This window comes from Colletotrichum fioriniae (genome assembly GCF_027942845.1).
Source record: "Colletotrichum fioriniae strain IMI 355084 chromosome Unknown scaffold_1, whole genome shotgun sequence".
NCBI classification, from domain to species: domain Eukaryota; kingdom Fungi; phylum Ascomycota; class Sordariomycetes; order Glomerellales; family Glomerellaceae; genus Colletotrichum; species Colletotrichum fioriniae.
In genome coordinates this window covers 2952324-3071994 of record NW_027076837.1, presented here as the reverse complement: position 1 = coordinate 3071994, position 119671 = coordinate 2952324, and the positions used below count along the sequence as shown (strand labels likewise).

General features: G+C 51.1%; 25 protein-coding genes and 1 non-coding gene across 26 annotated transcripts; 15 read left to right on the top strand and 11 right to left on the bottom strand.

The window, feature by feature from the left end:
- Positions 1-8410: 8410 nt before the first annotated feature.
- Positions 8411-9520, top strand: N0V96_000779 (uncharacterized protein; the record flags this gene model as incomplete). The annotated part of the gene is made up of 3 exons (XM_065756039.1): positions 8411-8468; positions 8542-8922; positions 9237-9520. 3 exons carry the CDS (start codon positions 8411-8413, stop codon positions 9518-9520), a joined length of 723 nt encoding a protein of 240 aa, XP_065615279.1.
- A 1145-nt stretch (positions 9521-10665) lies between these two features.
- Positions 10666-11727, top strand: N0V96_000778 (uncharacterized protein; the record flags this gene model as incomplete). Its single annotated transcript, XM_053193238.2, has 1 exon — positions 10666-11727. The coding sequence occupies one exon, from the start codon at positions 10666-10668 to the stop codon at positions 11725-11727; it is 1062 nt and encodes a 353-aa protein (XP_053049356.2).
- Positions 11728-16386: 4659 nt separating this feature from the next.
- Positions 16387-18646, top strand: N0V96_000777 (uncharacterized protein; the record flags this gene model as incomplete). Its single annotated transcript, XM_065756038.1, has 3 exons — positions 16387-17334; positions 17407-18245; positions 18298-18646. The coding sequence occupies 3 exons, from the start codon at positions 16387-16389 to the stop codon at positions 18644-18646; spliced, it is 2136 nt and encodes a 711-aa protein (XP_065615278.1).
- A 309-nt stretch (positions 18647-18955) lies between these two features.
- Positions 18956-20613, bottom strand: N0V96_000776 (uncharacterized protein; the record flags this gene model as incomplete). Its single annotated transcript, XM_065756037.1, has 3 exons — positions 18956-19051; positions 19105-19545; positions 20302-20613. 3 exons carry the CDS (start codon positions 20611-20613, stop codon positions 18956-18958), a joined length of 849 nt encoding a protein of 282 aa, XP_065615277.1.
- Positions 20614-24178: 3565 nt separating this feature from the next.
- Positions 24179-24760, top strand: lag1_3 (Sphingosine N-acyltransferase lag1; the record flags this gene model as incomplete). Its single annotated transcript, XM_053193240.2, has 2 exons — positions 24179-24329; positions 24456-24760. 2 exons carry the CDS (start codon positions 24179-24181, stop codon positions 24758-24760), a joined length of 456 nt encoding a protein of 151 aa, XP_053049358.2.
- An 85-nt stretch (positions 24761-24845) lies between these two features.
- Positions 24846-25766, top strand: lag1_2 (Sphingosine N-acyltransferase lag1; the record flags this gene model as incomplete). The annotated part of the gene is made up of 2 exons (XM_065756036.1): positions 24846-25100; positions 25158-25766. 2 exons carry the CDS (start codon positions 24846-24848, stop codon positions 25764-25766), a joined length of 864 nt encoding a protein of 287 aa, XP_065615276.1.
- Positions 25767-26913: 1147 nt separating this feature from the next.
- On the top strand, positions 26914-28134 carry lag1_1 (sphingosine N-acyltransferase lag1; the record flags this gene model as incomplete). The annotated part of the gene is made up of 1 exon (XM_053193241.2): positions 26914-28134. The coding sequence occupies one exon, from the start codon at positions 26914-26916 to the stop codon at positions 28132-28134; it is 1221 nt and encodes a 406-aa protein (XP_053049359.2).
- Positions 28135-28510: 376 nt separating this feature from the next.
- N0V96_000772 (uncharacterized protein) lies at positions 28511-40614 on the bottom strand (the record flags this gene model as incomplete). The annotated part of the gene is made up of 5 exons (XM_065756035.1): positions 28511-31473; positions 31532-33265; positions 33326-34029; positions 34083-40082; positions 40226-40614. The coding sequence occupies 5 exons, from the start codon at positions 40612-40614 to the stop codon at positions 28511-28513; spliced, it is 11790 nt and encodes a 3929-aa protein (XP_065615275.1).
- Positions 40615-48570: 7956 nt separating this feature from the next.
- On the bottom strand, positions 48571-50820 carry N0V96_000771 (uncharacterized protein; the record flags this gene model as incomplete). Its single annotated transcript, XM_065756034.1, has 11 exons — positions 48571-48673; positions 48831-48951; positions 49014-49115; positions 49168-49259; positions 49312-49403; positions 49460-49501; positions 49554-49961; positions 50030-50076; positions 50134-50209; positions 50290-50462; positions 50517-50820. 11 exons carry the CDS (start codon positions 50818-50820, stop codon positions 48571-48573), a joined length of 1560 nt encoding a protein of 519 aa, XP_065615274.1.
- Positions 50821-51569: 749 nt separating this feature from the next.
- N0V96_000770 (uncharacterized protein) lies at positions 51570-52724 on the top strand (the record flags this gene model as incomplete). Its single annotated transcript, XM_065756033.1, has 2 exons — positions 51570-51816; positions 52384-52724. 2 exons carry the CDS (start codon positions 51570-51572, stop codon positions 52722-52724), a joined length of 588 nt encoding a protein of 195 aa, XP_065615273.1.
- A 778-nt stretch (positions 52725-53502) lies between these two features.
- Positions 53503-54996, top strand: N0V96_000769 (uncharacterized protein; the record flags this gene model as incomplete). Its single annotated transcript, XM_053193247.2, has 2 exons — positions 53503-54381; positions 54448-54996. The coding sequence occupies 2 exons, from the start codon at positions 53503-53505 to the stop codon at positions 54994-54996; spliced, it is 1428 nt and encodes a 475-aa protein (XP_053049365.2).
- A 624-nt stretch (positions 54997-55620) lies between these two features.
- On the bottom strand, positions 55621-57326 carry N0V96_000768 (uncharacterized protein; the record flags this gene model as incomplete). Its single annotated transcript, XM_053193248.2, has 4 exons — positions 55621-56658; positions 56721-56886; positions 56945-57151; positions 57220-57326. The coding sequence occupies 4 exons, from the start codon at positions 57324-57326 to the stop codon at positions 55621-55623; spliced, it is 1518 nt and encodes a 505-aa protein (XP_053049366.2).
- A 2786-nt stretch (positions 57327-60112) lies between these two features.
- On the bottom strand, positions 60113-61295 carry N0V96_000767 (uncharacterized protein; the record flags this gene model as incomplete). Its single annotated transcript, XM_065756032.1, has 2 exons — positions 60113-61213; positions 61290-61295. 2 exons carry the CDS (start codon positions 61293-61295, stop codon positions 60113-60115), a joined length of 1107 nt encoding a protein of 368 aa, XP_065615272.1.
- A 2036-nt stretch (positions 61296-63331) lies between these two features.
- Positions 63332-63412, bottom strand: N0V96_000766. Its single transcript has one exon. It is a non-coding gene; the product is annotated as a tRNA-Gly (tRNA).
- Positions 63413-64350: 938 nt separating this feature from the next.
- On the top strand, positions 64351-65640 carry N0V96_000765 (uncharacterized protein; the record flags this gene model as incomplete). Its single annotated transcript, XM_053193250.2, has 3 exons — positions 64351-64556; positions 64643-64979; positions 65038-65640. The coding sequence occupies 3 exons, from the start codon at positions 64351-64353 to the stop codon at positions 65638-65640; spliced, it is 1146 nt and encodes a 381-aa protein (XP_053049368.2).
- Positions 65641-67097: 1457 nt separating this feature from the next.
- N0V96_000764 (uncharacterized protein) lies at positions 67098-67962 on the top strand (the record flags this gene model as incomplete). Its single annotated transcript, XM_053193251.2, has 3 exons — positions 67098-67236; positions 67328-67617; positions 67714-67962. The coding sequence occupies 3 exons, from the start codon at positions 67098-67100 to the stop codon at positions 67960-67962; spliced, it is 678 nt and encodes a 225-aa protein (XP_053049369.2).
- A 490-nt stretch (positions 67963-68452) lies between these two features.
- N0V96_000763 (uncharacterized protein) lies at positions 68453-70354 on the bottom strand (the record flags this gene model as incomplete). The annotated part of the gene is made up of 1 exon (XM_053193252.2): positions 68453-70354. The coding sequence occupies one exon, from the start codon at positions 70352-70354 to the stop codon at positions 68453-68455; it is 1902 nt and encodes a 633-aa protein (XP_053049370.2).
- Positions 70355-73095: 2741 nt separating this feature from the next.
- On the top strand, positions 73096-74340 carry N0V96_000762 (uncharacterized protein; the record flags this gene model as incomplete). Its single annotated transcript, XM_053193253.2, has 1 exon — positions 73096-74340. One exon carries the CDS (start codon positions 73096-73098, stop codon positions 74338-74340), a length of 1245 nt encoding a protein of 414 aa, XP_053049371.2.
- Positions 74341-76765: 2425 nt separating this feature from the next.
- On the top strand, positions 76766-77923 carry N0V96_000761 (uncharacterized protein; the record flags this gene model as incomplete). Its single annotated transcript, XM_053193254.2, has 3 exons — positions 76766-77197; positions 77292-77379; positions 77457-77923. 3 exons carry the CDS (start codon positions 76766-76768, stop codon positions 77921-77923), a joined length of 987 nt encoding a protein of 328 aa, XP_053049372.2.
- A 9666-nt stretch (positions 77924-87589) lies between these two features.
- Positions 87590-88130, bottom strand: N0V96_000760 (uncharacterized protein; the record flags this gene model as incomplete). The annotated part of the gene is made up of 2 exons (XM_053193255.2): positions 87590-88012; positions 88071-88130. The coding sequence occupies 2 exons, from the start codon at positions 88128-88130 to the stop codon at positions 87590-87592; spliced, it is 483 nt and encodes a 160-aa protein (XP_053049373.2).
- Positions 88131-97739: 9609 nt separating this feature from the next.
- On the top strand, positions 97740-98999 carry PRB1_1 (proteinase B; the record flags this gene model as incomplete). The annotated part of the gene is made up of 2 exons (XM_053193256.2): positions 97740-98051; positions 98106-98999. 2 exons carry the CDS (start codon positions 97740-97742, stop codon positions 98997-98999), a joined length of 1206 nt encoding a protein of 401 aa, XP_053049374.2.
- A 3103-nt stretch (positions 99000-102102) lies between these two features.
- Positions 102103-103359, bottom strand: N0V96_000758 (uncharacterized protein; the record flags this gene model as incomplete). Its single annotated transcript, XM_053193258.2, has 1 exon — positions 102103-103359. One exon carries the CDS (start codon positions 103357-103359, stop codon positions 102103-102105), a length of 1257 nt encoding a protein of 418 aa, XP_053049376.2.
- A 3588-nt stretch (positions 103360-106947) lies between these two features.
- On the top strand, positions 106948-108059 carry N0V96_000757 (uncharacterized protein; the record flags this gene model as incomplete). The annotated part of the gene is made up of 5 exons (XM_053193259.2): positions 106948-106989; positions 107057-107215; positions 107284-107390; positions 107461-107777; positions 107845-108059. 5 exons carry the CDS (start codon positions 106948-106950, stop codon positions 108057-108059), a joined length of 840 nt encoding a protein of 279 aa, XP_053049377.2.
- A 2205-nt stretch (positions 108060-110264) lies between these two features.
- Positions 110265-111860, top strand: N0V96_000756 (uncharacterized protein; the record flags this gene model as incomplete). Its single annotated transcript, XM_053193260.2, has 4 exons — positions 110265-110452; positions 110506-110939; positions 110993-111139; positions 111208-111860. 4 exons carry the CDS (start codon positions 110265-110267, stop codon positions 111858-111860), a joined length of 1422 nt encoding a protein of 473 aa, XP_053049378.1.
- An 897-nt stretch (positions 111861-112757) lies between these two features.
- N0V96_000755 (uncharacterized protein) lies at positions 112758-113591 on the bottom strand (the record flags this gene model as incomplete). Its single annotated transcript, XM_053193261.2, has 2 exons — positions 112758-113140; positions 113195-113591. 2 exons carry the CDS (start codon positions 113589-113591, stop codon positions 112758-112760), a joined length of 780 nt encoding a protein of 259 aa, XP_053049379.2.
- A 4044-nt stretch (positions 113592-117635) lies between these two features.
- On the bottom strand, positions 117636-118620 carry GP1 (fungal class II heme-containing peroxidase; the record flags this gene model as incomplete). The annotated part of the gene is made up of 3 exons (XM_053193263.2): positions 117636-117828; positions 117894-118137; positions 118197-118620. The coding sequence occupies 3 exons, from the start codon at positions 118618-118620 to the stop codon at positions 117636-117638; spliced, it is 861 nt and encodes a 286-aa protein (XP_053049381.2).
- Between the last annotated feature and the right edge of the window lie 1051 nt (positions 118621-119671).

The window sequence follows — 119671 nt, the reverse complement described above, 5'->3', positions numbered from 1 at the left end:
CTCCAAATCTCTTCTCTTCAGCTTAGATTCTATGTACTGTAATGACCCTACATGGCCTCACGAGGGCTGGGCTCTCAACTGATAACAGATGAGACAAACCGGAAAACTTCCGGCACTCTTCTTTTGGGGCACATCATTCCTGGTATCAAAAGTCTGGATCGGGTCATCAATGCAATGAGTTACCTGGCTTTCCTCGAACTTGTCGAGTCCAACGGTTGACACAGAGAAACGTCTGCTGCTCTTGCCACACAGACATAGGGCAGTGCCGGCACAAGCGCAAGTGCTCCTGCACTTGCCTGAGTGGTGATAGGTGTCGAAGCTCAGGTGAACATAGGATCGACCGGGGGAGCCAGTGATTCATGGGAGTTCGATCAGTTGGAGACACAGTTTAGTGCCCACATCAAGCAGCGCAAGAGATTGGGAGGATGCAGGACTACCGAAATCAAAATTGGCAAAGGCGCACGGGGACCTGGCATGGGATTGTATGATGCATTAGTTGGCAAGTAGTCTGGGCCTCTTGACGTGAAACGTGATGGACTGCTCGGAAACTACTCGTAATTCGTGGAACACGGAACAATAGAAGTTGTTCTCTCCCTTGCGAGACAACGTTACTCGCTCAGTAACATCGCTCAAATTACACTTCAGGTGGCTCAAACCCTCCAAATCCTCAGAAGCGTCACCAGCAACGCCTATAGAACCGTACTTCTGAGCACATGAAACAAGAACGGCGTTCGCGATTCCTCGACGTGGCTGGGAAACTTGAGTATCGGTTGCGATGCGACTTTTGCCCGTATATGCTGTCTAATTTGGTGCAATTACACAATCGAAACCGCGGTGATTGCCCCCATTGTTTTATTCATATCGGAACTGAGATTAAGTTACAAGTGAATAGCGTCTGTGATATACATTGTAGCATTCTCACGGAGGAGCCCCGAGTCAGCCCATGCTTTCAATAGCCATATCTGCAATGAAAGAGGCCCGTGACCAGATGTCCATATTCATGAAATATTTTGAACACACATGAGATGCCGTGACCACGAATGAATTTTGCTCTCCCTGAAACCATCCACATGTCGCGTGATACTTCTTCATTCCATTCGTGAGCAGAGGCGTCTCGAATGTATCAGATTTCTCTTCCAGCCAGCTCAAAAGAGAGGATAGTTGAAAATGCTCTGAGATGTCTGCATCAGCAGTATCAACCTTTCGGTACGTAAGAAGCTCTGTTTGTATTGTGGCCCAGAGAACGCCAAGATCCCGCTTGACATGGGGTAAGCCAGTATAATCATGTTCAGCCAGCGGACACCCCTTCCATTCACAATCACCTGCGTCGTAATATCTCTCGTCCTCATCTATGCCATGCATTTCCTCGTCATCGTAGAGTTGGTAGCTTAGATCGGATGTCTTGCTGAACTTCATAAATTGCTTCTCTCGCTCTGGAGCTGCTGACCATGCTGTTGTGTGACACAATACCAACAACAAGCATCTCCAGCCGACCTTGACAGAAGACCTCCACTCATCGCGGACTTCTTCCGGAACCTGCTCCGCCAGTTCCACGGCAGTCATGGGTCTATGGCGACAAGTCCCTTCGTCAGGAGACGAAAATATGTCGAGGACTGACAAGTCCGCAACCTGCGCTGCGTCAGCCCCAAGTACGAGTAGACAGACGAGACATGCCAGTGGTCCGAACAATGTCTCGCCAGTCTTTCCATTCTCTGCCAAATGAAATGCTACAGCCACGATGGTATGTAGTGGGCCTAGCTTCATCTCGAGCCCACAGCTGGTGCAACGTCGTCGGAAGAGTCCGCTGACTGCATTAACATCCGGCCTCGACGAAGGCAGGAAGATCGCCATCGTGCTGTGGCATACAGCCTGCACAGAGCTGTGACAAAAGTTGTGCTTCCAATCGTCCGGAATCTTTACTTCTCCGGATTTGTAAAGTTGTCGCAGTCCTGGTGAATTGGCATCCCATCGCCCACAGATATCCTTCTCTTCTCCCGGAAAGCGATTGCATCGGACGAAGCTTGTGCTGACTTCTGCGGGGGAAAGGTTTGTGTGGGAACGCAAGACTGAAATCATAAGACAGTCTAACACAGTATGTTCGTTGGAGTCCACGTTGTTGAGAGCGATGAGATAATGGTAGCCTTGCAATTCCAGAGTGAGTTCATTGAGCATGAGGCAACAGGTTCTTCCTCCATCTAGAAAGGATGCTGCAAGATGGTATGGGTAGATACCCGTGAGGTCCAGTCTCGCAACCTTGGCTGAATGCTGCATTTCGTAAAGAATTTTTGAGACGAGTTCTATGTTGCCAGCCATAATGGCAAATGCCAACGAGTCTAATGCCAACGGCATGTTGGATATCGAAATGACCTCTGAAACGACCTCACAGGCGATCGGAACCTCCTTGGGAGCAGTTGTACTGAATCAGTTGTGGATAAAGGCTTCATGAATGGAGTTTTGGTAAGACTGGGATCTCTGAGACACGCAGTCCACGACGATTGATCACCAGAATCAAAACTCGCTTGTTCTACACGTTGGGGAGCGGGTAAAGACTCGTAATGCACTGTATCTCTATGGCGAATGGCCCAGTGACATAGCTGTGTTGGTCGTGGGGCTTCGGCGAGACTGGATCCCGATGAAGATTGTCCAGAAATCCGTGCGGGAGGCGAGCGGGAGTTCTGAGGCGTTCCATTGGTGGCTGCACCAAGTGTGAACCTCGAGGCCATTCCGGCTGTCCATTCTTGAGGGCCGGTTCTCCAGAACTTGGCCGTCACGAAGCAGTACATCCAGTAGTCATGCAGCCAGTCTTCGAGTGTTCTGTAAAGTAATCAGCATTATGAATCAGCAGAAACATCGGCAGGAAACCTATACCTTCTGTCATTGACATTACATCCACTTAATAACTCTTCTCTACGTCCTTGTAGAAGCAGGCTTGACCGATCCAGCATGGTCTTCCTCCGAATGAGAGCAATCCCAGGAGACATGTCCGAAGCTTGGCCAGCAGATGCCTCGGGGCTGTTGATTTGGAGATATTGCGGGGTCGATGGATTGCAGTTGAACGGAGACGGTTGATCGTCTTGCCTCCCGAGCGAGGCACGATACGCGATGAATGGCAGGTTCCACTGAGACACTCTGGGATTCCGTCTGGTTAGACTCTGATCTGTTGGAGTGGTGGTGGGGATGATAGCTTACATGCCAGGGGTCAATGACGGGACAGAGTGATGACGAATACTGTCATTGATGAACCGCTTCACCTGTTTGCTGTCCATGGGCATCATCGACTCCCCTTGTCGGATCTTTACATCCGAGGTGCTACCCCCGGGACGATTGCGCTTCCCGAGGGCGTTGATCGCAGCAGTCTTCTCTGCTCCTTTCGAATTTTTTCGGATATTCCACTGGCGGAGGCGATAGCGATACTGGGCGTCCCTGTTTGCGTCGTACATTAGATGACAGGATGGCAAGGTTACACTAGTGCTATTATCGGGACAGAGGTTGACCAACGATGCATCAAAGCCATGTTGCTTCTTCATGAACTAGGAAAGTTTTGGGAATGTGAGTGGGCTGCTTGTAGCGTTCCCCAAAAAGGCCTTGACGATTATGTCCTTGAAGTGGTCCCATCGTTTCTCATAAGGAATATCATGGAACGTAGCCTGACGGGGCGGGCCAAAGGTTTTCGGGGCGTCCATTACTACGCCACGGAAAATTGAGGCAACAGTGATGTTTGGTCCGTCAGGGAAGAAATGAAACCGACTCCAGGTGCAGGTTCAGGAACTCAAGATGGACTTGAGAACCTGTTTGGGGAAACCACCCAACGAATTGATATATGAAGGTTAAAATGATCGACAGGAGTGTTGAATATTGACCGAGATGGGTATGGGAGGAGGGGATCAAAACGCTTCAAGGAGACGGACCCATGTGGTTTTATTCCACCGACCTCGTGGCGGTTGCCTTGAGGTTTAAGGCAATGGATGCCTCGTTTTGAACAATGACGGTATGCAGCTGAAGCAGCCCTTCAACCCGCATCTCTTGTCTGTGCAACTCACAAAAGGCGACTCACCAATCGGGGCTTCATGAACGGCGCCTCACAGTCGTAGCTGTGGTGGCCAAGCCTCCAAGATCCCAACATACATCCAATGAATGGCAACACAAAAGGAGACGGGCCAGTCAATCTGAGCAACCACCGCCACATATACACTCGCCTGCAAGCTGGCAGATGCGCTTTCAAGGAGGCTCTATTGCACGTTGCATGCTTAGTTGTCATGCTGCCCCTTTCTCGGTCTCCCGCCCAATTTAGCTCTACCGACGCCCCGCCTTGTTAGCCCTTGCCAGCGAATAACTGGACAAAACAAAAGGCAATTGACCAATGAGAATGTCACCATTCATTGCGCCTAGACCTGTTGATCAACCCACCTTGTAAACTGACGCTAGTGTGGTTTCTGCAGGTAGCCGAAAGCCGTTCCCTCCAACGACTACCATGCACAAAAGGTGAGGATCCAATAGGATGCCAGGGTCTCTACATGTTAAGTGCATCACTCACTGTGCCTTCATGACGACTGTGACACCCAGGGTTCTGCTCGCCCGTCCGGTGTTGACTATTAGGCCTGGCTGCGATGTTATAGTGGGACTTGCAAAAGGTGACAGGCCAATGGCGTTCGATCTTGGTAGGAAAAATGGAGATTACATCGACCTTGAGCTGGTGAAAGTCAACTGACGGATGCGGATCTGGGCTGTATGTGCCTGGCTTTACTGTGCTGCTTTACCATTGATATGTCTGCCTGATGTGGGAGGTAAAGGGCGAAGCTAAGTAGGGCGGCAGTGTCCGAGCCTGTATGTAGGTCAAACTGATCACTGCTTGACTGGGAGGTTTCTAGAATCATAAATATCTCGTTCAAACCCTCAGATTCTCTTGTCTTCTTATGTTTGACATCAGTCCATCCTCTTCCCACATAGCTTCACTGATCGGCTCTTGGATAGACTGTTCAATTTGCGATTTTCAGAGGGTGTCAACAATTACGTACTCCTCATATATCAGCCATTCCATCTACCTAGTGATTCGATTTACAAACGCAATCTACACGTGATAATGGGATCTTCACGCAAAAGTAATCAGCCCGCGTAAGTTTTCGTCTCCGGGAGCTAAGGCTTGTTTTGCTATTCCATTCTCATCTCTAAATTTCCAATTTACAGACCCGCCCCTCCTCTCTCCGTGGACGAAGAGACATCGAGCACGACCGCCCGCTGCGGTTCGCCATCCAGACCGAAGTCGAAGACTAAGAAAACCAATAATGCTGGCCATAGGAAGGGCAAGAAGAATAGCAACAATGAGCACGTAGACGCTGATTTGGCCTTCATGGGAGCCCACTTCTCGTAATGTTTTCTAAGATATAGATATAGGGATATTGTACGGGGGATTTCGCGATTCCATTCCGAAGCATCAGTGTACTTGGGCAATTGGGATACATCCACACGGATCGGTCCCCACGTGCATTAGGCAGGCTGGGGTGCGACAATCATTGATCAAGTCTTCCCTAGTTCGTGGTGCAGTACCAAGCAGTTTTTGCCTCGTCATGACACCGTAAAGAAAGCTGGTCAAGGCGCATATGATGACTGGAGTTTGAAGTCTCTTTCGAATGTTGAAGCAAGCTGAAAGGCAAATGCCGAGTCTTTCCGCCGCATGCTATATGCACTTGGGTAAGCATGGTCCGCTGAGATGTTGTAAAGGCACAAAACGTAGAAGATCATTGCACCTCGATTCAACTGCCCTGCCCAAGCAACAATCATCAACACTAAGCCTCATTTTCAAACACCTGAGTAACTACCTGGTTATACCCATCGTAAAAGCGCTTTAGTATGGGTACTAAGACCAAAGTCTTCGAGTCCTAAACAGCAAGGCGAAGCCAGTTGATAAACGGATTAAGTCATTGATTGGAGGTACTACAAGAGACCTTCAAGACCAACGCAGAGATAAATGTAAGTCTTACGAGGACAGCGGATGTCTTTTTGAATAAGGCTTTAAAGTAATGGCATTGAGTGAACATTACCTAGTGCACAAACTAGGAAACGAAGAAGGATTGTGGGAATTACTTCTAGTACCACACCAGCCATGGAGTCATTCTGGAAATCTCCCAATCCAGCATTCCATGTAATCGTTTCAATGATGCCGCACCTGATTAAATTAAAATGCAACGCCCTCACACCAGGCTTTCGTCTCCCATCATTCTTCCATAAGTAGAGCCAGACTCGTTACCCGTGACTACTTACTAGTCCTCTGTTGTAAAGCAAATTTCAGACCGAGTGAGTGTATGATTAGAACCTTATAATCAACCAAGTGTTGAAATTGAGAGAAGATAGCTAATTGCGGGTAACTTCTTGCAAAGGAGCGAAAGGTAAATAAAGTAGAGAAGGGTTTCGTTCGGTTGCAGAATCGGTAGGAATCGCACATTCAAAACTCTTTTGTTGAGAATAATTATAAACCATTTTCTTTACAAGTAGCACGTGCATTGCTCAGGTAGCACGGAGTCAGAGATATTTGTGTAACTTGCATGATGGGCGGAGTAAAACCGGGTGAACCCAGAGTCCTGACTTCGTACGCCGTCGAGACACTCCATTGGTAGCTATCGTGATACGACCCGTTCATGGAACTTTGCCAGTCTGACATCGGGTTGATTACGTCGATGTTCTTGTATTAACCTGACGGACTATGCTCAAAACGAATTTCCACCGGCTTTTGTGGATATAGTAACAATTAGAATGCAGTTGTGACTGGACTTGAGTCAGGAGCGAGGTCCACTCTCACTTCGTGGAAGTGTAGAGCCAAGAAGCTCACGAGGACCGATAAGTAATGTTGAAAAGTTGATTATTATTCAGGGCCAGTTCATTTTACATGGTCATGGGTTCGTAGTGCAAATCGTTCACAAATACCTGCAATACGACCGGTGTTACATACCAGCTTCGTCCTGAGGCAGTTGCTATCAGTGACAATTAGGCTTCTATGGGGATCTAAAAGTAATAAGAGTTGATGAGAGTTCTCCTGGAAATTTGTATAAAACATCACCTTTCCTCCGATTAACAGGAGGTAGTAAAAAGAACCTCTTAACCATCATAATCAATCCGCATTGTCTAAGCCATTCAAAACATCAAATCAACCAGCAAACCAACAACAAGATCATCATTGTCAATTTCAACCATTCAAAATGAAGTTCACTATCTTCGTCACTGCCTTCGCCATCATCAGCGGCGTAGCTGCAAAGGTATGCCGAAGTCAATTTGCAATAAACGTTTCGCTGTGAACTATTTGGTGTTAACATAGTGCTAACCTATGATCCAGGACTGCTGCTGCAACGTTTTGCCCGCCAATCAGTGTGATTGCAAGGGCCCCTATGCCGATAACGTCAACTGTGACGAGATCTGCCGCATCAGGAATAACTTTAGCTGAGGTGCTGAGCCATACAAGACTGATATGAGCTGACACCAGCCTGAAACCTGAATTGGACTTTCAGGCGGACGCAGATCTGAGATAAACACTGCTTGAAGTGGGCGATGTGGGATGCTTTGTTCGACCGAGTTTCTGTTACATACCAGTGCCAGTACACTACGCATTTATGCAGCAATGTCGTCTCTGCTATACAAATGGAGTCTAGGGTTGATCTCTCAAACGAATCTTTCATAATGTCACAGTTGAGGATAGCGGCCCGATGCTATCTTGGGTACTGGTAGGCTTGTCTGTTAAACTCGTCTGCCTTTCTCAGACCGACCAATACAGAGCGCAAAATACTGTACGTGTGCTGCTTGTGGTCGCAGTGACCGTACATATAAAAGGCGGAGATTATAGACCCATCGGTCTCCTTGAGAATATGAGTACTATCCGCCTGTGTTACGGATGCTAGAATACCTGGCACCAGAGCAGCTCGAATATTGATTGAAGGAAGAAAGTGTAAACCCCAGACGAGAGAAAGAAACCTTTCACAGACTTGGGTCAAGTTTTAATTAGGTTCAATATGTTTACCCCGGAACCATTGGACAGGCGGTAGTTCACTGGATCTTGGCGGGTAGCAACTAAGGGCAGCGCCAGGATCGTGTTGTGACCTTCTCTCGGAGGCCTCGCTCCGGTTGCGACCCCGAAGACAGAAGATTCGTGGAACATAGCCCCGTAGATTTCGCCAGTGACCGGAAAGACTTTCATGATATTAAGAAGCTCTTGGAAGTTCCTTCTAAGCGTTCGTAATTGCTGAGAAAGCGACCACCCGCATACGCCACGTGAGCATCGAAAGTAGTGATATGGAAGTGATTGAGACGGCAGCTTTATTAAGGAGTTGGGAGGTCGGCTGGCCGAGGTTGATCGAGAAAATTGAATTCCAGAAGACTTAGGGTTTTGGGAAGTCATACGTTCAGGAGTCGACATCACAGCAGCAAAATGAAGTTCTCGCCAATCGCTCTTCTCGCTGTGGCAGCCGCCTATGCCGAGGCCCACTGTAAGTCTGGCTGTCAATTATACGCATCTCACAGAAACCACAAAGCCGGCGCTGCACATAAACTACAAGATAGCTCTGACTGGTTTGAACTTAGACACCTTCGGTCGCCTCGTCTACGGTGGCACAACCTATCCCGAATGGCAACACGTGCGCAAGACGCTAAACTTCTACACCAACGGCCCGGCCGACGGTGTGTCGTCGACGCAGATCCGTTGCTATGAAGCAGACGCTGCTGATCGTGGGACGGTGACAACGCTGCCGGTATCGGCAGGCTCAACAATCGGATTCGCGGCCAACGGGGTCGTGGGACACCCGGGACCGGCGAGCTTCTACATGGCCAAAGTGCCGACCGGCCAAACCGCGGCGACGTGGGACGGCAGCGGGGCGGTGTGGTTCAAGATCTACCACGAGAGGCCGACTATTACGAGCAGTGGGTTGGAGTGGGCTTCTACCAGTGAGTTGTTTCCAATTTCCTGCCTTCTTTTTGCTTGTCTCCAGAATAATATGACGGAGAAGAGGCTCGGAGGGTAGTGAAGAAAATGTTAGAAATGAAAGAAACAGGGCAGAAAAGAGGAGAAGATGCAGAGACTAAAAAGCCTTTTGCGGGTTTCAAAAGAAAAGGGGCCCTCTCACTTATGTGGAGAGTGTGTGAATCGTGTGCCCGCAACAGATTCCTTCCGCATAGGGCTGATTCAGTGTTTTGTGGGCTCGTGGGGGGGGCTTCTCATGAGTTGGACAAGCAAAAGCTAATGATGAATAACGTCACAGACACCCAAATACTCTCCACCAAGATTCCGGCGTGCATCCCATCAGGCGAGTACCTCGTCCGCGTCGAGCACCTGGCGCTCCATGGCGCCGCCACGGAGGGCGGAGCGCAGTTCTACCTCGCGTGCGCGCAGGTTTCCGTGTCCGGGGGCGGGAGCACCAGCCCGTCGGGTCTCGTGTCGTTCCCGGAGGCGTACAAGTCTACGGACCCCGGGATCCTGTTCCAGCCGTACTGGCCCACGCCGACGAGCTACACTAATCCGGGACCGGCCCCGTTCAGCTGCTGAAAAGCTTGTGAGGGAAATGCCGGGTTCCCGGGAGCTCGGGAGGCGAGGACCGGGGTGGCCTTTTGGGTGGTTTGAGTTAATGGGAGGGTTCCACTTCCCGCCGCAGGGACCGTTCATCCGTCTGATGGCTGATAGTTGATGGGACGTGATGGTGGTCCTGGTCTGGGCATGATTAGGCGGACTTCGATTCAACTGATTTTCAGGTTTTTGTTGGGGTTCACTTCAATAGGAGACTACGTACTTCTTACACCACCGTATCACGCTACCTATGTCATTCTGAGCCTGGGGCATGACCTGAGAGTCTCGACCATCATTTCCCCTCTTCCCCCGGTTGCCCCAGGAAAGCCACCCAAGCCACCTGGAGTAGCGTGGCTCGCCGGATTGGAATGTAGCGGAGGTTTCCCTCCTGGCGACTGGCCCAGGGGCTATTTACAGCATATAATCTGGCGGACTAGCGCGGTGCCGTGGCTGTTTGGGTTAGGTCCGCGCGTCCCGCTTATGGTTAGGGATGGTCCTGGGATGTTCTGGGATGGTGAGGGATGAGATGTTCGGCTGGCCGCCACAGGGATGCGGGTGATGTCAGGAATTGCGGGGATTTGTACGTCATTCACGCGAGAGGCGTGGCGCAAAGCTTGAGATCTTCATCGTGCCCTTTTTTTCTCTCACTCGTGTTTCCCTCACTTTCTGTGTCTCTCTCACCCTATGTCTCTGCTCAGTCACACCACCCCCGGCCCGGTCACGTCCACTGCTGTTTGGTTCTGAGCTCCCGTAATTCCCATCACTCGATCGTTTTCAGTGCTCATTCATAACAAAAGTACCTTACTTACCTAATCCCCCCTAATTACGTCTCCGTGGTCTGGCGTGGTCTGGCCTGTTTCCCATCCGTGATCTGCATAGATCGACAACCTAAGCTCACCTCCTACAAGTACAATTCACGCCGAGAAGCTCGATACCTCCCGTCCCCGAGTGCTACCCTGTTTCCACAATCCCATCATCTCACCAAACCCATCTACACCCATCGAAATCGCGACAGAACTCATCCTCTCGAGGCAACACATGCTCTCGTCACAGTCGATTAAACAGATCACTAAACCCTTACTACACCCCCATCGAAAGATATCATGATGAAGATGAATACGGTCACGATGGACGAGTACGGAGCTCCGTGCTTCCCTCACGAGACCCTTCTCACTCCTCCCGAGTCCCCCGAGCTCAAGCCTCCCGAAGTCCCAGAAGTCAAAGAAGCTGCTACCGGAAACACCACCAGCATTCCCATCCGCAAGAGCAGAAGTCCCTCTTCCAAGAGATGGAACGGCGACGGCAAAGGCATCCAAGTCGACATTGGTGCCCGCCTGCGCGAGTACCTCGACTGCCTCAACAACCGCAAATTCGATGTCATCGGCAACCACCTCGCCGACACTTTGATGCGCAACAACCGCAGCCAGACACGCGAAGAGCATGTCGAACGCCTGCGATCGCGCGTCGAGGGCCTCGCAAGCTTCAAGATCAAAATCGACACCCTCCTCGTCGACAAGAAGGCCCAGGCCGTCGCTGTGCGATACATCAACCGCGTCACGCTCGCCGAGGCAATGATGGATGTTGACCCCGTCGGCACGACGTACGAGTTCGACGAGCAGTGTTTCGTGTGGTTCGACGACAGGGGCAAGATCTCGCGCATGCTTACGCTCCAGGATAACGACGGTATTCGCCTGCAGACACCCGAGGCTGCGACCACCCCACGCTTCTTCATGCGCAGTCTCCCTGCGGAACCCATTGATTTGGCGGCAACGTACCGCAAGTACGTTGCAAGCATCAACCGGCGCAGCATGGTCAAGGAGTTCCCGCGCTACTGCAAGAAGGAGTTGCGACACAACAACCGCGTTCTCTCGGTGCAAGACTACGCACGCAGTATGCAGTACAGTCAGGAAGCGATTTCGGGACTGTGGTTCAATATTCAGGAGCTGCTTGTCGACGAGGAGACGCAGCAGGTTGCTGTGAGGCTGCAGATTTCGGGGACGCCGGTGCAGGAGTTTGCGGACGCGAAGCCGAACGGGAAGAGCGTCAAGTTCCACCAGCACTGCATGTATCGCTACGACAAGGGTAAGATTGCCCTTGTGTGGGCGACGATGGAGTTAGATTCGTACCGGAGACAGCTTCAGGAGAAGCCGGGTGACAGGAGAAAATCGTCCATGTTGGGCATCAACTGAGCTGTGAGACACGACAATCTCAATGATGCTGCAGTGTATTATTAGCTTATGATTTGACGGACTTTGGGATTATTTTGGGAAGCCGGTAGCCGGAAAGGTTCGGAGCGCGGCGCTCTGACGCCAGGAGTTTTGGATCTTTCTTGGTTCATGGTCAGCTTTGAGATAATTATAATATGCGGTTGCCACATGGCAACATATCTCCCCACGAAGACATTCAGGGCCCGGCTGTGACGACGGACTCACATCCCCACCACATCTTTGACTCCCGAAACAATAGCAGCAGGAACGTTATACTAGTGACAGAGTTCTCGACTCATGCATAGACATCACTCCGAATTACGATTTTACTTTAGTCAAGTTAAGAGGAAAGACCAAACGTCGAAGTACTTCAAAAGACGCCGATTGCCATACAACATCATACAAGATCGACAGATACCTTGCAGAAAGTCAATATGTTCTTATATCATTTCTGATTGCCTCAAGACCCCGTAATCTCGTGTTAGGCTGTGAGATGGCTGGCGGTGCCGTTGAGATCAAATCTGCTATCTCGTTAACTCCAGATACCGGACGAGTTCAACAGAGTTCATTGACTCGGTCCTATACCCAGTCTTCTCCGCGCGTGGTATGCTGATATTTGCACCATTTCGACATTGGAGCTCGACAACGTTCAGACGACGCATTGCCAGTGCAATGTTGAGTATCTTGGGCAGCCTTGTTCTTCTGAAGATGCATTAACAATTGGCTCCAGCTTCCATAAGCATTTTAGTGATGTGTTAACGGTCCTTAATTATATAACTGAGGTTACGTAACGTACGTTAAGGCCACGGATGGTTGAGGCCGTTACAATAACAGCCCTATTAGAGCCAGTCTTTCACTAACGTCGCTCGAATGGCTAAATGATGGAAAAGTATTCAAAATCCCCTTTCGTCCTCTTGTTATGCTCCTTTCTCGCTCGAAAGGCTTCTCCATCCATAATGCCATGAACGTAGCTAAGTTTAAATCAACTGGTTAGCGAAAATCGCTGCTCCAAGAGTTAAACCCGGGTGGACTTTACCATTCACCAATTAGGACATGTCCTTCAGGAAATTCTCGAAGTATGAGCGGGACCAAAGCCCCCGAAAGGACCGTCACCTTATCGCCAGGCTGAGCATTGGGGTGACCGACCCCTATGTAGCCCTTCGTGGTCTTGAAGAAGCGGAGATCTATGCAATGTAGATTTAAACTAGCGAATTGAAAAAGTTCAACGCCCTCATGACGAAGGTAGTATATCAACCATGTTTCGTCATCGTTGTTTTGGGGCGGAAAGTTGCATGGGACTCCCAACGGTGCAAAGACTTGAGCCATGAGCTCTGTCTCATGCGCCTCAGGCAATCGATGAAAGCTGAGGATGCCGCTTCTACTGCTACTGACGCTGTTATCGCGGTACCTGTCGAGGAAAAGCGTGCGCCAGAAAGCCTCTTTGTAAGGTTGACTCGAGAAAGGATACGACTCATTACCTTCTAGATCGGCTATTACTTTCCAGCTTTCGATGATGGATACTTGAGCATTGTGCATGCTTTCTATAGCTTGATCTTTGTCTTCGGTGCCAGGGTCATAGCCAGGAGTGAAGGCCAAATCCCAAGGCTGGCCCACGACGCTTATAACGTCGACCGTTATGCCTTGGACACGGAGTATTTCATCGCATGCCAAGAAGTCAGGGGAGGATAGCGGTCTTTCAAGAAGACTTGCGTTGAAAAGCTGGAGTCTCTTGTGTGTTTGTTCAGTCAATCCTGGAGTGCAATCTGGTATGGAAGGAGTAGGATCGGTCTCCCGTTGTACGGCTTTCTGACGGACTTGCATGTACAGGTCGAAGGTCACCAACGGTGAAAAGTCGCTGATCCATATCGAATTGAACTCCCAAGACTGCGGCATTTCCCAATTGGGGACCCATGACGGAACCGGACCGTGTCGGTCTGCTGCAATCGGTTGAGACTTAGGAGAGTAGAATTCTGCCATCCCAAGAAGACTCAATCCCCTATTCTCTTCTACGAGCGATCTGAACCTCATTCCATGGTAGTACGAAAGTGGAGGCCGCGCGGTTATGACGTCTAATCTTCCTGTTGTCTGGATGAAGTATTTTGCAATCTGAATAAAAAGCCTTTTAACGCTGATTGAATAGTCGGGCTTGAAGATAAATCGTTCATTGCTTTCCTTTGGGAGCAACCCAATCAGTGCGAAGATCCTGTCGCGAGGGTCCGTGGCCTCAAAACTGGAAGATAACGATATCAAATTTGCTAAAGAGAGTTTGTCGATGGTTTTAGCGAAGAAAGAGGCAGTTTGGAGGAAGAAGAACGGAAAGGTCATGCTCGCTTTGTGGACGAGCATAGCATGCGCTCTGGCTTGTCGGGGGTTACGGAAAACCCCACCGCGATGATGTATCATAGACCGCTTCCCTTGGCGAACGAGAGTGTACAGGATGCTTTGGAAGAAGGCCCAGTCGACTGATCTAGCGCCACAATGCAAAGTGATCTTGTTGGCCAGAATGACCTCCTGCAACACCCATACTCTGCTCCACCACGACCTATCGAGTAGTTTGAGAAGTGCTTCGACCATATATATATGCGCATCCATCCACTGATGTGGTAGTACTAGCGGACTGTGTCTCACTGCTTCTAGGTCCCGCACCTTTGCAGGCTCAGCCAAGTTCCTGGCTGCCAGGTGCCTGATCATCAAGCGGCTGTTGATTGGGGGCGCGCCGTCGCAGTCAGGACAATGTGGTTCAGGCTGAAACGGAAAACTGAGAAAATGAGGTGATTTCAAAAGCTCCTCGAGCCCCTTGTTAGACTGACGGGAGCGGTCCAAATTGTCGAACAAGCGTGAGCTTGTAATTGACTCTCGGCCGAGCCAGACTTCGACACTGGCGGCATTCTGATAGACAGAGTCCATTTGCGCAACTTGTTCATTACGCTCTTGAATATTGGACTGGTCGATGCAGATGGCATCAATCCACATGACCCGGGGGTTGCTTTCGCGCGGCCGCAACTGCCTTAGAACCGCTTCAAGGTTTTGCCGCACGGGGAATGTCTTTCCATTGAGTAAGATTGTTTTTGTTGCGTCTTCTATGCCCCAAACGTACGAAAGAGCCTGGTATGCCGAGGCTTCTGGAAGGCCAGCTTCCCGGAGAGTGCACTCGATTGGTGCGGAGGAGATTACGTTCGGTAGAATTTCCAGTAAGCGAATGTTCTTGGGACTTGTGAGGGGCATGTAATGCTGCACCTCAATAGACTGAAACCTCCGGGCCTTTTGTTCATTGTAAAGATGAACATCGCAATGGACTATGAAGTCTCGCCATTGTCGCGGTAGTTTGCTCGCGATTTCATTGAGAAAGCGTCGATACCCAACAATAGCTGGTTGAGTATGATCTCGGAGGGTTCTCTGCAAGGAAATCCGGTGTGCAATTTTTGCGAAAACCACGGCCACATAAGAAATGGTGATTTGGCGCGAACCATGGTCTTGCTGAACCGTGAATTGGCATTGGCATTCATGATGTGGTTGAGGGTCTACACGACAACGAGATCCGGATGATGTGATGAACGAGCCGCTGGTATCCGGAACTATCGTCCAGTTGGCGGCAAAGTCTTCGGTGCAGATTAAAGGGAAGAAGCGACCACGCCAAATGTTCTCCACGTCTTCATCGTTGTATGAGGCTCCGAGTCCGCTCAAAAAGGCCAAGGAAAAGTCGGACAAGGACATTGGTACAATATTGCGTCCGAAGATGCGCCGCAAAGATTGCTGTGATTCTCAACAGCGCCAAGGCGCAAGAATAGAAGCAGATAAGAGCTAATACTCAGGTGTATAAATATCAGTTATCCTGAAGAGCTCTTCGCGAGGCAGAATAGGACCATGAAAGTGAAGTAGGCTTAAGTTTGAGATAGCGTCTTCCTCCGCGAAGGAGGCTGATTGTCCGCCATGGTTTGTCTCATGTCACCTTCTTCAATCAGGTAAATCGCCAAGACCACTTCTGTGGGAGTCAGCTTACGGCGTATGCAGGGTGAAAGTTGATAAAGCTATCACACATGCTTCTGTGCCGCACAACTCTGGTCGTCACAGTGCTGAACACGTAGCCTAGGAAGCCAGACGCACGAACATGACGCGTCACTATTAGGGTACGATGACAAGCTCCGTTAGGCAACACGAAAATCTCTCCAATTAGTATACGAGGCTTAGACACGACTCCGTCTTGGTGTTACCATCCAATACTTAGCGTCGGCTGGCAACGAAGCTGGCGGCAGAAATGAAACATTCGCGTAAGCAGCTGGAGCAGGCTATGATGGCCTTCCCTGATGTGCATTTTGCAGCCCATCTTAGGTATTACGAGAACAAGATTTCAAAAGAGACATTTCATGGGCAAAGTCTTTCCCGCGAGAAGACACAAATCCCTCATTCTTTTGCTTATTTTCACACGCAAGGCCATTGCATTATCTGGCTTCTCACAAACACACTCTGACCATTTGTTGTGCTAGGGATACTACTGCCAAACCTCCTCTATTAGCCATTTGGCAGTTTTCAGAATGACCATAGGGAAAAGTCCCGATGGAACACTGGAGACACCATCTCCAGCGCCAGGCCCTTCGTTATCAAGTACAATGGACGCGCTGCTGCCCATAGAGGCGCCAGACAATGGACATTCGGATTTGCAAGACATTGTCATGCCATTTATCGCCGGCAATTGATGCAACGCAACTCCCAGGCCCATTGGAGGGTTCGAAGATTGAGCATGGCTTGACGGAGGGCTATAAATGCGAAGTTCAGACTCTGTATGAAGGTCCTCCAAAATGCCAATGCTGCAAGAACTGGGTCGAGGAGTACCCCGACGATCTTCGCACCTCGGTTGAGCAACAACCCGAGGTCAAGCTAAAAGCCCTCATCGTCCGTATGCGGAAGAACCATGAGGACGGCAAGCCTCTCGTTTTGGACTCCATTGTTGTTCAAAACCAATCACTGAAGGAGACCTTGGGTGAAGTCTTTGAAGGGTACGCCGGCATCACAGCATCGCTGAAGAAATTGGTCTTCAAATCGCCGTTCAGACCATTCTACTACCGCTGGCAACAATTCACGGAAATTATTCAGCGACAAATGCAAAATGATCAAGCAGCAGCTACGTTCTCTCAACTTCTGTATAAGGTGTTGTATGCTGAACTACGAGAAACCATGGCCGAAATCAAGGATCATCTCAGCCACGGAGTCATCACGTACCCGCTTCTCTGGGCATTGTTTGAGCCTGGAAAACTTGTTGTCGTAAACCGAGATGGGGACGCCCTCTTTTACCTGGCTCAGAGCTGCGGTTATACCGAGGAAAAGGGACTGGTAGTTTCAGTCAGGTTCATTGATTGGGACTTGGATCAATTTGGATATGCAGATGGGGCCCTCAACATTTGTGAATTCGCCGGGACGCGGAAAATTACCGAAATCCGTGTTTTCCCGGCTGAATTCCTCGAGTCGAGGTCGAAAGCAGAGGCAATAGCAATCGAACGAGGCGTGAAGTTCCAGAATCTCCGAGGCTTTCATTACATGGCTTACACCGGTTTCGTTGAGTACCAATCTGGTCGCCACCGGGGGAAACGAAGTGTTAGTATTGCTGTCGTCACGGTGTCTGAGGCTTCGTGTAACTATTGAAAATGATGCTGATACTTCTACTAGGTTGATGAGCGCATCGTCGTGGATTCTGCTTCCTATTTCCGCGCCAACCCATCCGAACGGGCCCCCTTGGCACCGCTCAAAAACGATTCTGTCGTGCCTAAGATCAACGTCGACGAAGAAACCCATCTACGCTCGGAAGGCTCAAGGGCTTGGTGTGGTACTGGCAGGATGCAAGAGGATAGGTACCAGCACCTCGTCCGAAAAAGAAAGCTCGAAAGCGGGGAGCTGCCTCTGCCAACTGAGGAAGCGACCGAACCAGGTAGGAGGTCGATGCCATGGAACTGGATCAAAGGATTATATGTACGAGATGATACTGACGATGTCATTCCAGTTCGGGATCTTACAGAACAAGAACTCCTGCTCTGCAACGCGCATGTCCGAGGGTACTGTCTCAAGTTGAAAATCTGGGCCGAGTTTAAGGTGGAGAATGTGCGGGAAATCATCTGGAACGATTCTGCGTTTCCGAACTTGATACTACCGAAGGGCTTCAAGAACCTCATCCTGTCCTTTGTGGAGGGTCAGTTCTCGAAAAAAGCCGCCTTCGACGACATCATCGAAGGAAAGGGGCTGGGGATTGTCATGTTGCTCGTCGGGAATCCGGGCACCGGCAAGACCTTGACTGCTGAGGCTGTTGCTGATAAAGTCAGGAAGCCTCTATACATCCTAAGCGCGGGTGAGCTGGGCCAGGATGCTTCTGGCGTCGAGAAAAGGCTCACCGAGGTTCTCGACTTAACTGAAAAGTGGGATGCGGTCCTCCTGTTCGACGAGTGTGACGTGTTCATACAAGAGCGCTCGACGAGAGATCTGGGACACAATGAGATCGTCGCAGTATTCCTCCGGTACGATGAAATACTTCGCTCCCCTTTTACTTTACTAATGGACTCTCTTTAGCCTTTTGGAATATTACCGTGGTATCTTATTCATGACCTCCAACCGCGCTGAGACGATCGATAGGGCGTTCCACAGCAGAATCCACCTGACTCTTCACTATCCCGACCTAGAGCCAGCGGCCAAGGATCAGATTTGGAGACAGTTCAGCCAGCGCTCCAAGCTCGAGAACAGACTGACAGACAAAAACATTAGGGATCTAGCGCAGCTTCCTATGAATGGGCGTCAGATTAAGAATGTGCTCAAAATAGCCACGCTCCTTGCCGGGCAGGAGGACACGGCTCTATCCATAGGTCATATCCGGACGGTGCTGCAGGCAACCAAGGAAATTGGTGATGGTCATGAGATATAGGTGTGCGGTCATAGCTTGTGCGAAGTTTCATTGGCAGTGTCGTTGTTAGCAACAATCCTGGGGGGTTTACGCTCGGGAAATAAGCGATTGCCAGTTGAGGTATCTATCTACTTTAGTCTATCAATATTCGCCTCGTTTCGCTTTGCCTCCCCAACCCACCGAGTCGTCGTGGAAACCAATAGTCCACGCCCCCCAAAACTTGCAATGAAGCCTTTTAGGCGGGCTGGTGAGGCTCATGAACAGGGAGCCCAGAGTACTTCTATCAATGATCGTCACTTAAATCGCCCTGACCACCTATGTTCAGATATTCTAGAGGTACTGTTGCAAAGTTGCCTCCAGATCCATATGTCTCAAGGTCTCAATAGCGTGAAGAATCATGGGATTCCGAGCCAAGTTGCGTCGAGCCTGTCTGTTATCAGGGGCGGCTTCGATGTCTTCCATGATCGCTTCCACCATACAGCGACCCGCACGTCCTGCCAGTATTCGGCTATCGATGGATAGCTGTCCATTGATCGAACCGACTGGAGAATAGGCAGGACGTTCTCACGGACTTTCATGGTGAAAAGACGAGCTTTTAGGCGGCATTGACTTCGTACAACCTTGGCATCGGTAGCCGGGACGGCATTGTCCGTGATGAGTAATAGGATGAGCCCTAAGACGAGTCTCGTAGGAGCCACATGGATGTCTTGGCGAACGAAGTCTCTCGCGAGAACGAAGAAGGGCTCACAAATCGGAGTGAAACACTTGCACTCCAGTCCCTTCGCGGCCTCCAATGAACCAATTGCCCGCTGCGTGTCGAGGTCCTCGCGGATACGGTCGAGAATCCCATGGATGGTATGTTTGTCCTCATCAGAAAGCTCTTCTCGAGCCTCTCCATGATACTCGAATTGATTACCAGTCTTGAACTTGCATGAGCACATGTCCCGATTGCAGACAAAACTCCTTCCTGGGCAATGATACTCCACCGTTGCATCTAGGCTTTCTCCGTGGGAGTTGATGCAATCGGCGAGGAGGAATAGACGCTGCGCGTCTGCGATGAAGACTGCTGAGTCGACGTCCTCCCAAAATGGGGGAAAGAACCGCTGGGATAAAGTCCGGTTTGGCGAAGACGTTGACGCACACCAGTATAAACCGCTTTGGTAGGGCCCTGACGAGATTGTACAAGGTGAAGTTGGTGAGCCAAGATGCCAGGAGCAACGGCATGTCGCCTTGGGCAGCTTCTGCCCGGTACTGCCTGAACTGGGTGTGAGTCTTGGCCAGATCCTAACAATCACATTAGCTGACTGGTTCCAACGCGACAGCCGAGGACCGGGTTATACTTTGAGGAAGCAAGCACCATCAAACACCGCGCGAATGAAGTCGTCCTCCAGCTGGAAGTCGCGCGGCATGCTGGACGTATCATCCAAAGTATTGGACGCTGAAGTGAAGGCCCTACGGTGGTGCTGGTGCTCATGTTCTTGGTGAGCGTGAGTCGGGGTATCGTCTTCTGACTCGGGTTCGACGGTCGACAGGTGGGAAAATTGATTCATCAGTCCCTGAGCTTCGGCGTGAGCATCGACCACTGTCGATTCTTCCGCCAGTGGCACGAGTATCGTCAGGACTTCTTCCAATTTATTCGTGTCAGCAACGTGCCTTCATCGAAAAATTCTTCTCACACACCTCGCGCTGAAGCCCTGGTGCCCTCCGTCGCGAGCGCTGAGCTCTTCGTAAATATTCGCGACCAACTGTCGCTTCTCGATCGCGGTTCTGAGGAGTCCGAGGATGGAACTCGGGACGGTGGACTTGGCCTTCTGCAAGACCTTGGCGGCTCTGATGATATCGGCCGTCGACTTGAGCTTGTTGTTGAGGGTCTCGGTGCCTGGTGCCTCCATCCGACCTTGGCACCAAAGCCAACCGAGGAAGCAGTTGGTCGACTTCTTGTAGACTTCGCAGAGCTCTGCAACAGAGCTTCCGGAGATGGAAGCCATCTCGAATGATGAGATCTTGAGATGCCAGGCTGAGGGAGGATGGGAGAGGATGTGAAAGCAAAGTAGGTAGAAAAGGTGATACTAACCGAGATGAAAGAAATTTGGATTCTTTCTGCGACGAATTCTTTAAGCACAATCGAGAAAGAAGTCACGATTAGAAACTCCAGGCCATTCTTGCGACGGAGCATTCCATTTGTTTCCATCTGTTGATCCATCTTGAGTTGCGATTCGCGTTGCGCATCCCATAATACTCTTCCTCTTTCATCCGCCGCCAGTCCGTTGTCTGAATCAAAAGACTGCCTAAAAGCTTGTACCTGCTGATGTTCAAAGAGCAAGTCCTTCAATCAAAGGAACCAGAATGTCTAAACACTTGCAGCATCAATATATTGATTACATATGGGCTAAAATCCTTGGGACCCAGCGTTTTGTACATCTTTGCTAGGTGATTGACTTAATGAGTAACTTGAATAATATAGTTCAATGTAGAATAGGCAAGACATCTAGGTAGGTTACGTAGGCTGTTAGTCGAATGGCAAGTTCTTTGTTCCTGAACCTACTGATGAACGGTGTAACACTGTGTTGGGATATCTGTTTGCATTGGAAAGTCAACATCCTGAACTAATCGCCAAGTAAATATAAGGACAAGCCTTTATAATGATATACCTTTTTGGTTTCGGATTAGGGAGGATATCAACTACTACTTTACACAGAAGATTGTAACCTAGTGAGACAATTTGACAGCAGCGTGGTATAGTCCACGGCCTGACCCCTAGAGTAACAATGAAGCTCCATGATACAATGCGCAGTCACTCTCGGGTTTCAACTAAATGAGATTTCGTAGACGGGCGTGCAACGGCAAATGACATGCTCGCATTCCGATCACTTGGAGATCTCTACGCCATTAGTAGCACCTACGGCATATAATTAGCTTAGAAATGGATAGAAAGTTGAACACCCATACCTAAAGCGATTTTGATGCTTCCATAGATCGCAAACTGGCCAGCGGTGAGCCCGCCAATCATGAACAGGCGTGCCGAGAGCCCGGCAAAGGATCCACGGAATCCAAGTTCGGTCGCAATTTTGTAAAGACGAAACGCGGTACTTTCACCAGGCAATCCCTTTGTCTTATTGATTTTGGACAGCATGGTGTCGGCTGGTTGCGAGATGACGGCAGCGGCACAGCCAGATAAAAGTCCGGATCCCATGTTGATCATAAGCTGGGTAGTCCCGGTCTTGGGGTTATCGAGGCGAGCAGAGAAGAACTCGGAGATCTTCTCAAATGAAACAAATTTCGTGACGGTATATGGAACTCTTTGCCAGTATTAGTCCGTGCAGCAATTTTGTACGAGTGTTGATGTTCAACCAGCCCCCGTAAGATAGTGGAACGCAACTTACTGTTTGAACAAGATGGGGCCAAATCCGGAGTATAATGCGCCAATACCTTCATGCTTCAGAATTTTGCTAAACCCACCTATTAAGCCATTGGCGAAGCCGGGCACGGACACAAGTCGGATACGAGTAGCTTCGGCGGGACAAAGTGTGACCGCAGAGCAACACTCAGCACAGGCTGCTGAGACAGAGTAGACTGCCGTACGATTCCTTCTTGCTTTTTCGAGTCCAATGATCTCAATCGATTGTTTCTTGAAAAGTTCATAGAGGCCAAACTTGACACCTCCTTGGATGAAGTAGCCAGTGAATGTGGGGCCCCATCCTGTCAGTAGAGCACCGACACCTTCGTTGCGTATCAGTTGACGGAAACCGGCAATCATACCGCGATTGTAGGTTGCTGGGTCAAGCTGGATCTTCGTCTTGACACTGTGGCATTGTGTGTGAGTATTATGGCGTGCGAGGAAAAGGGTAATGAGACGACGTACACATCGACGGGTGTGAAGACAGCGTGAGTTATGGAGCAACCCAAGGCACCGGCGAGCGCAAACCGAGCATAGAGATCCAGCCCTTCCGGCTTCTGCATGTTGGCTTGAGCCAGAGTGGCAGGATATGCGGCAGCCATTGCGAATTTTACGAGCGTGAAGGAGCAGATTCCGAGAAAAGCATGTGAGTGACGAAGTGGAACGACGAGAGAGAACATCATTAAGAAAACAGTCTCATTCCACGCAAGTAACTACTCGGCGGGTGATATCGGGTTGTCTCGGCGAGCATTGAACGCCGTATATTACTGTCGCCGATTCCCCGCTAGACCCCGACCGGGCACCTTTATCAGCGGCCCGCACATAATGTGGGCGATTCGTGTTTCCATAAAAGCCGGAAGAGCAAAATTACTGACCGCGAATTTCTTTTGTTTTCTTCCTCTGTTTCTGCTGCCGGCTTGTAGGACGATTGCGACAGCAGCGTGGCGTCGATTCCAGGCACACTGCCATGACCCGGCCGGCGAAGATTATCGGTCCCCGGAGGTGTGGATCCCCGAAGATCCGCCAGAAACAACAAATCAAAATCCTCTCACTCGGACAAAGTGGGTCGCGGCTCCGTGCGTCGACTGGTATTGCCCGGAGCTCTCGGTCAATAAGATTTCTACAACCGGGCGGGCTAGTTATCGGGGGCAAAGTGTACCTTCATTTGCCGGAGACACCTAGAACTTGCTGCATGCATTTTCCCCGTGGCTCAATGTTTCCATTGCTAGCAGACTTTGGCAAATGCTCTTCGCCTCCAAAGTGTCGGATATTACGGTTCTATGAGATGCCACACACTTTTGAAGAACACGAAGGATTATTCGGTTCCGAGCAAGGCAATACATTGGCGCATGACAGTTTCTCAAAGTAAGAGCGAGGGACCAATATTTTTATTATTTCGTCGAGGCTTTTGTTATCCTGTTGGTCTGGGTTCCAGCAGGCCTACAGATAGCTAAGCCTCAGGATCCACCGGCGAAAGTAATCTGCGGACCTGGGGCAATGGCACGATGACAAGCACCCATGTCAGCCAATCCTGATTGGTGCGGGGATGGCCTGATGCTGGTTTCCCCTGAGTCTTGCATGCCCTGCATCTTTGTTTTTTGCGGTCAATTGGCAACAGAGAATGTCATTGAGAAGCGAAAGTCTAATACATAGGGTCGCTATGATCACTTGCAGTGTGCTACTGATACTTGGCATGAAGCATGACGGGAGCTTTTCACCGTCAGCCCTGTTGTTCCACAAGCAAATAGCTGCAATATGAAGACGCAGGATTAGCCTAGGGCAAACAAACCTGAAAGTTGGAAAATGCCAGAGATCTTAACGGCCGCCAGTTCCAAGATCCCGCCCGCCCAAATATGAGCATCCCTGCATTCCCGCCGCCTTGTCTCACCGCCCCCTGCGAGGCGCGAAGAAAGGGTCCAACCTGCTCAGCTGGCAGCTTTGGTCTCGCCCTGTTGGGGGAGGGGAGGGGGCCGCTGGCAGGGAAATATTGTTACTGTTACTTCTTTAAGCGACTCGCGCTTACGGGCACTTTCTCAACAGTTTTGTCACACAAATTTCTGCTCGAGAAACATACTGTTTGATTCATTCTCGCCTCGGCATCTTCTCGTGGAAAGCTGAGCTGAGCTGAGCTTCGCCTCGACTGCGTGACAAGGACCATGATAGAACCCACCACCGAGATCGCGCATACGAAGCGCGCTTCGCCCGTCGCATCTGGGGCGCCTAGGCTTGCGCACTCACAAAAGCTAAAGACCATTGACACGAGCCGGAGGAAGAAGCTTGTACAGTGGCTATTTGACAACCAAACAAGTACGTCGCGAAGAGTGTGGAGGGAAGCTGACCACCTCTATGGATGCCGTGCATCACACACATTCATCTTACAAGTCAATGCTGACCTGAAGTCATCTAATTGAACAGACCTCGCATTCCATACAGTTGCCCCTCTACTCCTCACACACATCTGCATCCCCGCGGCGCGTCCGTACACATCCAAGTTCATCAAGCTCTCATATCACAACACGGCCACCGGCAAGTATGGCGCCGGTCACGACGACCTCTACTTTGTCGCGTTCTGCGTGGTTCTCCTCATTGGTATTCGGGCCGCGCTGATGCGCCACGTTCTTGAGCCTCTCGGCCGGCACTGGGGCATATCGAAGAAGAAGGATGTTGCCAGGTTTTCGGAACAGGGCTCGATGCTGGCCTACTATAGTGTTCTTTGGCCAGTGGGAATGGTACAGTAGATTCGCATTCTCACCTCGTGGGCACATTGCCAACTGACCGGCGACTCCCTAGTACCTCTATTGCAAGGCACCATACTACCTCAACATGAAGGAGCTCTGGAACAATTGGCCCCAGAGGGAACTCGACGGGTTAATGAAGGGATACATCATGGTGCAATGGGCATACTGGGTCCAGCAGGTCATCTCGGTGAATATTGAGGCTCGGCGCAAGGATTACTGGGAGATGATTGTGCACCACGCAATCACCATCTCTCTCATCGCGGCATGCTACGCGTATCACCAAACCCGCGTCGGTCATCTCATTTTGGTCTTAATGGACGTCATTGAGCTGATCTTCCCAGTCAGTCCTCCTTGAGTTGAGACCACGCGCCAAGCCACCTGCTAACAGTCACGATAGCTAGCCAAGTGCCTCAAATACATCGGCTTCACGACTCTCTGCGACGTTATCTTTGGCGTCTTCCTCCTCGTCTGGGTCTGGACGCGCCACGTATTCTACATTATGACCTGCTGGAGCGTCTACTACGACCTACCCCGATCTCTAAAAGAGCCATGCTTCCGAGGCGCCCCAGGCAATATCGAAGGGCCATTCTCGGCGCCTACAGAAGGCTGGTCCCACCTCCTCGAGCCGTTCAAGGATCCCGCGGGCACGGTATGCTTCACCAACGGCATTCGATACGGCTTTTTGACCTTTCTCCTTGCACTTGAGCTTGTCATCTGCGCGTGGTCATTCTTCATTATTCGTGTCTCGGTGAGAGTGCTCAAGGGGGCTCCCGCCGAGGATGTTAGAAGCGATGTCGATGACGAGGAAGAGGAAGAGGAGAAGATTGAGTATGAGGAGATCGAGGCCATTGAGGAGGATGTTGGCGTGGAGTCTATTGACTTGAAGGCTTGGGACAGGTCCCCTTCCCGGAAGGAGTCTTCGAGCTCTAGGGTAAGTGGCGTGAGGACGCACAGTGGCCGGAAGGAGTTGCTCAACAGAATTGGATGCGAGAAACAGATTGATTGATGGCTGTGGAGATGATACGCTTCATTGGCTGGCCAAGACTCGCAGACACAATAGACTCCAATTCTCCAGTTCATGAAATACAACTTGCTAGATCCTATTCTAACGCCCGTCTTATCCCTCCGTTCATATCTTGAGACTCTAGTATGCCCATATTAAAGAGTAGTGATTCTCTCTCTTAATTCCCATTTTTGACGGTTACCTTCCACCACAATGGATAGTTCATATATTACACCAACCAAAATTGAGTTATTCCAGGAAGGTCTCATCCCGCAGCAACATTTTCTGGAGGCGGTGTGCAGCTTCAGTCCCCTCATGAATCGGGACTGAGAGGGACCCGCTCCATTCGGAGCAATATGACGACATAAACCCTCCGAATCGGAGGGTAAAAAACTCGTACGCGTCTCAACTGTCCAGTTCGACCCTCTCCCCCTTTTCCATTCCTCAGCCTCACGCAACAATTCTATTATCCGCCAGGGTCTGGTGGGTATGGCGAATGCCAGCCACCGTTGAAAACGTGGGTCCTAATACTGTGATTAGAAGCTGCCGAGACATGGACATTCGCATGTTCACCGGACCCAGCTAAGAAGCCTCTCAACACAGAATTTCGGACTTCGCGACTTACACGCAGCTATACGAGTGTTCGCGGAGCTAAAATTAAAAGCTCGTAGAGGGCGCGCCGTAAGGATTGTATCCCATACATCTTTACTAAAGGACCCAAGTCCGTCCTCGAACGGGATAAAGAAAACAATCTTCCCCTTCTGGGCTTCTGCTGACGCCCCCATTTGATTAATTGTGTGTCACACACGCCGGCCAACAGTAGCCCCTGCATTAAGCTATCCCAAGACGGACAGCTTTCTAATTGCGCCTGGACTGCCTGTGTTGGAGACGCACACAAAATTATTTGATCCCCTCATGATCTCGAGTCTTGCGACTGTTTTTCTTTGCGCATCGTGGAGGTGTGAGACGCGGAGATTCGAAGACATACCTGCATCCAATCTTTACCGTGTTCCTGACCAAGTAAATCAATGATCGAAAGCTAAGGTGTCACTTGACAATTCGAACCTGGCATTACGACGACCAAACGATCGTGACGACGAAGCACTTCCCGAATTCCTGCCGAGACCCAAGCCCAACGATCTCTTATAATATGGGCGCAAACTACATGGAGCTCCAGCCAGGGGCTCAAGTCCCGCCCCAAATGTTGAATAACCGCCAGACAAAGAGCTACTCGAAGCGAAAGAAGACAAAAATTTTCGCTCTCATGCGCCGTCGGACCTGGGCGCTCCCCTTGTTCCTCACAATCGCGATCCTCTCCCTATACGCCGTTAACCCGACCGAATCGAACCCGACGCATCACTTCATATTCCCATCCTACAAGCTCGACAATGGACGCGCTGAGACAACACAATATGGCAAGGGACCGTGGGACATCGCCTTCGTCGCGTTTTACACAATATTTCTCACCTTCACACGCGAAGTCTGCATGCAAGAGCTCCTGACACCGCTCGCCCGCGCATGGGGTATCAAATCCCGCGCCAAGCGGGCACGCTTCGCGGAGAACATGTACACGGCGCTCTATGTGACTGTCATCGGGCCCTGGGGCCTGCACGTCATGAGCCGTACGCCAGTGTGGTACTTCGACACCCACGGGATGTACGAGGGCTTCCCGCACCGCACGCACGACGCCAGCTTCAAGTGCTACTATCTCCTACAGGCAGCGTTCTGGGCGCAGCAGGTGGTAGTGATGGTGCTTGGCTTGGAGCAACGACGCAAAGACTTCCATGAGCTTGTCGCGCATCATGTCGTCACCGTTGCGCTCGTCGCGCTGAGTTACCGCTTCCATTTTGCGTATATGGGTATTGCGGTGTACATCACGCACGATATCAGCGATTTCTTCCTGGCAGTGTCGAAATCGCTGAATTATCTCGACAACAAGCTCCAGGGAGTGTCATTTGGTGTGTGTATCGCCGTGTGGATTTACCTCCGGCACTACATCAACTTGCGGATTCTCTACTCTGCGCTGCCTGGATCCGAGTTTAGTACCGTTGGCCCATATGAGCTGAACTGGGAGACTGAGCAGTATAAGTGTCCTCTGTCGAACTTCATCACCTTTAGCCTCTTGGCGTTGTTGCAGGCACTGAACCTCTTCTGGCTGTATTGCTTACTGCGTAGCGCTTACAAGTTTGTCTTCTTGGGGGTTGCGAAGGATGATAGATCGGAGGATGAAGAAGTTACAACAGCTCAGCCGGTCGTTCAAGAGAAAGTAGTGAAAGCGTCAGATGTGTCGTCCCATAGTCTTGATGGATCTAGGCCTCTATCATCGCAAGGCCCTGTACAGGAGAGAAGAGCTAGAAAGGCTGCGATGTAGTTGGAGAATAATAAGCAGTCGGACAGAATAGACAATTGGCACTTAACTGTTAAAAGGTTCGCGCGACCTGCGTGGGAGTCCAAGTGAACAAATAAAGTACATGGAGTCAGTTGTTGACCCCATTAAGCTGATATGGCGCGAGGCGCAAATCGGTGGTGAGAACGTCATGCAACTAGGTACTGGCCTGAACGGGGGAGTTTTCATCTTGAGACTCACAAACACGGTATGCTTTCGCCAAGTTGAAGGGAAGGCATGGATATTTAGAACATTGAAGACCTCTATTTTATCGTCGGTAATGTGCAACAGTCCAATGATACTAACGACGGCCAAAAATACAGGGTACAACCAGAACTCCAAGTAAACTCCTCGTAAAAAATCATCGCCTTAGCAACTTAGGCAGATTCATTGGCTCCCCAGACCCCAGCGAACTCCGGAACACGGCAGCCATAGCAGGCGACAGCCCAATCTCCTCCGCACGATCAATCCACTCATCCAGAGCCAACGCATCAACAGATTCTCCCGTCTCAGTCTCCAGGTACTCTCTTATCTGGCTTACATCTAACTCTAAGTCACCAGACTCGTGGATGTACACAACTCCATCCTCCTTAGACCCAGACATGACGGCCCCCACCACTCCACTGGTGACCGTCTCGGGCCTGACCAGGTCGACAAAGCCACTCAGACCTGGCGCGGCTGGCACGGCGCGCACCCGCCGTGAGTAATCGAGCATGTTCTGCAGAACATCAGCAGCCGGGTTCTCGCCGGTCCTGTCCGCCTCGGGACGCATGATGCTCGACGGACGATGAATGTAGATCGGCAGGCCGCTTTCTGCGTGAACGTTCTCGAGGTATACCTCGCTGGCCCACTTGGAAGCGACGTAGCCGTGTTGGCCGTCCGACGGGGGCATGTGTTCGCGGACCGAGACCTCGGCCAGTTCTTTGAAGGGGGTGTACATGGCGACACCCGTGGTGGACACGTAGTGCAGCGGGATCTGCCGGGGACTGCACAGTCGGACGAGCTCCTGCGTTGCTCCGAGGTTGGCAGCGCGGAGAGAAGGGTATGTTTTGAGATGCGAGACGTCCGCGCCATTATGGATGACCGCATCGGCGGACTGGAAGATGCGAAGGGCTGCTTCTTCTGTGAGACCGAGGCGGGGCGAGCTCAGGTCGCCTTTGTAGAACTCTGCCTTGGGTCCAAGCTGGGATAATAGATCTTGACGGCTTTGGTCCTTGGGGTTTCGGACAGCTATGCAGAAGACCTTCTCAATGTTCTCGTCCTCGACGAGGGATTTGATGAGGTACTGGCCAAGGAAACCAGTAGCTCCAGTCAAGACAACAGTGCGAGGGAGATTCGCAACTGCCTGAGCAACCTCTCGCCCAGAACCAACATCTTCTGGTAGCAGGGCGGTCTCGCTTACCCAATCAATCTGGTGTTCGAGCTCCGGCTCAGTATCGTCCATCCCGGGAAGAAGCCGGGCCATCGACCTCAGGGTGGTAGCTTGGAAAAGCTTGGGTAGTGCGATGAAGATGCCGAGATCCGCACGAATCCGACCCTGGAGCTCGATCAGGAGAAGAGAATTCCCTCCGATGGTGAAGAAATCCGAATCCGCTTCGATGTCGTGCAGTCCGACCAGCTCTTCAGGGATCACAGTTTCCCAGTAGCTCTGGAGTGTCTTCTCAGCCGTGGACAGTCTCTTTGATCCTTCGGAACTATCCACATCATGCTCAGCGCGATGGAAAAGTCCCTGCGAGATTGGCAAGGAAGCGATGCCGCGTCTGTCGACCTTGCCAGCTACCGTTCTGGGAAGCGAATCAATCGGGATGAGGGCCGAGGGGCACATGTTTCGTGCCAACGGTAGTTCTGCGAGAAGCTTCTTGAGGAACTTGCTCGTAAAACCGGTCAGGCTCTCGCTCGAGAAGACGACATGGACGACCATGAACTTGACCGACCCGTCAGATGTGCTGCGAAGAGACGCCACGGCATCGGCGAGAAGACCGTTGGAAGCTTGCACGACGGTATTCTCTACATCCTTCAAATCAATACGCACACCATTAAGCTTGATCTCTGTGTCGTCTCCGATGCGTCCCGTCAGAACGAGGGAGCCATTTGGTTGCAAGTATCCGACGTCGCCTGTTCGGTACATGGTCGTCCATCCGCGCTTCAAATCGTCCTTGGTTGCAAAGGGATCCTGCAAGAAGGATGCCTGAGTCCGTTCGTCCATATTCAAGTAGCCCTTGGCAACACCAACACCACCGATGGCAATCTCACCCGTCTGTCCAACTGGCTGAAGGTCCAGACTGGCGTCCAAGATATAGAACCGCTCATTTGCGGATGCCACTCCAACGGGGATAGTCCCCTGATAAAATCCAGGCTCACGGTACGACAGCTCCATTTTGGTAGATCCACATGTTGTCTCTGTGGGACCGTACACATTGAAGAGACGGAGACCGTCGCGATCTACCTCACGGAAGAGCTGTAAAAGTGGCTGGGTGACGGCTTCTCCAGCAACCAAAGCCAGCCGCCAAAACGAGGACCGCAATGTGGCCTGGTTCTCGCGCCTCAGCCAACTCTTATACTCGGTTGGAGTCGCGTAGGTGGCCGTCACACCTCGGTTCTTGATAAGCTCGACCATCGCGTGCGAGTCGGCGCGCAGAGTGTGAGACACTGTGTGCAGCTGGGCTCCTACGCCGAGAGCCAGGAAGATTTGCGTAACAGATAGGTCGAAGCTCCAGGCGCTCTGCTGGAGAACGACATCATTCTGGTTCAGCTCGTAAGTGACCGCGCAGTGATCGAACTCGTGCTTCAAGCTGCTATGGCGTAAGATCACTCCTTTCGGGGTTCCTGTTGAGCCGCTGGTGTACAGGATGATGGCTGGTGCGTCGGGTTGAGCGAGGTTGGGAACTTCTTCCTCACTTAAGTCTTCCAGGACGGAAACGTTGACCAGAGAAGTGCCTATCTGGTATTCCAGCTTGGTTGCGTCGTCTTTCGTCAAGTCGTGAACTAGGATTGAGGAGGGTTGGCTGTCGCGCACGATCAGGGACAGTCTTGCGACTGGTGTATTGACATCGAGCGGTACATAGACGGCGCCAATCCTAAGGATCGCGAGGAGAGAAGGTATCCAATAGATTGATGGGTGCTGAAAGACAGCGACTTTGGAGCCGGGCTGCACGCCTTGACGAAGGAGTTCCGATGCAATCGCGTTCGTCTTAGCAGAGAGCTGTGCGTAGGTAATCGAGCCACCAGCGTCGTCGGTGACGGCAACTCTCTCCCCGACAGCCGGGAAGAAGCTGTCGAATCGATGAATGAGGGTTTCGGGCCAAGATGAGTTGAAAGTGGCGCCTGGATAAGTATTAGTAACCTGGTCTGGAGTAAAGATACGTCCCCTTGGTGAACTCACCGCGTCCCAATGTGAGAGCCTTCTGCAGAACAGCAGGTCTAAAGTGCCAAGCGCTACCAACCGCCAGATCCGGTGCGTTGGCGAACTCGCGGAGAATATCCTCGTATCCGTGCTGCAAGATCTGCGCGTCAGACTCCGTGTACAAGGACTCTTGCAGGTTCAAGAGAATGCGCGTGTCACCAGAGGTGTTGTTGATCACGGTGAAGGTAATGTCGTAAGGAAGCTCAGCCATCTCCTGCTTCATCATCGTCATCCGGCACCCTAGAAACGTCTGGCCATCCTCGAGATCGTTCTCGGCGTAGTTCATGAATGCTTGAGCCAAAGGCGTATGCGTAGCCTGACGTGAGACGCGGAGCTCGTTTAGGATAACCTCTAGTGGAATCGAGTTGGCTAGAACAGCGAAGCTCTTCTCCCGCGCCTCGTCTAGGGCACCAAGGAATGGCTGTTGTGCGTCGGCGGCCATACGAAGCGGCAGCATGTTGAGAAACGGACCGATACCGGTGCGCATGTTATCGTCTCTCCGGCAGCTGTCTGCGATGCCGATGCAGACGTCAGTGGTGCCGAGGAACCGGTGTAGGAGTATCTTGAAGGCAGCAAGGTGGAAGTGGAACGGTGTAGCACGATGTTTCCTCGCAACTTGGCGGATTTTTGCCGAGAGCTGCTTGTCGATGCGGAAGTCTGGGATGCGTGATGCGTAGCGGTCGAGAGGCTGTCGCTCGGACATCTGGCTGCGATGGAGGGATAGAGGATCGGGAATAGTGGTGAACTCGTGGCGCCAGAAGTTGATGGCCTCATCCCATTCTCCGGATGAATACTGTCTCTGCTGGTCATCAGAGTAATCGAGGTACTGGAGAGGGTTCGGGTCGAGGGGATATCCGTTGTACAGTCGCTCCAGGTCGCCCATAACAGCGTCATTGCTAGCTCGATCGAAAAAGATGTGGTGAGAACTCATCAAAAGGTAGTGATCCCGTGGAGAGTAAGACAGAAGGATCGTCCGGCTGGTCTGGCCTCGGCTCAGGTCGAAGACATGGCCACGGAGTGCTGCGTACTCATCGAAGAGTTCGTTCTTGGTGTAGATCCTCTTGTGCTCGAGGGCGAAAGACGGGGCCCTCATGACTCCTTGACTGGGCTGGCCGTCGCGCTCGCAGATGCAGCTACGCAACGACTCGTGGCGTTCTCCCAGGGCTTGTACGGCGCGGGAGAGATCGGGGATGCGCACTTCTCCGCTAAGATGAAGCATAACTGTGTTGTTCAGAGTGGTCTTGTCAGGCAAGAGCTCATGCACGAACAAGAATACTGACTGGGTATAAGACAAGCGCCCGAACCTTTCCAACTGGACTTCCTGAGGCCCTGTTTCTTTGTCCTCTTTGATTTCGAGATCGCCATTGACAATTGAAGAATTCTCCGTCTCGGGAGCCGTCGAAGGTGGGGTGCCGGACTTTTGGGATGACTCTTCAGAGGATGGCGAGGTGTCCTCAGACTGCGAGGAGGAGAAAAGCTTAGGTGCTAGCTCTTCCGGGATCTCTTCCACGGCGTGTTCGATGAGGCCCTGGAGTGCTTCACCCTTGAGAATCCGAAGCGCAGGGATGTTGACCTGGAAGTTGTTGAGGAACCAAGATCGGATCCTGACGGCGACGAGAGAGTCGAGGCCCAGCTCGTCGGTGCGAACGGCGGGTGTGATGGCATAGTCGTCGCTGAGATGGAGCATCTTGCGCATCTCGGCGATGAAAGATTCTAGTGTTGTGTTAGTCATGAATCTCACAGCAAGGGGGAAAAGGATAATTAGGATCTCACCGGTGATGATCTTCTCAACGTCATCTCTCGTAATTGCATTGGCCAATTGGTCCTTGATGGACGGTCCAGCCTGCGTGTTAGCCGCGCTCGTGTCCTCGACAGCGGCCCTCTCCGTGAGACACGCGAACTGAGGATAGCTGTACCACTGCGGCCGGTTAGGCGCATTGGCCGGCATCCGTCTCAGTCCGATGGAGATCTGCCACTCAGCACCCGACTCAGGATGGCCATACTGGATGGCCTCTGCCAGTGTCTGGTGAACATCGTACTCGGAGATCGTCAAGAGACCTCGCTCAAAGGAGGGTCGAGTGAGGACATTGCCCTTCTCACGGGTGATGTAGCCTGTACCCATGATCAAGCCCAGCTCCACAACCGATGCGGGCAAGCCACGCTTGCGTCTTTGCTGCGCCATGCCGCTCATGAAGAGGTTGGCGGTCGTGTAACCTGCTTGGCCGGGATTACCTGCGACAGTGGCGACTGAGGAAAAGAAGATGAAGAAGTCCAGTGGCTCATCACCCAAGACGCGATCGAGATTCAGACTACCCTCGACCTTGGGGCGTAGAACGCGGCTAAAGTCCTCGAGCCCCATGTCACGGAGTGCCATATCGAGCAGAATCATGGCGCCTTGGTAAACACCAGCGATCGGGGGCAACGTGCTAGAAATCTCGCGATGTGCCTGGGAGAGGGCGTCATAGTCGGTGAGGTCACTGCATTTCTCATGTTAGTCCGTGGCTTTAATCTGGTTTCATGGCCAACTTACCATGCCATGATGTGAACCACCGCGCCTTTCGCTTCCGTGATCTTAAGCCAAGTCTCATCAACCTTCGGGTTGCGGCTGGTGATGACCAGGTATTTGGCGCCATTTCGAATCATCCAGTCTGCGATAGAGATTCCAAGATCGCCAGACAGTCCAACCAACCAATAAGTGCGATCTGACTTGAAATGGGCAGTTGCGGGTTGGACAGTGATGGAGACAGAAGAGGCGTTCCAGTCGACAATGGTAAGGATATCGGGAGCTTCCTTGAACGTCTCGAGATCTTGGACACTGATCACGCTGATTGCCGCATCACCTTGCGTACGGTTCCCAATAGCTGAACGAGCATCGGTCGCTGCAGTTGCCAGTAGCTTGTTGACGTTGTTGCCAGGCGCTCGGCTCATCTTTGCAGTTGCGGCGAACAGGGAAGACACATTGATAACGGGAATACTGGCTGGCAGGCAGGAAGACACTGGTGATAGGCCATCTTGTGCCGTAAAGTCAATGTATCGAGAGATGTTGTTAGGGAGAAGGGCCCTGATCTCAGCTTCACGCATGTAACGTCCGACGTAGACTGCATCAGCGTGCTTCGCGACCTCTCGCGAAGAGGTAGTGCAGATCAAGTTGATGCCAGTCACCTTGGCACGGCTACTGAGTAGCTTCGCTACCGCCTCGGGAGCATCGTGAGCCAAGAGAGTGTCGCCGTCGCCGAGGGTGTCCGCAAGTACTGGCATCAAGAGTTGTGCAGCGACATCTGCCAAAAACACCGCTGCAGACTCGGGGGCAACAGAGCAAGCGACGAGGCTCTCCTTGGGTATACTGACGACCGAGGAAACAGACTCGGAAAGGCCAACATACTGAGTGCCGCTCGTTGAGCAGCTTCCCAGCACCAAGAATGCATCGCCAACATCAGTCTTGATGGCATTCAAGCTGGAATGCATCAACTTTAACGTGACTGCGCTGTCACCGCAGAGGCCAGTGACAAGAGACGACCGCTCGACAAGTATATACCGATCATCCGCACTCTCGATAGCGATTTGAGTGGTCAGAGTCTGGGCATCTTTGACAATGGTTCTGCGCGCCGAGTTGTAGCGATCATTGGCGGTGCTGATAGGTCTCATCCTGGGAACCAATTGTCGTCCGTCTGAGTCAATGACGATCTCAGACTCGACAGACCAAAGAGATTTGCGTTGACTCTGCTCTTGGACGGAACCAGACATCTGAAAGCGCAATACGGACTCCACCAACGCCCTCGCGTCGATACGGTGCGCATCTTGGAAGTCGATGAATTGGTACCGGATCTCTGGGATCTCCCACAGCGCCGAGCGGGCGAATCCGACACCCATATTGCCAAAGGGATTGTCGACCATGCGATCTTGGGTGATCCATGCGATGGACTTCTCGGATCCGAAGAGGTGCTTCAGGCCTGCCCAGCGTGTCGCGGTGATGTCTTTGAAGACGGGGTGATCGAGGTCCTCCAGAACCAGGACAGTAGCGTTCTCGTCAATCTCGGTATCATCGAGTCTCTCCAGAGATTCAACCACCGTGATCTCGTCACAGAATGCATGGATCAACTTTCGGATGTCCTGCACCAAGCGAGACACACGCAGAGTGGCCCCTCCGATGATGAAGAGATGCTTAATGACGGATTGTCCAACAAACAGTGATGGAGATGCCAAAAGAGGCTCCCGAATGAACTCGATCCAGTCATCAACAGCCTGTGAGACCATGACGGAGTTGGGGAGAGACATGGCATCCTTGACGGGCGTCATAGTGTCGACTCCTGAGAAGCCGGTCTTCCGCAGGATGGCATCCCACTTAGACTCGGACACGCACGCACCCAATGTTCTTCCTTCTTCAACGCCTTGCCACCATCCTGGTAGACATCCAAAGAGTGCGGTACCGCGGATGATGTCGGTGTTTGTGACCTCGTAAAGAACGAGGTAACCGCCTGGCTTCAGAAGCGATCGCACGCGTTGCACAGTCTGCTCAATGCTCTTGGTGGCATGTAGCACGAACGAGGCGACGACGATATCATAGGAATGCTCCTCGAAGCCCTGTGTCTTCATATCCTGCTCAAGGTCGAGAACGCTGTACACCATTCGATCCTCGTATGCCTCAAACTCGGCCTCGGCCTTGTCGAAGAATGCCGCCGAGACATCGGTGAACGTGTATGAAGAGAAGTTGTCATCCACTCGCTTGAAAATCTCTCGAGTAGCCTGCCCGGTGCCAGCGCCGACCTCCAGAATCTTGCTCTCGGGATACCGCTGCAAAATTTGCACGACAGTCTCAGCTAGGAGGTCGGTGCCTCGAGTGATGCTTCGCGCTTGGGCGTAGTAGTCGGCCAGCAGTCCGTTGTTCATAAGGTGCTCGAGCATGGTTGTCTCCCCCAGAATGGCTCGCGGCATCTGCTCTCCGACGATGTGCATTGCCTTGACCTCAGGTTGATCAGAGAACGGCTTGGAGAGGGTGAGAATATCCTCCAGCGTGTCGTTAAGCCATTCCTTCTTGGCGTAGCGATGCTTGCCTTGCTGGACGAGCTTGTGGGTATGAGCGGCGAAAGAGAGATAAGCGGCATTGTACGGGTCAGATCGTCCGGGGTGGCCCTCTGGAATCTGGTCTTCCAGCTGTCGGAGGTAGAAGTAGCTGCCACGCTCTAGAGTGACTGCCATCTCCTTGTCTTGAACCGAGGCATCGTAAGTGCCAGGGATGTCAGCGTTGGGCTCAGAGTGCACCCAGTGCGTAGCATAGAACTGCTGCTGATCATCGGCTGGGGAAGCCGGAGTGAAGGGAACAACGTGGAGTCCTTCCACCTGAACAGCAGTGAAGTCTCCATCTTGACCATGGATATCTACGTCGCCTTGGAATCCAGAGGTATCCGCGGACTCCGCTTCGTCGGCCATGGATGCAACGAATGGTACTTCAGCAGCGCCTGACCAGTGACGCCCACACAAGGAGGGGTTGATTCTGATCTTGTTAATGCGGGTCGGTAGATGTAGACTCCATAGTCTGCCGTCTTCAGGGTAGCTGAAGGTCAAGATGATGGAGTGGAAGGCTGCGTCCAAAACCGCGGGGTGGATGATAAGAACCTCGTCATTGGACTCAGGTGCTGTCAAGGCGAGGGAACCAGACGCCTTGCCAAGCTTCCTCTTTAAGCCAGACAGAGCTTTGAAGGGACCCGTGTACCCATAGCCGACATCGTTGAGTGAAGAGTACGCGAGCTCGGTGTCGACATCAACCATGTAGGGCTCTATCCGGGCAGTTGCGGGTAGTGTGTCGTGAGACGCCTCGCCCAATGATACTGAGATTTCGCAACTTGCGACAAGCTGGAAGTCCTTGTGTGATCCGATGCATGCCTCATACGTAAAATAGGCTTTGATAGAAGCAGGGTTGTCGCGGATGATGTTGCTGACCACGGACCGAACCTCGATGCCAGACTCTTGCTCATCGTTTCCGAAGACCAAGGCCTGATGAATGACTAAGTCTTTAATTTCCATGAGCTGAACCGGAGTGTCTTCCGCAAGGAAGGGAATAGTCTCAAACGCCGTGGCAGCGTATGCAGCTGCGGGAAAGACCGTCTGGCCTTGGATCCTGTGGTGGTGAACCCAGGGGAGATCGTGAGGGCGCAAGATTGCCTTCCATGTGACCTGGTGTGCTGAGCTTTGGGGTTGCAAATCTCCGAGAAGTTGGTGGACGGGTTGACTTCTTGTGCGCAGGTTTCTTGATAGGTTGGATTCATGCCAATATCCTTGAGAGTGGTTCCATTGATACGTTGGCAGGTCAGAGATGAAGCAGTGGTGCTTCGGCCCGTTAAGTGCAGATTCGTAGCGATCAAAGTCGATGATGAGATTGTCAACGTGCGTCCACACATAACCGATTGCGGATGAGACACTCTGTACTGCATTGGTATTGCGCTGGAGTAGGCCTGTGTACGGAATTTCCACCTTTTGTTCCTTGAGCGTGTCAAGAACAGGACCCTTGAGAGCAGGGTGAGGACCAACTTCGATCGCGGCGTCAAAGGGACCAAGTTGCATTGCCTTCTCGACTGCTTGCATGAAGAGCACTGGCGACAGGAGGTTGTCAACCCAGTATGAGGCATCAAGACTGCCTGACGCGTCCAGAGACCGGCTTGGGTCGACGCTGGAAACCCAAGCGCAGTTCGAGTCAGATTGCTTCATCTCGATGGCGAAAGGCTTCATAGACTCTAGATACGGCTGCGAGCAAGGGACCATGTGATGTGAGTGGTAAGCCTTGTCCACCCGCAGGCGTCGAACGAACTTGCTCTCGTCCTCGAAGATGTCAATCATCTCTTCAATCGCATCTTCATCGCCTGATATGGTGATGCTGGAGGAAGAATTGCATGCGGCAACCTTGACTCTTCCCAAGAAGTAGTCATCTTTGCAGATAGATTCTGCGTCCTCCAGAGTTGTTCCGACCGCTAACATAGCACCTTGCATCCCCTCCGGACCTTCAGCCATACGGGAATGAAGGCCACGGTAGTATGCGATGCGAATAGCGTCAATGGCAGATAAGGCTCCAGCAGCAAAGGCTGCCGCAATCTCTCCAGAGGAGTGACCAACAACCGCAACGAAGTTAATACCGCATTGACGAAGGAGTTCGACAAGGATGACTTGAACCGCGGTACACAGAGGCTGCGCGACTGAAGCACTGCCAATCTGGCTCGTCTTCGCTTCAGCAAGTAGTTGTTCTCTCAGAGTCCAAGCCGGGCGGTCCGCCTCGGGCAACTGCACCAAGGCATCGTCCATAGTGGCTAGTAAGTCGGCGGCGTATTGGGAGGTCTCAACAAGCTCAGCACCCATGCGAGCCCACTGCGCGCCTTGGCCTGTGAACACGCCCAACAGGCGAGCTTCCTTAGTGCTGGTGCCGGCAGCTTTGGAGTCCAACTGGAAGTTACTGTTGCCAATTATGCCCTTCAGGTTGGTCTGCAGTACCTCAATGCTTGAAGCTGGTAGCGCCAGTCGCAAGGGAAGACGAGAGCGGCGTGATCGCAATGTCCATGAAAGGTCTGAAGGGCTAGTGTCGGGATGTTGCTCCAAGTACTCGGCGTGGGCGGCGAGACTAGACAGGAGCGATTGCTTTGACTGAGCGGAGAAGAGGAAAGGAGCGACACTTTGGGTATCCTTGTCTCCATTGGAGCTTGAAGCCTCATAGCCCTCGAGAATGATGTGAGCGTTCGTCCCGCCGAATCCGAAGCTGTTCACGCTGGCTCGCCGGCTTTGACCCGGCGCAAGCTGTGGCCAAGGAGTAAGTTCCTGGGGAATCTTCAAGTTGCTGTAGAAAGGCAAAACGTTCGGGTTAAGATTCTCCAACAGCATATTTGGTGGAACGTAACCGTGCTTCATGGCTTGCACAACCTTGAGAATACCGGCTATGCCGGCGGTACTCTCCGTATGGCCGATGATAGTCTTGATGGAACCGACAAGAAGGCGATCCGCGGCAGGATCTCTGTTCCCAAAAAATGCGGTGTGCACGGCCTCGGCCTCGACCGGGTCACCTGCTGGTGTCCCCGTACCGTGAGCTTCGAAATATTGGCACCGATCGGTGTCGGACTCCGGGTTGAGTCCTGCCTTGGCGTAGGTAGCGCGGATTAGCGACGCCTGCGCCGCTGCACTGGGCATCGTGATGCCGCGACTACGACCATCTTGGTTGACACCGGTCTCACGAATGATTGCTTCGATATGATCTCCGTCAGCCAGTGCGGCACTAAGAGTCTTGAGAACAACAGCAGCCACGCCGTCACCGCGGGCATAGCCGTTGGCACCTTGGTCCCACATCCGAGAACGGCCATCTGGAGACAGCATTTTCAGCTTGCTCTCGTGGATGTACGGCTCTGGACCGAGGAGGAGATTACTTCCGGCGGCCACTGCGACTCGGACCTCACCGGATCGCAGAGCCTGAACGGCTTGGTGCACTGCGACCAGACTGGAGGAGCAGGCAGTGTCGACAGTGAGTGAGGGTCCATGCCAGTCAAAGAAGTATGATATCCTGTTGGAAACAATACTCCGAGCGGTGCCTAAAGCTGTTAGCAAGGGTTTCCATCGTGCCAAGGGTTGCGGCTCTCACCAATTGCAAGGTACGTTGGGACGTGCTGCAAGTCTCGAAATTGCAGAGATTCATAGTCAACGTACATAACACCGACATATACACCGGTGTTGGAGCCCTTGAGGCCTTCGATTGTCAAGCCAGCGCCCTCCAAACCCTCGTAAACTGTCTCCAGAAGGAGACGCTGCTGAGGGTCCATGGCTATTGCTTCTGGCGCTGTAATATTGAAAAATTGGGCGTCGAACTTGGCGACATCTTCTTGAAGTAGGTAGGAGTGCTTGACATTAGTGTGACCAGGGAACTGAGAATCCGTGTGATGAAATCCACAAACGTCGAATCGGCTAGGCGGAATCTCGCAGAGTACGTCGCGGGGTTCCCGGAGCAGATCCCATAACTTGGAAGGCGAGTTGGCACCTCCTGGAAACCTGCAACCGCTTCCGACAATCGCAATAGGCTCGTTCCCTTGAGAAGCCATGTTTGTTGAGGCCATACTAAGCAACTTGACGTGCCCAGAATAATGTGATCGCAATGGTCGGTGAAACCTTCTAGAGAGTCCCCTTGGTAATGACGGCAGATGGTTGTTAATGTTGTACAATGTGGTAAGCTCAAGAGGCGCTGTGTGATCCCCGTGGTACGCTCAAGGAACAGGAATAAGAGACGTGATCCAGGCTATCGCTTCCAAAGGTACTATATGATCAACGACTGGATTCATAGTACAATAACTATGGTTTACGGGCTTCAACTCACCAGCTCGGCCACATATCGCTTACCCGATGTGAATCCAGAACTTTGAGGCAAATATCGAACAGGCAATCGTTGGATTTCGATCCCTGTCATCTGTCATTGCAGAGCCTAGGCCTTGGATGCAAACTGGTCCCTGCATCTCTGCTTTAGTGGGCTCCGAATCTGCGGTCAGGGCCGGCTTACACCCCCACGTCGGGAGCAAGTGGGTTCGGCAGGATCAGCCCGGCAGGATCACGTCTTATGCCTCCGAAGGCGTGAGAAAGGCCTCCGAACGGCCTGATTAGGATCTTACGAGTACAATGTGGGGGCAAACCGATTGGCCAGAACCATTCTTCAGCAGGATTCCTTCGGCCAGGGACCTGTGGACTTCGCCTTCGGGTAGTGAGAAGGCCGGGGTTTCTGCGAAAGAAGCCGATCGCCGAGTCGGTGACTTTGCCTGTAGATGTGGCGGCTGCGGCAGATTCATGGCCATCTCATTCATTATGCTTGCACGCTCTAGCCCTCTGGGTCTGTTGAACGCGCGGATATCTGGCCTAGGCTTTTGTTTCTTCCTAACCCGTGATGGAGACATGAAGTCTTACATGTAGTCGCCGCATTCTGTCAAATCTGAAATCGGTTGGGGCTAGGCTGCAAAATCGATTTGGCGCATCAGTCCAGCTCGTTGTCGCCGCCATGCCAAATCTCGAGCTTCCCGGTACGGGTTGGGCAACTCGCGATAACGCCACGATTGCCTTCGGCTGTGTTAGTGACCCTCTAGACCTCAATGAAAATCGCACATACTACAGCGTTCTAACCACCTTCTAGATCATCGCCTACAGTGTGATTCGAACCATCTACTTGGTTTGGTTTCATCCTCTGGCGAAATATCCTGGACCCAAGATTGCTGCAGTTTCCAATGTCTGGTATGGGTATCAATGGTAGGTTGACAAACTTTGACAGAGGGAATGCATGCCCGGAAAGGTCTAAGACTGATGTGATCTTGCCGTCCTCAGGCTGTCTGGTCGCTATCCCTGGGCGATGCAACGAGCCTTCAAAGAATATGGTGAGCCAGAATCGCGTACTGTTGGCCACACGACTTTCTGACATGGGCAGGCGATGTTGTTAGAATTGCACCCAATGAGTTGGTCTTCATAACTCCCAAAGCTTACACGGGTATGTCCCCCGGAAATTCATCTTAACAGTAAGATTTCTAATGCGAAGTTGGCAAGATATCTACACTAGCAGCATTAATGGACGGCCTGGCTTCGTAAAATCGGATATGCTCGACACCGGGGACAAGTACGAGGGCTTGGCTTCTGAGAGAGACATCGACAAGCACCGAGCTGCCCGCAAGCAGTTGGCTCCTGCATTCAGTCCCCGGTCTTTGAAGCAGTATGAACCCATCATTCATGCCGACGTGGATGAGTTTGTCGAAGTGCTCAAGAACTCATCTGCGACTGAAGCGGGTGTTGATATTGCTCCATGGTTTGAGAGAGCCACATGTGATCTTGGTGGCTCGATCACGCTCGGCCACAATTTCAAAAACATTCAATCTGGTAAGTGATGCCCCAACTTCTGTGTTCACAAAGAGTTGCGAGTCAATTGTTCTGGAATCCCGGCTAACATGGTTATAGGCCAAAACCACCCTATCTTAGAGTCACTGCTGCGCATCGGTCACTGGGCCACATTCCGCAACGTGATGCGTCGGTTTCCTCTGCTTTACCCACTCTCATACGTCTTTCTGCCGCCAAAAGTTGCGTTTAGCTACTTCAGAGCTCACTCAACGAGTAAGAAGCTCATTCGAACCCGTGTTGAGGAGCGTCACGACCGCAAGGACCTGGACTACATGACACAGTTCCTGAAAAATGAAGAGGCGCTCCCACCAGACGGTTTCCTGGTGTCTCAAGCCGGCCATCTGATTCTTGATCATTACGAATCTTCGAGTGTTTTGACAGCTGGTATATGTTTCTTGACAACGAACGATGAGATCATGAAAAAGCTACAAAATGAATTGAGGACGACTTTCAAGTCCTATGAAGATATCACAGAGGATAGGCTTCAAGATCTGCCTTGGCTGAATGCGACTATTGAGGAAGTCATCCGACTTCACACCAATGTTCCTTACGGACTTCCAAGAATCAGTCCTGGCCATACCGTTGATGGGAACTACGTGGCGAAAGGCGTAAGTTATCCAGTCTACTCTCCAGCTAGTGACTTATCATTAGCATCTTTTCTTTTCTTTTTTTTCTTTTTTGGAAAGATCAAAACTAATTCAAGAGTCAGGTCGTCGTTTCCTCCTGCGCATATGCTACAACTCATTCCGGGAAATACTTCAGCAAGCCGTATGAGTTCAAGCCTCAGAGATGGCTTCCTAAAGACCACGCAGAGTATGACCATATCTTTGATGGTGATGACCGAGCTGCTTTCAGGCCCTTCAGTGCAGGATCTCGGAACTGTCTTGGCCAGGCTATGGCTTATTTGGTTCTTCGCATCATGTTTGCAAAGCTTTGCTGGAAATTCCAATGGAAACCCTTGAACAAGAATGAGATGGACTGGGATCGGGATTTGCGACTTTACATAGTATGGCAAAAGCCAAAGGTCCACGTTCGCATCACTCCATTCGAAAGAAAGGTGTAATTAGAGACACTGCCAACCTTTACTCAGACCCCATGCACGTATTAGTCTAAGTAATACTAGTTCAGCTTCAGCTCAAAGCCCACAGCTGCATGATATCTAGATACTTAGAGTGAAGGAATTTGTCTCAATTTCCTCTGTGGAACTACAAGATGAAAACCCAAGAGATCGAAGGCGGTTATATCTTGCGATCAAAGCTGCTGCTCCTAGTGGCATTCGGAAGTCTTCCTTCTCCAGTGAAACGTGTGTGTAGAGGGACCCATGCTCCCGCCCATATTATCAGTGTGCGATGCCTTCAATTAGAGGGTCCGTGATCATAAGTAATAACAAAAGCAACTATAATTTCGAAGCCACATATGCTGATTCCATGTCATTGCTCTTATCGTCTATGTGTTAGAGCCTCTAATCCGATTGCTTGCCTGTCTAATAGTCTGAAAAGTTTCCCTCGTTTGTCTCATCACGCCCCGAACAATTTCAGAAGTCTCTAAGCGACCAAGAATCCCAGCCTCACCCTCATTCGCGCCATCTCGTTGGTCCCAGATTCGGAATTCTGCTGGAAGGCCCATCAGTCGCTCCACCGTGTGCATCTGGTACTCAAAGACTTGAGTCATCATCATAAGCTGTATGCTCGTGGGCTGCGCTAATAGCTGAGCCGGACCCGAGGCCGATGTTCCCGACCCAGACCCTTCGCGCAGGCACCTGCTCATGCGGTTGAACACGATCTCAAACAGCTCACCGAGCTGGACATATGTCGACAGAAGCATCAATGTCAAAGAGAGTGCCGGTGGTGGTACAGGGGTCACTGACTCTAGAACAGTTGCGAACCGCATGGTTACATTTAGGACGCGATTCCAAATGTTGAGGTCTCGGCCCCCTGGTGAGTCCGCATCTTTCCCATGCTGAAAGGCATCTTTTGTGAGATGTGGGTTCCAAGATTCCCATGGCTGATCCTTGAGTTCCGCCAATTGATGGGAAATGCTGCCGAGGAGCCCTATCACATGGACGCCGGTGTCACCAGCGTTCGAGGTGCTAGGCGTGGGGATCCCGCTTTGACCAGAGAGCTTGTCTTCAACATCCGTCATTGGCTCGTGTAGATCCCTGTTCAAGTGTTCGGCCATATCGTTTAGATCTCCAAAGTCGAGATCGGGAACGCTCAAGTCGGAGAAGACGTGTGAATGTGCTCTTGGCGAGGGTATGGTGGGTTCGCCAGACGTTGACATCGCAGCCGGGAAGTTTGATGCATCTAACCACATGGTCGAGGTAGTATTAATGTGATCCAGCACCCTATTACTGGTGAAGAACTGTGATGGGCCAGGATCTGGCGGTTGGCTCTGTGTTGTCGTCGCAGGATCCGTACCCATTGTGACACGCACACCACGATGCGTCGAGGAACGACCATTCCGGGCACTGTACAGCGATCGACCATCCTCGACCTGGCCACGGTGGTTCGCATGTATTGGAGGCCGTCCTAATGGCCGACCGATGCTCGTGACACACATCGCACCTAGACGGAGACAGCGCTCGCAGGTGCCACCATCCGGTTGGCTTCGGGGACATTTGAGCTTCTGCTCCCGGCATCGGTCGCAAGCGTATCTCTTTGCCGTCGGGTTGTTCATAATACCGGGAGGCTGTTCCGATTGATCGTCCGTGCGATATGATCAGGGGGTTGTCGCTCCGCGTGTAAGTCTGTTTCGGTGTATTTGAAGTCATTCGGAGCGGGAGCCAAGACCTTCGGAGGCTCAAGGAATCTTTCAGTTATGTTTTTGAACAACTATCAGACGAACAAATGTGACATTCTAGTGCGCAGGCACTGAATCCTACGCTTTCCCAATCCGACTAAACGTACGTTCTTCGTTTTTCAGCCCACTTTCACGCTTTCTCGGTAGACTACCTGGGCGTCTAGGGCCCTCGCTCATGCAAGTCGAAACTCTGTAATTGTCTCAAATTTGACACTTCCGAAAACTAGCCAAGACATATCGCTAGAGAGAGGAGCAGTAGGGGCATCTTACAGGTTCCTTATCCACACGAAACCTGGTTGTAGGAATGTGTTATTCGTGGGGTTCCATCGACAACTGACTAGTGTTGCTAGGTTTCCCGCCACTCGCTCAGCATGTCCAATTACACCAAGACAATAACGGCTTATTATCCGTGAAAACCCCCTCTCCTTCCAATCTGACCGACCAGAGCTCTAGGCAACTGCTTTGAATATGCAGTGAGGGCAGTCCTTGGCAACGGGTTGCATCTGAGGTGGGTTTTTCTCGAGGCTCGGTTGCTTAGTCTTGGCGCTAATACCATCCAGCCGGCGAAGGAGTTTATTGCGGAAGTCTCCCCCCACCGGAGCAGTCCTTTGCCTGGTAAGGTCCAGCACCCGGTGCCCATGGCCAGATCTGTCCATTCCTTGTCTTTTTCGTATGGCAAAGTGAAAAAATGGTTAGCGTCTCGGACAGGCCCGTTGAGGATTGGTATGCGGGGAGTGGTACGGGCCGCGTATACCGGTTATGATGCCGTGCATCCACAGAGCCACAGTTGAGTCTACCAGACTAACTCACTCGTGCATCATAGATTCATAGTAAGCCCTCAGCCCCAAAATGGAACCCATTCGATGCATTCGATGCAGTCAGCAATACCCCGGACACAGTCAGCGAAATCTTGACCTGAAACGGACATACGGATAAGCGGTCGTTCGGCCACTTTGCAAAAAGGCACCGAGAGGGCTTGTTTGAATCAGACGATGTCCCACTAGTGGAGGATTCTGAACCCCGGATGAACGTGGGGCTTGGCATCCTTCGATCCACACTTGGGATAGGGCTCGTTGTTCGATTCAATCTGGAAACCAAGGAATCTTCAAAATGCTACGTATGCATCCACATATCCATGCACTCGTCACGGTTAGATCCGACTACTGTCGGGCCTAAAGACTTTCCAGCGGCACAAAGCTGCGAGCCTCCTGTGCCTAGGGAAGAGTCGTTGCCGTTGATACTAGCAAAATGCTTCGCGAAATTTTGTACGCCTTCACTGGCTTGGCCCTAATGGCTTATGCCGCGGATTTCTTTTACAGTACTGGAGATGATCCAAATGAGCCGGTCCGGATACGTTCGAGGTTCCCCCTTATCGGACATGTCTTGGGACTGATGAGTCAAGGACCAACCTATTACAGAAAGACAAGGTGCGTTGATTCACTTTGAGTTACGATAAAAGTATCAGGGGCATCTGATAACCAAATATCCGGCAGTAATTCTACCGAAGCTGAGATCTATACCCTGGGATGTTTCAACTTCAAGGTTTACATCAGCGCTTCCAGTCGGCTTCTACCATTCATCCAGAAGCAATCAAGAGCTCTGTCCTTCCGACCTTTCCTCCAGCTCGTTGCACGAAAGTATGGCGATGCTTCTCCTGCGACCTACGAGATCTTCGGAGGCAGTCTACCCGATGATTTGAGCCAGTCAGTGAAGATGAGCTTGGCTCCAGGCCGTCATCTTGACGAATTGAGCCTCCGAATGGGCAAGAGAGTCTTGATAGACATCGATGAGTTGCTCTTGGCTAAGTCAGAAGTCCCGCTGTTATCTTGGGCTAGACATGCTGTTGTGCAAGCAACAAGTTGTGCTGTCTATGGAAAGAAGCACCCTTTTCTCGATCGGGAAATCGAGAGTTCTTACTGGTACGCTCCACCTTCTCTGAACGACGATTTCTATGCTAATTAGAGGTTGAAGGAGATGGATGACATATCTCACTGCTCACTTGGTCGGCTGGCTCGATGTAACAAAGAAGGGTTACGCTGCAAGAGAGAAGGTGTTTCAGTCATACATCAGGTATTGCAAAAGTCTCCCCCAAGAGAGCTCCCATCTTATGAAAGAGCATCAGCGTGTTCTGGGAGAGGCCGGGGTATCTAGTACGGACAAGGCGAAGCAAGCCGCCATCTTCACTATTGCCTCCTTCAGTAACTCGGCACCGACTCTGTATTGGACTTTGTGGGAACTCTTCTCACGCCAAGAAATTCTCGACGAAGTCAGGGAAGAACTCACAAAGCACGCAGTTGTGAAGTTGGAAGACAGAGAGTTCGTACTTGACGTCGCCGCACTCAAGTCTCAGTGTCCGCTCCTCCTCTCCGTCTTCCAAGAAACTCAGAGAACTCGCCACGTCAATCCGAGTTTCCGCAAAGTCTTGACAGACACGCTTCTAGACGATAAGTACCTATTGAAAGAGGGCAATTACCTCCAGGTGCCCGGTAACGTCATTCACAGTGAAACCGGCATTTGGGGCCCGACAGCTTTACAATTCGACCCTTATCGGTTCATGCCAAAGAAGGGAGGCGAGCGAGATGTATCCACTGCCAGCGGCTTTGTTCCGTGGGGTGCTGCGCCTTATCTGTGCCCGGCAAGACAATTTGCTGCCACCGAGATCCTCATCATAGCCGCGCTCCTTGCCATGAGAGCCGACATATCACCTGCGAGTGGATTTTGGGACAAGAATCCAGCTCTGAATCATGCGGATCTTGCGACTCTATCGCCTCCTACGAAGGATGTTGCAATGCGTGTACAAGTTAGGGGAGATTGGGCTGGGAAATGGACTGTGAAGATGGGCGAGAGCCGGAGTCGCGTGCCTCTCGCTTCTGGGTAGCCGGACCACTCCTTATGCAGGCTCCAGATAGCCCCATGCGTTCAATGAAGACTACATTTCTAACGCCTAATAAGAAGTCGAAATTGCGACGATAAGAACTCAAAGCTACAGGACCTTTCGTTAGCCACATGTGGCTATTCCATCAATCTCAGGTGGATTTTTGGTACCATGAATGAGAACATGACTGTCGGCAAAAGAATCAAATTTAGTCATGAACAGCCTGCCATCTGCCCCTTTTAGTGTTGCCCCACAGGAAGTCGTGTGAACATTCAGGAAAGGCAAATTCGTGACACTCGTGGGGTATAATGGTGAGTGCACAGCTGAAATAGACTGCAAACTTCAATTCGGGTATCATCGTACACTTTCACGCACTCATGATAGGCAACTAGACTCGATTTGTTCTGGTCCTCGGGCGAAAAGGCACACGTAAGGCCCACATCTAGCTGCGTACGCTACCTTAGTTACCTTTGGCCTTCTTGATAAACTCACACATACAAGGGTGTGCCATCTTCAAGTTCAACTCAATGCGGATCTGCTGCTCGGGCTGCCCGGCGGGAATCCTAATCTCTTGGTACTCTTGGCAAATTCTCGCCAGGATGTACTCCATCTGCTGCTGGCCAAACTTTTGACCCAAGCAGTGACGAGGACCACTTTTCATCCTCCAGGTTAGCTTATCTGTTTTCTGAAGCCATATTTGGAAGGATTTTGAAGACTTACTGGTTGTACGGGATAAAGTGCCAGCGATTAATGTTAGCTCCCTCCCAACGCTCAGGTCGGAATTCGAGCGCATCTTCGCCATAAATGTCTTTACGGCGTTGAAGACCACCGAGGGAGTAGACTGTGATTGCACTTGTGTGAGCTAAGACATCTCCAGATAGTTACTTTGGCAGTGCCACTTACTGATAGTTGTATCCTTGGGAACTGCAACTGGGTCTCTACCACTCTTTCCTCCACCGATCGGCAATGTTGCGTCCTTCAGGGCCATACGAACGTTCATGCCAACTGGCAATAATTAGTTGCCGAAATCTCGATGGCCTAGTCAAAGATTACTTACGAGGGTGATACAATCTGAAAGTCTCATTGATGACATGTCGGATGTAGGTCATCTCTTTGAGATCAGATGCAGAAGGTGGCTTGTCGCCAGATCTGATAAGAGGAATTAGTTTATCTCGCAGCTGATCCGGGGCAGAGTACTCACACTCGCGCAACCTCGGCTTGCATCTTCTTCATGACGTTTGGGTACTTGCCCATCAGGAAGATAGCCCAGGCAATTAGAATGGCTGAGGGGTCCTGGAATAATCAGTCAGGATTGAGGGGCTTCAACATGTCCGAATGAATTGATATACCTTTCCGCCAAGCATGATGGTCATCATGGAGTCTTTGATATCCTGCAACCTCTGTAAGAATGACTTCTTTTGCCCCTCAACGATGCTTGCTTACCTTAATACTCTTCTTCTGGCTCACAAGATCGTCCAACATATTGTAATCTTCGGGCGACTTCTTCGACAAGTCTCTCGCATACGCGCGATCGACGATGCCCGAGGTGTAGCCGTTCAATTCCCTCAAAGCCTTGGGTGCCAGGTACTTGTCCTTGACGTAGTAGGCATTCTTTCCGAACAACATGCGCGCCGTGTTGATGGGATGCAGGGTTTCCATGGGATCTCTGAAAGGGTGGTGCCCAGTGAGAGAGTCAGCAGACTCGCCGAAGAATACCTCAGAGACTACATCCAGCTGGTAACGGTCGGCAACGTCGTAGACCTCGATGGGCTTGCCCACGTCGAAACGCTTGAAGAGTTGCTGAGCATGCTTCTCGGTGATCTCAAGATCGTCCGAGCGCATCTTCATAACCTGACGATTCCATATCGTTAGCAACAGAATCGCGATGAGGCAAAACGTGACTGAGGTGTTGCACTTACATGCCCCTTGATGCGCTCTTTGCTGTTGTGCCAGTCTTCTCCGTCCACTAGTCCAAATCAGTACGTCAACCTCAAAAGTTGTGATGAGCTTTTACAAAACTTACCAACGAAGATCTGCGTTTCTCCCAGCATGTCTCCCCAGATACGCTTAGTGACTTCGCCTCTTCCGAAACTGGACCACTATTCCACAGTGTTAGTTATTGCTCATGAATCAAAAAACCCACAATGAGCTCCCGGCTCGGACATCACGCTAAGCGCACCTCTGTGGACATGATCGCCTTGATATTGGCAGGCTCATCAGTGAAGATAAGGCCTGTTCCAAACATGCGCATCTCGACGGTACGACCAGGCACGGCCTCGAGCCAGCTGTTGACAAGCTCGAAGAAGGTGAACTTGAAGAATCTGTATAAAGAGTACACAGCCAAGTCGATTCCTGTGTATCAAGCTGTAAGCATTGAGCGACGTCTCTGCAGGTGTGAGTACACACCAAATGGGGCCTTGAAGGGAACCAGAGGAGGCGGGGAGCCGAAATCGCGAAGCCTCTTGTCGCGACGCGACTTCGCTCCCCAGTCGAAGACGTAGATGCTTGCAACGAGAAGAGAAGAGTACGCGGCCCAGTTCCAGCTCTTCGTCATTTCCTGTGTCAACTTGGACGATGAAATCGAGTTGAGGTTGGATTTGATGGCATCTGGAATGTACGGACTGATGACGCTGACGACATTGCCGGCGAAATCAGTCAAGTTGCTGGCCAAAGTCGCGGGCAACCCCGCCGAGGGAATCGAAGAGGCCATGATTGCTTGGAGTTCCTGACTCTCCTCTGTCGTAGCAATGACAAAGTATTGGGAAATGGCAATATAGACAGTGCTTCTTCAGATTCTGCCCCATGGATGAGATATATCATCTGGACCGGTCCTCAAGGCAGTCCAGTCAAGTTGTGGCTTTGTGGAATGTGGGATGTGGGGGGCAATGCGCAGCGAGTTAGCAACATCACAAATGAGATGACTTAGAAGCCTGGACGAGACCGATATCATGAGAGCCCAGAACGGGATGGTCTGAAAATCCTTCATGACACTTCATACAGGGCTCCTCACTCTCACGAGCTTCCCACCGTAGGGTTCCAGAAACTTCAGCCCGCTTACCGGATGGAAAGGGCCGAGTCTAGTGCCACAGTAGGAGTGGGGTTTGACATCCTCCTTGGATCGTTCTGCAGGCGGACTCGGACCAGGCTTCGGGAACTTGTAAGCGCTGGGGACCGTCCCTATCCGCCGGGCCCACTTCGGTTCGGAGCCCGGAGTCGGAGGATTATTCGGAGGCTTACCTACTTGTATCCGAACAGGGGACGATATGCAGACCCAATCCTTCGGAAAACCAATGCATCAGCTTTGAAGATATCTGGAAGCCTGTCAAGGACCCTGCATAGAAGGGCTGAGTTCGAGATACCATGGTACACGTGCAGAATTATCGCAATAAAAGAGGGCAGCTTGTATACAGTGGTTTTCGATGTCAGTAGGTGGTAAACTTCAACAGCAAAGTCACAAAAATGGCCAAAGGAACAACAATCACAGCTCTTGTTCAATCTCCCAATGGTGGAGGCCCGCCGCTGGTCTCGCGAGACCGGCCGATGCCGCAAATCAGAGAGCCCCACGATGTCATCGTCAAGGTTTCTGCCGTTGCGCTGAACCCGACTGACTACAAGATGCCAGACTATCATCCCGTGCCAAATGCCATCATGGGCTGCGACTTCATGGGCACCATCGTCGCAGCTGGCACTGAAGTCGACAGCACATGTGTCGGGATGCGAGTCTGTGGTCCCATGCACGGCTCAAACCCTGGGAACCCGGACTCTGGAGCCTTTGCTGAATATCTCATGCAAGATAGACGTCTTCTTGTAAGGGTGCCAGATTCGTGGAGTGATCTCGAAGGAGCAGCTCTTGGAGGAGTCGGATGGGCGACTGTGGCACTAGCTATGGAGGAATCTCTTCTGTTGACAGGCACTCCTTCAAAACCTGCTCCATTGCGGTCTGACGGGACTCGCGTGCCTGTGCTGGTGTATGGTGGTGCTACAGCTACCGGCACTATGGCTTGCCAACTGCTATCGAGGTGCGTGCGATTACCATCCTTGTGGGCAACAATTCGAGCAGGTATACTAACGTTTCACTGCAGTGCTGGCTATGACCCCATTGCAACCTGCTCCCCAGCTTCCGCGGCTCTTGTGAAGAAGTATGGGGCGGCTTCCACGACACCGTACTCTTCGCCGACATGCGGAGAGACAATTCGCGATGCGACAAAGGGCTCCATCCGAGCTGCGATCGACTGCATCACCTCACCAGAATCGGTGAAATGTTGCTTCACAGCTCTGGGTCGCGCTGGAGCGAGGTATGCATCCCTCGAGCATGCTCCCGATGAGTGGAGAACGAGAAAAGCAGTCAAGATGGACATGCCTATGACATATGTGGTTATGGGTCGTGAGGTAAAGCTTGATGGAGTGTACCACCGCGACGCGGACCAGTCCAAATTTGACCTAGGAGCCAGATGGGCGCTTGAGGTTCAAAATTTGGTGGACGAGGGACGTCTGAAATGCCATCCGGCACGTGAAGTGCACGGTGGATGGCAAGGAGTGATTCAAGGTCTTGAGATGTTGAAGTCAGGCCAGGTTAGGGGGCAGAAGCTTGTAGTAACGGTGGGAAGTGCTTAAGAGCAATATCTCTGATAGTTGTACGCAAGATACATGTAGTAAACACATAACAACCAAAGTAAATCAGCCCACTGTCTACATAGATTTGAATGATAATCTAGAGCTTCTTTTGCGATTCAAACTCTGACTACAGATCACTGTTTGTGAGCTCTTCGCTGTTTTTCCCACTAGTACTAAGCTACAGAAGACCTGACATCTGCCTTACTGGAGTGATTTAATTCCTAAAGGAAGGGAGCTTTTTCATAGGAGCAGATTTACCTTGAGGCTCTCCTCACCACATTAATTGAAACGATTCCCAGGAGCGCCTCTATTGAAGGTACGAGAAAAATTTCACAAATCCAATCTGTCGCTCTTCGCGACATACATCGAAACTCATCCTTCCTAGTCGTCAAAGTACCTTAGTTTTCGGTTATTTATAGGCCTTGTCCAGATGGGGTGCCAAGACCTGTCAGCTTCGGTTCAATTCCTTCAGCCCTATTCGGTGGCTTTCTTGTTCGGTCATGTACATTCGGTGCATTCCCCACCATTACTATGATAACGCCAAATGGGAACTGCTGACCGTTGGCTTATGGCACCTCTAGAGCTGTTTAAGTTAGGCTAGGTCGTGTCATATAATCGACTGCACTATGTTCACATGCCTGTCCCCTGGAGTCCCTATGTTGGACGGGAGGAGCATCGTCATCTAGTAGCCAGGGCCCCGGGGAAATCTCAAGTTTTCTTCTCTTCACTATCTTCACTTCATACTTCCAAACAACTCAAATTCATATCATCCGCGAGGATGGCAACAGGAACAGCCGAGGCCACCGGGCCGGCTTCCACAAACGGCGCATCGGAGAAGCTCGCTCATCCCGCGCCAGCTTCTGGTGTGAACTTTCCGTGGAGCAACAAGGATGGCACCTGGCGTCGTCAATTGGGCTCTATGGAGTCTTTCTACCAGAGCTTGGCGTCTCCCGAAGGCTACCCGGTCCACTGGATGATCGGCTGCAGCGTGACACTTGAGAACCAAGACGAGAGCATTGATAAGGAAAGCTCCATCCGCAGAGCTTGGAAGATCGTGGCGAAGGACTTTCCTTGCGTTGGCGCTGTTGTTGATCCAGCTTCGCGGGAGATTGTTGTCCGCGAAGATGCCATCACAGACGAATGGCTGCAGAAGAGCTTCCGAGTTCACGACGGAACGACCGCCGATGAACTCTTCTCTACGTTCAAGAGCCAGTTTCACATCACGCTCCATTACATTCGGGACACCAACCAGCTTCTACTCCAGTCACCTCACACTCTCATTGACGGGCGAGGAATGTTGTATCTGTATCGTGCCCTCTTCACAACACTGGCAGCTTCGCTAGACGACAGCTCTCAGACGCAAAACGAGACGTCCGGGGCGCCAAATCTTTCTAAGCCGTACGATGACTGGTTGGGAGTCTCGGCTTCGCCTTCAGAAAAGAACTTTGCCGACGCTCAGTCTATCTTCCAGCGGGTTTTGCAGCAAGAGAATCCTATTCGACTACCTGGGGTTGACTTTACAACTACCCCTCACATACCAGTCCACAGAGATCTCGAGGTAGACGAGCAGACGACCTCCACAATCATCAGTGCGTGCAAAGAAAAGGGGGTCAGTGTCACTTCAGCTTGGCACGCTGCGCTTGCTTTGACGACGCAGGTAAGTTCATGTTTGCTACTTGGTACTCCTCGATAATCGTTCTACGCTAAACATCCATGCTTGCAGAAACTTCAGTCGGAAGCTGGTGAAGACGGTTCATCCTACGTTCAGTTCACCACCATTGACCTGCGTCGCCATTTCCCCTCCTCTTTCGTCCCACACAAGCACTCGATTGGGTCGCTCCAAACCGCCTTGCCTCTCTCAGCGGACCTCAGCAAGGACAGCACTTTTGATGCTCTCAGCAAGTCTCTTCACCAGCAGTACAAGGCGCCTTTCGCTTTCGCCAACAATGATTTCGGGTACCTGACGCCTTACATGGCCACGTCTCGGCAGATTCTGGAGAGCGGCGGCGTGCCGCCCAGCAGCACGCCGTCGCTGTCCAGCATGGGTGTTGTTGACGATTATCTTCAACGCCAGTACGGAGCTTGGGAGATCTCCAACTTTTGGGTGAGCTCCACGATGATGACTGGCGATTTCCAGATGTATCTGTGGACTTTCCGGGAGAAGCTCACCTTTAGTGTGTGCTACAATGAGGCGTTTTACAGCGCGGAGAAGGTCGATCGTGTCCTGGAAATTACAAGGGATGAGCTACTTCGTGGGTTGACTCAGCTGTAGGTCGCTGGGGGGATGCGCCCACAGCGGGCGCTAAAAATAGAGCCTGGGGATGCTCATTCAGCCTGACCTAGGCCCTGTAACCCCTGGAAGAAACCATGCAGGGGATTTAGTCACGACGTCAATGTTTTGACATGGAGTCTGCGCGTTGACATGATGTCGTTGTCTGATACGTGGAAAACCTGACCAAGCCTCATGTTACTGCCCCACGATAGGTACGATGGCCCCTAACCGCAGCGCCATTGTACCTTACTTGGTAGTTAATGGCCTCTTGTGCACAACGGTATTGAAGGCTTGCGTGCCGGCGATATCTTAAATTTGACGATGTTCGGATGCCAACGTTTTCCTTATCTAGATGCATCAATCGTGTGTTAAACCCACATAGATGCGCCAAGTTTGGACATGGATTGTTGCAGAGAGGTTCTTGAGTCTTTTTTTATTTCGCTACTGGGTCATTCAAGAGACGGTATTTCCACAATCTGCAATTTGGGCATTCCATATATCCTTACTTGGTGTAACCATAACCAAGGCTATCCTGTCCTAAGAACTTCATCATTCGTCGCAAGTTAGTACTCCAGAAAAACATGAGACCGCAACGCAACAAACGCTAGCTCAAATCGAGATTCGTCACCAATCGAACGTAATCGACTCTACTTCCGAGGATTTCTCCGTCGAATCCAGAGTAGGCAATGGCTCAATGTCGATAAACACAGAGACCTCCTCTCCAGGGAGCGATTCTGCAATGCGATGTCGAATGAAGTCTGCAAGATGTCGTTTCAGAGCATCGAACTCTTCTTCTCTTCCACAGGGAATTATCTGATCCGCATGAGTATCTCGAGCCTCCAGCCGAACAAGGAGGTACTTGAGCTCGGATCGCTCAAACCGCAAGGGAAGCTCATCTTCTAGTTCGGCCAGCGTTTTGGTCCGGAAGCTTCCTCTGGGCTTCCAGATACAGCTCCGGCGAGTCGGGTAACGGGTGATTATGCGGTACACAAACTTGACTCGCGCTTGACGCGTCTGTGCGGTCTGAGGTGAGTCTTTGCTTTCGATTGGCTCTGCAGCCATAGTCTCTGAGCGTCTCATGTCCGCCAAGAAAGACACTGTCTTCTTGCGTTCCACAGCAGGGCTCTCTTGACGTGAAGTGTCAGCAGGCTCAGAGGTTTCGGTGCTGGTGACAACCTCATCTTGCTGAAGTGAATGTATCTCAGTTTCGGCAGTCAGTCGAGTGACCATTTCATCAGCGAAGGCATCAACAGAAGTTTCTCTGTCTATGACATTCTCCGCACTGTTCTCATGGATATGGAGACCCGATTCCTCTTCGACACCTGCGAAAGAGCCGCCGGGAACTTCTAGGTGGGCTGCAGATGACATGGCGTCGGCGACCATCTCTGGGGGAGAGTCCTTATCCATAGCCTGCCAGGCTTCAGTTAGTCGTTCGCCTGTTATGAGCCCATCGCGTTGAGGCGCATGGCGCTTGCGCGGCGAAGTCCGACTTGCTTGGGGGTCGACCGGATCGTCGTCTCGCTTCCCCTTCGAAGTCTGATGGAGAGACTGCATAGTGTTAACTCTGGGACGGTTGGGAGGAGGCTCGGAAGGATTCATTTCAGCATATGGCGCGAATTGGCGATCTTCTATGGGGCCAGTCGGCGACGTGAAGGGATCTTTCTATTAAGTACCTTATATTAGAATCACACAATGTGATAATCTTGCATGACGATTTGTCTTACGAAAGTATTTCCGACTTCTTGGTCATGACCTTCGGGTTCGCAACAGTGGTCTGCGCCAACCTCTCTTTGCGATTGCAATAGTCCTTGAACCTCTTCCGAGGTAGAATCAATTTCGTATGGGTCGAGAATCTTCGAAGGCGCAGCCGCCTGATCAGTCGTGGTCGAGCTACGGCGTCGAATGTAAGGAGAAGACTCTCAGTACGTGCAGGGTGCAGGTCACTCACTTTGAGGTGGTAAGCATTTCAACCGCACTAGAGCTCTCGAGTGACTCCTCAATCTCATCTACATCGATGGGGTCCTCGTGACTACCTCTCCCATCAAGTGTGCGTATGTTGACGTTGCCCGTCTTCACTTTGTTCTTTCTGTATTTGCCATTGCGGTGCTGCTGCAGATTCATTCTCCAAAACAGTTGCTTCAGGATTCGCTGAATTCTATAAGACCATGAACTTATCAGCCCAAAAGCCTTTCTTAAAGATACGAGATTGTCGTTGTTACTTACTTCGTGCCATGAAGGGAATACTTGAGCTTCTTGACACTGCCTTGGGCATGTTCATCCGGCCAAAGTCGAGCTCCGTTGCCGTCATGGTCGAGGAATGCTTGGACCATCTCTTCAAGAGCACTTTGATGCTCTGAAGACTTCCATTCGTACATCACACTGCCCTCATAGCCTTGTCTGGTTACAAAGGTCTTGCGGAAAGCCCGGACGCTATCATAGAATAATTTTGACTGATGATTCGCCGAGTTAGAGTCGCCATATCCGAGCTGCTGCCGCAGAGCAGAGATGGATGGAATGGATGTAGGATTGATGGATGACGACGACATGGTTACCAAGTGACTGCCTCACTTGGTAATGGCAAGCAAAAAGCTCAAGTAGAAAAGTCGTTTTAACATAAGATACCGAACATGAGCTGAGAGCATGGGTCGATTCAGTAAGACCACATGTTCCGGCAGCTGCAGCGCTGCTTTCTCTCTTGACGGAACGAAGGGGGGGGGGGCTGCCCCCTGTTATATACTTCTCAAGGCGACATGGGTGTGGGGCTTGTGACTCGAGGCTTGTTCGCTCCTTGATTCTGCCTGACCACTCTGCTTCAGCGACTAGGCAGAAGGATGACAGGGGTGGCAGAGCTGAAGCACTGGCAATGGTAGGGTTGAAGGAAATAAGTCAGTAGAAAAGATTGAGATTTTGAAGAAGACAGATGGGCTGAAGATTGTGAAAAGGTTGAGATGGTTGAGATTGGCGGAACGCATGACATGTTTTTCAATTGGGGAAAGTGTAGTGAAATAGGTTGAACTTGGTATACATGGGTGCAAAACTTAGAAAGACAAAGGAAAAATGCAATAGTGGAAGATGACATAAGAGGTAAGAAGGATGAAATGTGTGCTGCTCGAATTTGAGCTTTAGGGAAAGAGCATGTGGCGGTGGCTCTTCTAACATGTGCGAAATATGTGTAAATAAGTAGGAAAGTTGCAAAGACTGGGACAGTTGAAAGTGGTGATCAGACAAAGTAAAAGTAGATGTAGAGCCAAAAGTGATGGGAAGGCCAGACAGAACAGAAAGGTCGAAAATGGCGTAGTGTTCGAAAAGACTCGAGTGAAATGAATGAAATAAGATAAACGGCCACTATGGTTGAAAGAGTACAATTGCGGGAAAGGAGTAAAGAGGGTGGGATAGGCACAACGGCTGAAATGAGCACAAGAGTTGGAAAGAGTGAAACGTGCGAGGTAGGTAACACGTGTGAAAGTGTGAATGGAGTGAAATTGGCTAATAGTTGAACGGAGTAAAACAATCAGAATAGAGTGAAACGAGTGAAATATGCTAAATTGGTGAAATTCCTGAAATGTTGCCAACAGTCGAGCAAGTGAATTGGCGGAAATAAAGTGAGCAGAATGAAGTGTGCGCAAAGGTTGAAATCGGGTGACGGACATAGAGAAAAGGTGTGAAAAAGGTGTCGTTATTGAGGGAAGCAGAAAGAGAGGAACGGAACGAAAAGAACGAAATTGGCGTAGGGCGAGAAAGGTCAAAAGCGTTGGAGATACGCAAGCGATAAAATCACTAAATCATAGGCATGTCCAACTCAGAGGAATGAGAAGTTTACTCAGCGCGTTAAAAGAAATGAAATGGGCAGAATCAATGAGAGGAGTAAAGCGAGACGCATAGAACGAAGAGAGTAAATCTGGCACCATAGTTAGAGTAATCAAAAGTGATGGGAAAACGAGATCCACGAAAACCAAAATTCTCCTTAAAGTTGAGCCACATCAAAGTTCGCTCAGCGCAATCTTTGAACGGTCAAAAGTGTTGGAAAAACCAGAATCGATGGAATCGAAAAAGTCATGTTGAGTTGAGCCACACCAAACCTTCCCTCGGCGCGTAACTTGCAGAGGGCCAAACCAACCGTGGACTCAGCTGGCAAGGATCACTGCATCCATCACGTCAATCTACAGAGTCATTGATAGGATGGAACCCAGCTCCGGTTGGTCCGGCACTTGGTCGAAAAAACTCTTGTTGGTTGATACGTATCTCGTGTTGGGACGGTCAGGTCGCAAGAGACCAGCCTCCCTTGTGAGGCACAGCTAGTTCGTGTCTGAGGCCTCCTGCGGGTAGGTTGCAATTGTAGCCTGAAATGGATGAATGAGTCTATGAAAGGTGTTGGCGACCACATATGAGGCCTAGTATCCCTAAAATAAGAAAGGCGTCGAAGGGTTCGATTTGGAGCGAGGTAAAACAGGGTCGTGCAAGGCATACATGCTACGAGTGCTATGAGTACTAGTTAACACCATCTGCACTTTCGCGTTGGGGAATATTGTGATGATGTTACAAGGACGATGGGCCATCAGAAGCAGTGGACAGTTTCTCACTAATACTGCGAAAAGACAACATGTTGTGAGCACCCAGCATTAATTCAAAGTTTTCCAGCAACTCAACCCAAAAGCAAATGGCAGTGGCGCGGATTACCTTGGCGTTGGGTCAACCGCCGGACACGTCTCAGGATGACCGGTCGAGACGGTCGGGATTTGTGGAGCCATTACGGAAGGTTATTATGGGGATGTTCGGCACCGGTCTTTCAGCAACCAGTGCACGTGCGGCCGCTCTTGATGACTACTGCCAAGGAATCCATTATTCCCAGATGAGCCCCAGTCTTCTTGATCACGTTTGCGTTGGCACCAGTAAGTTATGTTTTAAGGGTTTGTTATTGTCTAAATGCAATGCTAGACTACCGAGATCCCAAACCGAACAGATAGGAAACAAAATGCAAAAGGTAGTAGATAAACGCCAAGAACTCACAACGCTCGTATCATATTTCTGGAGTTGAGAACATCAAACCCGGTTGAGAAGAGAAACTCAACCCACCACGTGAGGGACACCCCTCTTCCACTTGAGTTCCTTACCGTGCTTACTCTTGTGGTGCCTCGACACATTGTCCCGCCTCCCCCTGGTGTTCGCACCCCTGGTGTGGGCACTGGCGGATCTCGGAGCGGACGTTGTTCTTTTCCGCGACGTCCTTGTGGCGCGCCTGCATGTGCCGCTCTAGGTCCCGCACTTGAGCGAACTTGTGCTCGTGGCGGTGCTCGGCGCGGCAGATGGTGCAGACGAGGGCCTTGCGGTGGACGCGCTGGTGCTGCTTCAGCTGGGCCTCCTTGGCAAAGGTCTTTGTGCAGCCGTCGGTGGTGCAGCTGTATGGGTGGGAGGAGCTGGAAGGGGCGCTTGCGTTGTCTGATCCGGGGGAGGAGGTAGTTGTGTCAAGGGGCGAGCCGTCGGTGCTTGCCGGGAACATGGAGTATGGGTCGGTGTCGGGGAAGAAGTCGAGGATGGGCTCGAAGGGTGAGGTGTTCGTGCTACCCATATAAGAGGAGACCTGGTCGCCAGAGAGGTAGCCTGAGGTGGAGAGGTCGGGCAGAGGGCCGTTGAAGTCAAAGAAGTCGGGGCCTAGGCTCTGCGCGACATCGAACTGGACGGCGGGGTCGTTGAAGATGTCCTGGGGAGAGTCGGTGGTTTGGTAAGTTGGTTCAATGGCGGAAAGGTCGAAGGTGGTCATGTCGTAATCGCCAGTAGCGAGCATGTCCTGCTGCATGAGCATAGCCCAATCGTCGCCCTCGTCCGGAGTCTCATAGAGCTCGGAGAAAGGCGAGTTTTGATACATGCTGTCGTTCATGGCATCGGGTGCAGCACGTACCGGCTGGGCCCCGTAGGGCCAGCCTGTGGTAGTGACCGCCATAACTGCGACTGAGGGGGGGAACCCGGGGTGGTGTGTAGTGTTCTCGCTTGAAAGTCTGCCAACGGGGATCGTTGCAGCAGACAGGTCGTAAAACTCCGTTTCAGGAGTTGAAAATTGCTGGTAGTAAGGGTCGTGTTGGTAAAGGGTGGTTGACTCGGCGATTTGCTGAGCTAGCTGGTTTACGAATGGTTGCGTTTGTGTGAATTCTTGTGGAGGGGCGCTATCAAGTTCAGATGGCCGATCGAGAAGTTTTACGACGTACTCAGGTCCTTGGCCAACCTGGGGGGAAGCGTTAGAGGCAGGTAGCGAGAGGAAGCGTAGACGCGCCGTTGGCGAGCTTACCGGTGCGAATAACCAACATCATCCTCCCAACATTAGACAGCAACAGACAACAATCGCATCATTCTATCGTCTAGTCTCCGAACGAAGACGCGATCCAATGACTTGGTAGTGTCCAGAGATGCAATCAGTGCATCATCTTGACACTCATGAACTGGAGCAAGGAAATCTAGGACGCAAATGTCCTCCATAGTTGCAAGCTCCGAAAGCCGGACGCTCGCCAATTCCTCCCGGGAAGAGAGGGAACAAGAAGCAATCATGTCTCGGCGACATTCACCACAAGCAATAGATGCATGGCGGGACTAGGTTTGTGTGTTAGCCTCTCGTCATGAGAGAAGAGTCTTGTATTCAGTCGTTAACTAACCTTGCGAAGTAACAACTGCACAGGTGGGCGTCGGCGTCTTGTGAACGTCAACAGTGGTGGTGGTGGATATCCTCCATTGTCGGAGCTGCCTCCATCAAAAGGGGAGTCCGTTTTCTCGAATTCGACTGGGGTAGAGTTAGGCATTCCCATCTCCGAAGCAAAGGCGTCTCCCATGTCGACCAAAGTCGTGACCCGAGGATCAGGAGTCGCCCAAGCATCCAAGTCAAATTCGTCTGACATGTTGTAAAGGCATTGATAGCGATCAGGGTCACCATCGAAGTCGTGCGAGTCCCAGCGGTCTTGGACCGGAGGATCTGCATAAGAAGCCATATTGGCTGCTGCGGGGTGGATCGTTGATTCAACTAGAGCATCTCGCTTTTGTTAATCAGTGGCGCGGGGTAAGCTTGAAAGCTTGTATCAATCGACTGAGCTAGATGCAATCAATGGCACGGTGGTAAGGGTAAGGTAAGAAGAGGTAGGTAGAAATTGAAGGTATTCGGAGCGGGTGAGGAAGAAAGAGAGGTCCAGCAGTCGAAATGCGCGAGGGATGCCTGGGGATTTGAAGTCCTCAGTGACTCAGGCCCGCTTCTTCTGAGTGGTTGCCTGTGCCGGCGTCCCAAGGCGCAGTGATTTTGGCCTCAGTGGCCCGTGCGCTGATCGCAAGCAGGGATAGTCAATCTACGAGACATGCAACGCCGATTAAATGTTAGAACTGCAGCATGGAATATCACGCGATATGCTTCACATGCGAGCTGGAACTATGCTGAAAAATTGAGACCATTCTCAACTACTTTATATCGCATCTTCAACTATCAAAACTTCTATCAAGCAGATATACGATGTTGCTAAATGAAAAGAACTTTGGTTCATCATCGTAATGGTCAGCATCCATGTACCCATGCGGGTGCGACGGGGCTGAACGGTGGGCGGATTTCTCTGGGTGGACCCATTGGCTCGCTCGGTTGGAGCAGAGCCCCACATGGCGCGAGAAAAGATACCGAGTGACTTGAGGCCGCCGCAACTTTCCCCGTCCATTTCATGCCAATCGCGCCGTTGCCCATTTCTCAACACTGAAAATCAGGGCACATATGATGCAACATCTTCGGTGACCCTTCATCTGGTCTCAATTGTTGATCCATTATTGGTCGCCTTACGTTGAGTCAACCGGGCAAGATATCTTTGCTTTGACTGCCGTGGTTCGGAACCAGAGGTCGCATCGATTGCACCGTCGCAGCCACAAAAGAATAACGCCCATCTCACGATGCTATCCATCCACGTCGACGACATCATCATAGCTCGTACACGTTCGCGAATGTCACCGCGGCGCAGCGCAACGATCTGATACGATGTTGCGCTAGACCGTATTTCAACGCTTTCTGTAGACGCTCCCGAAGTCTCCCCAGGTCTTATAGTCTTACTCTTGACCGCCAAGGCTGGTCCTGTCCAAGAAGCCAATCATCCAAGTCCGGGGAAATACGACAATTATTTTAATTCCATTCGGTCCGATGCTACACTAAATCTGACGTTGATGTATCCCATGAACGGATTTCCATCACAATGGATTATAGAGAGGCGCCGGTTGAGCATTGAGAGAACAGACAAGATGTGGGAAGCGCCGCTGAGTCTACCAGAAGCAAAAGCTACGGCAGGTACCGCCTAATCGAAGACGGATTTGTGCCACGGGTCAAAAGGGTTGCGTCGAGGGGGAATCGAACCCCCGGCTCCCCGACGCTGCTGGATGGCAACGGAGAATTTTACCACTAAACCATCGACGCTGGTTGAGCTTACTCAGCTTGTGATTTTTCGGGCGATCTCGCGCACCTTGTTCTCTGCGCCGTGCTCGATTGATCGCGGAAGTCGCATCTTCTCACGCAAGCCGCGCGAGTTCCGTGAGCGCGGACTGAAGGGGTGGTGGGGTGTTTACGAGTGAAGTCGAGATAGACTCGGCAGCGGGGATGCGCCAAACCTTGTTTCGTCAAAGCTCAGCGTCCTTGCCTCCGACCTTGGCTGTTGGGGTGACAAAAGTCAATGATGACGTCTACACCGAGAAGTGGAGAAGTTCCGGAGCGGTGCCCGGGCGGCTGGGGAAACAAGTCTGGCCCCGGATCCGGAGGCTGCTGCTCGACCGAGGCCGACGGATGCATCGCCGACCTCTCACGTAATGAGGTTCCATCCGGAGATAGGAACTTGCGGCACTCGGGGTCCTTCGGGCTCCTTTGGTAACAAGGGCATGACGAACGGGAAATGACGAACTACAGACTCCCTAAAGCGAACACCACCGTCAAAAGCGAGACCGAGCTGCGAGTCGAATTACGGGATGAACCGAGACCGAAGTTGATGCCGTAATCCACAAATCTTTCGACACTGCAATATCTTGTGAAAATCGTGAGCACATGAGAGTTTTTCAATATGGCTTCCGCACCGGAGCGTTCGGCTGATTCTTTGTGCGATGTGATGTCAAGGGGGCTTGGTCAGCTTCAATTACCTCTACTGAAGGGTTGCGGCTAAGTTGGTTATGTGGGCAATCGCGAGAGGATCTTGAGCCGAGTTTCCCCTTTTCTCGGCGCAGCAAAGTTCTGAATGATGGCAGTCTATTTCGCTCTATATAAGGCAACATACAGCAAACCTCGAAACATTCAAGTCAATCTACGAAACACTCGATTGTCTCAAGAGCGCCTATCTTCACACGCCTCATTGTCAGTTACACCACAGCATGAAGCATACAAAAGCTTGTCTGCTGGCTGCAGCAGCCATTTCGGCATCTACCTGCTCTGCTGAGACGAACACTGGAGATCGGGTCATCCAGCTCGGCAAGGACTTCTATAATGGCACAACCAAGGTTCAGTTCACCACAGAAGCTCTCGGTGAAGCAGACTTCTTCAAGATCGACCCGGGCCCGAACGCAACTACCTTTGACTCGTACGTCATCAGACCCTACGTGCAGCTTGCCTTTCTAACCCCCTGCTGCCATACATCATGCATGTGACTGACACAAGTATCCACAGATGGTACTTTGACGCGATGAACCCTTCGACCAACGAGACCGTCGTCTTCAACTTTGAGATCCAGAGACCGACCGACAACGGCGCAGATGTAGGCACCACGCAATACCACGTATCCCTGTTCGGATCCTTTGCGAACGGTACGGCCTTCAGCTACGGAGTCAACTCCGAGTACGCCAACATCACCGAGAGGGCGGACAAGAGCATGCGCGTCGACTTTTTCGGCGGCAGCGAGGTCAGCTGGTCGGGCTCGAGCTTGCTGCAGCCGAGACCGGTGTATAACGTCACGATCAACTCGCCCGAGACTGGTATCTATGGAAGTCTCATCTTGCGAGGCAATGTGAGTACACGTCTACTCATCCAAGTACATGGCTGAGACTGACAACTGACAATTTCAGACCGTCGCCCCCCACTACACCTGCGGCACCGACGCAGCAGGCGTGAACGAGAAAAACGTCGAAGGCGTAGCCTGGGCCAACGCCCTCCCCGACGCCGAAGCAACAGTCGACCTCACGCTCGGCGACACGGCAATGTCCTTCTCTGGCTACGGCTACCACGACAAGACCTGGGTCGACCGCCCCTTCCAGGAAGCAATCCAGGCTGCCTTCTGGGGCCATGCCCGTCTTGGACCCTACGCCGTCGTCTGGTGGCACTCGCACGCGCAGGACGGCACCGAGATCAGCTCCGAGTACCTCGCGACCTACGATGATGGACATGTGATTGCGTCGCGATGCGTCGACCGCGTGAACAATACGCTGGGATGGGGTGAGGGGCATGTTTGGCCGCTTGTGCCTGGCACACCGGCGCCTGCTGGAATGATTATGCGGTGGGATTTGGGCGATGCTGGAGTCTTTGTGGCGAATATTACGAGTAAGGATATCTTTGTCACGATTCCTTTCTGGCAGGCTGGGAGAGGACCTGTTTCTGGAGGGTTTGTTGGTGGGGAGCAGTACACGGATGAGACTGGTCTGTGGTCTCTCAACCAGCTTCCCAAGTTGTAGTAACGTTGGTCTCATGTTTTCTATACTTCTAACCAGTGCACATACATCTTCTGGGAAATACCATATGAATTCATATTGTAAAGCAGAGGTAGCCCCATGTCTCAAGTCGGCGTTTCTGGGTGTTCGAAGGTGAGACGTGAGTGAACGTGTACTGGCTTGCATATGAGGCATGGGAGTTCAGACAAATTGTTGTCGTAAAACCCTAGATTTGATTATATGGTCTATGCTCATATAGGATCGCGATCGGTTTTGAGTGCAAGTATGATGTGATTCCGTGGTGAATTTTTCTCGTGCGTAAACTTGACTTTTAATTTCGACTTTCTCCAATACTCAACACCGATAGAATTCATCCGAAGTAACCTGCCAGAAGCTTTCGAAATGACCCCAATCACTCATTGAATGTTATCGATAATGGAACAGAGGCATCAGGACCTGCTAAGTCTGGAGAGACCTTGGCAACTTACATCCACGTGACAGTTAACTCAAGCCACGAAGTCTTCTCCAGAACAACTGACAAAATGCCCTTACACAGCGGATTGCCTCGACAACAAACAACCCATTTCATTCCAACCGCCACAACCACCGCCGGCCTTTACATACTTGGACCAATGAGTACATGCCATCTCCCTAGGAGCGAGGAACGCCCATTCGGGAGCTACAACCGGGGGAGAGTGCGTGAGTTTGAGCAAGATACTTGCATCCGCGCTAGCGCCCGCCGTTCCCCCGCCCCCGCCATCAACCAGCTCTGATTCGCTGGCCAAACAAGGGGACCATTCCCATCTTGAGCCTCTCCAAGTCAGCCAAACGACCGTTTTCCACGAAGGAAACATCTAGGCCGCCATTTTGGCTGTTTGGAAATCTCACTCAAAGACCAGCCAGATTCTCGCTAGACCCAGGTACCTTGCCTGAGTGAAAATAAACTTGCTCAATTGGTGCCCTCCATTGGTTTACTTTCCCGTTGCGAAACTGCTCGCCTCTCGGCCTTTCAGCCCGAAGCTTTTGGGTTTCCCATTCCCTGTCGCCATGAGGCCTGCTCAATGCCGCGAGATGCTGCTGTCATTTTACAGTATATACGCCAGCCGGCTAATTCCCATAAGGCCGCATCACAGGGCAGCGCCGTAACAAGTCTAGGCCGTTCTCATTGTGGCGTGTGAGGGAGTTTCCTTCGCGCGAAAGCTGGCCTACCTTAGTCTACCTGCCACGATGCTAACAGCTCAGATCCCAGTCTACGTGACATCCCAAAGGTAAGGATAAGCTACCCATTTAAGGTATGCTGCAGGTGTTTGCGTGCGGAGGTTGGTTTGTTTATATAAATGCTTGTCTCGCAGAATATTGCCAGTGATGTCGCCAACCATCCTCCTCTTCATCTTCTTGGCAGTACTTCCCCATTGTTGATCACTCTCTCTGACCCGCTGTACAAAGTTACGAGCTCCGCTGATCTCATAACACTTACAACCATGGCCCCCAAGACCCTCCTTCTCGCTCTCGGCGCCGCCAACTTTGCGTCCGCTCATTTTGGTCTCGCCTACCCCTCATGGCGCGCTGATACCCTCAGCGGAACGAATCTGACCGGCTACTCTCAGTGGACCTATCCCTGTACGGTGCTCTCCTCTCCTTACTTAAGCTCACCTTCATCTCCCCCCATAAGTCGAGTGCGACAGGTGACACAAGCTGACTTCCTCAACAGGCGCCGGCGTCCCCTACGGCAGAGGCAACGTCACAGACTGGCCCCTCGACGGCGGCTCCATCGAGCTCGACCTGCACCACGACTGGACCTACGTCTTCATCAACCTCGGCATCGAGTCCGGCGGCAACGTCACGACGCACAACATTACACTCACTCCGCAGTTCTGGAACGCCACCGGCTCCGGCACTCTCTGCGTCGAGAAGCTCGCGCTGCCGACGCCCGCGAAGGATGGTCAGAGGGGAAGTATCCAGGTCGTGACTGTCGGCGAGTCTGGGTCTGGACTTTACAACGTATGTTCAATACCTCTCTTTCATCAAGTACTTCGAAGACCGCTTTCGATGAACGTTTCATTAGAGGGCATAATGCTGACGTAGTGGGCGATGTAGTGCGCTGATATCCGCTTCACTTCCAATGCCACCACCCTCCCCTCGGATCGGTGCAAGACTGAGGGCGTGACGGTTCACACCATCCAGGAGCAGAGCGCCAACGGAACCAACAGCACCAGCGGGAACAGCACCAGCAACTCCACCACCGGTGGCGGTTCCAGCGGCGCGGCAGGCAGTGGAGCCCACATGCTCGCCCTCTCATCTGTCGTTGGTCTCAGCATGGCATTCGTCTTTGGCATGAGCCTGTAAGTCCATTGATGGGACGGTAGAGAACGACATGGGGAGCGAAAGGTGTGGTCTGATGAATACATACATCACGGTCAAGGGACAGCATGAGAAATGCGTTTGTGCTTCTAATGTACATGAATGCTTGATACCAGTTCATCCTCTGGATGACCGATATGATAATGAAAAGGAAATTTCTCAAAAATGCTATGCTCAGATATATGTATGTGTATATATGAGATGCGAACCATGTCCAAATGTGACCAAATGCAATGCGACCTGACCTGCGTCAATGTTACTGAACGAGGCCGGCGTGAATCCCCAAAACCAACTAAAAAGCACTTACTCAAAACCATGCATGCTACTTTCTCAACATCAGTGGTATCTCTCGCAAACATCATGCAGCTTCATGCGCGCACTGCCTGGGCAGTGACGTCTATCTCGACCAAATCGACAACGTATAATCCAGATTAAATCCATGCCAAAACATAAAGAAATCGATGAGTAGAACTGATCACCTCTTCGCGAGAGCCTGTTGCTCCATGACATAGAGCTCCCTCACGACGCGGGCCATGGTGATACGCTGTGTCGGCGCGGGTATCAGCATATCGGAAACAAGCCGCTCGAGCTTGTCGCGCGGATACAGCTTCTCTCTCGCCACCGCAACCTCGCTCAGCCATCTGTACATCTGGTCCACAGCAGGGCAAGGCTGGGCGGGGCCCCTCTGCTGCGGGTTCGGCGGGGGCGGGGGCCGATTCACGTCGGCAATCATCCAGTACAGCGCCGTCTGCTTGGCCTGCTTCCGCGAGCGGGCGTCCGGGAAGGGAATCTTGCCGAGAACGTAGAGCATCGTCACGCCGAGCGCCCAGACATCCGAAGGCGGGCCGCGGAGCTTCTTGCCGATGAACTCGGGCGGGATGTAGTACGGCGTGCCGCCCGTCGTCACGGGCCCGCTGGTGTGCGTCGACAGCCCGAAATCGCAGAGCACGGCACCGCGGGAGGGCGAGTAGAGGATGTTGGCGGGCTTGATGTCGTTGTGGACGAGGTTCTTGCTGTGCAGGTAGTGCAGTGCGCCGCTGATGTCGCGCGCAATGGCGAAGGCGTCGGCGCGATCGCCGAGGAAGCTGTGGTCCAGCTGGGAGCGCCAGACGCCCTTTGCGCTGAGGTCCTTGGCGTCGACGTGTTCCATGTATAGGGAGAGGTAGCGGGCGTCGCCGCCGTAGAGCTTGACGATGGACTCGTGGCGGAGGTCGTCTTGGGACTGGTACTCGCGGAGCCACATGTCGGCCTGCCGGATCACGTTGCGCTCGTTGTTGTCCTGGGGCTTTGAGGCGGTGTTGGCGTTCGCGTTGGCCGTGCGGGTCTTGAGGACTTTGACGGTGACGACACCGTCCGGGACATTGGAATGCTCTGCGGTGAAGACGGAGGAGAGGGCGGTGGAGGCGATTTGGTCGCGCTTGGAGACTGTATACTCGTCGATCTCGCAGCCGCCGGGGATGACGACCGTCTCGTCCTTTTGCATGTCTAGCAGGGCGTGGCCATTTGTCGCTACAAGCTCCCTGCCCTTGGCTTCTGTGGGCAGGGGGAATACGAGGGGTTGTGCTTGTGGTCTGAGGAACATGATGACGCCGTCTTCCTTTTCCTTCTTCACTGTGCCAGCCTCCTCTGTCGTACGCGCCTTCTTCTCGGTCCGTGGCTCGCCATCGTCGGCATTGAATGACCGCTTACCAGAGGCGTTGAGGGCATCTGAGTTTGAGCTTGAGGGTAGTTCGTCTTTGATGTCCGAATCGGAGTGTTTGAAGTAGGCGGGGCGCTTCTCCAAGATCCTGAAGTCGAGCACTTCAACATCGCGGACGTTTATCCTCCATGTGCCTGGTGACAGCGCCTTGGGGGCTCCCGGATTAACTCCCCAGCTGGCGCAGGAACTGGGACCATCAGAGATCCTCGTTAATGAGATGGGCACCTCGGATCTGTTCAGCAGGATCTGATTATCGCTCGTCGGATCATAGTAGAGCTCGCACCATAGCGGTGGGCGGGGCGTGTTGTCATCCAACCGCTCCGGCGGGATACGCACGGAGAACTTGATGTCCCGGGACGTCTGGGAGACGGCGAGCACCTTGTGCTGAGGTTCCTGCTCAGAAGCAACCTCGGCGCGGAGGGCGAGCCACTGGCAGTTGTAGTTGCCCGGGCTCACTGAGCGGCTCCGAGTGAGGGGTCGGACGAGAATGCGAATACCCTGCTTGTGGTGGTGCTCCTCGACGCGCAGCTTGTCGAGCGGCACGGGGTCGCCTGAGATGAGGTCAAAGGGTTCCTCTACGCGGATGTTTCTCATGCGGGCATCGATTTCAGATTGAGAGAACGGCTCTGTCTTTTCTTCCGACGGCTCCTCCGAGCCGCGGATCCGGCGGTCTCCCATCAAGCGAGGGAAGGGATGACGATGTTGCCTAGCCTCCCGTGGCCCATGCGCGGTTCGATTTGCGATGGCGGCTCGGCAGCTACGGATACCTTACGGGGAGATGGACTCAGAGACGACGCCAGGCACTCCGGACGGCGGGTCGTGTGGTGGGAGGTGTGAGTCGTCGTAGTCGTCGCAGTGGCAATGTGGTGAGTGAGTATGGCCGGGATGGGTTGGCCGGGACACGTAAAGTTTGGTGTGAGGTAAGATGTCGTCTATCCTGGTATGGCCAGGCAGACAGGCAAGTTGGGTGAGAGTGAGATGGTGCGCGGCAGGGTGAGCGTGGTTAGATCTTTTGCGATGAGCAGGGTTCAGAGCGCAGCGGTCTGTAGGTTGGCCGAGGCGTGATTTATGAATGGGGAAAAGGGAAAAGGAACAGGAGGAGAGAAACAGTTTCTCTGCCAGGTACAGATGCAGGAACAGCACGGCATTAATGAGCCTCCTGAGCACTGCCAACAAGCTGTTCTGTTGGAGTGTTGGAGAAGGGCAGACGGACAGAACTCGACGTCAGATGAACAAATGAACAGATGAGCCAAATGTCAACTGAAGAGTAGGCGACGGCGGGGAACGGGATAAATGGGGAGTGAACGGGGTTGAGCTGACTTGATCTGACGGGGGGAGGGACCTTGGGACCTTATGGGAGGGCCTGCTGATGGAGTCTCAGCCTCAAGTAGTTTATCGGCCGAACAGCAGGGCAAAGATACTATTGTAAGATTACGCTGCTCCAGCAGCAACTTGAGTGTTTGAGTGAGATTCGCTCAGTGTCAGCACACTCAGCGATATCTTTGTGTGTGGCCGCAACTGAGGGACGAAACACACGCACTGAGTATGGAAGATGAGTTTGGAACGCGCGCATATCCATCCCTAGGTTTAAAGAGTCATCGAGCCCTGTGGAACGAGACTGGTGCCTGGGGCCGGTTGGCCTTGGTCTTGGAGAAGAGGTGAGGGGAAGAGGAAAATCGACTGAAATGATGGGCTGGCCGGGCTGCAGGGCTTCCAACCGAGCATAGCGCTGGAGGCCCAGAGGGGAGAGATCGTTCTCATTTGAGATATGATATTGGATGGCGTCAGCCCTGGTCGACAGAGGGCAGAGGTATCCCATCGGCAGATGGAGTGTGGAAAGTGACATTAGCTTCATCGAACGAGAGCCTTCAGCGCTTCGTCGCTCATCTAGCCATTCTGGAACGTTGACTATCTCTCAGCCACAACAGCGCCTCTCATTCAACGGCCCGCACGGCGCACGCTGGAGTGTGGAGGATCATTGTCGGTGAGACGACGGTCTGCAGGTCTCGCAGTGCCCGCCAGGCCTCTGACAGTTGACCATAACCTGACGCAATAAGGACGAACGGGACAAAGTCACTTGACCTGTCCGTATTCACGCGTCAAGACGAATGAGATGAGAACTGGAGAAACAGAGACAGCGGCCCGGCCGTTACTGGGACAGGTGCGGAAGAGGTTTCTTATGAGAAAGCAGTTTGTCGGGAGATTCAGACTGAGGTGTCAGGCTGACTGAGGACCGGCCTGGCCGCAAGCCATGATAGTATCGAATATCGCAAGCCAGGACAAGGCCATGGCACTGCGAAATGAGTGGGTTTCGATGAATATTGATGAGTCGAAATGTGCCTGAAGTGAGTGAGAACGGCCAACGATGAGGGAGTCACTCGGTGATTGGCTCTGGAAGCGAAGCTTGATGACTGAGCCATCCTGCTGGATTTCTGTTGCCGACTTTTGTCATCCCGGCGCAACCAACTCTTTTTCCTTTTCCCACCATCTTCACGCTGCAACAGAAGCAGGCTGTCTGTCGCCACTAATATGAAAACCTGGGAGCCCAACTGTACTGTAAGGTAGACTCACATTCACGCGCCGAGCCCAGACGGAGAGAGCGGGAAAAGTGAGTGAGTGAGTGAGAGCAGAGCCTGGCTGTGGTTCACTGCCTGCGCCCGGGCCAACCTCAGTTGAGAAATGTCGTCTCGTGGCTTGCGTGGGTGGACCCGCTCTGACGCTTGCAGCCTTAGTAAGCGACATCATTGGCTGCAACTGAGAACACCATGCCACTGTGCATCATTCCCTCTATTTCCATTGGCTCGCTAGAGTGGCGGAGTCTCGAAAAGCCAGGCCAGCCCTGCCCTCGTGTTCCGATTTCGTCGGACACAGCAGGGGTACCCCCCTCGTCGTAGGGCCTCCTGTTGGCGCTAGTGCTGCTTAGCCTGGTGCTAGCGTCTCCGGGTCCCTTGCACTTTCCCGTCATCTTTGCAATTCTCTCCGGCTTCACGTGACTTTTGGCGATGTTTTGAATCGGCGTGAAGTTCGTCCGACTCTGGCTTCACGCACATTGCGTCCGGGCACCCCCCCGACCAACTCATTCCCGCGCTCCTCGGTGTCTCCACGCCCTGAAACCGTCCATCCTCATCACCAACGAGCCCATCAACAACCCCGACCTTCACCTTTCGCTCCTCACGGACACCTGAATATTCACAATGGATACCCTTTGCAGTTGCATCTAAATGTTCTTCATGTCGCCATTAAACAACAACCGTTTCTACCATCGAGCAAACCGAAGCCACCGGCCTCACCAGCCACCCTTCACTCCCTTTCTCCGAACTACCTGAACCGACCTTTCTCTCCACTCCGACTCCCTCTACCACCACTCGACAACTACTTCTCGTCGTCGACTATCTCCTTCAGTACGGTCTTGCCCTAACATGGACGAACCGGGTTGTGCTTGGCCTTTCTGGAAGTTTGGGATGAAGAGAGACGATCTCTCCACCAAACTACAAGACCAATACAACACTATCCCTTCCAGCATCCAGGACCCCGATGCCTTTCACAACGATGTCTGCGAGATCTCCCACATCGCCGACACCGCCGACGAGTTCCATCGCCTCATGGCTGACCGCAAGGAACAACGCTTGAAAGAACTCAACATGTCACTTGATCTCGCTGCTGTCGAGATCATTGCGAACCCCAAGCTCGTCGGCACGGCGCAGTGGTCGTACGCTCTGCAGCTCTTCCGAACACGCTCGCTCGACTCCCTGGTGCGACTGTTCTCAAGCTATCTCCCCGACGACTATTCATGCGCGCAAGGCTACTATGCATCCTCCACCGGCACTTCCTTTAGTGATCGATGCAGCTCTCGCACGGCGAGCACCAACCTTAGCAGTGTCGACGACGGTCCCTGTTTCTTTCACGATGATGACGACAAGCCCATTATGACGCATGAACCCTTTCACATTTCGACTTCTATCTCTTCCTCCGCTATTACCACCGATCTCCCTCCCTCCCCTCGTTCCATGACGATGCACTCCGATACCTCTGTGTCGTCACCGATCGACCATGATCACGACCACAGCTACCACCTCCACAACCTCACGCCTGCGCGAACATTATCCTTTTCCGGATCCGAGTCCGGCCGACTTGAAGAGAGACGGCTTCAATGTCTCGATGAAGACGACGATGAGGAAGAAGATACCTCACAGTCCGAAGATCCCGACTCTTTGACGACGTCGGTCTCTGATCTAGAAGACCACCGTTCGACGCGTGAATCTACCGTGGAGGAGGAGCAACCTAGCGAATACACCGACAGCGCCATTGAAGAAGACGACTGCGAAGAAGAGTTCCCGACAACCCAACTTCCCTTCGACCTCTATGACGACGTGATGGAGTCTTCGGAAACACCAACACCCAAACCAGAAACAATAACAACGGCGGCATCTTACCTTGACAGCAAATCTCCTTTCCGTTCGATACCCCAATCTTTCCGCGCGTCTTCACCAAAGATACCCCATCTCCACCGCCGTCGTGACGCCAGCCCCGCAAAGGGCATTAGCAGCAATAGTATCAGTAGGAGGACCCCCGAAGAATCAGCGTGCCGTATTCAGAAGCCGCAGCCCGACGTCGCACGCGTGCGGGCCTTGGCGGCAAGGGAGCGTAGAAGAGGCTTGGACTAGCATGCAGAGCGGCCGGGGACGGCGGGCACTGTATATATGTCCATCAAGTGTACATACAATTGTATCATGAGTTCTAATCCGTTTTCTCAGCTACCTGACCTGCTCCCTTCTTCACTTGTGCGAACATGCGCGCGCGCGTACCCAGTTATAAGCGATCATTCTGTCTTTCCGTTTATATGTATCGGTCTGCAGACACGTTTGTTCCACGATAACTATGACTCTCCGTCGGCGCATGGTCTCAAATAACTAATGTTCCAGGGATACGCGTGTTTAAGAAAGACAAGGTAAGAAACATAACGAAGAAACAACCGCGTGCACGCATCGAAAACGTCGATTCCGCACCCGTTTATCTGATCCGTTAAGCATTTCGCGCGACAACGTGATGTCGGTGTCGTGACGGTCTCGGTTTCTCGGTAAGTTCACGTTTTGGGCACAGCCGAACCGTCTGACAGTGTCAGGTGGCTTGCTTGTATCTTTGCCTTGGGTTGGTGGTGTCGAGTGACCTTGCTACCCGCCCGGCTAGTGTCCAACTCACCTTACCCTTCCCTGCTTTACCTTGCCACGTTTTTTTGTTGTTTTCGCCCTTACCTTGGAAATATGACGTCAAGAGAGGGAAGAAGTTCTTGTCTCTATTTTCCCTTTGTGATTTATTTTTGGGTTGGGTTACGGAGGTGGTCATGTGCTTAATTTCTTACCATGTCGTGGGGGCTATTTTCTTGGAGAGGCTATTCCTATCTGCCTGGTATGAGCATGGAGCGTGCGCACTTATCGTTGAGAGCGCATCATCCACCGTTAGGTAAACTGTGTACCTGTCTGGAGTTTCTTGCGTGTTGGACACTCAAGACTTGTCCATTGTCCATGCCTTCAGTGTTTACTCTGCAGTTGAGATACCATTACTCAAGTTAGACTCTTAAACGAATGTGCATACATACTTACTATACATTCACGGTGTGAACTTGCTTATCTCACCTTATACTGAAGTGTCTCTAGTTTGAGAAAGCCTCGTGTAGGTTTGTGGTTCCCAAGCATGTCTCCAGTGACAATAATTAGTGGCGGGATGTATAGTCCATCATTACCTGGGACGCTCGTCAGCCCGTTCTTTGGACTGGACAGCCCGGGCTACTGATCGAACGAAGTTTCTCTCGTCGAGAGGCCGAGTTGCCGGCATATTGAGCTATCATCTCGAGACCAGGCAACAGGAAGCGGATGAATACTTATCGAAACATCGAAAAAGACGTGTTTTTGTGTAGCCTGGAGAAGCACATGATTTGCTTGGGTAGTGCATACGCGCATCTTAAATCATGACAACATAGTAAGTCAAGTATGGACATTGGGAAGCTGGTTATGGTAGTGCCATCATACTTACTCTGATTACCATCCCGAACAATTACATTTGACTCGCACAATGCTTGCGCATAATCAGGATCACGACACACACCTCGGAACATCCGCGCTCGTTACCGCGAACGGTAAGGTTGAAACTAACCATCGGCAATGGTGCCCGGTACACTAGGTCCACAACGCCAACGGCCACGGAGCGGGTTCTCGATAATCGGCGGTCTCCTACCAAGAGAAACGCCGTCGGAACGGGCCCAAGTGCCAATCCTTGACTCCCCAACAACTTTCGCATCCCACCGGGGGTAGTACTCCACCTCACTTAAGCTTAAAGTTTCGTACTGAACAAGAAACTTACCCCCACGGTGAACTGGTTGCCCTCACAGCTCTTCCTTCTCACAACCCGATAGCTTATTGAAGTTAGGGCCTAGCACATGCTTGGATGGCAATCAAAGAAAGTTGCCGAGAGGGTGGACACGAAAATCCAAGTGCGCATCCAATCTGGAGCGATAAATCCTGCCATGACAGAAAGTTTGGAAAGACGCGGAGGAAACGCACTCAGAATATTATCACTTCAGCCCATCCTCATCCCATCCATCATCTGCACACACGAAGCCGTGCTGGGCTACCATTGGAGTCCAGGCTCAATCAGTAATCCTCACCGACCAGGAGCAAGATTTGACGAGCTGCATAGCCGTCGGACTTTAGCTTTGTGATGGAGCAGACTAGATTTTGCCTTCGCGAGTAGGATTCGGTTCCGCCTATCTTTACCAATCTTGAGTCTACCTTCGTGAAGTGAGCTGGGAGCTATCAACTGTCTTTGCTGTAGGGTTTGTATTACACATGTCAAGTCATCTCAAATGCGTTATCGCCCTTCAGCTTCGCTCTCGTTACCCAAAAACACCTCCTCAATGAGGTATAAACATAGGCAATGGCACGGATAAGGAGCGACTGTATAAATTGTTGCTCCTAAACTAGCCTTACCACCGACTATAGCCAACGTGGTCCCCAGCCTCCACTCTACGTATAGCACGAAAGGTCGAAGTGAATTCCACTCCGACTGCATGCCTATCTTTCTTGCAAGACCGACATGACGTCCTACACCCACTCAAGCCAGGGACCACCCGGCCAATCCAAACTCTTCCTCAACCCCGCGGCCCTCAGCCCTGCGGGAGACAGGGCCAACCACACCACGTTCTGGCGGGACCCCAAGGTCGGGAACATATACCGCAATACCGAATACATCACCGCTCCGATTACGCAGCCACTGCTGGACTACTGCGGCCTGACCGAGGATAAGATTGCTTCGCTCGATGAGCCTATCGAGGTTCTTGACATGTGCTGCGGTGCGGGTGTGGTTTCGGCCCGCATCCAGGAGATGCTGAAGGCGACGGGCCAGAGTAGCAAGGGGCTTGTGAGATTAACTTGTTCTGATTCTAGTGGTGGTCAGATTGAGCATGTCAGGGGCCGAATTGGGAAGGACGGCTGGACGGATACGACGGTAGTCCAGGCCGATATTGCGGTACGTAACAGGTACCCTCCCAAAATGCGTAGTTCAGAGTCTACTTGTATTTGGTTGACTGGTGCAACCTTGGATTACTTACTGACTACATCAGAGTCTGCCATTCGAGTCGAACAGCTTTGACTTCATCGTCGTTGGCATGGCATTGATGGTAGTTGCCGAACCCTATGCAGGTCTAGCAGGTATGTCCGCGCATCAAAGAACATCACACTGCTTTCCAGCTACTTCAGGAGATATCCTGTTGCTGATTTGAAAGCAGAACTGTGCCGCGTTCTCAAGCCAGGCGGCCGCATCGCAAGCTCTACATGGGCAACAGAGGGCTGGGTCTCCGACACCCGCGACGCAGTAGCAAACTTTGGCGTCTCCGGACAGCAACCGGTTCCATGGCCACAGAAGTCATGCCATCTGACTGGACTATGGTCACCTGGTGCATGGGATGACCCCTATTTCGCGGCCGCCATGTATAATGCTTCGGGACTGACTGAGATCAAGTCGGAGACTATGGCCAAGCCCATCACGTTCCGAGACCCTGAGCAGTTTTGTAGCATTTTCCAGGCGCTGCTTGCAGGTACCGTTGAGAGGTATTGGTCTGAGGAGCAGAAGGTGAAGTTGAGGCACAAGTTGAAGCCTGTTATTGTTGATTATTTGGGGAAGAAGTATGGTGGAGGGCCCTTTGAGATCGAGAGGTCTATTGTTCTTGTAAGTGGGACAAAAGCAAAGGTCTGAAACCTCGTGGGATTGCACTTAGGATACTTAGATAAGAGTTTCATTGTAACAGAGCCGATCCTACTTCTTCTCGTTGCAGCGTGAACCATCTCATGTGAAAGCTCCAAAGCAGGCGGCTGCTTTCGCAATAATTTGACTTGTTGATGAGTAGGACTGTGCACTTGCTAGTTTCGCTAGGAGTTCAGATCTGATGAGCATGTGTGGATAGAAAACATTCATCGTAACAGGTCATAAAGAGAATTACAGATCTCGAGGCGGAACAGGTTCAGGTAGAAGGCGTCTTGTTGGCAGGCCATGGACAAAGCCAGCGGAACTGACATGGATACTCTCAGAACGCTAATGTCTTCTAGACTGGAAACTTCTTCCCGGTCTGGAGGGAAAATATGAAAATACATTTGCGCCGGTTCTTAAAGATTGAGTACTTAGTAACTTGAAGGCAATGGCCGATGTTACCTGACTGTATAGAAGCCTGTAGCATGATTGTCACGTTCAAAGACGACTAATGGTCTTGCAAACAAACATGGCTCCCAATATTCAAGAAAACGCCAAAGAAGAACTAACGACTCAAAATTACTACAGCTGCCCGAGCATCTGGTGAGTCATTATCGAGCCCAATGATACAATGATCGCGGCTTCGGCAGCTATTCACGGCCGAGTGAAGTTACCGACGCCGTTGTCGAGATATTGGGCAAGCTCACAATACCTGCAGTAATCGATGCCTCGTCCTGGGTGCCAAGCGCCTCTTACGCATCTCCTTACTGTTTCTTCCACAAATATCGTTACGGCGACATGTTGAGTCAAGGCAAAACTAGAATATTTCCGTAGTCTGGTTTCATCGCGGTGGGCGCTAGCGTTTCTGACTCTGTATGTTTTACGATTTAACCTTTAGCAAAGCTCTCAAGGCGCTGACTGAACAGTGCACTCAAGCAAAGAGATCATGGCCCAGGCTTTTAGAGCGAGCAATGATACCAAATCAGGACGCGCTGAGGGAAATCTTAATCGAACTTGCATACCAATGATACCCTTTTTCCTGAACTCTTCTATCTGGGCCACTGATACATCGCGAGTAAGTTGGGCGAGGCTCCTGAGAGGCATGAAGTGGTTTCGTCGGCATCACTGACTTGCACTCTGAAGGATGGCGTATATAAGGCTTAGAGGACTGCCACCTTGTTCTCGACGTGAAGTCGGATATTGTCTTCACCACAATCTCACAGGTTTTTGATTGACTATTTCTTAGCCCAAGTTTGAATAACCGATCTGATACACATAAATCAAAACCGCAATAATGCAGCTTCAAACATTTCTTCTTGCTAGTGCCATCTCCCTCGGAAGCGCTGGAGCCCTGGGACTGGGTTTTTCTGTGAACTCAGCCTTCGCCCTGGCAACACTGGTATGAGTCTTTGCTGAGCTACTGCAAATTGTTCACCGCCAGAATCGACTCAAATTGTGCTAATGGTAAAAGTTTTAGGCCCCTGCTGTTGCTTTTGCGTCTCCCGCGCGACTCCTGATGCGAGCGGCAATCAGTCCTCGCGAAGAGGGTATAGGGCTTGAGCATCGTGCGAACCGGGGACCGCCCGGTTGTGGGCGTGATCCAGCCACCTGCCAAAGAGACTAGGCCTCTCAAGGGTTCAACGGCTCGGTCTACGGTCTTTGAGGGCGACGAGTGAATGACAGATCTACGGGTCAGGCATAGTGAAGCAGTCAACTATACCATTGAGGCACAAGAATACATGTAGCATGCTTTATCATCACAAAGCTTGGCCACTCTATGACTATTGCGATTGCCTCTTGTTCCGGATCTTTCTTTGACAAAAGAAACAAGGTGAGAAGCCTAGTATGACGATGTTGACTTCCGTGGACGACTCCACTGAAATCAAGGCCGGTGCCGTATATCCAACAATGTCAACCCAAACTCGGCCTCCTCAACAAGCCCACCCGGAGCTCCTAGTAGAGATGTTCTCTCAATATCTCAAATCTAGATCGGCTTCTTTTGCCCGGAGGCTCCCATCTTTCAATCAGGGTATCGATCTATTCGGGGAAGCTCAAACCTCAAGATAAGAAGAACCGGCATATGCGCCGTATCTCCTGAAAATGTCCGTTTTCCCTAAAGTCCTTTATTTCTGATTTTACGCTTTTGCTTGGAACGATGGTGTCTAAAGAATGACTGTCCCCTGTACTAACAGTCAAGGAGCCAATAGAAACTCACAAACGCTTTCACTGAGATTTCAAGATATTTTAGGTACCCTACGAGTTGCCAGCCAATCATTCGCGAATGCTCGTCGGCGCCTAGTTATTTGATGTTGGTCAGGGGTGCAGAGACATGACGACCATGCGATTGGCTTGGAGATCTCCATTACTTCCAATGAAGGCGCAGCACACAGGGCGAATCCACAGGCAGACTACCGCAAAGCCTGATCTTTGACCGTGGCTGACATTGCCCCTCGTTCTTCCCACAAAGCTTTCGTCAACTTTCCTGAAGCATGGTTCTCTCTCGCGTTGGCATGGCCTCGGAAGTCTATCTTCTTTTCATCCCACGTGTCGTCTCAGAAAATGGCTGAATTTGGAGTCGCTGCCGGAGTGGTAGGTTTCTTATCTCTCGTGGCACAGATTGGTGAGGGTGTCAGCAAACTACGAACTATCTGGGAAAGTGCGGGCAAGGCTGCCACTGACATCAGCACCCTCATCCGAGAACTGGATCTCTTGACACATGTTATTCAGGATGTAATCTTGCATGCCTCTCATCGCAATGATTCTGTGATTCAACATTGTCAAGCGGACTGCGATCAAGTTGTTCGAGACTTGAAGTCTTTGATCTTGAAGATACCGCCAACATCAAGAAGCACTGTAAAAGCCAACGCGCTCAAGTTCCTTGCTTTCCGAGATTGGAAAGAGAACGTGATGGTATTGCAGCGAAGTATTCAGGGAGCAAAGATCAATTTAATCCTGTGCGTGGTATAGTCCTTCGAAGCCGCTCCTGCCGCCTTTCAATCATCTAACAGAGTGTCACTATCAGGATCACGACGTACAGAAACTCGAACCAGCTGAAAGAGTTAAGCTTAGTGAGTCAACTTCACACCTTGCCATCGACAGCAGACTTTCCTGAAGAGTCAGCCTCAGAGCTGGTTCCGGCTACTGCTTCAGACTTGTCCGATTCTCCAACCGCCTCCGCTGGCATAGTGGCAAGAAGAGAGAAATGGAGGACAAGACCTAAGCAAAATTGTATTTTGAGACCATGCTCTTGTGTCTGCCATCTTACGAACAGGACGACACGTCGGTTCTGGGCCCTAGAGTATACCCCTTGGGGTGCTTTCCAGCAGAGCTGCGACCTGGAGACCTGCAACACGACGAAATACGGAGCTTCAGTGAGACTTGCGTTCTCGCAGTTTGGCATCAGATGGGCAGCAGTGCTTGAGGTCTACGCTATCACATCCGCAGGCAGGTTCTCATTTCGTCCGAATCTCGAATTGGAGCAAATTGTGCCGTACACGTCTCCAGGTTTCGAAATCATATGGAAGTGCCGGACTCACAAAATTGAATTTGAAGAGGCTAGAGAAAGTCTGGGACAGCTCTACAGAGCAGACCCGCAAGGTTTTAGATGCCACGTGAATCCGGCTGGGAAATCTTATATCGAGGTGGGTTTTCCAGAACCCAAATTACGGCCATATCCTGACAGACGATGGCGATAGGAGGTTCTGAGGTACCCGTGGGCAATGGGAAAGCGTCAGACTCAATGGAAACTACTAAACCTCTTTATGAAAGAGTTCGAAATGACTAAAGGGACCGACAGTGCGGCGTGAGTCAGACCAGCGTTCTGGGAGGATATGGAATGGACTTAATCACTGATTCATCATTCCAGATTTCTTGTGCAATGCGCAAAGTGGATTGGCAAAGGCCCACATTTGTACTTATTGGGAATCCTTCTCGATCTAGGTTACGACGTCTCCGGAGTTGTTGGGGATTTTCAAGACTGGCCGGCGCTGTCATCGCCGAACTGGATCTCAGAAGCGATCACCCCAGACCCTTTCTTCATCGAATACTTTAAGATAGTGTGCACACACAACCAAGGTAAGTTCAGTCTTCAGCCCAAATCACCTTACTTTTTTCTGAACTTACGAGGAACGGCGAGAAAAACGAAGTGGTTCCTAACATGTGATACGCAGGATTCGCTGGAATGACACCCCTCCACGAAGCTGTACTACTCGAGTCGGGAGAAACAGTAGCCAGGTGGATCTCCAAGTCTAAGAAAGATGAAAAGAACAGCCTCGGGCAGACACCTCTTCACTTAACTGTTTCAGATCCTCGACGATTGGAAGCGCTCATCGATTCGGGACATGATGTTAATGTGACTGACATCCATGGCATCACACCCCTGATGTACGCTGCTGCGGCAAACCAGGATGAATCCGTCACCCTGCTGATTGAATCTGGAGCCTACATCAACGCATGTGATGAAAAGTATGGACGCACCTTTCTACACTACGCCGCTGTGCGCGGACATTGGAGGTTGATCTTCAAATACCTTGTTCGGCTGGAAGGCTTTGCCGATAATTGGATTGTAGAGGACTGGGCCGAAAGAGCTGTCCTGCTGTATCACATCGAATATCCCAACCTCGGCAATCTTGAAAAGCGCGAGGTTTCTCTCCGGCAGCTCTTGATGAAGTGTCGTACAGCCAACTTCACCTTTGATGACGTGACTTCTGGCATTAGAGACAATTGTCTGCTACATTACAACACCGGAATCACTGACTTCGAGGCTTTGATGGAGAAAGGGTTCAACCTATTCAATCATATGAATGGCAAAGGCCAAACCCCTCTAATGGTAGCCGCCGAATTAGGCGAACCTGAACTGGTCAAAAAGCTCGTTGAAGCCAGAGCTGACGTCAACCTCAAAGACTTGCATCATCGAACAGCACTACACGTCGCTCTTGGTAGAATGCTAAACAGCCGAAGCTACGGCTTCTGGATTGCTATGGAGACTTTGCGGATACTGCTGGCCCGAGGCGCGAATGTCTTCACTATAGATGGCTGCAGATGCCCCTGTTCATCCTTTGGCCGTCTTTCGGCTGTCAACTTTCTGAATTCTTCCAGGCATTTGTGGCAAGGAACATGGGGGAAGCATCCAATCGTGGCGATGGAGCTTCTGTGCCTCACAGTGGAATATAGAGGAGCACAAGAAGGAAAAGACTTGCTGCTTTCTTTTATCCGGTGGGAGAAGCATGAGGAGCTAGGAATGTCCCATCTTTGCTTCCAGCATCATCCAGCGGATGGCCTCTATCGCTTTATTAATTCATCTCGACCACTCTGTCTGCAGGATGAAGAAATCGACGCCATACTCGATGAAGAGTCAGAGTTCCTTGCCATTCTGGAAGCTGAGATGGAAGAATCAAATGCCAAGGACTTTGAGCACCTACTTAACGACTGGCTTAATCAGATGAAGAGCAGACTCGACAGACTGGCTGAGGAGAAAGACAGATCAGACACGAAATGCGTGAAAGGAAACGCGGAAGTCAAGGTATGACGAAATCTACCCCAATGTATCGTCGTTTGCCAATACTCATGTATTATCGAACAGTATGGCCACCAATTGGATTACAAACGCGATTGCTTCTACCACAACACTGTTGTGAACTTAGATCGGCCAGATCCTAGACGAGTAATCAGATCTTCTCTGGTTATGTACATCGCTTGGATCGAGCACGAATACGATCATGGGGCCACTGCACGCTTGGCTGGACCATTTCATAAGGATTGGTACTCAACTAGGACCTCGATGGTTCACAAGTTTATCGAAGTCTTCGATATATTGACAGTAGAAATTGCACACGCGTTGAAACGCGCGGATGTAATTATTGAAGAAGAAAGGTATGGGTTTGTCAATGTTGAGCTGATCATAGAACATTTTCTTCAGTCTGCTTCAAAGCCCTAATGGATTGATGATCGTCTTGGAAGGCAACGTACAACCCCAACCCACGAGCTGGCAGAAGCGATTTCCTTTTGGAAAATCAATTTGATTAACTTTCGTTCATTTGTTGGTCTCCTTTGTGAAGTCTGTAACTTGAAAGAATGAGTTATTTGGGTCGAAGAAGATCTTGATAGTGCTTTGGGTACATGTAGGTACCATATCGCAGCAAAACTCAGGTTCTTCCCCGGCCATCGTCAACTGCGGGACTGGGGCCAAATTTGATGACAGTAGCTATCTTGGCGATGCCCTATTATCTTCCCCCGTACAGTAAAAAAGTGTAGCCACACATGATTTGCCGAACTTCAATAGCGTGGTTGGCCTCCTGCATTTGCCTTGCTGCTGCATCAAGGCTGCGCTGAGATTTTCACCTGGCTCTTTCACTGGCTATCCTGAGATTACCCCTCTTCAGGCATTCTGAGGAGGTGCCTTCTGTTTACGACGTATACCTCATTCATATTTCTTGCTCAGAATCATATAAATAGTCAACTTTTACCGCTCCGTTGTAGCTTCAAAAGACACCCTACATCGGCCAGTCGTCCAGCAGTTTGATTTCCCATAGAACTTTACTCTAACAGCTACTATTCACCTGAGTAAATCTTTTACGATGGCAAGCTGGTTGGAAGTTAGAACACGAACGGCTGCACCATCGTCAGCCGTCAGATGCCGATTCGATCTTAAAGGACATTGCCGCTCGGGGTCTGAGTGCCCGTTCGTTCATGAAGGGTCCAGAAATTCGCCTGGACCCGACACGGCCGACCCGGCCCTTTCGCCAATCATCTGCAAGTTCTTTGCAAGAGGCTTCTGCTCTAGAGGCGACGATTGCGCGTTCCCTCACATCTCTCAATCCGTGCCGTCTGACGAGTCTGTGCTGAAAGCTCTGGAGCCTAGTGGATTAGGAGCGGAAGACTCCCGCTCCAAGATCGCCTGCGTCTTTTTGGCAAAGGGGCATTGTAGGAATGGCATCAACTGCGCTTTTTCTCACACTGAGGTCCCAGGAGAGGCAGGGACAGTAGCAAGTGAAGTTGCGGTATGTAGAACCTTGAATTCATCAAGAAACTGCAGTGATGGTAGGTGCTGATTTCAACTACTTCTAGCCTTCCGAACCGCAAGCGAAGTGCAGGCGAGAGCTACTAGGTGCCTGGGTAGATTTTGGCTCAGGCGCATCGATCGAGAAGGTCTCGCTCTTCTCCGACTTTTCCACGGCTAGCATTCTCGACCTACCCGCTCGGAGCGATGTTGCAGCAGTATCGCGACTCCTGAGTCGATTGGAGTTCGATATTCCAAGTACCACCGTTCGCGTAAGACCACAAGGCTTAGGGGGCTTGATGTGCGCTATTATCCGAGTAGAAGACCCTGGCTTTGCGCAATCTCTCTACGAAAGGTTCAGGGATCCTGATATTGAAGAGGTATCTGGAATGCCCGGATTGAAGGCTGAGGTGCACAAGCCCCTAAATCTCAATACCAACAAGGGATTTACCCACAGGGTGAATCGCAAGAAAGTTACTTGCTCCTGGCACAAACCGAAGCAACTGGCTTGCTTGACATTTGGCTCCGCTTCTGTGGAAAGTGAAGTCCGCAGCAACTTTGGGACTGGGGTTTACACTGTGCTGGGAGCGAAGGTTTCTTGTGCTCCAAGGTCGGACGCACTACATCATCGACGGGGGAGCAGCTTGGGAGTGCGATACGCAGCAGAATCGTCACCGAAATTGAAGCTATACGTTCCACCGCAAGCTACGAAGGGCGACATTGTCAGCAAGATCCCTCAAAGACTGCGGCCCGCGGGTGTGAAGCTTGAGGGACTGCAGGACCTGGACAACACCAAGGGCGAGGTCGACATGATTGAAGCTTTACTCGTGGCCATTGGACCATTAGAGATGAGACTCACAGCGAATGCAAATTCCGATGGCAAACGAGTCAAGGCGATGGCTCGTTTTCAAGACGAGGTAGACGCCATGACCGCGGTTAGGTTGCTCAACTCTAAACCCTTGCCATTCAACAAGGACGACAAACTCAGTATCAGTAGACTTCATTCTGCAACCTACAAGGTCGCGAATCCTATCTTCAGCGCGATTCTCCTAGACTTCGAGAAAACTGCTCAGACTTTCCGCTCGAAACGAGTCACTTTCAAAAGATTCCCACCAGCAAATGGTTACGTCACATTAAGACTCGAGAGTGAAAGGGAAGTCGATCTAGCTGCAGCTGAGACTCAAGTAGACAAGCTCCTCGAAGGACGATTAGTGTACGATGCTCAAGGCAAGAAGCCCCTCTGGAGTCCATCCTTCAACAACAAACCATTGGCGAATCGACGGCTTCGGCCCATCGAGGAACAGCATAAAGTGGCGTTCCAGTGCGCTCCGTCCAAAGCCGAGATTCACGTCTTTGGCTCCCTCGAAGCCTCGCAGAGAGCTTGCGATGCATTACTACAGTCTTTCAGCGACAATCCTTCCACAATCCACTACATACCGTTGACCTCTGAGAGTCTACACTGGACATTCAGAGGAGGATTCAAGGCTATCTGCGACATTCTGGGTCAAGAAGCTGTATCCCTCAACATTCTTGCGACACCCAGGAGATTGGAGATCATCGGCCCGCGAGCTTCTTTTGACACGGCTATAGATATCTTGGCCAAAGGACGGTTACCTCAGGAGAATTTCAAAACCACAATAGCCGAGGAGTGCTGCCCGGTTTGTTGGACAACGGCTGAGAACCCACTGAAAGTCAATTGTGGACATGTGTACTGCCGCGATTGTTTCGACAACTTCTGCCAATCGACCGTCGGTAACGGAGAACCGGGCATTTGCTGTCTGGCCGACGAAGGTGCTTGTAATGCCTTGTTCTCACTCCAGGAGCTACAAGACTGCCTGTCATCACTCACCTTCGAAGAGCTTCTTGCTTCCGCGGTGATCAGTCATGTCAAAAGTCGCCCAGACGAGTTTCGCTGGTGTCCAACCCCAGACTGCCAAACCATATACAGACCGACATTGCAGGGAACGCCAAAAGTTTTCAGCTGTCGAGGTTGCTCGAAAACCATTTGCACATCATGTAATATCGACCACCGTGGAAAGACTTGCGCTGAACACAAATACATCACTTCAGGAGCAGCTGCGGATGCTGATAGGATGTTCGACAAAGCCAAGAAGAAGCTAGGGATCAAAGACTGTCCTAGATGCAAAACCTCGATTCAAAAGTCGGACGGCTGCAATCACATGACTTGCAGCGCTTGCAAAGCACACATCTGCTGGGTTTGTCTGGAGGCATTCAATGATTCGAAGCCTTGCTATGATCACATGAACAGAGCACACGGGGGAATCTTCACAGGTGATGCGCTGTACGAGGCATGAGCTTGAGACAAGAAAAAGAAGCCTGACATGGGAAGCGAATTCAGTAATTTGTCGCGTACACAGGAAATTCTTTCCACGAACATGGCAAGCATTTGCTACCATGGAGCTGTTAGCATGACTTCTCCTTTCTTGTGTTGTTAATCTAGTCTTTTGCTGTCTAGGACAACACGAAATGAATGCAGAGCCTTGATCGTTTTTGGAAAGGCTTGTAAAAAGGTACCTCACGTCATTGAGCACGTCACGTAAGATCAAAAAAAATGCCAAGAAACGCTTTGTCTATTTTGATATTTTCTAGCCTCACTATTGCTTACTTCCAGGGAAACATGTAGTTTGTGAGTTCCTTGTCGAAAGCCCGTGGAGGATTTAGCAGACGGGAACCTTGATGACCTGGCCGACCTGGAGGCTCTCGGGGACGACGCCGGGGTTGGCACCAGTCAGGGAGTCGGTGGTGATGCCAAGGCTCTGGGCGACAACGAAGAAGGTGTCACCAGACTTGATGGTGTAGGTGGCAGCACCTCCGGTGACGCAGGTAGCGGTGCCGGAAGGCTTGATGCAGGAGGTGTTGTCGGGCACGCAGACGTCGACGGGGACGAGGAGGACCTGGCCAGCGTAGATAACGTTGGGGTCAGCGAGCTTGTTCTGCCACGCGATGTCGCAGATACCGGAGTTGTAGCGCTGAGCGATGATGGTCAAGGTCTGGCCGGCCTTGACGGTGGTCTTGTGGAAGTTGCCGAGCTTGCCGCAGGTGGCGGAGGGAGCGGCGGCAGCGGTGGTGGAGGTGGCAGTCTATGAGTTCGTGTTAGTTGGTGTCTTTAAGTCAAGCCCAACTCTGTAGGTCACTTACGGGAAGAGCCGCAGCGAAGCTGGCAGCAGCGGCGATGACGGTGAAGATGGAGAACTGCATTTTGGCGGTTGAAGGCGATTAGGTAAGAGATTATTGGTGATTATTCGTGTTAGAAAGAGTGGACAGACTTAGAAAGTCAAAGAGGTAGGCAGGCTTGTGAAAGAGTGACAAAGTGGGTTGGTGAGAGGAAGGCAAGACAGAAAGATGGAAAGCGACGATCACGGCCTAAATACAAGTTCACCTAAAGCACTGAGACAGAATACGAACGGTTGAACGGTTGGCGAATAACACCCGAAAACGCCGAGTCCCAACCAGATGGTACGAATTCAGAGATGGTCTCATCAATTAAGATTTCTCATTGTTCGCCGGTTCCCGAGTTCATCGCATGTAGGAAATGAGCTTCATTCTCACTTGTGGGGGCCATCGTCCTGTGGCTAATCACCGCGAACCTTAGCTTAGGGAATTGGCTTTTGACTTGACTGAACTTTGACTCTAGAAGCCTTATCCCTGTAAGGCGGACTGAACATGTGCACCCAGCGAGTCATTCGTCACGATGTGAGAAAGTTAATTATACAACGTTATGATTATGAGCTTCAATCTCTCTTTGATTTCAATGCTAAGGAAACGACTGCATCACATCTTGATCGAACATTTGGCTATCCCAATGCGCATCAATGGATATGGAAGACATGTTGCGGATCAATTGAATGGTTGGAGCTATTACATGGTCACAAGATCTCGGACTTTGTAAGCGGCGCTCGTGGCTCGAATTGCCACGTTGTTTATCCTCACGCCGACCCACAGGGTTGCTGACTTTATCAGCGGATATCCGTACAAGAGTCTTTTTCTAGCAGGGGCCAGATCACATTCATTGGCTACGCGGTTTGACCGGCTTGCCTGAGGACAACGGGATGACGGCCTTGCTTTATTGAGTCACTGACTCGGCGGCAAAAGGCTTGTTCTTTCCCGCGCGCCAGGATTGAGCACTAGTCGCCTCGACCGGTGACCGAAATCTAACGAGAATAGGTGCGTTGCGAGTAGTCGGCTCGTGAGCTGTTACAAAGACAATCTGTCTGAACTCAAAGCCGGCTCAATTCTCATAGAGCAAGGCTTAGTAGTCTTAAACTTCATGTCACTGTCCGCGCGGCGCGCGGTGTGGGCCCCGGTCAATATTATTTGGCGCTAGTTCCGATTTTGCCTGAAGAATCGGCGAGTTTATTGCTCCTGCTTGTGGAGAGAAAGACGAGGCGAGCTTGGGTCAGGATATTAAGTTTCTGCCCTGGGCATCTGACCGGGAGAAGCACGGCTTCTTTTCTCCCAGCTTGAAAGAATAAAATTGGACGGCAACGCCGATGTCGCGCAACTGCTCATGCATTCTGAAATGAATTTGGGGCTGGCAAAGCAACTGATAAACGGGACAACTAGTACAAAATTGGCAACTCTTCACTTTGTATGATCACCTTCCGTAAACAGGAATCTGTCAGTCTCAGACCACACACCTTGGATACGACATCTTTCAGCGTCGCGAAGTTGGAGAGACGTAGAAAATGCGGTGAGGTTGTTTGGAGTTGACTCGGCGTTTTCAAGGCGGAAGATATCGGGCTGGAGTATGATGTTTACTGGTCTCGGGGGCTCTCCTAACAAAATCAGGCCATAGCAGCATTGTTCTTCTTAGATGGAACTTGGAAGTAGTCTTGCGTGGACGAGGAGAATCTCAATGGCTCAGGAGGGTTTTCTTGATATTTGTACATGCAGCTACCATGCACCATATCCCTATAAGGCTAAAAGGTCATCATATTCCGAGCCCTACACGTATGGTTGCATCGAAGTCTTGGGGTCAGTCTGGGGTAGTATCAAAACACTCTTGGCAAACGTCAAGCTTGTGCCATTGGCGTCACCCTGTGATTAACAGCAATCTTTCTTGACTGGGCACCCAACATTTGACCAAATCACTCTCGAACACACCGACATATTCGTATTAGTATGGGTCCAGGTGACTAAGGCAATTTGGATCTTTGTTCCGGGCTATCTAAACCACTCTAGAGTCTACAATATTATTTTGTCGTCATCGCCTACAAGTTATAATATGCTAGAAGACATCTGCTCGATCCCACACATTTCTAAGCCACCCCGTACGATACTGCAAAAGGGACCTCTTCAAAAGCTGAACGCGGTCTCGGTCCCAGTACAAAAAGCCGAGTTGCCTCCACACTTCAACGGTGGCTTTCACTCGGTCCAACCGCGTGCTATCTATGCCCACGTGGTCTGGTGAATTTCGCAGCAACTCTGAGCCCCACCGACGGCAATCTAAACCATCGTGTGCATCGACCCAAGCAAAAGAAGGCTCAGGTTTCGAGTCATCAGTGGTGATCGCTGGTAGTCTTCTTTCGTAGCCGTATATCACATCTCGCAGGCGTCTGATCTCATACTCGTGGGATAAGAGCGTGTGAAGAGTCAAATCCAACTGTGAGGATACCACTGGAAAGTACTCCAGCATGTAGTTGCTGGGTACTTGGTGACCTCCTCTGAGAATTTGGTGATCCGAAATGCACTTTAACTCTGTCAATGCAGAGGCAAAGATCTTGGTGTTTTCCTGGCCCATATTGAGCCCACCTCGTAATACCTGTCGAAATGTCGTAATATCGTAAAATACATGTGCATTTTGCGTATCAAGCTCTACTGGGTTTTGCTGCGAGACGAGGAACTGGTGTAGCTTGCCTGCAAAGTCGTGTATTCCAGCGATTTGCTCTATCTGGCAAGGTGTGAAGCATTGATTCAAAATTGTTCGTACTTCCATCGTCGTTTCTTCACTCACGCGGTCCCGACAAACTTGTGTAAGCAATTGATACCGCAAGCAAGCGAGTACGAGACGGTCTTCTTCATCTTTCGTGAGTGACTTGGCTGCCTCTGAGTCTACAGTCCATAATTGCTGTCGTTGAACTTCCGCGTACAGAGTGACAAAACTCCGAGCCACAAAGTCGCATCGCGTAGCCTCAATCAAATGGTCGGCCGATATGGATGATATGTCTGCTGTGTCTGCGCAGAGATTTTCGCGGAAAATCGCGTACAGCTTGGTGGCGCTCACCATGTCCCTTGCATAATTGTCACCAGATTGGCCGAATCTTGGGATAACTGCAAGTGCCACGGCATCTTGGAGAATTGGAGCAGCATCGCGGTCGACAATCTGTCTGATGACGCGCCGTCGTTCCGCTATGAAGAATCTCCGCAGCGACGGGGACGCATTGACGACCGTATTCAAATCGCTCAAAGACTCGAGGAAGGAAATGATTCCGAGTAGTATATCTGCAGGCAGATTTTCGAAAGCACTTGGCGGTGAGTAGTTGATCATGTTGCCGAAATTGAGTTGAATACTTGGTGAGGCCAAGTCGCATGTAACTTTTCGCGGTCGGAAACTTACGGCTGTTCCTTTGTTCTGGCGCGGATGTGAATTATCCGAAGAGCCGAAAACATCTTATCAATGCACGTGCTACGAATTCGCGGGCTAGACAATCAAGCATCAAAGCCGGGCTAACGCGTTTCACGTTGTTTGTAGTTTGCAAGATATCCACAAAAACCATGAGTGATAACGAGTGAGAAAAGCATTGGTATCATTTTAAATACGGACTGGTTTGCGAATTTCTACTTTTTTTTGCACTATTCCAGCCTCCCAACGAAAATCAAACCGGAGTGGGCGTGCAGTTATTATAATCTACACCTGATTATTTTTTTGTTCTAGTATTTAGGGGCTAAAGGTCTTCTATATATATTAACAAATATGATAATCAATGTGGAAAAGCTTAAACGCTCATGGTGGATGTTCAGAACCATGTCATGACGATTGAATGGCATTCTTAATTCTAGGAATTGTAGCTCCCAAATGCTAGTCCTCAACCCGTTTAGTCCTTGTTACAATCAGATCCGACATGAAGCAATACGATGGGATCGGATGTATTTCGTATAAGCCAAGGAGTAGCATGATTAGGATGTGAGAACCAGAGTTTGTGTACTCATGGACTTCACATGCTCGAAAATTTTGCATCAGTGATTCTTTTGCCGGAATAGTCCAAAGTGCCACACGAATTCCTTGTTGAATCGGCCAGTTTTGCCACGGGGTAGTGAACAATCATGATTGCAGCATCGCTCATGATTCATATCGTGTCATAAGCTATATGGCAAACTCTGCTGATTCACTTCAAAGTCACTCTGCCATGCAGGGATAATTGTTGTACAACATAAGATAGGTGCCGCTTGCAATCAGAACCCAGTGGGCTGAATCATATAAGCAGGTCAAGCTCTGTGTGTGAGGTCACGAATCGATGTCGTTCAACAGACTAGTCTACGTGATGACCAATTTCACACATTCACTGAAGCCAGCCAGTCACTACCAACCTGAAACAAAAGATGTATAAGTAACCATCATTTTTGCACAGTTGCCTCAATAGACAAAACCTGATTGAAAATGCTACAAATCGATACATATATCTACTATCTGCTGAGCCCAGACGACACAAACAACACTCCCATCAACGTCAGAAACAATAAGGTAGGAAAGCCACAAAGCTTCAGTTCATACTCAACCTGAATCATGTGCCACAAATACTATTTTACTGGCGAGGCCGAGTGCATGCACTTGAGCGTATGCTTTCGAGACGAGCAATGTCAACGTGTCAGGGATGGAGCGAGACCATGCCCTCGAAACACATGGGTTCACCAGTGGATCAACGGCGTTATCCCGGTCGAGGGCTTTTGTCGCGATTGCCGCGGAGAAGGACTGGAAGGAAAGGATGTCGTTGAGAGACCAGAGCAAGGTCATAGACAGCGGCGAAGACGACGAGAGCATCGACAGGAGGAGCCTGAGCTGTCTGATGAAATGGAGGGAGTTTGAGAAAATGGGAGTTGACTAGTGATGGTAGCTGTGATGTTGAGGCTGTCAAAACTTACTTTCAGCGTTGCTCAAAAAGGCAGGTATGGCAAGCTGAACAATATCCAAGACAGACTGATAGCGTCTCGTCATAACTTTCGGAGATGGCGAGTGGTCTCTTCTGGGTCATTTGCCTGCGTGAGAGGGTGAAGTTTAGGAAGGCGGTTGTTAGCCATCATACGTCGGCTGCATGCCGAGACATTGGAGTGCCAGAGGCGCGTCGCCCGCTCGCCTTATAGAGCAGGTGGCGAGGCTTCAGCTGGGCGGCACGCCGTCGGCGTAGCTACCTTGCGGAGTGACACGCTGGGGCTGGAAGTGCGGCGGAGGGGTCTCGATTGGGTGTTACGGCGAGCTCGGCCGGATCGAGCTCCGGATCCTCAACGTTGCACTGTTTCCCAAGTCGGGGATCTTGGAAGTGTCTGGATACTAAAGGTAAGGCCAGGTCTTGGCGGCATCTGGGGCATATCGAAACCGTGCATATGTCCGAAGTCTCAGGCCATCAAGCTTGATGCCACCGGAGCATAGGATTGTGCGACTATGTCGTGACCATCATCGTATCGAGGTAGGACGTCCTGGATTCGATAGAACCCGATAGTATGTGATGTGATCCGGGACCCGAGTCACGAGTGTCCTAAGGCTACTCGTCGTTCATGACGGCGTTTCCAAGTGACCGTCGTGAAAGGAAGGTGAGGAAACCACACCACCAGCTGTTTGTCTTGGCAAAAGTGATCTTGCAGCAGTAAAGCGGTAGTGCTGAAGAATCCTGGCAGAGATGGGAGCCAAGCATTTGTAGGTTCTTGGAATGCCGGTGGTTCCTGGCTGGGGTTGTCGAGTGTGGCAGGTCGGTAGAAGCGGGGAGGCTAGAACAGGTTCTGTAGAGGATGCCACCATAGTTTTGCAAGAAATCGTGACTGCGGCTCGAAGGAGATGCCTAAACTGCCTTCCAGAAGGCAACTAGCTTTGAACCTTCCCAGTTTGTCCGCTTCAGAGCCGCACCTTGATGGTCACCTCCCCCTTTCAGCAAGCGATGCCATCGTGGGAATTTTGGTGGCGGAGGTTGGGCAGTAGCCTAACGCATGGCCCAACGGCGAGCACACTCGCAGTGTGTTGTGTGACATGACTATTTCGGTCAAGGCTGTTGTTGTAGCTCTCGAGCTATTGAATGACTGCAGGCAGGGGTCAGTGCTGCACAGCCTGTGATTGTGTCTGAGTATATTGTCAATCGCCGTGGAGCACTTGAGGTCCATCTATTTCTGCCTATGATGAAGATCAATCGATGCTCCGTACGCAATAATCAGATGGAAGGGTTCTTGATCCATCACCCCACATCAGACAAGATCTCGGCAGCGGCACCGAACCTAGGATACTGTTGCTCTGCCGCGGCCAGACTCGGGGATGACAGGGGTGGTGTAAATACAGAGGCTTGAGACTCCGTTGTCATACACGAATGCCTTGAGTCGATGTAGCGCCCGAATTTCTCGTGGTTTGTACTATTGCCTTTGATCCCGTCTTGGCTGGCCTGCAGGACAGGACGAGTCTGGAAGGACGTTTGAAGAGCGTAGTGCTGGCTGATTTCCAGGGCCAAGAAGGTTTCCGCGGCTGGAGATTCCGTAGCATTGAACGGCAAAAACGACCAACTTGGGCACGCCGCAAGCTTGATCACGAACGGAGATCATGGGGCTGGAGTCTGGATCACTCGAGAGCTTGCTTCCCGCTTCTTGCTTGCTGAATTGTGCAAGACTTCTGAGTCCTGACTGACTGGAAAGAGAGGCAAAGGCCAGAGGTGACATTCGGGGAGTTGCCATCCCACCATCTCCGCTCCGAGAGGGCAGGGGCATTGGATCATGTCAGCATCGCTAAAGCAGAAGGACCCACTACCTTATCACGTTATCGGTGCCATGGGAAGACGCTCGGATCATTGGCTGCACCTACTACGGCTTGAGCCCCCACTTGCCGGCGGGAATTTCGGAGAGGCCCGCGTAAGGTGGGTACCTCAAGAGTACGTACTTCAGTACGTATCTCACAGCATGTGATACGGGGCTGTTACCGCTTCTAAGTACCTACCTTAGGTATCTTATCTCTTGCCGCCTGGGACTCCTCTCTTTTCTTCCATTTCATAATGTCACCGATCCACGGATATACTTCTTCAATTTTGGTAGCAATTATCCAATGTTCGAGATATCTTGCCGAGCCACAGAATCATGTGGCGTTCCCACTGCCAAGGATGCGGGGTTCCACGACTCGTGAAGGCTTGGACAGATGTCTCGGCCAACCCTATTCTGAGCTCTCCTTCGAACAAAGGTGCGGGTGGCTGCTGACGGCGTACATACAGGTGTTCGTCCTTTCAGGGATCTTGATCAGGAACCAGGGGTCTCCAACCAGTCTGTCCATTCAGAAGCCTAGAACACCCACAGCGAACACTTCACTTGCTCATCCAAGTACGGACGCGCTGATATGCGCTGATAATTGCGTGAAGGTCCAAAATCCCTGGCAAGGACCTTTGGGAAGCCCAGCACAGGCCAACCTCTGCCGAGATATGCTGTAGACCAACCGGCTTATCTCAATATCCCAAAAGACCCTCCTCCGACCGAAAGAGGATCAGAGCTCTCAAGGGCAAGACAGCTTTGCTTGCGTGAGAAAGCTGCGCCCTTTGTTACGTGCTCAAAGCCTCAGTCAAGCTCGGGAGCTCTGGCCTTCAAGTGAGGGGCTCCGATGAGCTGCCTCAGGGATCTTCTGTTGCGCATGGTCTTTCCCCTCATATCCAGAGTCTCCACAGGAGCTCTGATCCTTGACATTCACGTCTTTCTGCGTTGGCTCCCTGGCTCTGTTTGCATTTTGCATGCAGTAAACAAGAATATGCGTCCAAGTCCACTCACCGCAATTAGGATAGGGCGCAACAGATGGTTCTATGCACATGCATTAGACAACGGCCCATACATTGCTCACTTGTTGCAGTTGGCTCTTAAGAGCCATGGCAGTAGGTAGACGCGGACGTCTACACGAAATTCCGTCTCGGAAGTACTCTTCGACGGGCCACAGACAACCAGCTGCGGGCGTATGCTGGCGCCAATATATCCGCCCTCGGCCGCCGCATGCGATCCACCGTCGTGCAACGGCCACTTCGCTCTGAAATCAACGATGGGAATGCAGAAATTCACTCATCGGTGACACTTATCACGACTAATTCGCCATTTGCTACTTATCCTCCATCATTCTCTCCTGGGGTGCATTTTGGCAGCCCCCAATTCCCCCAGAACTTGTCTTCCCACCCCGATCGCCGACTGTCACGCTCCACGGCCAACTGCCGGATTAGGAAGGCGAGATATCTCACCTGGGGTAACATCGCCTTGACGCACGAGGATCAACCCTCCTCCGACGAACCAGAGCTTCGCCATGGCCTGCGATATCGTCTGCCACCCCGGACCCCCGATGCATCCATTTGAAGTTCAAGCCCTGTTTAGATATGGAGATGGGGAGCAAAAATGAAGGTGGTCCAGGATCCCATAGGTTGGAACTTTGGGGTTTGAGTGGGCGCTGAGGCCATCAACATCACCAACACCGACATTCACAACCTGCAAAGCGACCTTATACGCATCAGCTGCCATTATTTCGGGTCCTTAGGCTTTTTGTCTAGCATCAGGACAGAAAGGATGTCGTTTCTCGACCACCTTACAGGGGTTAGGCGCGAGAGCTCGGGAGTCCACAGCATCCTGAATTTATGCATAAAAAAGCCTTGGCACTGCCGTTCCGAGGACCGTACCGGACTCAGGACTGGACGTTGAGGTAAATTGCTAATTGCAATTAGTGTTCAGCAACTCGATCTTATTGGTGGCTTCTGCCTCAGATGACTCTCGCCTTGTATTGCTCGAAGGATGGGTATTGGAAGACCACTCCAATGGACCTTGCAAATGCTGCTGTTGTCACTGCTGCATCTCCGTTTAACAGCGGTACTCACAGAAGTTGTTTATCGAGGCTCTATCCGCTTCTCTTCCGTGCCCGCGGGACGCGTATCTCTACTGTGCGGTTTGATCCGAGGAATGTTTGCTTGTCGTCTTGTAAGTTTTGGTATCATTCAAAGCTTACTGGTTGTATCTAACCAGGTGACGACAGAGGGCTTGAGATGCCTGCAAAAGCTGTCTACCGCCCAATATCCAAAGTCACTTGCGACCATCTGATAGCTCTGTTGCATTGCCAAGCCGGCCTAGCATGCCTCCTCTCTCACCCAGCTTGCTGCATCACCAATATCGCCGTCAATCAACTTCCTATTTTTGATTTTGTCGCACAAGCTTCAGAGATGGTTGGTTTATGTCGCCACATGGCGCCATTGGTACTCTCCTTCCCCTTTCCGAGGACCGCATCGTCTTATCGACTTGGGTTCACTTGCTGTGCAACCACCAGTGCAACTTTTGGCGACATATCCAAGTTTGACAGGTTCATCCCGACTTGGACCCTGCGGCTGTGGCTGTTTTCTGAGCAAGGGTCCGAATCATGTACGTACTGCTTCTCGAAGGGCGCCCCGGAACTCTGTCTGCAAGCAGTAATGCACCATCGAGGGCCTGGATGAGCCAGCCACTTACATGACATGCAACGGACGAACATGGAGCCTCACTCGATTTCAATGATGAGGAGGAAATCTATATAACGGCTTTCAACGACCCACGACATTCGATCTCTTTTCGCTCTTCACCCCTCATCCTCTCCTACAACCCCAACTCCAACTCCTGCATCTCGGTCTATCGACAATTACAATGGTCGGTTTCAAGCAACTCGCGCTGCTCGCAGCTGCTACCTGCGGCTTCGCTGCTCCCACTCTCAAGGAGAGAGCTGCCGAGACCATGGTTCAAACCCGGGCTGAGAACAGCTACATCATCACCCTCAAGAGCTCCGTCGGCTCCCAGGGCCTCACCTCTCACTTGAGCTGGGTCAACGATGTTCACTCCCGCAGCCTCGACAAGCGTCAGTTCACTGGCGCCGAGCGCACCTACTCCTTCAACTCTTTCCAGGGTTACTCTGGCAAGTTCGACGATGCCACCATTGAGGCTATCAAGGCCAGCCCCGAGGTAAGATTCGATTTTCTGACGTAGTTTGAGAGCCCACTTTAACACTACGAATAGGTCGCTGCCGTTGAGCGTGACGAGATCTACACCCTGAGCGCCCTTGTCACCCAGACTGGTGCTCCCTGGGGTCTCGGAACCATTTCCCACAAGACCTCCGGCTCTACCTCGTACATCTACGACAGCGCCGGCGGCACTGGCACCTTCGCCTACGTCGTCGACTCGGGCATCAACACCGCCCACACCAACTTCGGCGGCCGCGCCTCGCTCGGCTACAACGCCGCCGGTGGTGCCCACACCGACACCCTCGGCCACGGCACCCACGTTGCTGGCACCATCGGCTCCACCACCTACGGTGTCGCTAAGCTTACCTCTCTGATCTCCGTCAAGGTCTTCGTCGGCAACTCCGCCTCCACCTCTGTCATTCTCGACGGATACAACTGGGCCGTCAACGACATCACCACCAAGGGCCGCGCCGGCAAGTCCGTCATCAACATGTCCCTTGGCGGACCCGCTTCCACCGCCTGGACCACCGCCATCAACGCCGCCTACAACTCCGGCGTCACCACCGTTGTTGCTGCCGGTAACGAGGCCCAGAACGCCGCCAACGTCTCCCCCGCCAACGCTGCCAACGCCATCACCGTCGGTGCCATCACCAGCACCTGGGCCATTGCTTCCTACTCCAACTACGGAACTTCCCTGGACATCTTCGCCCCCGGCAGCTCCATCCTGTCCACCTGGTACACCTCCACCACCGCCACCAACACCATCTCCGGTACCTCCATGGCCTCCCCCCACGTCGCCGGCCTCGTCAACTACCTCCAGTCCGTCGAGGGCCTCAGCACCCCCGCCTCCATCGTCGCCCGCATCAAGGCCCTCGGTACCTCTGGCAAGATCACCGGTACCCTCAACAGCTCCCCCAACCTGGTTGCCTACAACGGCAACGGCGCGTAAGCGTTTTCTCGTCAAAACCGGCAAATTCGTCAAACCGACCGAAAGCCAGCCGCGGAGGGCGAGAAGACGTTCTGCCCTTTCTGCCGGCCAAGAGCGCTCACAGCTCGCTCACCTTTGTACATGGAGGAGTTGGGATTCCCTCATCAGAGATGAGCCGGGGAGCGCTGTTTCTTACGATGGAATGAGATGTTTATAAGACTTCACTGCCTTGGGTTTAAACCTTGGCTCTCCCATTTTTGAGATTTGCAGGTGTCATTTTGGGCATATATAGTTGATAGGACAATAAAGAGGATGCATCTGAAAGTAACATTCCAAGTTAACATTGTGGTTTGAGGCTGAATGCACATCAATTGAGGTCATCACTGCAACGGTGATCAGGGTGACAAGCTTCGTCGTCTAGACTCACACCTCTTGGCAAACGGGATCCTTACTCAATGGGGTATTAATATCAACCGCATCTAACCCGGCCGCCACAACCGGGAGAATCACAATCCTTGACCGGCATTTCTTCCTTGTAATCTCGTATTTTCAGTCTTGGCAGTCGTCATCTCTTTTACCGTATACCTTACACCGTATGGTCGTACGTATGAGTAAGTAGCTGGAGACAGATTGCGACGACTTTAATATTATCCGGAGAGGGCGGTGGGTAAGGGCTTTCGCGGGGAAATAAGGATCGTCTCCCCCAGGTCCAAGGACTCGGGGTACCCCGGAGGCCGGTACGGCGTCTTGACTCCCACACTCCCAGCATACTCCATGCCGATCGGCAGAGCGGGACCTGACACGACCAAATGTTTGGACCCCATCGATAGGACTATGGCGTAATTCATCAAATGAGCATCTTTCTGAGCTTGGCGTGGATCGGGTCGATTTGTTGGATGACTTGAGGTTTTGTGTGCGCTCATAATTGCAGCCGGGAATGTGCCTTTCTGAACACTTGTTTTGTCTTGTTCTCATTGAAATCTTTTGGGATCAGAATAAGACTTATCGTCGAATCATCTCATTAGTCAGAAGTAAGTCGCCGCTGAGTTTTGTCATCCAGTGGAAGCCGGATAATTTCGCCACGAATGGGACCATGTCAACTCATTTGTATGCATGTATTTAAAAATATCTAAAGAACATACTCTGGCACTGAAAGGCGGACAGCTTCCATGCCCGCGGAGGATCATTCAGTGACACCTACTGGTCTCTTCACTCTTCGCGGACCACCATTCCTCCATATCAGCAACTAAACCCCAGTGTATCAACCTATAGTGAGAAAATACCTCGAAACGAGTTTCAGCTGTACATTGTCCCCCTTCCCTCCTAATTCCCTCCTAATAATCTCCCAGCCGCCTTGACTCTGTCGGATGTCATCCGACATCAGCTTCAGACAGGGTGACCCTCAAACCAAACTTTCTTATATTGATAACTGCGCAAGCTAGTGACGCTATGCCTGTTGTAAAGTTGTAGAAATAATCTTTTTTTGGAGATAATGGATTGAAATTACAGCTGAGGCTTCAATGCCCCTGAGACTACTAGATTCGATGGATTTTATTCGTTCCTTCGATAATGCTTGTTAATGTCTTCAGTGCTTCTGGTGAGAATGGTGCTTTCGGTGTAAGAATCAGCACATGTGACCTTTATGATGCTTGAATTCGAATAAAATTCCGTTGTATCAAGATCTGGTTGTTTACTGCCACTTTACGAATCGCGATCGCAGCCTTTGGCTGACTGGCTTTGACTTGACAATACGCGTAACGCAAGTAACTATGTCGCTAAAGAAATCTCCCGCTTCAGTTCCTTGTCACACATACATTAAGTAAATGACTCAAACACTTCCTTAAATCCACTCCACAAAGGGTCTCTGCCGATCAAGCTATGCTTATATTGTCTTACCGGGGACACCAACAAGCATGTCAGTTCTGCGGAGTCGGACCCGTTAACGCCGGGCTGAACGTACTGATTCGGAAGGGAAATTCAATCCGGCCTCAACTGCGACTGCAGTTCCAAGCTCCACAGTGTAGGTCAATATTTCTTCAGGTGGCTCACTCGAAGGAACGTGAGCTGAGTACTAGAAAGTGAAGCAGACGAAGTTAGCTCTCATTTTCTTGCTGTGAACCAACGCGTGTCTGGCTACTGCCCTAAGTAGTAGCAGTCTGGCACGAAGAGCGCCTACAGAGTGGTCGTTCAGTAGCACTACTTTTCTTCCATTTCTATGAACCTGGTCATCTGGGGCTTTGATATTGTATGGTGGACAGCCCCGGCAGTAAGACTTTAAGTTCCGGACAACACGAGTCAATGTGAGAAGGAGGACTCTGCTGAATTATATTGGTCGATTCAGCTGTGCTGGCGACCCGGGCTTCTGGTTAGGTACGAAGCGAATGCGAGATGAGTACTATTCGGCAAACCCGATCGATTGCCAAATTTTCCAACCATCAACGACGGAGCTGTTGGCGGAGATTAAATAGAGAAGGCTCGCGCTGATGTTGAGCTTGAGTCTCACTGTAGCCTCCCATTATCCTCACACACGAGAACCTCACTTCAAGTCACTCATTCAACAAATCGTCAGCATGCTCTTCCAGCCTTCTCAAGTCTTTCTTCTCGCCCTCGGGCTTCTGTCTGCCACCGCTACCGCCGCGCCTATGGAGGTGATGGAGCCTCGTGCCGAGGTCCTCGACATCGGTGCTTGCTTCAGCTCCAAGTTCACTTGCGCCTTCCAAGGATGTTTTGCCGGATACACTTGCTCTCAGCACACCGGCGGTACTGACTACTGCTGCGTCAAGTGGGGTTGTAAGTGATTGTGTCTCATTTGTGATTCAATGGAAAAGCTAATAGGTAGTAGAAACTACTCACTCAACGTATGGCTATCAACTTTGAAGGCCCAATCAATCTTTTCGGCTATGCACGTAGTCTGGTTTTGGTTCCGACGATATGATAGAAGTAACCTTTCAAGTTAAATTATCTAGACCTGACGGAATAATTATACATTCATCGCGAAAGTGTCAGCGTCATGAACCAACCTCTCAACGGTAACACATTTGACCCAGTCAACTCTGAAGTTTGTGTCATTTTCTCATTCTGCAGTTTAAATCCCACTCCCATGCGTAACCTGTCATCAGATGATTTAAGGTCTCGCAATATCTCTGCCCGCAAGCCAGATGAACAACCAGCTTATTGAGATCATAATCTTCCTTCTCCAGCTCCTCGTCCAGCCTAGACTTCCAGAGCGCCAAGCCAACCATGCGCTCATTCCCGTCCACTCCTGCTTACCACCAATGATACCGTCGTGGCGGCCTAGGTAAGCCAAGAGTGCTCTCTGTTTGTAGTTGAAAGGTACAGGATCGGCATTCGAGTTGAGAATGGTCGTGAGATACTCGCCTTTTTGCAGAGCTACCTCAGCCAGAGTGGGTAACGATTCACCCTCAATGTCGGCAGCATCACCGAGTGCGTACACATCGTTCATTGCACTTCCATCTGGATGCAAGACGCGGAGGTACTTGTCAGTCAAGATGCGAGGCAGGCCGCTCTCTGGCTTTTTGACAGGCAGCTTCTCAACCAAAGAGCTTGCCTTATTCCCTGTAGCCCAAATCAGGAGTCCGAACGGTAATCGGCCGTCCTCTTTCGTGAAGATCGCGTCGGCTTCAACGCTTTGGATGTGTGACCCGGTCTTGATTTTGACATGCTTTCCTTGTAACGAACTCGTAGCGTACTCGCTCAAGTTTGCGTCAAACGTGGACAAGATCTTGGTCGCGACGTCGTGAATGGTGATGGTCACCTTGCCATCGAGGTGAGGAAATAGGAAACGCATGTCTTCGAACCAGAGATCCCAAAGCTCGGCAGCAGCCTCAATCCCAATAGCACCACCACCAACAATTCGAATGTTGAGATAGTCCCGTTGATCCTGCTCGCTTGTTGTGGGAAGAGACGCCTTATCGAGCATTTGGAGGATGCGCTGCTGTATCAGGCGTGCGTCGTTGGTCGTCTTCAGGAAAAGAGCATGCTCTTTTGCCCCCGGCGTTCCGAAGTCCTGAGTATCGCACCCAGGCGCTATGCAAATCTTGTCGTACTTCACTTCAAATGTGGTCGGGTCTTCGCCCGCGGTGGGTGCATCCGTCTTGCATCGCACTATCCGCTTTTCGAAGTCGATGTCTTCCGCAAAAGCCTTGTAATAGTCCATTTCCGTCCTGTGCTTCCGCCTGACCGGCTCTTCCGCAAGACGGAAGTTGAAAAGCCCGCATGCTGCGCTGGCCAGCAACGGGGTGTACTGGATTGTTCGAATTGGAGAAATGACCTTGACATCGTATTTCGTCAGGTCGACTTTTTGGGTGAGGGTGAATCCACCCCAGCCGGTGCCAATGACAACGAGGACTGGTTTCGACATGTTGAAATGTGCTGCTCTACCCACTGGATCAAACTGCAAAACTGCTCCGCCGCTCAATGCGATATTTGACCGACTTCTTATGGTTTTCTCAATCCTTGCTTCATCCGGAATGAAACTATCAACCTTACGTCACGGGCCCCAAACTGTCAGCGTGCGGCATGGCAGTTGCGGTTTCGTGGGCTCTTCGGACAGGGAACGTCATCGATTTTCGGAGACTAGGGAATGTAGCATCGCCTACCTGGGGGGAAGCTCGGAGGTTTGACACCTTGGTTCAGCAAAATATTACTGGCTGGAGCTGGCTGCCGTAGCTTGGTCCGAACCTAGACAGATGCCGGGAGATCTCCGCGTTCCACCCGGGCCCACTTCTTCGGCTGGATTGGTCCGGTCAATGATGGACGGGGTCTAGGGCTCATCTAGAAGCCAACTTTCCCAGAAATCTTGCTGCATGGGGTGCTTGTAGGTTTGTCGAGATTGCGGGGAAGGTTTCTTGTTAGCTTGGCATAGTTTTCGGGAGGACCTCTTCATTGGTGGTGATTTGGTGATTGATAAAAGTTTACAGTATAGGGTCTACAGAGCTCGTGTCTGTAGGCCTTCGTCTCCTTGGGACGGGATTGTCGGATGCATGTATTCAGCTTCTGCAAGCGATGCAACGCAGCACTCTTCCACGAAGGAGCTTAACAGGGCCACAGCAATATCTCAGCCTGTAGGCGAACGCGCAATTTGCCTGAAGGCAGCGTTGGGCTTGAGGTGCGTGATACAACGCCCTCTAGTCCGTTTTGCCAAAGATGAGGGTCAGTTGTTGACGTTACTGGCGTTTGATATTTGGAAAATTTCCCTGTTATTTTTGTAATATCTGGTTTTTGAATGCTGCTAGCACAAACGCCATGCTAAGCGAAATGAGGAAGCAACTCGCTGGCACTAAAAACAGCCGACAATTTCTCTATATAAGTCGGCTCGAGAATATTGTCGGCATGCAGATCATCTTGAGTCCAAAGAGCATGGAGTAGTTTCTTCACAGAATGAAGTTCGCGATCAGGAAGGGTTTTCTCCGCGTTAGAAACCAGATTCAAAATGCGAAGCCTTTCCTCATCGGTACGCGCTTCACATCCAAAGATGAGAAGCGGCAACGGTCTCTCACAGGTACCCATCAAAGGGAGTAGCTGTAGTCCCCGTTCAACCAGCACAGCTATGCCAGAATCCTCTCGCTCACCTTGATCTGTAGTGCGACTTAGGTACACCAGTGTTGAAAGTCGATATACTTCGGACTTCGCGGCGACCCTCTCCGACATTAGATCTGCGAGGTTGCCCGATGCTGTAATCCGTAAGCTCTCGATTTCTGCCTTGAGTGTTTTGATTTTGCATCGATATTCCTGGGTGTGGGCCTTGGGATTGTCGGATGGTAGGATTTCCGCAACCACCTCGGAGAGAAGACCTAACGGCTGAAAGAATCGCTTACTTTCCAACGATGCTTGGCCCACAATCATCGAAAGCTCAACACGGGCTTGCTTCCTCGTCTCGGGCGAAGTAAACGGTCTTGTGTCGCAAATTGCCTGACTTGGTAGTTGCGCTTTGGGTTTCCTCCAATGGCGAAGGCTGAATCGAGCCAATATCTCATGATATGATACCCACTCCAGCAACATAGGGGCGTCAGAAACCCTCCAGAACTTCTCAAGCGAGACACTTTCAATGAGTGTTCGTGAAGAACGTAGATAGCAAAGCCAATGATTCGTTGAGTGCGAGCTCTTTTGGGTCTGCCAAAATAGTGAGTGAGAATGATCCAGAATCCCAGATGTTACACAGCACAGTGTGTGATCTTGACAGAGCTTGGATTAAGGTCCGGGTATAAGAGTAGAGGAACTTACCTCAAACATGCAAAGAACCATTCCAGCTGCTACATGCTGAACAGCCTTGTGGGCTGACATGCCCTCAGTAGCTGACAAAGATAGAGCACGCAAGGCCGATATTTTCAGCTCCTCGGCACGAAATACCGGCCCATACCGATACTGTGCTGAGAAGGCAAGCAACGCATGCTGTAAGGCTTTTCCAGCATGGGAGACCTCTGACAGGGCGATCCGAAGCAACGCTTCTCCCAAGGGTTGACTGCTGAAACTTGAAAGATTCGGTCTCAGCGTCTCTCGAACTGACAAAGAGTGGGCCACCGTCAGAAATACCATTCACAAAAGAGAGGCCTGAGTCTCGGTACCTACAGAAACGGAACAGGCTTTGATCGGTGGCATTTGACCCGGACGAGGACCATGGCAGTGGATACGTCATGATAGGACGTATCATGCGCCTAGCGACAAGAAAGTTGTGTACTTCAATGTCCCACGAGGTCGCGTTGATCATATGTAATCGACCTGGAGTAATGTTGGCCCGGGGGGACGTTGCGGCTCGGCTGATAAGTGACCTCTTGCCATCACTAGCCTTTGGCCAGGACAATCGAAGTCCGTAGCCCTGGCATTTTCGGTTGGATTTAATGCAGCTCGTACATCGTGGAAATCGGCGGTCACAACTGACTTTGCGATCTGCTGAAACCGTCAATACTCAGAATGCCTATTTAAAGCTCTCTGCATAATCTGAGCGGATGTTGCAGGGCAATGCCTCTAGATAGTCTTTTTTGGTGCGCAGAACCTATAGGGTCTAGCGTACCTATGCAAGTTCCACAACGCTTCTTCGACGATGTTGCAGGGCCAGCTGTATTCCTTGGGTTTGTCATGTTTGCTGTATCATCGAGGGAATGAGATGATCCTGGATTAAGAAAGGAGAATTGATTACAGACTCATTCGCAGAAAGTTGCTTGCTGACTGGAGTTTAGATAGATCATGCAAAAGGATCAAGCTGACCACTATTCGCTTTGATTTCTAAGCGGATGAGACGGCGTTGTCTCAGGGGTCAAAGATGCACGCCATCTTAGTGCGTTGCCCCAGGGTAGACGCCAGGAAATTGCCGACTGGCGATTTCACTGGGCAAGTTTTTGCGAAGGATGCTCACCCTAGCGTCTCAAGAGGCTAGCCAATCAAATTATTACGTGGAACATAAGCACCGAAGAGCGTGGGCATCTTTTTGCGAGACAAACTGGTGGTAGTTCGCTTAGCGCCACTCTGCATGCGATTGCTTACTCATGCGACCTAGAATTCGATGATGATCAGAGAAATTCCCTTGCACGCTTCGGGCGGTTGACTACGTTTCCTTACGAGATATGCAACAACTGTGGAAACTTTCGCTTTCACGAGGGTCAGCAACTCCCAATGATATGGCGCTAGATTGAAAAAAAATGCCCTGATAGCGCCTGGGGTTATGTGGAAAGCGTCCCTCCAACCTGCATAATCTCGTTGGAAGTTACACTCGTTTGGGGCAAGGCCCAATCACATCACTCAGTCCATGCTCGAACTCGGGAGGGGCACGGAAACTGAACGTACGAGATTGAAGAGGATACATGTGTATATAAACTGCCATGAGACCTCTATCCTTTCAACATTTGGGTTCATCGCATTAACTACACCAGCAAGTTCAGTATTCAACCTCAACAGCTAGTGAGATCATTTTCTCTACCACATCACGTTACAAGTTTGCTATCCACACTCAGAGATGCCTTCCTATCTCGTCACAGGAGTCAATCGCGGCATTGGCGTAAGTCAATCATTGAGCTTTTCCCCGGTTTCTGTGTTTGAGGAGATGGGACTGACTTGAATGACAGTGGGGATTCCTCAAGAAATTATCCGAGGATGCGAATAACACCGTGATTGGCAGCGTTCGCGATAAGGCTTCGGTCGAGAAAAGGATTGCCGAGGAGCTCGGAGACCGTTCTAACATTCATATTGTGGAATTTGAGCTTGTTGACTACGAAAGCATCAAGGTTTGTAAATTCTGATTGGCACAAAACGCTGGATTCTTGTTCTCTGGAAGCTGATGCAGCTTGCATAGAAATCGGTTCCGGAAGTCTCCAAGATCACCGGAGGCAAACTCGACTACGTCATTGCCAACGCGGCATATGTCTCGCCTATCTCGACCTGGCTCCCTATTGGAAAGCAGTAAGTCTTCCGAAAAGGCATAGTATGATCCCCAGTGATCAATCATCAACTGACATTGGACTTCTCTCAGAGCTGAAAAGCCGGAAGAGCTTGAAGAAGACCTGTTGAAGAGTTTCAAGATCAACGTCGTTGGCAACGTCCATCTATTCAGCCTATTCTTGCCGTTGATACTCAAGGGGGATGTCAAGAAAGTCATTGCCATCAGCTCCGGTATGGCCGATCATGAGATGGTCAACCAGTACCGCCTCGAAGTCAGCGCCCCTTACTCCATCAGCAAGACAGGTGTGAACATGGCCGTAAGCAAGTTCCACGCCCAATATGCCCCGGATGGAGTCCTTTTCATGAGCATCTGCCCCGGCATTGTGGATACTGGGCACAATCAGAAGCGTAAGCCCCTCTGATCATGATTGACTCAAACTATATTAACCCCGCAACTAATCATCATCTGTTTCAGTGAGCGAGGAGCACCAGGAGTACTTCCTGAAGACTGGTGCCATTTTCAACGAGTATGCGCCCGGTGTTTCCCTCGCTACTCCGGAGGACTCTGTCAATGATGTTCTCAAAGTCATCTATGACTCCAGTCTTGAGAACGGCAGAGGTGGCGAGTTTATCTCTCACTTGGGCAACAAGAGATGGCTGGAGGCCGGCGCAGGAAGCGTTGCTCTTTGAAAAACACATGGACATATCATGCTGAACGGCATGAGGTTGAGACTTACGATTCTCGCATGGCTGCAGTCGCACGCTAGAGAGCCATCACATATTGCTTCTTGTTACCGAAAATCTCCAATAATCGAGTCTTTGACCAGTTCGAAGCCTGTGGAACGTTCTCAGAATAGCAATCCGGGAGATATGAAGAAGTTGAACCATGACTCGTAATCTATGCTTGTGATTATAGAGGCAATTGACTAACGTGGGTATTGCACTCGGGCTTGGAAACTGCTTACTTATAAACTCATGGCCACTCTTTCTGAGGTTCGGTATCGTTTGAAGTAATAATCAAGTCACATAGGTGTTAATTGTAAGACTACACCACTGATGATACAGTCCGTGTTATCGTCAGGATTCACTATGCATGCAGGTTACCTCGTTCACTGAAACAATCAGCTGACCTGCGTTACTGGTCAGCCTGGACTACATATCACGCATGCATGCTTCTTGAGGCTCCTTATTGCATGGGTCTGCTTGGCCGCGATGATGCCATAAAGGAAGGTAGCTTATGTCAATTGAGCATGCACTTAGTCTCTTCCTCTTGCAGTTGCTTACTTTACCTAAGACTCCATGGACGACAAGCAACTCCTACTACACTTATAGCCTGCTCCGAGGAGAACTGTCGATGCTTCTCATCCTTTGTCAGTCCGTAACACTGATTCCTTGGTGCCTCGGTGCTGACAATCTGTTTCGGGATGCACAAGGGGTCTGATGTGCTTGTCATTACTGATCCGGTGTCTCACGATGTTGATGACCTACAATGCCATTCATGCTGCGAAATGCAAATACCCAATTGGAAGTCGCATGAAAGAGTTCTTCCCGTCCTATATTATTTTGCCCACCACAAGCATATTTACAGTCCAAGCTTATCTACTTGGAATTGTCCGAACTGACCAGAAGAATCTGTTAACACGATCTTTGAAGAACGCAAAAGGTGGAAAGTGCAATCCTTCATTGAATCCTCTGAGAAGATAAGCAGTCTCACCGTCCAGCATTTCGTGTTGTTCAATAGCTGGGACCCTGACTTAAACTGTGGGGGCCATAGTGGACAAGTCCCTTGTTTTCCCCACAATGTTGCTCGGTTGGAGTGCCGCCAGTCCGCAGTCTTAGGCAGATCACCCGCCACTATGAGATCATCTGGGCCGAGTGACTAATGCTACAACAATGATTAGAAAAGTCTGAATCCAAAGCGATGCCGCACTTTTGGCAAGCTTCTAGACCACTGGTATGAACCGGTCCCGAGAACCTAATCGTAGGGCGTCAATCGCGCTTGATGAAACTTCTGTCAGAGACTAGGTCAACGTCGCTCTTGTTATTCGTATCCGTAGTTGTGAGTCAAACATATGAAATGCTTAAGGGGGAAAATTAAGGTTTTCTTCCCGGCTTGTCAAATCCACCTGCCAATCCAAGTCCAACTTCAAAGAAACACACCTACTTTATCATGCATTGCATCAAAACATTTGGCATGCCGAGTGTCGTCGGCAAACATGACACTTCAAATCATAATTAAACTCCAACAGGAGTCACGGAAGGCACCTGATTTACTGACATTTCATTGTGACGCGAGTCCAGCCAAAGTCATACTGCTGAACATGCCGCTGGCGAGAACAAGGCGGATCTTGGCGTCCCCGTGCGGGCCAAAAGTGGATTGAAAGACGTAACAAGAACTGCTGAATTTTCGCCCGCCGTCCCATTCTCTAGGCGGAGGTTCCAGATCTAGTAATGCCTTTTCTTTTTCATCGTGTCAGAAAATCTTGAGCCGAATGTCATTCACGCCTTGGTTGGGTCAGGTGGCGCGGAATGAAGCCGCGTGAGTCTGTCCAAAGTTGCCGAATGTGAGAGGAGCGGGAATGTCGTCTTCTTCAAAACATTCTTCCCTCGAACATATGCCGACGAGAACCGTTCCCGAATAATTCAGAATCCGGGGCCCCTCAAAGTTAACCGCTGCAGGAACAAGTCATTTCTCCACCGATCCAAGCTGCGTGTTCATGTTGGCCTGTTGATTTCGATCGCCTTTATTCGAACGCTCCACCGAGCCTGACTGGTTCCACCTTCTCCGCGGTTCAGCAAGTCGAATTGTAAAGGGATCGCGATTGAGGCCAGGATTGCCCACCACTCGGCTCCTACATACCGAGTCTTTATCCCAGATTGCGCAATACAGAACTCATGGGGAACGAGGCTGAAGCAACGAGGGCGCCTGTCGATCCTGAGCGTCAGGATTTGCCCAACCATCCGCCAGGATCAAAAGGCCATGAGCAAGATCCCATTGCGCCACCTGCGTTTTCGACGGGCTCGGGCGGCATCATAGAGAAAGAAGAAGGCGAATTGATCAACTTCAAGACACTACACTGGCTGTAGGTATCTTCCACAGCAAGACTTGCCTAGAGATATGCTGACGTTGGTACAGGCAAGGAGGCATCGTCCTCGTCGCAGAGACTGTCTCTCTAGGAATTCTGTCGCTTCCGTCCGTCCTTGCAACTGTCGGACTGGTTCCCGGAGTCATTCTCATCTGCGTAATCAGCGCTCTTGCGACCTATTCTGGCCTTCTCCTTGCCGATTTTCGGAAACAGTACCCCTTCGTCCAACACTTCGGCGATGCGGTCGAGCTAATTGGTAGGCCCATTGGTATGGGTGGCATCTTCCGAGAGGTCTTTGGATGGGCCCAGACTATTCTGCAAGTTTTCCTCATGGGAGGTCACATTCTCATGTGGACGATTTGCATGAACACCCTCACGAATAGCACAACATGTACCGTCGTCTGGGCTGCTGTTGGAATGCTGGTTTTCTGGGTCTTCAACGTTCCGAGAACCTTGAAGTGGACGAGCTGGATGTCAGCAACTTGTAAGTCATGAGATGGCTATTGGTTGCCATAGATGGTTGCTAACTTTCGCAAGCCTGCGTGTCCATCGTCGTGGCTGTTCTGATCACCGTCATTGACGTTGCCATCGAGAAGCCAATTGGAAGTGGGTCGATTGACATCTTCAAGTCGCTCGGCTTTTCTCCCGCTTTTCTGGCTGTCACCAACATTGCAGGTGCATTCTGTGAGTAAACCAAAAACCCACAAGATGGGAAACCAGATGAAGCTTTGACTGACAGAATCTCCTTCCAGCAAGCCATTCGATCTTTTTCAGCGTCATCGCAGAATTCAAAAACCCCGATGACTGGCCAAAGGCACTTGCCTTCCTTCAGATCACAGATACAACCCTGTACATCATTGCTGCCGTCATCATCTACGTTTACGTGGGTCCCGATGTTCCTTCGCCGGCTTTGTCTGCAGCGGGCAGCGCAACTATCAGGAAAGCGATTTGGGGTGTTGCGATTCCCACGATTGCTATTGCCGCCGTTATCTACGCCCACGTCGCATCTCAGTACGTGTTTACGCGTATCTTTGGCAATACCAAGCATCTCGTGAGAAGAACCCGAGTATCGACAATCTCTTGGCTTCTCATTACTCTGGGTATCTGGGGAATTGGCATGGTGATTTCCGAGTCCATCCCCGTCTTCAACAACTTGTTAGGCCTGGTCTCAGCTGCCTTTGCCAGTTGGTTCTCGTTTGGACTGCCAGGCATTTTCTGGCTGTGGATGCACAAGGGCAACTGGTTTTCAACCTGGCAGCAGAAGTGCCGGTTCGCAGGGTCTTCGCTACTTTTGCTTGTGGGAATCCTGCTTTGTGTACTTGGGTTGTGGGTCTCTATTGAGTCTATCGCGAAGGGTGGATCTTCCGCTAAACCTTGGACATGCGCCAGCAACGCCGCAGAGTAAGGCGTCATCTTAGCTGGGGACATTGACACATGTACTCGGGTCCTGTATATTACCATAATTCGATATCTCTATTATTGATCTCATGAAGAATCATCTGATAATTCAGCTAAATTCATGGCTGTACATTTTCAAATCAACGCTATGACATGTATGTGCGTTAACTGGTCACTGTGTTGTGGTTGATTGTCCTAGACTATCTAAGGGTCTTACTCATGGCGATGTTGTTACTCTATTAGCACGAGCAACGGGCAATACAGTAGGTAGTACTCCGTACAATATTACCTCAATAGAAAGTCTGCGATACGCACGTTGGAACGGGGATAGGCGGGGAATAAGCTCTCCCGCTCTCGGACCAGTGTGCACGCCCCCCGGCACGCCTGGGTAACCTCATTAGAAGCATTGCAAGCCGTGTCTAAGTTATGACCGGCAATGGGTTTCTTTTTCCAAGTCCAGCTTATTGCTAAGTTGCCTTTTCGCATGCAGTCATCATGTCCATAAATCTATTCTAAACTTTTGTCGCAAGCCTTGCAGTCCCCCAGAGACAGTGATAAGCATGCAGCTGGCTGGCACGTGCTTGGTTGGCAAGTAACCATGTCGTTGTACAGAGACAACGTCCACAACCCTCGCAGCAGGGCATCCCGATTGAATTCAGCACGACGAAAATGATTTCGTGGAATAATTTGTTTGAAATTCTTGATGGTATCTATGTGACAGACTACACATTATTTGCAAGAACAAGCCCCTCCTGTTAAAATAAATCATGACTTCATCGAGGTGCGCGCGTGTATGGGCAGCCCCGTATAAACAAGAAGTTCGGTCACATATGTGCAGAGTTCCACCCCCAGCGGCCCCCTAGCGGCTATTTTTGTTGTCCCTTCAAAACTGCACAAGGCAGATTTAGAGAATGAGAGCGAAGATGGCGGCAGCCAAGCCAGCACCGGAGAAGGTCATCAGAGCAGCGCCGGCGGTGACAACGGTGGTAGCGGTGGGAGAAGCACCGCGGGTGCCGTTGGTGTGGGCAGTGACGGAGGCGGTGGCAGTAGCGGCGGTGACGGCCTTGGTGGCGGTTCCGACACCCTTGTTGTCATTGCCGGCACCGGAGGAGCTACCGGAAGATCCGGAGGAGCCGGAGCTGGAGCCCTTGCCGCCGGTAGCGCAGGTACTGAGCTTGTCCTGCATCTCCTGGAAGATACCATCGAAGTGAGTGATCTCATCGCCGCCCTTGCCACCGGCAGGGAACTTGGTGGAGATGGAAGTCATCAGAGTGTGGACGTTTCCGCCTGGAAGATGTTAGCATCGTAGTCTTGGAATCATGTCCCACAAGAGTGACTTACCAATCTGAGCAACCCAGGAAAGTGTGCTGTCGCAGATGCCAGCCTGAGCGAACGAAGAAACCTTGTCGCTGAGGTCAACGAGAAGCTTGTCGCCAGCGGCATTAAGCTCGTCAGAGAGGGGCTGGAAGGCGATGGCCTCGTCCATGGTCAGAGCCAACATGGCAACCGCGTTGTAAGTGGCAGTGCGGATAGTGGTGAGCATGGTGGAAGAGGCATCCTCGAGATCCTTGCCATCGCCGCCAGCGTAGGCGCAGATGGAACCATCAAGGCTCTGGATGCCGTTGAGGACGGTAGTCATAATGGTGTTGACCTGGCTGAGCTCACGAGCGCAGAGCTCGGGAGTAGGGGTCGCAATGACGCCAGCGGCGAGGAAGACGATGGGAGTGGTGAACTTCATTTTGATGGTTGTTGGAAAGAGAGTAATCAAAGAGTGACTGGTAGCGAGTGATGTTGGAGAGGACGGAGAAGCTGGCTTTTGAAGGCGGGTGGCTGTTTTGATGCTATTGACTGATGATCTAGCATGGGAGATCGACAGTCCATGTGCAGTGTTTATATATCCATGCCATTTTGGCCATCTCAGAGTTGTAGATCGCTCTGACTTTCTTCTCAACCCCCTGAGTTACCCCAGATAATCTTAGGCGCGAGGCACAATCTCACGTATGTGGGATAACGGCGATGGCGGCTAAGATTTCTCAAACAACGCCGGCGCCATTGCTATTTTTTCCGATTGCCTTCCTTTCCATCCCTCTAGCCTTGTGCTCGGACAAGCATAGGATCTGACCACGATCGACTTTTGGTGCGCGGCAAATGAGCAGCGGCGGGTGGTGAGGGCGCCACCACGCACGCTAGATCAAGCCGTTTCTTTTTATGCGGACATGGCACGAACTTAGGGGGATTAATCAGGAACGCGCCACATCCTGTGCACCCCCAACCGAGTCATTTTTTCGAGAAATTGGAGGGGACGTTTCTTTCTAAGCACTAGTCTACATGCATGTCTAGTACTAATAAGCTCTTCCGCGCAGGCTTCCACGTCGAATTGCTCGCGGGCGAACACAGGCGTTGAGACTGGCCGCGTGCGGCTTGGCAGCTGTCTCGCCGAACGGCTCAGAAGGATCACAATAGCTGATTCAGACAGCCTTTCAGCTGGCGTAAAGACCTAATGAAATGACCTTAATCAGCATGCCACTGATCAGAGTGCCTGGCTTCGCGTTGTTCTAGACCTTGCCTCGAGGCTCGCTCAGACTGTTATGGTTGTCCTGGCTGCAATCATGGCAAACAACCTCAAACACACTCAGAATAAGCGCGTTGTAGTAGCTTCCATTACAACTTCGGCCCATTCTGGAAACTTCATTGCGGAAGAGCTGTGCACATCTTCGTTGCCCTGCTCGTGACTCGATTAGTGCAATTGTGCACAGAACTTCAGCCGCTCCCGCGACTCAACCCCCCCATTGTTTCCAAGTAAGAAACCGTAGGGCCGGCATAGGAGGGGTCGGTTGTGAAGAAAAGTATCATGGCGCTGCCTTGCGGCTGAGGTTGGTTTCGGTGTTTCCCGCTGTAGCTAACCACCCGCTTTTGCAACGTGCAGATGGAGTTGAAAAGCTGGAGGCTCGAGAAGCTTTTGGCACGGACAATATTTGAGGGCCGTTAGTGTATTGGCCATCCGAAGAAGCCAATTCAGCCTCGTGAAACTGAACTCACGGATCATTCCTTCTGAATTCTGTCAGCTCGACTCGGACAAGCAGCTCGCTCGGCAGATGTGCCTGGTCCCAACAGCCTAAGCTTTGCGCTCGAGCCCGTCGGAGACCACGGCGAGACCCTCTCTGAACATGCAATCTCAGTAAGAAGAACAATCTTACGCCAAATAGAGGCTGTAGGTCATTCTGATTGCAACATGGTCCTCACGTTTTCTTTTTTCCATTGTTTCAAACAGCCTGCCACCACCTCCCACGACCATGCAGGTCTCGGTATATAACATAAGTCAGAGGAAGTGCCGTGAATATTTGAATACAGAGGTCATTACGATTCTTGGAAGATCTCCACGTCTTTCTTAGTGTTTATATGATTTGATGTATAACCTTTTGCCTTAGTAGGATGCTCAGCGCCCACGCACGTCCAGAATAAACGCTTTCTTGTCTTTCAGGGAAATGCAAGTCATTCCCACTTACCTCGAGGTAGGACTTTACTCAAAGGGGGCGTATAAAGTTGTTTGGCCTAGACTGCTATGTTCTCAATATCATAACGGCAGAGTAAGGTACTACATGTGCATCACATCACCATTCGTAAGTGAAGCTCAGCAGTACCTTAGGCGAGGTTTGGGAATAGGCGCCGGACGGCACATGGAGAAAGAGAGAAGCAGTAATACGACCCGCTGGCATATGTCTTCGAATATCTCAGGTAATGGCAAAAATGATCATTCCTACTAAACACAATAGCCCAGGCTACCCTCCCGAGTCAGTCTCGGGAATTCGGAATTAAAGTCGATACCTATTGCTAATACCCTGAAAACTGAAGAGACGTTGACGATACTCGCATTTCTCACGCAAAATATTTTTCAAATCACATCTTGGCTTAGCGACATGAAATTTTGGTCTTCAATCGAGCACTCTTTGGGCCCTTGCAAAGCGTGTAGGCACCAGCACTATTCTGGGACCTTTACATATGGAATGGTGAAGGCTTCAATTCTCATCATTCCTTAGTGATTGAACATAGAACAGAGAACAGTAATCCTAAATGGTGTATCCGAGGGATTCGTGTATTTTCTCAAGACTATTCGAGGGGCTAGCAGTGAGTTGCGGCCAATGAGACCCTAGTCATCTGATGTATGGCCAGATGTACCGCATCGCGGGGTATGGAGTGAGAAGACGGCCGAGGTTACCATTGTTCGTGTTTAGTAATCCGTCTCGGCTGGCTCTTTACTCCCAGTCTCGACTATTCCTCATACCTATGCATGTGAGAAAGGAATAGATGCCAAACTACAAAGAAAGCCCAACCGGTCTAAATACCTAAGGCATTCCCTGTTTCTAAGTTCATGTCGCGAGGATAGCTTCAACTTACTATGTTCAATGTCTTGCAGCTTCCAACTTGTACAAACATCTTCCCAAGACCTCAACAACATCGGCCAGCAAGATCTACAGAGTTGTGAAGAAAACTCGCCAACCATGTCTCAACCAGTCTATCAGGTAATAGTAACCGCTAATGAGGACAAAACCACAGCCTCCAAGCGACCTGTTATCTACCTCCGTCCATTCCTCCTTTTCTGGCTCAACTCCCTGGTCTTCGAGGTTGCAATGCTCATAGTCAGCATTGCTGCCTTCTCAGGATGGCGCAGCATGTTCCCTAAGTTCATGTGGACCATCGTCTTCTGCCCTCTAGGCATGGGAGGCGCCATGGGAGGCCTCATCAACGCCTTCATTGTCGATCGCATCTACGGCACGCGAGCAGTCCATTTTGTCGCAATTCTGAGCGTCTTGGTTCTAGGGGCGTGCAACAACCTATGTTATAACTTGGATCTCGTGTTCGGATGGTTCGGTGCCCAGGACCATTTCTGGTGGTGGCACTGGCGGTATCTGGGAGTTTGGTTTGTTGGGTACTTCAATAGTAGGATGATGTTCACGGATGAAGGGCAAAAGTCACTTGCTGATTGGGGTATCTGAGTCTACAGTAAAGTCAAGAAATCACGTGTTATCTATGTATTATCTTGTTTCCGAAAGATCCATGTCTAGGACGGTTGTTGTCTTCCAAATGGCCCCAACTGTTAATGCAATCAATCAACATCCATCCATATCAAGGATAAAGAAATTGACCCCTTGTTCAACCACCTTCCAAAACTTGCTTGATCTGAAATTAGGATGCCGAGAAGTCGATCATTGTGAAGTAAAATATATGCAAAGGATGTTGATGAACATCCTTGATTGACCTTATCTAGGAGTAGACGTTCAATTCATTCCATCAATAACTAATCCTGTCTACTGAATAGGACTGAAGTCTAAGATACAGCACTTGCACAGGCAACGTGACTCGAAGTCAGGGATAATGGAGCGTTTGTTTCAATCCCCATGGTGAGTATCTTTTCGTTCGAAAACCGAAAGCCAAATCACAGGTCATCCAGAGTCAGGTTAGAGTACATTTGTATGCAACATTTTATAGTACTGAACATTAATCATTAAACTTTATCACGTCATAAACCTCGCGAAATGGGGAGAACTACCACACTGGCAGCTAACGTACAGCCCCCGAAGAAAATAGAATATTAACATCAGATCATCATCACATGCAGCACATGCGATCAACGCAGAGCCACTAATTCCAAAACTTAGAGCCTGGTGATACTGTCGGTACAATCGGCCAGGTTGTTCTTATCGTTGCCAAACAGTGCCATTTTCTCCATGCTACTCCGCGTCAGTAATCGAGCGTATGTACCATTATTTCGTCCTAGAGTAACTCACGCGTTGGTAAAGCTGCTGCTCCACTTATTCTGCTGTCCGATGAAGCCCTGGAACTTCTTTCCGATGTCTCCCGAGGAAGAGGTGGAGATCTTGGAGTCCGATGGGAACACAAAGACGCCCGGTGCAGCAGTGCCCTTAGTCGCGAAGTCGTATGTCTCCTTGTAGTAGCTGACATCCCATTTTCCAGGCCTGGTAGTGAATGATCAGCATTGGTGTAACGAATTTGAATTTCATGATATGATTAGGTCACTTACGTTGAGTCCTGGGATGCGTTGGCCTTGGTCGTATCAACAAAGTTCTGCGTCGAGGTGCTGTGAGCCCCTAGGAGCGCGGCAAGAGCTTCGGCGTCGAGGCCCTTCTTCTGGAAGAGTGCCACGAGGACGTCGGCGGGAGCAAATACGTCAGGCAAGCCACCATCCTTGGCGGAAGTGGTGCTGTCAGCACGGCCGATGAAGGTCTTGACCTTGGGTCCACCAGGGCAGAGGAAGATTGCCGCGTCTGAGGCGTGCTTTGTCAGCAACAATGATACGGACGTGATTTTTAATTGTGTGACTTACTTCCAGCAAAGACAATCATGTCCGCAACGGTGGTGTTATACTTGGTAGCAAGATCCTTGAGGACGCCGGCAATCTTCTGCAATCCCCTGTTCTCATTCCTGTTGAGCTCGACATCAGGATTGACACCGACAATCAGAGAGCCGTCGCAGCCGCCGTTCAGTCCTTGGGAGGTGTCCCAAGAACCGCAGTCGTGGAAGATGGCGCGAATGGATGCGCGAGCGAGATCATTGCACTGAGAACCACTCATGAAGAGAGAGTTGAGCTCGGTGTTGACTTGCTTCCAGACCGCTGGACACTTGGCTCCACCACGAGTGCCAAGGTCCTTCGCGACGACGGCAGCGTAAGAGGCATCTTCAGCGTGGTGGAGGACTGCAGCATTGGCGAGTGCCAAGAGGCCAGCGAGAAGTAGGTTTGAAGTGTGCATTATGAAGAGAGATGGGGTGATGATGCGGCCGACGGGAAGGAAGACGTGCAGTGTCTTGGCAGTGGTTGCTGTGGAAGGTGTCCGATAGCGGATGCCAAGAAGTCAAGATTCTGGATGTGAATATATCGTCTTTATAGATGTAAAGAACAACTCAAAATCCCTGCTCTGTTCAGACATTCTCAGTTCCTCACATGAACTTCCAATCCGATCTAGACGCATCAAAAAGTCCGGTGGCAAGCTCAAGCCATCATGTCGGCCCCGGTGGTATGGTTACCCCATGGGCAAGCCGAAGGCACTTGGACTGTCATCGCCGCTGACATGCCTCTTAGCCAGGCTTCGTTGTACTGCAAAGTGTTGTAGATCGGGTGTCGTCGACAGCTTGGGAAGCTTACGGAATCCGAAGTCTCTAGCGTCTAACGGCATGCGAAACGGACATTGTATTCTCGGTGACGGCTGTGAAGGTCCGGCAGAGCTAAGGCTGTTAGCGCGCTTACACATTGACGCCAACGTTACCCTCGAACCAATGAGAGAGACACCATTTCCAAAATGGAAGTAGTTTGAAGGTAAAGATAGCCGCATGGACGTGGACAAAGAAGCACAAAAGGGAAAGGGTTCGATCGTGAAACACGGGAACAAAGCGCGTCCAGTGGCATGGGTCCTGAGGTCTTTCATTCTCTATCAATTTCACCCAGGCCGTATTGCAAATGCGATGTCTGTTCGCCGTATATGCCAGTAGAAGAATCCACGTGCAACGAGTGGTTGCGTGAGCAAACGGGATCCAGCCGCAGCCAAGTCCTGACCAGACCACCGGGTCCATCACAGATCTTGACGCTTAATTATCAAGAGTCAACGGCTCTGTGTAGCGCTGATGTCAGTTAGTCAATGAAATTAAGTCGGCGATTATGTCAACAGCCTTCGGCCAAAGCCTATCCTTTATAGTCTGCCCTTCAGACCAGCCATGCGGCGTCAACCACCGACTTTCACATGAGAACCCAAGCAACTCATGTGAAAAGAGCTGAAGTCTCCCATACTGATCATCTAGAGGTAAGCT